At 46.5% G+C, this 141,256-nt stretch overlaps 3 protein-coding genes and 1 long non-coding RNA gene across 6 annotated transcripts; 3 read left to right on the forward strand and 1 right to left on the reverse strand.

Moving 5' to 3' along the window:
- The first annotated feature begins 10,227 nt into the window (after window positions 1-10,227).
- Window positions 10,228-92,017, forward strand: GALNT10 (polypeptide N-acetylgalactosaminyltransferase 10). Its single transcript, XM_041481999.1, has 12 exons — window positions 10,228-10,530; window positions 48,752-48,854; window positions 49,723-49,861; window positions 52,920-53,086; window positions 69,254-69,439; window positions 70,967-71,150; window positions 72,045-72,162; window positions 80,217-80,324; window positions 82,076-82,297; window positions 83,560-83,676; window positions 85,402-85,551; window positions 86,264-92,017. Exons 1-12 carry the CDS (start codon window positions 10,357-10,359, stop codon window positions 86,429-86,431), a joined length of 1,836 nt encoding a protein of 611 aa, XP_041337933.1. The 5' UTR covers window positions 10,228-10,356; the 3' UTR covers window positions 86,432-92,017.
- Window positions 92,018-95,372: 3,355 nt separating this feature from the next.
- SAP30L (SAP30 like) lies at window positions 95,373-107,023 on the forward strand. The gene is made up of 4 exons (XM_041481894.1): window positions 95,373-95,830; window positions 97,616-97,738; window positions 99,397-99,495; window positions 101,430-107,023. Exons 1-4 carry the CDS (start codon window positions 95,645-95,647, stop codon window positions 101,556-101,558), a joined length of 537 nt encoding a protein of 178 aa, XP_041337828.1. The 5' UTR covers window positions 95,373-95,644; the 3' UTR covers window positions 101,559-107,023.
- Window positions 107,024-114,949: 7,926 nt separating this feature from the next.
- On the reverse strand, window positions 114,950-117,071 carry HAND1 (heart and neural crest derivatives expressed 1). 2 transcript variants are annotated; one of them, XM_041482200.1, is made up of 2 exons: window positions 116,058-117,071; window positions 114,950-115,521 (listed from the first exon to the last, which is right to left on the reverse strand). In XM_041482200.1, exons 1-2 carry the CDS (start codon window positions 116,562-116,564, stop codon window positions 115,423-115,425), a joined length of 606 nt encoding a protein of 201 aa, XP_041338134.1. In that variant the 5' UTR covers window positions 116,565-117,071; the 3' UTR covers window positions 114,950-115,422. The 2 variants fall into 2 exon arrangements, with proteins under 2 accessions (XP_041338134.1, XP_041338133.1); XM_041482199.1 differs by having other exon boundaries at window positions 114,950-115,524; window positions 116,058-117,069.
- LOC121361460 lies at window positions 116,084-124,280 on the forward strand. 2 transcript variants are annotated; one of them, XR_005956340.1, is made up of 5 exons: window positions 116,097-116,162; window positions 118,113-118,189; window positions 118,930-119,027; window positions 120,122-120,281; window positions 122,839-124,280. It is a non-coding gene; the product is annotated as an uncharacterized LOC121361460 (long non-coding RNA). The 2 variants fall into 2 exon arrangements; XR_005956339.1 differs by lacking the exon at window positions 118,113-118,189 and having other exon boundaries at window positions 116,084-116,162.
- The last annotated feature ends 16,976 nt before the right edge of the window (window positions 124,281-141,256 follow it).

Below are 141,256 nucleotides of genomic sequence, written 5' to 3' on the forward strand. Positions count from 1 at the left end.
GCAGCACACAAAGCTCAGCAGCCACGTGTGCCTGTGCTTACCTCAAGCCAGGCTCTAAGAGGCAGAAATGTAGGCAGTATCAGCCCTATGATAAGGTGGAAAATGCCACTTCTAGCAAAGCCAAACTGCTGCAGGGAATTTGATTTGGGGGAACAACTCCCAGTCCTCCCAGCCCACCGCCAGGCTGTCTCAGCTGGGACAGAAGTTCACTGGTTCCCCTGGCTGTGTCACACATCAGCCCAGAGCCGAGAAACCCTCCAGCAACCATTTGCATCCCTGTGCCAGGAATGGCAGAAATGCTTCTAGAAATGTTCCCAGAGGCTCTACATCAGCAGAAGAGCTGCTCTCCACGCTGTCTGTCTACAGACTGGAGCATCCTGTTCTCCCCAGCACGGAGCCCCGTGTCAGGGTGGGTGATTTCTCCAGGAGGGATGGGAAGGCACTTGTTTTAGCAAGCTCAAAATCCATCTGCACCATATCGGCCCAACCTAAATCATGTGTAGCCAGGGAAAATGCCAGACAGGAGCAGCTCTCTGTGCTGAGAGTCCCCGTGGCCCCCAGCTGGATGTCAGGCACAGCCTGCTGTAACCAGACAATGTCCCCTGCACTCTGCCCCGTCTGCATCCCAGCAGAGCACACAGACAGTGCTGGAAAGTCACCAGGGAATGGCAACAGGGAAGTAACTGCGTGCTTCCAGCACAACAGCTTGGAATAATTGTGGGTGGTTGTGGGTCTGGGGGTGCACCAGAGTGTCAGAACATCCTGAGCAGGCTAGCAGGGTGGCAGACAGCAGGAATGCCTCCCTGCCTCTGTGTGCAGCTCTCAACAGCGGTGGGGGAGTTGCAGCTTCAGTGTGTCACATTTTCTGTGCTGTCCCCTCCTTCCCGTGGGAACAGCACCAGGACTGAGCCCTTATGTGAGCTCTCAGGTCTGTCAGCTGGAGAGCTGGGGCCTGTGACCTGTCTGAGGTTTGTCACAGCATCCTTGAGTCTGCTGGTGCAAAACAACCGGGATTTAACAAATTGGCAATCTCTGAGGGGGAAAAAGTCCTGTTCTGTTGAAGCATTTCCCACCAGCTCTGTGGTCACTGTATTTTTCTTTCAGGAACTGATGTGTTGGCAGAGATGCACCACCCACACAGTCCCCAGGGTGGTCTCTCCCTGCCTTGCACCTCCTGCCTCTCCAGCTCATTTCCAGCACATTCCCCACTGCTGTCCATCACCACTGGTAGTTCCTCTGCCACTCAGCATTCCCAGGAATGTGCAGGTGCACAGCCTTTCCCACTGGTGCCCAGGCAGGTCCCATGGACAGCAGGATGGCGTGGGGAGAGCTTGCTTGCCCTGTGCCAGGAGCTGGCAGAGCCAGGGCCGGCCAGACAATCTGGGATTGTCCTAATTTGATTATTTGTTGGCTGCCTTCAGGGTGCTAGAGGACAATGCACACAGCCAGGACACGCCTGTGGACTGGTGATGGAGATTCATTAGGCTTATTGCATAGCCCATTACACAGTTATGGGACTCTCTGTGGCTCTGAAGCTGCTCTCCAGAAGATTTGCAGTCACATTTCTCTTCCCTGGTCCGTCTGTATTTATTTCAGGGGAGAAAGGGGGAGCTAGGCATGGTGGTGGCTGGAGAAACAGTCCATGTGGAACTACTCCCATAGGAGAGTCCACACTTTTGCAATCTCTGTTCAAGGAACAGGGAAATGTGATTTTCCAGATGAGAGCATCTCTTCTCCAGTGCTGGACACATTTACTGTGTTTTCCTTCCCTTCTCCCTTCTCAGACAGCCCAGCAGCAGAGCAAGATTTTGCTCTCTCAACTCTGCTTCACCCGGTTCCTCCCTTGCTTGCTTTCCTGGGCAAATCTATGCGTCAGCTTCAGGCTGAAATCCAAGAGTCCCACAACTGACTTTCTTGCTCAGTTTCCAACAAATTAAGCAAGCAAACACCAGGACTGTACAGGAGTGTTCTGGGGCACAGAAGAACATGAACCCCTTCCTTTTGTCTCTGCCCTGGTAATAGGGGGATCCCCAATACCACCCCTCTGACCTTCTGACCCCACAGCTCTGGCCAAGAGACTTTTCTTCCTGCTATTTCCCCTCTGTGATATGGTCAGGGTTCAGCCTGAGGTCTTCCTTGGGTGGATGAGTTTTCCTGTCTCCTCTGAAACTTTTTGATGTGTTTCCCAGGAGGGAAAGTCTGGGGGAATCCTGTGGGAAGTGCTTTGTCTTACAGTGCTGTGCACTGCAAGCTGATGGTTATTAGCACACTCAAAGCAGCTGTCAGTTACCTTTCATCCTGCTGTATCCCCTGGGAATAAAGCAGAAAGCTCTGCACAGGGCTCTGCTCTGTAGGCTCAAGTCTTTAACACAGGGCTGCTGAATTAACAATCAGCAGCAGCAATGGGATGTGACAGCCCCAGCCTGGGATGTCCCTGGTGCCTCGTGTGGGCCCTGCAGACTCACCTGCTAAGCAACACGGATGTGGGACGTGCAGGATTTTGCTTCCCAGGCTCCCTCCAAAGGCAGCAGCATCCCTCCTCTGTTGCTACCCCCAGCCCAGCCCAGCACTGCTCCTCCCGTGGGGTCCTCCCTGCAGAAGGAGCCCAGGGAGCACCGAGAGCCTGCCCCAGTGAGAGCTCCTGGTGGCCCCAGGTCAATCACTGCCTCTCACGCACACAGACACTTGAGGCTGCTGTTTGCTGGCCCAGGAGACTCATTACTGGCTGCCTCACAGGGCAGGAGGAGAGGAAGGAGGAGGATGGGAGGGATGAACTGCAGACTGCAGGGGGAGGAGGAGAAAGGACATTTGGGATTTTCAGGATGAAGGCAGCACTGAACTTCACCTCTCCAAGTGCAAACATCTGGTCCAAGTAAGTCACTGTAGCATCTTCCCAGCCAAAGAAAGGGAAAATTCCTCCAAAGAAGAGTGCCTGACAGAAATGCCTGTTGGGACAGGGCCTTCCAGGGAGAAAACTGCCTCTTCATTGACCTCCAGATAATCTCTGTGTACTTCTGTATATCAGAGTTAAAATGTAACAGAATTTCGGTTGAGTTACAAGATGGGAGCTGTACAATTCCTTCCACAATGTCTTTGTGTGTCTCAGAGGACAGAAGCTTTATCAGGCTCTGAAGAAATAGAAAGAACAAGACCAACCCTGGGGATGTGAATAAGAAAACATGAGGTATCCAAACCTCTGATGTTAAGATACGAATTCATCTCTAAAAGATAAAAAACTGGCAAAATACACTGAGCAGCTGAGCAGCTCCATCCCTGGCTGATGTCTGCCTGCAGCCACAGGGCAGCCTGGAGGAGTGAGGCTCCCTGCAGATGCAGAGGGCAGTGACTTTGAGACACAGCTGAAGGTCTGAGCTGACCCAGTAGGGCCCGAGCAGCGAGCTCCTGGTGCCACAGAGCTGCTGGCTCTCCCTGTTCATCACACAAACTTTCCTAAATGCCATAATTTTTTAAAATTCATTTTCCTAAACACAATCAAATTATAAATCCTCTCTGCCGAATCACCCATTAAAAAAAAACACTTTCCACTAAAACACTAAACAACAACAAACCTTTACCCAAATTAAACAAAAAATCACTCATACAATAACCCTTAACCCAATCAAAACAAATCCAAATATAAAAAACCTACTCTACTCTACAACCAAAAACCATAATTTATCCTAAAACCTTTAACAACCCAAATATAAAAAACATACTCTACAACCAAAAACTATAATTTATCCTAAAACCTTTAACAAAAAATACGTAAAAAACCTCAAAACCAACTACTAAAAATTTAAAAACAAAACTAAAAAAAATCTAAAACCAACCATACTCCAAAAAAAAAAAAAAAATTAACAACATATTAAAAAAAGGGATCAGCACCACGACTCCAGGGAGCACCTGCCCTGCCAGTCTCATCCTCTCATCCCATCCCACGCCACCTCTGCCTTCCTTCTCTGCTTCTCAAACACAGATTTTTCTGCCTTTCTTTGCAGAGACAGAATATGAAGGACAGAGGTCCTGGTTTCCTTCTAGCTCTTGAGCACAAGAGCCCTTGGAGAGGATCTATTTTAGGAGAGGAGAGCCTTCCCACTGCTGGCGAAGCGGCCCAGCAAGGGCAGGCTCAGTGCCGTGCCCTCCACCGGCCACTTGAGACACCTGCTAACAGCCACTCCAGTGCCAAATGCTCCTCCAGCAGTGGCAGAAATCAGTGCCTCCACGACAAGCCCTGGCAGGATGCAGGGGAAGAGGGGGGAAGGCGAAGCCCCCACTGCACACCTTCTGCACTGGCTCATGGCACGGGTGGCAGCAATGCCACCTTTTCCCTGGCGTGGGCAAAAGCACCTGCTGGGGGGCTCAGGACCCCTCCAAGGCTGAACATCCAGAGGGGTGGAAAAGCAGGAGGCTCCCATGGGAAGAGCTGCCCAGGCTCCCCTTGCTGAGGGCAATAATTTTTTTTCCTCAGTATGAAAAATCCTGAAGCTGATTTTATGTCAGATGCAGAAGGCAGGGCAAGATCCCACAGAAGCCACTTGGCACATTTTGTTCTGTGCTTAGAATCGTAGACTCATTTAGGTTGGAGGAGACCTTTAAGATAATTGAGTCCAACTGTTAACCCAGCACTGCCAAGTCCACCACTAAAGCAGCCCCAGGCTTGTGCTCCAGGGTCACATCTCATCTTGGAAAGCCCCAGTGTGCCCACTCCAGCCTTGCCTGGTAGGTAATTCCCTGCTTTTTTGATTCTCCACTTGGGAAGGTTCTTCTTGACATCTGTTCTGAATTTGATTCTCCTCTATTTAGGTTTTATAGCCCTTTTTCCTCTCCCTTTGGTAATTCAGATGATATTATCCGTATCACTTAAGTTTTTAATCACTTCATCTAAATTTTCTTATAATCAGCTTTATTTTTCCCTTTCCATATTTTTTTTAGTGGTGGGTTAAGCACCTTTATCCTGACTTCCCCTTTCTACATGGTTATTTTTTAGTGGTGTAAACAGAGTTTATCACATTTAGCAAATAATCTGTTAAAAGAGAGCTTGAACATATCAGCATTCTGACCCACTGCAGATCCACCCTAAAGAAGACTTTGGACCCCAGTGATGTTCCTCTCACCCCAGAATGCATCCAGCAAGCTGGAAGAAGAGCAGACCTATCCTCCAGGTTCAGCTCAGTGATGTAGAAATGAATCCTGCTCACAGGAAAGCTGCAAACCTCCATTGAAACCAGCTCTTTGTTGCTCTCACATATGCATTGGAGAGTGTCTTTAAATTCCTCCTTGTCAAAACCATGCAAGCCCTTGGCGTGCCCATTTTAAGAGCTGGTACCTGTTCCAAGCACTAATGGCTGCTTCAGGGAACAGAAAAGCAAGGCTGAAGGCTACGACGTTCAAAGCTGCCTTAATTATTAGAGCGTGAGCTTCCAAATCCCTTGAGAAGCACAGGGAGTGTTGGCCTCAAAATTCACAGAGTGCTCAGAGAAGCCAGGGATCCAGGGAGTTTTGGGGACATCTTGACTGCAGTCTGTCTGCCTGGCTCCACCGGCCTTGGAATGAGTCCGATTCATTGCAGCAGCTCTGAATTCAGAGCAGAGGGAGCAGACAAGGCTCATTGCCTATTCCAGCCAGAGAGACTGCAACAACATTTGTGGTTTGCGTTTTTTCTTTAAAATAAGGTTACTTGAGTAGACAGCCAGGAATAGACACTCTGTCTCCTCGTTCCTATACTGAGCCCCACTGATAATTATGCACAAACTGTCAGGGCTGCTTTGGAAAAGCAGATCTAGGACTGAAGCAGCCTGACATGCAAAGCTTTGCCTGGAGAAGTGGTGTCCTCAATGACCACCAGAGTCCAGCAGGGAGAGCTGGGACCATTCAGACCCTGCAGAGTGCAGCAAGAACTTTTTCTCTTGGCCACTAATATTCCTGAAGGTTGGGCAGCCTGGCCAAGAGGGGCGTGGAATCATGTTACTCCTGAGGAAAAATATATTCCTGTGCAAAGGAAATCTCTGGATATGTAGGTGCATCTGTTTGCAATGTGGAATGTGTGAGGCTTCCTCCTTGCTTCACACTCTGCTCTGGTATTTATCCTCCCAGCAAGCCATCACTGCCTCATCTTCCAGGACTGTGCTTCAACTTACACATCAGCAATCTCCCCTGCCACAGGCAATCAGTGAAATTACCTGATTTAAGGCTAGAGGAGTCAAAAATGTTACACTTTGAAAAATTCTTTCCACAACTCCATTGCTTTTGCACATCTCCAGGTTGCAGATGGACCCAGTCACTTCTTCCATTTTGCACCAGGCTGGAGGAGTGACCACTGGTGATGGCACCACTTTCTAAGCAGGACCCTGAGCATCCTCCACCAGCATCCAGCTTCAGCCACCCTCTCCTGCCCTGCACTGCTGGGCTCTGTTTGTCCAAAGCAAATTCAGGCAGATTTCCCTGTTGACCGTGGGGATTTTGCTTGCTCAGGTGGATCACCATTTTTATTTTATTTATTTTTCTGCTAAAAGTCTGTTCTATGTTGATAAAACCCCAGGTCAGTCACGCCACAGGTAACTCCCAACCAGGGCACAAGGATTCATGGATGTTGGTGCTGCCTCTTCATTTCTTGGGAGGGATGGGGAGAGCAGGTTGGATGCTCTCCCGCAGTGACAAGGTTTGCAATTTCTTTTTAAAAGCCTGTAATCATCTCACTTCTGTGAGCTATTCAGGCATTTACATTGTTTTTCAGCATCTTGAGTGCTGGCTGGAAGCAGCTCCAGGGTTTGGGGGAGTGCAGCAGGATTGCTGTGGGGGGCTGTGCTGACAGGCACCCCCATACTGAGCAGAGGAGGGCTGTGCTCCTGCCCACAGGTGAGCAGGTTCCTCAGCATTGTCTTTTATCAGGAAAGAAAAAAGGGGGGGAAAAACCCCAACAAATCAATTCTGTTCACATGAAATATGAGCTGAAGTTCAACTAATAAACACTGAAGGATAAAGAAATGCCACGAAAACAAAAGTCCTGTTGTGACACAGCCATGGCTGAGGTTCATTCATTTTTTAGAGATTGTTTTTCCTTTTCTCCTCCTGGCTAAAAATGAGATTTTCAGAAAAGAGAAAGCATCACCAGCATACAAACACATATCAAAAAAAGGAGCTGACTTTCCCTATGGGTGCAGCCATCTGACACAGGACACAGTGTGGACACAGAGACCTGGGTGGGAGCTCCCTGCCTCCATCCCCACAGTGGCAGCATCTGGGAACCCAAGGGGAAAACCTAACACGCTCTTGTGTGGTATTTTCCCAATTTCCCCCTTGCCATGCCTCTGGCAGTGTTTTCTCCCCCTAACCCATGCTGTGAGGCTGGCACAGCAGTGGGAGCTTGGAAAGCCAGCTCTTGTCTCACTTACGACCACTTAGCAGGAGAGGGGGGATCCCATAACCATTCAGCTCACTTACAGGGATCCCTGCCTTCCTTTAGCCACCCCTGCAGAAGCTCCAAGGTGGAATGCAGCCCTTCACAAGAGTCAGTCCCTGCCCTGAGGAGCTGCAGTCAGAGACCAGAAGGCAGGAGAACACTGATTCCCTCAGTCTGTGCCATCCCGTCTCCATGCTGTCACGCCATCTGTGGGCTTTATCCCAGGAACTCCTGTCACATCCACTCCCACTAGCATTTTTCAGTGCTCTCCTGCCCTTTCCCAGCATCTGCTGACCAAGTCCCTCTGGTCAACCCTGCTCCTCATCCTTCATCAAGGCTTTTAATTTTGATGATGCTGTTACCCACTTTTGCTGCACTCTGCCCTGCAGCAGCTCAGCACACGAGCTGCAAACCAGGCAACCCAGCTCGCTAGCAAAGAGAGCTTCCAGACAGGGATTGAGCTGCTATTAATTTATCCTATATTTGTTTTGAAAAGATGCCTGGGGAAGGTACACCATTTCCCTTTCCAGTTAGAGGCTTAACAGCCACAGGCTTTCTCCTTTCTCAGAAATGTAAATCCATGTTTATTTTGCATGTACTCAATCAATCCCCAAGGCATTGCATCCAACAGGCCAAAATCAGAGCTCTGACTCCACCAAAACACTTCAGGAGAAAGAGGAGAGGGAGACATGCTCTACCTTTACTAGAAGAAACATCTACTTATTTGGGACCAAGGCAGCTGCATGGAGTATAAATTATCTTAATTGGTAAGCCCAACAGGACTCACTCCCTCTTAAAGCAGAGAGGGAAGACCTGGAACATCCATTTCCAGAGTGATCACTGAGGAGCAGCCAGACTTCAATTCCTACGAGGCTCTTCAGAGGGTTTGATCATTCAGGATGCTCTCACATATACAAAATACTAATCTACCTAAAATACCTGCAGCACCAGCCATAATCTGTTCCCAGTTAGAACTTGTGCAACTCTGCTGAAGCCAATTTATGAAGCAAACATTTAATTTAGCGAGCAGGCTCACAATCCTAAATTTAAACATATGTCAAGCCAGCTAGTGGCTTTGTTTTAATTAACTCTCAAACTTTGTGGCTGTCATTTCTTTATATAAATGAGGATGTTCTGCCAAGGGCAGCCTGTGAGCCTGTGTGCATCCCTACGAAACCTCCTGCTATTTCACAGCCACTTTTCAGAGAGCTCTTGCCGAGGTAAGGGGATGTGGATGTTATTATAAGGGTCCATATGGCAGTACACTGGCACTGCAGCATTAAATCAGAGGTATTGTAGCTCTCCAGCCTGGATTCTCACAGTTCCAGGTAATGTATACGTAGCTTTATTGTTGTACAATTTTAGTGGCTATGCATTATTCAGGAGCAGCCCGGGTCTCTGCACTGCCGGAGGTGATTCAGTGATGATAAAGGGAATACGCTTTGCTCTAAAGGCAGGAGGGAAGGGATTTCACGGGTCGCTATCTTCTCCACCCACGGAGAAACAATGGAAGCGTTAACACTTCTGGTAAAGAAATCAGCTGGCGACAAATTCTCATCGATAATTAAAATGAAAGTGCAAGCTGCCTTAACATGTAGTTAGACTTAGGAACTCTAACCTGCTCTCTAAATTAAATGCTTTCCTTGATAATTTGCCTCTCGCAGCAGGCACTGAAATCTGCTAGAAGATGCCATCTAGTGGGTTATGGAAGTTTATTTAAGTTTAAATCCACTTGCTGATGTAGGGCGAGGGTGGCAAGAGCTGCAAATGCTGGGGTGCATAATGGTTTCCTTAGATTTCTTTTTGTTGTTGCTCCAGGAAATCCGGCATTTCCCTGCGGGGGTTTACATTGGAAGAGAACTAATATTTATTTTACCAGTGCCCAGCAGGGCACCGGATTGTCACAGCCTTGCTGTTGACACAGCCGAGCCTCACGGCTGTTGCGCTGGCAGAGCATCCTCCCGAGCGCCGGGGCTGCGCGCTCCTCACGGAGGAAACGGATCCGCTCCCCATCCTTGCCAAAGCTGTGCCGCCATTCCTTTTTTTCCCCTAAAAGCACCCTCAAACACTGTCCTGTGCCTCTGAATGATGTAGTTTTCATTATAGTTTAAGCCGCTTAATTGCTATCCGGCTAAACAGCGTTGGTTTGTAACGCGAACCAGGGATGGGGATGGATTTGGAGCGGTGCTTCCCGGCGATGGCATCTCCATCCCTGGACTGGCTCGTTGTCCCCCGGTTACTGTGAGCCCGTGGGGCGAACTCCAGCCCTTTGGGGGCCACCTGGACCCGTTGGGGAGCATTTGCAGCCCTTACCCTTCGGACTGCTCCGCTTCTCGCAGTCCCCGCTCCCATTTCAGGGGTCCCTCCCTCATTAAGGAATCTCCATCCCTGGAGTGGCTTGTTGTCCCCCGGTTATTCCGAGCCCCTGGGGCGAACTCCAGCCCTCTGGGGGTCACCTGGACCCGTCGGGGAGCATTTGCAGCCCTTACCCTTCGGACTGCTCCGCTTCCCCCAGTCCCCGCTCCCACCTCAGGGGTCCCTCCCTCATTAAGGCGTTTTAAGCCAATTAACCACCGTGACTCCCCCCCCACCGTCGGCCGGTTCGAATCCCGCTCCGCCCAGACACCCCGCCGTGCCGCGGCATCCTCGGAGCGCCGTTCTTAGAGAGTCATTAGCGGGGAGCCATTAGCGGGGAGTCATTAGCGGAGGGTCATTAGCGCAGGGTAATGAGCGGGGAGCGGGGCGGGGCCTCTCCGGGCGGTGGGCGGGGTCTCCGCGGGCCCGCCCCCCGCGCGAGCGGAGCGGAAGTGCCGGAGTTGCCGCCCGGCGCCGCCGCCGAGCGCGGGCGAAAGTTGCGCTCCGGGAGCGCGGCGGGGGCGGCCGGACCGCGCTCCCTGCTCACCCCCCGGCTCCTCAGCCCCATCCCGCCGCTCGGCCCGCTCCCGGCAGCCGCTCCGATGCGGCGGAAGCAGAAGCGGCTGCTGCAGGCAGTGGGGCTGGCGCTGGCCGCCCTCGTCTTCTTGCCCAACGTGGGGCTCTGGTCCCTGTACCGCGAGCGGCAGCTGGAGGGCGGCGGCGCGGCCGGCGGGGACGGGGCGGCCGCCGCGGGGGCAGCGGCCGGCGAGGCGCCGGTGAGTGGCGGGGCTGGGGGGCTGAGCGGCCCCGGGTGTGCCAGGAGGGCGGTGGGAGCCGCTGGGCGAGGGTCGGGGGGCTCCTGAGGGAGCCGCTGGGCGAGGATCTGGGGCTCCTGAGGGAGCCGCTGGGTGAGGATCAGGGGGGTTCCTGTGGGAGCCGCCGGGCGAGGGTCGGGGGCTCCCGTGGGAGCCGCTGGGTGAGGGTCGGGGGTTGGTTCCCGTGGGAGCCGCTGGGCGAGGGTCGGGGGGCTCCCGTGGGAGCCGCTGGGCGAGGGTCGGGGGGGTTCCTGTGGGAGCCGCTGGGCGATGGTCGGGGGCTCCGAGGGAGCCGCTGGGTGAGGGTCGGGGGTTGGTTCCCGTGGGAGCCGCTGGGTGAGGGTCGGGGGTTGGTTCCCGTGGGAGCCGCTGGGCGAGGGTCGGGGGTTCCCGTGGGAGCCGCTGGGTGAGGGTCGGGGGACTCCCGTGGGAGCCGCTGTCGCACGGGGCGTGTGCGGGGCTGGGCGCGACCCCTCCCATCACAGAGGGCAGCGAGAAGCCGCAGCCGCCCCCATAAGAGGAGGGGGCAAGGGAGGGAGATCGGGGTGGGCTGCAGGGTCCCCGGGAAGGAGCTGGTTTATGTATCCTGTGCCTGTGTTGGAGGGGGAGCGCGAGTACTTTCTTGGCAATTCACGGGTGCGGGGACGGGAGGGTCTCCTTGCGTTTTTTTGGCTGAGCGCGGTAAGAATAAAGCAAGGTCTTTGCTTCTTGCGCCAAGGAGTGAGGCAGGGGAGCTCGTCCCACCCGTGCACAGAAAAGAACGGCAATTCCGTTTCTCAAGGGTGTGCCTCCGTGCCATTTCTCTTCACCTGCCTTGGAAGGTGTGGGAAGCAAACATCACCTGTTACTCTGCGTCCCCGCAGAGCTCAGGGCGAGGGCTCGCCGAGAGTACCAGGTGGAGCTTGCGGATTATGTCAGTGCAGTGATGCTCCTTTGGGAAGAGAGAAGCGGATAACTCTTCCTGAGAGGCAGAGGATGCCCGCCGGATATGTGGCCTGAGGATGTTGCAACACATGGCTGCGTTCCTTTCTTGTCCCACTGGTGTAGTAGTAAATTTAACAGCCAACCTGTCTGTGCAGCGTGTGAGTCAGGAAGGCTGGATCACCCAAATTAGACGTTTGGAAGCACAGTTTAGCTGCACTTACTTTTGGCTGTGTAATAGCTTTGTCCCCTTCTGGGTTTAGCTTTGTGCCATTAAGAATGATTGGGACTTGAAAGCTTGAAATGTCATTGTGTAACTATCAGTTCAGCTGCCACTCTAAAAGGCTCCGCTTGTTCAAAACCACTTAAAACTCTTAGTCGTCTAAATCTTTCCCTCCTTGGAGACTTCCTGCTGTAACTGCACCGTAAAGGTGGAGAAACCTGCTGTGACAATTTCTGCTCTGAGGGAGAGAAGGCTCTCAAAGAGCTGTATTCAAACTGGGACTGAGCTCTTCTTTCCCCCAAGAAATGCTTTTTCAAATTCAAGCTTTTTAGTGTAAGTCTGGATAAAACCATGCTCGTGTCCCATGCTGTTGGGGAACGGGATCAGCTGTTGCCTGTCGTAAAACATAAATTTGCAGCAGATCTTCAAATCTGCGCAGAAGTCCTTTTGACTTGATCACACAGTGATCATTACATGCCTGGAGTTCCTGATGTTACTGCCTTATGCTTGTATTTCTGTGGGATGCAGGGAATCTATTTTGCATGACTGGTAAAAACCAAGCCCTGCTCCACAGCTTCATGTGTTAGGGCGACATGAAGACCTTTGTAAAATCATGTGTCCTCCAAAGGTAACGAGGAGAAAGTTGGTAATTATTCTTAGGAGGCTTCAAAGTGGCAAGTTGGCTTTTATGCTTTTGTTCTTCCAAAATTGTCCTTGTACTGTAGGTTTTGGGTAGGTGTAAGCCAGGCAGCATCTCTGCTGATTTCTGTGTCCTTGCAGTGTTCTCGGCGTTCAGCTCTCCTGAGCTGCCCATGTTGTACACAATGCCTGCTCCATTTTTCTTTATGTCTCTGTAAAGTATGGCAGCTGTCAGTGATTTGAGATCTGCTTTTGTTTTGATGGTGTGTGGAGCTGGGCAGGAAACGCCTGTGCAGCTCGCAGGAAAATTCGCAGTAAAACCTCTCTGCACTCTTGTAAATCAGAGTTGCTGGGTTTTAGGCTGAAGGCTTCATCTTCCACTCTAATTAATGTGGAGTTATGGGCTGTAGGGGGTCTGTGAGTGAAGATATATTTGTGTTATGGGCTTATTTTTTGAATGATTTGGCTCTGCAATGATAGCTCCAGTTACACTGAGCAAGGGAAAACATAGCCTTAAGGACAACAGGCTGTCTTGGTAAAAATAATTTCAGATGAAGCAGAATAAAAGCAACTCAAATGTGATTTTGTTTTTCTGTTTAGTTGTGTGGGTTTGTTTTACTGTTGTCATAGAGGTATCTGCTAGCTGACTGCAGAGAGTTTTTTGGGCATCCTCACAATCAATGGTTTCAGCCTCCCTTCCTTGGTCCCGACAAGCATTCATGGGTTTTGTACTTAATAATCAACTTCCAGCTTGTAAATGAATATGCTGTTTGTCTGCTTGTTCTTGAAGCCTTTCAAAAGAGCTGACTTCTTAATACAAAAACTCCAGATGATAGGAAGGAATATAATGAAAAAATACATTCAGAGCAGTCAGAAAAGATTTTCTTCTGTTTCTGGCTTTAATTTGCCTTTTTGTGCAGGCTAATCTTTGAATTGAGGACATTTCCTATGTACTTCAGAATTGAGCTTTTCAATGAAATCTCTGTCCAGGCTCATTCTTTCTCTTTAAATGGTGTCTGCTGTTTCAGTCAGTAGTTTTATCCCTCAGAGTAAAAGCAGAAGAGGAGAAAAGGTTTTAAGAAACAGCTGGATTAAAGCTATAAAACAATTCCTAGAACCTTGTCGTATTGCTAAAATTTTGAAGTTAGAAACCACCCAGGAGTTTTTGTTGTCTGTCTGTGCTGCATGTTACCTTCAGTAACATGGCAATATGCATCACTATAGGTGATTTGGCTTTATTTAATCTTTCTAGTGCCCGAAACAAATGTATCAGAAAATTAAGCAATCAGAAACGATGTAAATATATTCTAGGGAAGATTATTCTAAATGGTTTCTGCAGAAGTGCCTAGGCAGCTAATTGCTTCTGTATTTACATGTTCAGGGGAAACATTATGGTGGCTGAAAATAGTGTCTTGCTTTAATAAGGAGGGTGAGGTATCTGCTCTTTCCTCTGCCTTTGGGTTTGTTCTTTTGCAGCTCTGTGGGTGTTTCTCCCTCCACAGAGGGGAGATGGAGAGAAGTCATCAAGGTCTTGGCCTCAAGGTCGTGCTGCAGATCTCCTTAGAAAAGCTGAAGCTCTGAGTTAGTCCTTGCTTAACTGCTGTGTGCTCAGAAGTGGCCTCTGTCACTCTGTGCAGTGCTCAGCAGAGGAGATGATCTGGGAAGTCCTTTTTTCCTGGGCTGTGTAACAGGTCTGGCTTTAAATTGGGCTGGTGGCATCGTGGCACTGAAGTGTTTCTGCTGACAGCTTAGAAGCTGCTTTGACTTCGTGACTGTGCTGTTTGCTCATCACTACGTGTGTCTCAGTGTGCTCACGGAATGCAGATTGACTTTTCTGTAGATTCATCTTTTTCTTTTTTTAACAACTATTCAGTAAGTAAAAACATACGATCTGTGGGTGTGGGGGTAGGAAGAAGCAGAAGGAATGCAGCTATTCCTTTTGTTTCTTGGATCTCTGCTGTCTGCCTCAGAGGCTGCTGAGCATCGTCAGCCCAAATGTTTAATTGATGTGGATGTAGCTTTGCAGTGTGTAAACCCTGGATGAGTTAGGCTGTGGGATGGTGGCTTATGTTTGGGCTAATGCAAGTGTTTATGTGGCTTTCAATGCTCTGCAGAGCTGCTGCTCTGCTCTTCTGTGGTCAGGCTGGAGATCTGCACTGTGTGAAACCTGCTGTTCTGAGAATGTGGCTTTTGAGCTCAGAGAGATACTAAGCTGGAAGGTTTTTCTTTGAATTGCTGGCTGAAAGCACTGTAGCAAATTAGCTGCCTTTCGTGGCAGTGCGTTTTTATCTGATATGATGAATGCTTTATGGAGTCGCCCTGTAGCTTGTTGTAGCAGTAATTTGTGCTCTATAAATTAACTTGGGAGCATGATGGAAGTGTATAAATCACATCGGTGATTGTGTGGTGCCCTCTGCTGCCGGCCGGCTGGAGTGATGTGGGGTACACCCTCCTGCTGCTTCCTTGGCAGTGAGAAACCAACTGCAAACTTGGGATTGAAAAATGCCTTGAGAGGGTGCTGCTCTTGGAAAGTTTGGGGCGATAAACTTTGGTTTTAGTGCTATTGAGCCTAAAGTTTCCAGCCAGCATGGCTGAAAATGCATCCCCAACTGAGTGGGGAGTGATGCTGCTCGTGTCCTCCTCAGCTGAGGAAGAGGATGGGATTTGCTGTTCTGACCTGGGAGCAGCTGTGAGCTTGTCAAGGTTTGTCAGCATTGTAGCGTGGTTGGCAAAAACTAATAAAGAAGAGTTAAGCAACTGGCTGGGGAGGGAGAAGGGTTTGGGAAAAATTAGAGGAACAGCTGTTCTGCTCTCTGCCGGCTAGAAGGGAATTGGACAACCAGCTTGCTGTACTTCACAGGTTCCTCTGGCAGACTGGTGTGTCCTAGACCTTGCTGCTCCTCCTGTCTGGGGCACTGCTGTGTTGGCAGCTGTGTTTGCCAGGCACTCATCAGCTGATGTAAAGGGAAACTTTGAAAAGCTTGTTTTTGTAAGTATAGTGGCATCTAAGGACTGGAGTGCAAGTGCTACAGCTGAACAAACCTGTTTTAATTTAAGAGTGAGTGATGGGATTTGGGCTACTCTGAAGTTTATCACTTCAGTGAGTGCGCTTGTGAAATGAGCAGGGTTTCCTGAGCTAGGTAGGTGTGGCCTGCACTTGGGATTGGCAAAGGGAGCTGAAGTGAAGTGTCTAAACCATCTCACAGCTGTAAAGTTCAAAGTAAAATTTGAAAATATGCTTATAAAGGAACTGGACCTTTTAGTGGCCTTCACTCCAGGTCTTATTGTGGATCTTTGTTGTAATAGCAACACAGAGCTGAATGAACAGATGGGGTGTATTGCAGGTCTCCTATGCTGTGTGAAAATAAAAGGTTTATTATACTTTGTTCTTCATCATCGAGCAGGTCCTTCTATTATTGGAAGAGTGGTTCTGTTTCACTGTTCAAACATGCTCTATATGCACTTAATTGCTGCAATGGTGACCTTTTTTCATGGTAGGAAGAGTTCTACTGCAAAACTTTTTGACTCCTGGCATCTGGCCTGTGCTTTAGGTCAATGGTGAAAACCATAATCATGTGGTGATCTCCAGAGCTGTGTGCTTTTGCTGAAAGAATATGAATCCAGTTGCAAGAGACAGCTGATTTAAGAGCAACCACAGATAACTACCAGTTATTTGAATTCAGAGGACTGAAAAACTACCAGGAAGTTACTTATTACCAGTGAGGAGGGTTGGTGAAATTAGGCAGAAAAATGTTATCAACCAGACTTTGTTAAATAGTGCCACCTTCCACTCCCTGTTTGAATACAGGTAAAAGATAAAGAGCTGCAGTTTCCCTTCCTGTCACTCTGTATTTGCTTCCTTGTGGAGCCAGCTGTAACCTTGCTTACACTGTGTAGGAACAGACCCTGTCTAACTTTCGGGAAGTTGTATCCAGGTGTTAAAACAAATCTGCATGCTGCTGCTGTTTGTTTGCAGCCTTTTCCAGTGGCAGGTGAAGGCAGGCAGCCTTCAGCTTCCTTCTGGGAAGTACAGAGCTGGTGGGGTGCATTCGGAGTTGGTAGGAAGGATTCTGCTGTGTGCTGGAAATATCAGTAGAAGAAAAATTATGCTGCAGGAATTTGTTTTGATTGCCCATGAAAGCAGCCATTTCAACCTGCGAGGTTGTTACTGGGTAGGTTTTAGTGGAGCTGTCAGTGGTGGGTTTTTATGGAGTGCACCTCAACCGGAGTGCAGTGTGCCGAGTTCCCCGGTGCTTCAGCAGGGTGTAAGTGCTGTAAATGGTGTAAATGCTCGTGGAAACAAAGCTGCTGTGATATTTGCCATCAGAGGACACTCTCTTTCTCTACTGTCCATTCTGCTTCATGCTTCCATCCTTGTTAAACTCTGTGGAGTAACCGGAGTTAACAGTTCAGCTTCTGTTCAGTTCAGTACAATTCTGTGTACACTCAGGGAGAGAGGTGGCTGCAGTGACTTTGTGAATATGAAATTTTTTACTAGTTACAAGTCCCCTCAGGTCAAGTGACCTGAGTGTATGTGTAGATTTTTTTTTTTTTCCTGGATCACTGTGTATAGAAAACTGGAAAGGCTGAATGGATTAAAAACTGTCTGCTGTGGTGGCAAGCAGACATTAATAATTATTTTAACAGTCATTCATTTAAATATTATTTAAATGTTGCTTCAATCAGACTGAGCTAGATTGGGAATAGTTACTTTCTGTTAATTTAATTTGCTCTCTGTAATCAAATCAGGAATAGCCTTTCTGCCTGACATTTGCACTTTGTCTTAACCTGATCTCGTGTCCCTCGACAGAAGGATTTTGGTCAGTCCTAGTGCAGTTTGGCCACTTGCATATTCCTGCTAGATACAGCTTGGCCTGGGATTCCTCTGCTTCTAGAGAGTTGTATAAATGACATTCTATCTTGCCTTCAGGCCCCAGATTGTTTGCAGAACCAAAGCTGTCGGTGAGGATTTTTAGCAGTTCAGGGATAGTGTGAATCTGTTTATCATGTTTCACAGACTCCTGAACAAATTCTGGTGCCTGAGTCACTTTCAAGAGTGTAACAGTGTGATGCTTAATTTCCAAACCAGGGATAATAGCCCCCACTTTCTAATTTTAAAAATTCATGTTCTGCTTTCAGACTGCCTTTTGTCTTGGTGATGGTGAAAAAGCTTCCTTATTCTCTGTTATCTCTTGAAGAGTGTGCTTATGGTTTTCCCTTCAGGTCATGACTTCTTACAGCTCAGGGAGCCAGTAAGTGCTGCTGGTCCTGCTTTATTCCACATGAAGCCTGGCCTCTCAGTGGCAATGGTATCTTTTTTATCAGTGTAACCAACACCCGTGGTGGTATTTCCTGCATTTGTGTTATCCTGCATGGGTGATGGATAGACAACAAGGAATGGAGTGTTTATCTACACAGCTTTGTTAAGAATATAAGTAGTAGTGGATATCAAATTATGGCTAACTTGTCAGACTCTGCCTCTTTTGTTAGATTTACAGGGTCTGGCAAACCATTGGAGAAAGCTACAGATCAGTAAATCAATACGAGCACAAAGAGTTGCCAGGCAGTCCTCCTTTTCAAATGCCTGGGTAGAAGAGTAACTTCTACTGTGTCTGAGATCTGCTGGCAGCTCTGCACCCCCTAAAATACAAGAAATGAGTTGTTTGACATGTCTCTTTATTGTTCCTTGTATAAACTTGATAAAGCTTTAACTTGCAGCTTCAAAGAAGGGAGGTCTACCATTTTTCGGTCCTTAAGTTTGCTTTTCTTTCTAAATAATTACCTCTCTTCCCTTTTGCAGTTCCTCCATTTTTTCTAATCTTAGCTCTAGGTTATAAGAGAGCTCCCTAGAGCATATATCTATAATTAAGGCTTTTAAACCACAATTACAGTGGAGCATCAGTGGTGCTCTGGTGCGACCAATATCCAAGGGAGAAACTTGCTTCAGCAGAAAAGTTGTTGATTGTATTACAAACAAAATCTCTCCTGTCCCACTCAGAGTTTCCTCTGATACTGCTTCATGCCTTCCCACTTTGCTAAGTTATCTTCCTAAAGCTGATGGCCATTAATGGCATGTCTTGTGTAGCTCACAAGAATAAAAAGGTTTTATTTAGTCCCCCTGTCATTTTCTGGAAACACAGGCTGCCAGCTCTACTGCAAATCCTGTCCCTCACGAGTACATTCAGAGAACTCGAGGGTTTAAAATGGAAACCCTGTTTTAAGCAAACTCACGTAACTCATGTGGATATTTTGATTCTTTCTTTGGCCAGAAATAGAAAGCAAAGGAAGGGAAGGAGGATGGAGTCTACGAAGGCTTGACTGTGTTGTGCTGCCCAGCTTGGTGGAGGAGCTCACTCTTAATGTCACCAAATAAGATGACTGTGTCTTCCAGTCTCAACTTCTTATTAATTTCTCAGCTTTAATACCCTTTTCCTTTGCAATTAGCACAAGCAGCAGAAAGCAACTTCTAGAAACTGTCTTTGAAAACAGTGAATGCTGACATCCTTCCCTTTTAGGCTGCAAATTGCTTCTGCCCAGAGGTAACTCATTTCTGATCAAAGCATCTCCCCTCACCACTAATGTGTATTTCTCATGTGTGTGCCATGTGTAGCTGATCTAACAGTGACCTGACACCTTTCCCTCATGTAGCTTTCAAAGCGAGAACTTGTCCTGTTCTTTGTGGTTGCAGATCACAAGGCAACTGCTGAAGTGAAACTTCCAAAAGGCTCATCGGAATATTTTTTTTTTTAATACACAGAAAATGCAGCTCTTTACTAAAATAATGACCAGCAAAGATGTTAATTTCAAACAAAAAGGACTCGTGTCTTAAACTTGGATGCCTGTAAATGAAACCTGTCTTCCTGCTGCAGTACTATTTGGTCATAAAAATAAAAGATTCACAGAATAACAGTAAATCAGTCAGTCTCCTGAAAGAATTTTAATTTTCTGGATGCATGGAATTTCTTGTTTGAAGAAAATCTGGTTAGATTGGCATTTTGTCTTTGTTAGTCAAGGTCTTGTGATGTTTTGGGACTTCACCAGATCTTATCTGTAAACACGGTCAGCTGTCCCTCCTCCACACAGAGCTGTCTTGCTTCAGCCCTCCTGAACAACTGGGGCTTTTTTACAAGCTTAAGTTGCTATGAAAAGTTCTGCTCTGCTTGATCCCTAAAGCCTGAAATCCTTTGCTTGCAGCTAAGTGTGCAAGCTAAGGTGACTTTTCAAAGGAAAGTAATTTCATTCTCTGTCTGCTTATGGTTATTCAGAAGACCTAATATTTAAAATCCCCTAATAGCCAGTCTTGTTTTTTTTCTCATTGGAAGATCACATAGGCTTGTTTTTCTGTAAGTTGCCTTTATTTGTGTTCAGATTCATTTGTGAGGTTGCATTTACCTATTTGATCACACTAGCAAGGAAACGATTTTTCTCCATGATGGCAAAGAACTAGATTTTTTTTCTTCTTTCTTGAGCTTCCGTAATGTTTCCCAGCCTTCAGACTGAGTCCAAAGAAGAAATGTTCACAGGGATTAGTAAGCATGAGGTGTTTCTTAATAAATAAAACAGGTGAAACAGAGTTTGAGTGTTCTTAACACTTAGACCAAAGTTTTCAAAGATGTCTTAGAATATGATGTTCCTTTGAAAAATAAGAGTCGTAGTGACTTTGATCTAGGGTATGGTATAAAAATAACCACAACCAGGACTGGTATCCCGTAAGATTTCTTTTTGTTTGTTTTCTGGGGTTTTTTATAATATTTTTAAAAGAGTAAGCAGCTCCTTCACTTCTGCTCAGACTGACTTTAATCTTCACTCTGCTTCCTTGGAAGTGGTTCTCTTTAGAGACTGTAATTTCAGCTCAAATAAATACAAGCAAAATATATTCCATCACTGAAGAAAATCAGAACCCCAAAAACTAGATAAATACAGACATAATGATGTTGTAAAAGGCTTTCATTGGGCAAGGAAGTAATTTTCTGTAACATTACAGAAGGTCACTTAAATTTAGCCTGTCAGTCCATGTTAGCCACTGTGTAACAGGCTTATTCAGGATCTCAAAAAGAAGTGAACCCTGTGATTATCTTCTGTTTTCTCATTTATCTCCCTGGTGGCCTGTTGCCAGTGTTTTATGTGTGATAGCCAAGTAAGAAGGAATAACTCCTTTTTTCCACTCCTGTGCATGTTGGTTTTGCTGATCCACCAAATACACTCTGGGCTGTCACTTCCCTTTGATTCTCAGGCTGTGGCTTACTGTGTCAGAAATATTTAAAACTCCTATAGATATCTTGCTGCTGCATGCTGCCTATTTTTTTTAATGTGTGTGGCTGTTTTGGAAACTGATTCAAGGTACTAATTTAGCCTAGGAAAAAAAAATCTCCCTTCAGAAAACCAGCGTCTGCTCACAGGTCTTATTTGTAGCAGTGAAGAAGTTATATTGGTACCATTTAAGTGTTTGGAGTGAGATTTCTCAAGACTATTTTGCTTGCTAGGTACTGAGGGCATGGAAGTAAACTGCAAAAATATCTGCCAAGTATTGGAAGACTTGGGATTTTTATGTAGAAACTGGCAGAATTGTATCTGGTTATGTGTATGGAGACCAGAGAACTATCCAGGTTATCATTCTTGCTGTTGCAGCTGATTTTTGGAAACGTGATTCTTGACCCATTGTGCCCCAGATGGTTTCTGATCTTCAGATGTGAACTGTGTGCTGTGCTAATGGAAGATGGGAAAAGTCTTATCTGCAACATGTGAAGGTCCTACTTGTCCTTGATTTTCACTGCTGCAGAGAATCTGTGTAAAATCTGTTAAATTAAAAACATAACAAAATTTCATTCATTGTACTGTCATATTTTCTGCAAATAGGAACTTGGGCCTGCTGATTACAGAAAAAGAGTCCTTGGCAAAGCAATTGCAGACTAACAAGTAAGTGTCTTGAACCTCAGTCTGTGCCAACATCCTTTTCTGTGCATCTTGGCCAAAGCTGTTATCAGCATAAATTTACACTGGTCATCCTGGGTGAAAGGCCTAAGCTGAGGAAACAACTGATGGTTTGTGGCTTTTCAAGTGCTGATATTTTTATAATAAGTGGCTGCTCCTGGTAGAAATGCATCTGAGAAGGTATGAATTGTCATGAATATGTGAGCAGAGAGCACTGGCATTGCTGATAAATTAACTGGGAATTGTCAGTTGTGTAGCAGAACTCAAATATTGGCTTAACCTGAAAATGTGAAATTAAATAGAAAAGAACAGATTTTCTCTCTGGATACTTGAAAACAATAACAAGTCATGTGAAAACTTGTTTTAGAAATTATTTCTAGAGGGTATGAGTTTTCAAGCCTAATGCAGTGAAGTCTATTTTTATAGTCCTTGAAAACAAAACCTGACAGACCATATTTGCCAGCACTTATATTGCTCTGGTGACAGTGCTTCTTTTTAGAGCATGCCAGAGGAAATACTCTGTGCTGGAGCATATGTCAGTGATTAGTGGGACCAGTGCTGCAGGATGAAGTGGAAGAAATATGGTTGTGTGAAGAAAAAGCTGAATGGACAGAACGTGAGAAATCTAGCGGTTTATGGGTCGGGTTTAGGGTAGGAATGGAAAATAGTTATTTTTAGGGATGTCTGTATGTAGCTGACATTCTGTCTTCCAAATCACTGAGGTTTAACTGAGAGGATGACTGCTGTCTTTCTCTCTGTGTTCCTCTTAATTTCTTTTTTGTGTAGGAAACTGTTTTCCCTTTGAATCGATCACTGTTTGCATTATGCAGGTGTTAGATAATGCAGGTATTTGTATGCTCAGGGTGAACTGAAAACCTCAGGAAGTGAGAGACTTTGGCACCCACCCCTTTCTGTGAATTTGTGGATTTAAGGGTTGAGGCAGAGAATGATCCTCAGAAACCAGCTGAGTCTCTAGACCTGACATCCTGGCCCCAGAATTCCTGCCAGTCAAGCCCACGAGGTGTGGGCTCATGTTTGGGTTTGGGTTTGGATTTGTCAGCTCCTTCTCCCCCCAGAGCCATCCTTGGCACTGACCACCTTGTGGAGGATGCTGGGGTCAGAGCACAGCTCTCAGCCCCAAGTTCTGCACCAGCCATGTGGGACTCTGGGTGCTTGTGTTCCAGCTCCTGGGCTGGAGGGAAGAGGAGGAGGATGGAGCCCTGCTGCCCTTCTCCAGGATCACTGACAGCTTTCACTCAACAGCTGCAGTGCAGTAGCCACAGCCTCCCTGCTTTGACCATCCAAAATAACAAATATCTGTGTTCTGTGCAGGCACCAAAGCATGCAAACAAGTACAAGTGATTTGTGTGCAATCTAGAGGCACCACTGTACATAAATGTACACCTGGAGAAACCAGGTGAAAAGCCTGTCATACCCAGATGTTTTAATGGGGTGTGAAAGTGCCCACAGACCTCACTCAAGGACACAGACCCCACTGTGGGAAACACAAAGCTGGAAGTTGAGCTGCAAGATGCACAGCCTTGTGATTTTCAAGTTTCTTGTATATTTAGCCCTTGACATCATAGGTTAGTCATCAGTCAAGTGCTGTAAAAATGTTCTGCTGCCTCACCCTGTTTTTCATATCTTGTCACTTACGTTGGAGTGCTCCAAAATTTTTGCTGTTCAACATAAATGGGAACAAAATGAAAATGCTCTGTTCCCTTTATCACAATTGATGCCTGTACTTGAACTTTGCCAGTATTTGTTTACGAAAACTGCTTGTTTTCCCCTCTGAAATGTTTTTGTCAGAGCAGCTCAATACAACTTGTATTAGGGGAAGTCAGAAGAGGTTAGAGAATCCCTGAAAACTGGGAAAAGAATAGATTAGATTGCTACATAGAATTACCTAACTGGTATCAAAATTAGACTGCTGCTGTAAAGTAGACGTTTGGCTATTAATATTTAAAGAAATAATGCAAGAAGTCAAGCAATATTCAATTAAATGCAAGTTATTAAATAACTGTCTTCAGCTCACTACACTTGTGATTTACCTGATTTAGACTTTTTTTGGCAAAGCTTTCCCTCATATTTAAGTGTTTTTAAAGCTATTTTAGCTCTGGTTTTTTGCTAAAAAACCTGTAAAGTTCTTGCTTTTGAATAACTCTTGAGATAACTGGAAAAACAGAATTAAATTATTTGGGCCCTTTAGGGAAAAGTGAAGGCTTCATGAGATTTGATTTGTATTTCTGTAGCACACAGGAGGCCTAGTCAGAAGTCTGCAAGGAGAAAATAAAGCACCCAAAGGCAGACTGTTTGCCATAAAATAACTCAAACTGAAAGTATATATTTATTTTCCTTTCCTAAATTTTCTCTGTAGAAAATATCTTAAAAATTGGAGTGTATGCTGGTACTTGTACCAAAAAAAAAAAAAAAAAAGAAAAAAAAAAGGAGCTTCTCAGCAGTGCAATAATTAGATTTTGTACTGTGTCGGAGCTTCTCAGCAGTGCAATAATTAGATTTTGTACTGTGTCACCAGTACTGCATGGATTTCTGAAAGGGACATCTGGATTTTCACTGGTGACTGAATCCAGTGTTTAAAGATCTTGGTGTTTTCAGTCTGATATGTGGTGTGTCTAAGTTCTATAATTGTTCCTACTTGAATCTGCTGGCTCAGGCATGAGATTCATGGATTCAGTTTCCTCTTCCTTGGTTTGTCAGAGCTGTGAAAGAAACTGACTTGGAAACCTTGGTTAATCTTTTTGCTTCCTTACAATTGTTAAAGGTCTAAACATTTAAGAGGAGCACCAGATTACCTCATTTGGGAGTCACAGCTTCTCAATGACACAGTGTCTTCAGCAAAATGTTTTTCTTGTGGAAATTGGATCCATTTGGAATGGATTCACATTGTGTCTGCAGATACAGCCTGGGTTTTTTTCTCTTCTGCTGGAGGGTGGTGAAAGCTGTGGCTCTTGGTGAAGTGTTGTGGTGTTACTGTGGACTTGTTCATCATCTGCAGTGATCTCTGCTCAGGAGGTGGAAGAGAATACCAAAGGAAATTTCCTTCCATCCTGCTTAGGAACTTTGTCAGCTTAACATGAATGAGTTTGGGCTTGTGCTCAGTGCTGCTGGATTATGCAGTTAGGATTCTCTTCTGCCTTCCTAAACAGGAGCAGCATGCAACACATCACCATTCAGTGTGTGTGCAGCCTGCTTTGGCTCTGTGCAGTCAGCAAGAAGGTTCAGGATTTAAATAATGAGATCAGATCATGCACCTGGATCTTGTTTGAAATCACAGAGTGAAAAGCTTCTAAAGCCTCTAAAACCTCTCAGCGGCTCCTCAGGAGAGGAGACTGGTTGGCAGACAAGACCCTGAAAACTGATGGGTTATAGTGTACTCTTAAAATTAATGAAATGTAATCCAAGGTTTTAGTTGCATGTCTGGGTTTATGCATTTAATGTTGACTTTAGCAATTCTGCTTCGTACCTAATGAGGCTGAACTCTTTGTGTAACAGTGAACCTCCTCCAAAAGATCTTAAGATTAAGAAATACTTGAAAAAGCAGGGAGGGAGAGACAGCAGTTGCAAAGATAGCACCTATTTTCTTGAAGCTCCTTGAGTTTTAAGTATCATTTGTGGTTCAAAGTAACCTTGGCTTCAGTTTGTTATGAAAATTCCCTCCTTGCTGGCCTGCAGAATGGCTTGGGTGATCCATGGCAAGTGTGTCAGAGATTTCTGTCATCTGCAGCCAGAGCAGCGGAAGCATCAAACAGGCTCTTCAGCAAACATACTGCAGAACAGCTTTCCAGAGGGATTTAGAAACGTCCATTTCTTCATCTGCTCCTCAGGCAGCATCCTAATCCCAAACCCAGCCAACAGAGTGGGCTGTGATGGGCAAACACTTGGCACTAACTCCAGGAAAGCTGATGGGCTGTGTGCTAGAAGCTGGCATCCCGTGGATCTGACACAGTGCTTGACATAATTCCTGATCTGTGTTAATGGAAATGCCTGAGTGGCCTTAGTTTTTTTCACTGTGGAGTCAGCAGTGGGGATGTTTCAAGTCTGTGGGGTTGAATATTTCCTCCCAAGGCTCCCACCCAGCTCCAGGGTGGGAACTGTGTTCTGGCTCAGCAGTGTGCAGGTGATGGTAGCTGCACTAAAGCAGCACTCTGAGGTGATGGTTGTGTGTCCCCTCTCTTGCTTTCATGTGTCAGAATAGCTCTGCAGGTCTGCAGCTTGAAAGGAAATGTCTGTCGTGTAAACATTTTTGTGTATGTATAACAAACTGTAAACACTGAGGTGTTTTGGTCTCTTACAGCGTAAGGCACCATCCAGAAACAGTGGCATGGGTTGGATGGGCAGCTTTCAGAAAGAGAAAGGTGTCTCTGCTGTAGCTTTGCTGCTCCATCTAATTCTATCAACATTTCTATTGCTAGAAGGGGACTGGCTGTACTTTGGAGAGGTTATAGTTGAAAGAAGTTACAAAACAGCATCCAGCAGGGTATAATCTCCTCTAAATAAGTACTTGATAAGGCATTTCAAGACATAAGCCTTCTTTAAAGAGTAAATGAAAGTTCATTGGTGTCCAGACAAAGACCCTTTGGCCATCTGGACTTGACTTACTGTTGTCTGCTCTTGCTCATGGGTGGGGAAGTGCTGTCTGAGCTGTGGATATAAGGTGCTATGCAACACTTAAGCTCCCTTGACCTAATTCACTTGCTTTTTTGCTGGATTAGCAGTGGCTTGCTGGTGCAAAAGTAAGCAGCAGTTAATTCTTGTAAGTCAAGTCCTGTATGGCTGTGATTTGGGTAATGCCATCTTTGTGGAAAAAGCAGGGCAAATTCCTCAAATGAAGTGATAAAAGAGTGGCTGGGGTGGTCCTGGAGGCAAATACCAACACAGCAGATAAGCTGTGTGTTCAGGTTTGGATGATGCTGCCTTCTTCTGAGTGCTGCTTTCCCTTTCTAAGTCATGACTGATCTCAGCTCAGGCAGAACAGGCTTCCTTGGAGGCCTTAACACATTCCACAGGATTCCAGATTGTTCTGAAAATGCTTTCTAAACGCTCTGTTAATTAAAGATTTCTCTAAGTCAGAATTAAGTTATTAAAATGTTCCAGGCATTTTGTAGAAGTCTTTTGAAAGCTGACTGTACATTCCTTTCCAAGTTGATCTACTGCCTGTTATGAGTTACAAAGTAATATTGTGCTGCTTGTGGGTTACAGATAAGTTCAAATAAACAAATGGTTAGGGCTTTTTGCAGTAGTTTGCCTTTTTGTGAACTGACGCTGCTATTGAGTCACTCTTCAGGATTTTGCAATTGTGTAATTGTGGTTCTTCAGCAGTAATGGAAGCAAATATTTCATGTGCCTAGGAGGGCACTTCTAAAATCCCTGGGTATGTCAGAGCAGGTAGTGCTGCATAAGACAGTGGACTACCAGCCATCTAAAATGTTTTTTGTTTTGCAGAACCTGTGTCTGCTTCTAAAAGACTGGGTGATCACAGATGATAGATTTTGTATCTTACATAAAAATTGCACTGTGTGGCAAGTTAGCTCACTCAGCTGTGGTGCTGCAAGCCTTCAGTGTGCTGCTGAGGTGGTCTGAAGGTGACAGGTGCCAAAGACAGAGAAGCTGTCCTGGGTCTGTCCCTGCCCAGCTCTGTGAGAAGAGATGGTTCTCTGCCACCAAAATAGCAGTTAGAGCCTCAAAGCCAAACCCTGTCCTGACTTTGGATGTATGTACTGACATGGATTGAGTGCTGTTGTTCTGGGTTTTAATCAGGCTTTTCGTGTTTTAAAGGCACACTGCAACTAGAAATAGTCTGTGTATCAAACTGGAAAGGTTGTGTATTAGAGGGAAATGGATTTCTGTAGCAGTAAAGTGAAGTTCTTAGCTTAAAATACTTGTTTGTAAGAGAGCTCTGGTTCTGCTTCCTTTGCAAATCCAAGTTCTGCATAGATTATTTTGCAGGTATTTTGGAAGAGCTTTAGTGGAGTTGTCACCTTTTCCTGGCTAGTGTAGTTAACTTCTGCAGGAAGATGATAATCAGTGTCCCCTTGACTCAGCCAGTGTTAGGAAACCTTGACTGCTGGTTCCAAGATAAAGTCAGTGCACAGGTGCCTTCCTGAGCTTGCAGTTGGCTTTGGCATTTGCTGTTCAGCTCTGTGAAGTTGCAAAAGGTTAAAAAAATTGAATGAGAACCTTGTCAGTTTATGTTGCTTTTGCCGGGACTCATGAGCAGCTGTGAAAGAGCTGATAAAGTTGATGTTCCAATTCTGACTGAAATTTGGAAGAGAGTTTCAGGTTGGAACTTGGCCTGAAAGCAAATGTGTGGTTATAGAGAGCGCTGTTGTCATGTACATCATCCCAAAATCTTTTACAGTAAGTGAAGTGTTAATTGTTTTCTGTTTGCTCTGCAGTCTTCTGGTGTACCAAAAGCTGTGTGATTATCTTTCCTTATTAAAAGTTCAGCAGTGGGAATGGATGACTGTGTCCATGTTTGCTGTGCAATTACTGTGAAGTAATGGGAAAGCCTGCTGAGGGGTCAGTCAGCAAAAGCGTTACTGGGAAACTGCATCTATGGAGCACGTGGGAGCAGAAGACAAATCTTTAAATGTCTTTTGTGTTCTGAAAGAAGGATGGGAGGCAGCTCTTACAAACTTTGCACTGAGATCAGAGTCTAGGCAGTGAGTGCATTAATCCATGGCACTGAGAAAATGTTTCTTTTCCTAAGATAACAAAGTTTGACAGGGCTGTTTATCTCCCTTAAGTTTCACAGGAGGTATGAACTCCAAATACATTGTGCTCAGCCTCTTCTATCATTGTGCTAGATAATTCCTTTGTAAAACATCTTGCCCAGAGAGGTCAGGTTTTTAGCACAAGCCTTGCTCCTCTGTTCCTGCTCTGGTTTTCAGAGCGTTTTGCAGATGTGCCTGGTTTGTGAGAGGTGCTTTCTTCAGGGCAGCAGAGGTAAAATGAAGTTTAGAGCTGCTTGCATTTAAAAGACAAGGCAGCATCATGGCTGTGTGAACAGTTGCTGCTCTCTGACCCACAAAACAACAATTATTGGGAAGATGGAGTTTTTGCGGAAGGTTCACATAATTTTTCGACCACTTCACTGCAGTCTGGAGCACAAGTTGTGTGTTTAGAGGATTTTCCATTTGCAGTACATCACTCTCCCAGTGCACTTGGTCTGGATCTGGCTGGTGGAGTGTCCTTAGTGATGTTGCTCAGAGGACACAAAATTGTGCTGAACGTTTGCTATGTAAATTGAACATTTTTGCCTATCTGTAGCACAAGTTGTTTAAGCTGGCTTTAGCCTTTACATTCAGGAGTGCCTGTTTGGGGCCATGGGAGCAGCAGCTCAAGAACCTTGGCAGCAAGAAAATCCTATCACCTTGTTTGAATGGCTTTCATTCAGAGGGAATGGAAGACCTGGGTCAACACTGAGTTCCTGACTGATTTAAAATCCCTGCTCTCATGTACTTCCTTTGAAGCAGTAAGCCACTATTTATTTGAGATGAAGTTTAAATTTAAAACCCACAATGTAAATTACTTGGGAAGGGATGTCATTTTGTGCACCCATAATGGTGATAAGCTGAATAAAACAATTGCAGGAAACTTACTTCTGGGGGAGAAGCCAAGGGAGGTATTTTAGCCATGACCCTTCTATAACTTCTGGAGTTTGCTCTTCTTACCAGAAAGATTATGGATGTTTGACTGGTGCAATCAAAACCAGCTGGATTTGGGGAATTTTAAAGGGTTGTTTTTTAAAGCATTTTTATAAAAACCCAAGAAGTCCAATTAGTAGAATTCAATTCATAGGAGTTTAAAAATTAATGGTAACTTACCTTATGAAATATGGATCACTTGAGACCAAACTAAGAGCAGACATATGGTTTTGATTTTTTTTTTCCTTTAAACATGGGCACGGTGCTAAGGCCAGACAACTTTATTTTCCTGATGCATTATAACCAGCTGCAGATGTTTTAGATGTTATCGCTTCTAAATGGGCTCTGACAAATGTCTCCTGGAAGCCAGCAGCTCTAAATATTACATACACTGTATGCTGAGGAAATGTTGAAAATAAAGTTTTAGGAATTAAATGTTCAGTGTCTGAATCAAGAAAATTTACTTTCTGCCTTTCTCAGGAGGATTTGCTAGCTGAAAACATTCTTTTGTGAGACAGGCACAGATGTTTGTCAAGACACGCATGGAGATTGGAACAAATATTGCCACAGATGGTTTTGCATGGTGTTATTTACTGGCCCTCTACTGCTAATACTGGAAGGTGGACACTTGGAAAGGTACATTGACATATAACTAAATGCTGACCTGGAATTTGTAACAGGTGTACAGCTATTCAGCATTAAGGCAAAAAAAAAAAAAGAAAAATTGAAGTATTTATTAAAGCATATGGAAACGTTGTGTTTTGTGCATCAGTGAGCAGTGAATGGCCCTCTGCTGCAAAAACTTGTGATATTTCACTTACTCTGTTCAAGATTAAATAGTTTTAAGTAAAGGGGTTTTTTGTGCTTCTTGTCTTCTCTGCATAGCTTTGAATCCTTTGAATCACCCAGAAGGACATTTTCACATATATATGGGATACAAAATGTCGCTTCTGTATCAGATGTGTGGCTTTGTGGGGGAAGAGGGACCATATGAATATTGACATGGGAATTGCATCTGATGTCCTTGACTTGCAAAATTCAGACAGCTTGATTCATCGCTGCATAAACCATTCACATTCATTTTTCCATACCCTGAGAGAGTGGGAAAATATCTGTGCTTTGCTGTAACACCTCATTACCATGTGATTCCATATGCAGCTCTCAGAGTTCTTGGGTCAACAGGGGAGGAAAGAGGTGTCCGGAGGAGACAGGCTGAGTGACTGAAGGCTGCAGGCTGAAAACTGGGCAGTAGAAATACCTCTTCTGGCAGGGATGTGCCAGGCACTGCATCCGATAGGGCTTGTTCATATGTTAGCAGTTCACCAAGTAATGGTGGTCCTTGAAATTTTGTTGGGAGTCTTGCCAAAAATCTTTATGGAGTTTTAAAGGAAAATGGGGATTGCTGAAGTGTTATCAATAACTTTTTCTTTTTTTGTGTTTGTGAGAGCTGTTTTGGTAAAAAGGTATTTCAGAACATGTTATGTACTTATTATGTGTATAAAAGGTTAATGATGCATTTAGTTTGTATCACACAGGGTGACCAGAGGGAATCTCCTTGCCTGTCTGTGTTACCCCTAAAGAGCCTTGCTCCAGCTTTGGTCTGGTTTAAATATAAGCCAGCTTGTGCTCACTGGAATCCCTGGAGTCTGCCTGGCACTGGGGAGCAATTCCAAGAGCAGATTAGGGCTGGAAGCATCAATGGGTAAGTGCTGGAGCAGGGACCTGCATGCTTTGCTGGGAGGGACATGGCACAGTGCCCCGGGTGGGAGCAGAGCCCAGCAAATGCAGGTCTAATGATTTGGATTTTGCTTTTTCACATTAGTGTTTAAAACTGCTTAGATATAATCCCCCCAGCAAATCTCTCCATGCTCTGGGATGGTGAACACTGGCTGCTGCATGCTGGTTTTTAAGTATGAACTGGTTACACTGAATTCTTGTGCAGCTGAACAAAGGCTCTCTCTGGTGCCTGGCAAAGAAGAGAAGTTTTCATGTCTGATTCTGTTTGTACGGGAGCATAAAATGGGTCTTTGTATCAACATGCTATAACAAATGAAACATTCAGGCAGAGGTTTGGTTTGATGCTTGCCAGTTGTGTGGTGCCTCTGGAAAAATCACAGAATATATGTATAAAATCCTTGGCAAGGAGGAGAACTTACACTGAGTTCAGAGTCCAGAGCTACTAGTTGCATGTGTTGAGTTGGACATTTTTCCTTGGCTTACAAACCATTATTAAGAAAGTTTATGCATTGAAGTTTGATGTTCATAATATGAATATTTTCTTAGTGCTTGCTCACCTGAGCTACAAAGAAGTTTCTTCTGCCAGTCACCCAGGATATTTCCACCATCTCTTGAGCTTGCTCTGGTGTCATGCCACAAGTCCACCAGAAAAAAAATCTCAAAGATAGTATGTGCCCTTCAGGTGCAGCTGTCTCAACATAATTATGCTCAGAGGTCCTTTTTCTCCACTGCGTATGGAGCCTGAATCCCTCACATTCCAGATTAAAAGACAACCCACAGTTCATTTTCTGAAACATCAGTCAAAAGCACACAGAATTTTTGTGCAGCTCTTAGAAGATTGATCTGAATACTCTGAAATCCATAGAAGCTATGAACTTTGGCTTGCATCTTCTTAAGGAAAAGAAAATGATCCTACCTTTGATGGAATCTAGCAGAAAGTTGGCTTCCATTTAACTTGAAGGAATTTGGGGTGGTTTCTCATCTCTGTGGTCTAAGTGGAATATCTTGGCTTGTTCGTAACAACTGCTGCTTTTTAAAAATGCATTTGAAGGCATTTTGGAGGTTAAAGTATTTGATTTTCCCATGTCACTCATCATGTACTGTAGTTTCTTCTGACTTTCCCCCTCTTAGAGGAAATGTTCAGCTTTCTGCAGTGAGAGCTGCTGCAGAAGGAGTTCCAGAGAGTCAGGAGGGTTCTTACAGAGGATAGAGGATTAAGTGATGAAAGCTTTTATAACTACATGAGCATTGGGCTGGTTTTGGTGTTTTGGGTTTGTTTTTTGGGTTTTTTTGTTTGTTTGGTTTTTTTTATGCAAAGGTCTTTCTGAAGCTTGCAAAGAAGATTAAATAGAACAGTGTTACTGTGGAGTTGTTGTTTAATCGGGCTCTTCTTTGACTGTCACTGAGATTAAAAATGTTAACACAGGCTTGATACAGTTCTAGAAACTAAAGCAAGTGCCTTTTTAAAGTTCCATATAGGGAAGGTGTCTCAAGTTGCAGCAACTAATTAGATTCAACTGTTTGGAGATGTTAAAATAGGTGTACTAAGCAGACAAACATGTGGAATTTCTCACCTACTAATAATTATTTATTGATTCCTTTAAGGCTGGCACTGAAGTTTCCCTTCTCTTTTGACAGAAGCAACTTTCTGCTTGAAAAGGTTTTTAACCTCTTTGGTTTGATAAGCCTAAAAGTTAGGGGGAGGTGGAGACTCATATGTGTTCCTGTATGAGGAAGTCTGAAAGAGTTTTACTTTTTTGGAGTGGGTAGAGATGGCAGGAAGAATAATAAATTAATTGCCTGAAGGTGCTCAGCTGCCTGAAAAATAAGTGTCCAATATCCAGGGCCTGTTAGGAGGGCTTTGACAGGGCTTGTCTCAGTAATAGAGGCAATTCGATGATCTTGACCCCATCTTCCAGTTTACTTTCCCCTCCACTGTGCTGGTACGGCCCTGGATGGGGACTTACTGCAACGAGATCGATGAGAAAAGCTGGATTTGAGACAAGAAAAAAGCCTTTAAACTGAGCTCTGCTTCCGAAGATGATGAGTGTAGAACGGCAGTGTAATTCAGCAAACTGGTTTTGCTCAGCTGTGTAGAGTAAAAAGACTGTTGGTCTCACCCCTTCAAGGCATTTGCAAGGATTTACTTCAGACCATGGACAAAAGTGTCAGGATTTATCAATCTAAGATTAGCTTTACTTGAAAGTACAGAGCAGGCTTGAATTTTGTTTTGTTATGCAAATTGGACACTAATTCCACTGAATTGCATGAATCTTTCTTTTTACTTTTTGGCAAGATTGACATCTCATCATTACAGTAATGTTATGGTCCTCCCTCCTGTTAATGTAATTTGTGAAAATCCAGTCCTATTTAGGCTCTTCTGAGCAGCTGTCCTAAATGGGATTACTGAAACATAGACATTTATCTGAGCTTTTTGCTTTTATAATTCATAATAGTCAACTGCTCTGGCTTAGGCTTTTTGGGATGGTGAACTTGTCTTGCCTCTTTGCACAGTGGTAAATTTATGGAAATACATAAATATTTCCTAATCTGGGAGCATCATGTAGACACTTAAATCTTGATGTCTCTTTGCTTACTTCAAGTTTCAGAAGCTGTTCTTAGAAATAAAAAAGACTAGTTCACTTTATGTGTGGCCTCTGGAGTGTTTTGTAACATGAGGCATGGGAAAGTAGGTCTGGTTGAAGTCATCTGTGAAGAAGTACTGAGAGAGAAGTGGCACTTCTCTCTGAGGTAGATACTGAGGAGGGGTGAAAGTGTTTCCTTGCTCTGTCTGCGTGGAAGTGAATTTAGATGCATCTGAAGACCACTCCCGTTGGCATCTTGCTGTGAAATGCCAAGGCTGACTTTTAGTATGTGTTAGATATGAATTATGAAGTGATCTGGGTCCATATTCAGTGTGCATCTCTTAATAGCATAAAATTATTCAAAGTTGACTTGTTTCCATGCATTAAATGTCTGGCATATTTATGATTCTCTTGCCTTTCTGTGAAAGGTGGCAACTTCCACATCTAACATTTCACTTGTGTTTTGGGAAGGCAGTTGCTTTTCTTTTAATTTTTTTTCTTTTTTATATTACCTTAAAATATGTAGCTTGTCTCCCAGTGATCTTGCATGTTCTGACACCCAAAACTGGCACTGTTATGTAATGGATTTGGGATTCAGACTAATGTTCTTGGGCAAAACACACTTGCCATTTAGCATCAGGTTTCATGATCTCATGGGGAGAGACTGCTCACAGGATTAGGTGTGGCTGCCTGTGGTTTGGGCTAAATGATCTGCCTGCTGACTACTGCTAGTTTTGGTAACCAGTGTGGTGCTTTTTTCCCCTGAAGCTTGACAAGCACCTGTACTTTACTTAAAAAGCCATCTTTCTTACCACAGCCTGTCTCATCCATGAATCCTTACCCTGAGAGCAGCGCTGCAGAGGGGATGTTTTCCACAAGAGGTTAGTTGATTAAATGCTATGACAAATTATTACAGCTACTTGAAAGCTTCTGTCTTCAATTTTACAGTGTCAAGTTACTCTGTCTTACTTAAGTGCCAGCACTCTCCAGCTGCCTTTTGTCAAGGTCATTGTACATGACTCACCTGTAAACATGTTCTCTTCTCTGGGAGGGGAGAGCAGATGTTTCTGCCTCCAAGAGATGCTCCAGGCACTTGCTGCAGGAGATGGTCAGCAGGCTGTCAGAAGCAATCTTTATGGGCAGGCTGGTCTTTCACAAGGAGATGTGTTTACAGAGCATGAAATGAACATTTTTGCACAGAAGCAAATAATTGCTTACAACAGAGACTATAGTAGCAGATTTGAAGCTTGAATGATCATTAGTAAGGTCAGCTGGAGCACACATGGTGTCCATCTCCTGAGCAAAGTCATTTAGGACTTTTTAGCTGTTCTTTTGTGCTGAAAGGTTTTAAGACATTGTAATATTCATGCCATGAGCTTGTCACTTTTGATAAAAACTTGTGAGGCTGTGTTGCTACATGTGTATATGTAGTATAGTTTCTTCAAAATCATTCTTGAATGGAAAATTATTTTTTGACTTGCAGGAAGAGAGGAAGGAAGCCCATGCCCATTATCTCAGTCTTAAATTAATATTTAATAGTATTCCAGCACTGGCAGGGTTTTTAAGATTCTCTCCATGAAGTGTGTGTGAAACAGGCTGTTGTCACAAGCAAAAGGGATCTCTGTGAAAGCTTTCTGTGGTCAGGAGATGGGTCTGAAGGGCAGCAGCTCTCAGGCAGTGTTGGCTGCCCCAAAATGCTCTGGTTAATGCTCTCACTCCTCAGGTCAGAGCTCTTTCTTGGGCAGTAATGAAAAATGGTTTCCGAAGAATGGCTATTGGCAAAATTAACCAGATTGATTCTTCACTAATGATACAGATCAAGACTTGAACTTCAGTCTTCTATGGTAATAAGACCAGTTCATCATCAGTAATTGCATCTCTTTGTTCCCAGCAGCTTCTTCAGCCTCCTTACTCTCCTCCAAGGTCACTTCCTCACTCAACAGATGTGCAAGTCTGGCAGAGCATTTAAAAACCACAGAGCTTGAAGGAGATGAAGTTTTTGTTAAAGCAGTTCAGTTTGATTGCAATTCACCACGTCAGAGAATCGAGGAAGTCTGACTGATGCTAACTGTGAGTGCAGACAAACGTCAGAGCAGAGGGAGCCTCTCCTCTCTGCACACCACAGTTGGAAATGCTTAAGGCTTGGAGTGCTCCATTTTCAAGACATCTGTGCTGCTTCAGGGAGGGAAAAAATTGCCAGTGTCACAAAGGCTGTTCTGAAAACATCTTTAAAATGCTGTGTGTTACACCCATGATCTTCCCGTTGCTTTTCTGTAGGACATCATTCTCCAGAGGGCAGTGGCCCTTCTTCCTTCATTCACATTGTGCAGAACAGCATTAAACATAACCCCTTTCAGCAGAGTTATCCTTGTCTGTGCTGAAAGCCAATGAATGTGGCTCTTGAAAGGAACATCTGAGCATTGCCTGAATACTCCCAGAACAACTGTCCTTGAGTCCAGAGAACACACAAAATCTAGGATACAAGTTGTGTCTCACTCCCTGTCCCCATTAAAAGGAGGCTTTAAAATAGTTTATGCTGCTCTGTACAAGGCTGAACAGACATTCACCTTCAGAATTCCTCCAAAGAGCTGAAGTGGAGCTCCCTGTGTGAGCTGAGCAGCCAGCATTGTTTTGCCAGTGCTGTTTTTGCCGTGAGGTGTTACACCATAAATTTTCAGAGGACTCCAGAGAGATGAACACACAATGAATTAGTCAGGCCCTCTGTAACACGACCTGCTAATAGCCTGCCCTCTCTGAAACAGTCCCAGCAGTGGGAACTTAATTCTTTTTTCCTGTTTAATGAGACTTGGTAGAACAAACACCTAAGCAAATCTGAGGGTTTGTAGCTGTCATTCTCTGCTGCATCTCATGTACAACCATGCATTTTATTTCTTTATTGATTTTTTTCCCCCTAGAGGGCAGGATCCATGGAAAATCATGGGTGGAGAGGGCAGGATCCATGGAAAATCATGGGTGGAGAGGGCAGGATCCATGGATTCTTGTGGGAATGATGGAGGATCCTCATGGATGGAGAGGGTAGGATCCATGGATCCATGAGGGAATTTTGGAGAGGATAGGATCCATGGATCCTTGGGATGATGGAGAGGGCAGGATTCATGGATGGTTGTGGGAATGTTGGAGAGAGCAGGATCCACGGATCCTCATGGATCGAGAGGGCAGGATCCATGGATCCTCATGGATGGAGAGAGCACGATCCATGTGGGAATTTTGGAGAGAGCAGGATCCATGGAAAATCATGGATGGGGAGGACAGGATCCATGGATCCTAAGCAGTATTCTTTCAATATGGAGCAAGACTCATAAAAATACCAGATATAACACATTCTAGTCAAATTGGGTGCTTCTTTATTCTGGTATGAGAAGCTGCAAAAACTGTATTTCAGAGAATGTCCTGCTGTATAGCAATTTTTCTCAGTCCCATGGAGCTTCATTATAGCGAGGTCAGACTATGCCGTAGAGAAGAAAATTTATATTTTATCATAGGGCTAACTTCTATGCTCTTGTAATGACCCTGAAGGACAGTAAATGCTCTAAATAATTCAGCTTCTCTGGAATTCAGTTCTACTGTGCTATAGGAGCTAGAATAGATCTAGGAAAATAGAAAATATTGTGGTATATTTTAATGTGGTGCCTAAAGGATGCTTATGAGGATGTTTGCTGCTATAACTCTATCCAGGAAGTGGACATGTAAAATTTCAGGAATTCAGTGTTCTGAAAAGGGAAAGAGCTCCCTTAAGATCCTTGTGGTGAAATGAAACTCCTCAAAGTTGAATTGCCTCTTGGCCCAGGATGGAATATATTAATTTCTCATGTAGTTGAAAAGCCTCTTCCATAATTCCATGTGTGGTACTTCTAATTTCATGTCTTGGCCTTTTCTTTGCAGCTGTGTGGAAAAGCGTGAGGGCTATTCCTAGGGCGTGCCTTTCCTTTTCTGCCCAGTCATCTCTGCCCTCATCAGCATCCATTATTTTGCATTTTTCTGCATGTGATGTTTTTGTAAATATCTCAGGATGAAATTAGCTTTTTTCAAACAGCAGGACAGAGTTCCATACAGTCATGATGATAGAACAGCTGCTGAACAGCTGCATTAAAAAAAATCATTGAAGTCTCACATTTGTGCAGCTAATGTCTTCTTTACCCTGTGAATTGTATCCTAAATTTTTGATGCTTTTTTCTGTGGCCAGGACTGCTTTTGAATTTTAATCCCGTTCTCCAGTTAGCGACATCAGCAGATTTAACAAGCCTGTTTTCCATTCCAGTATTGAAATCGATAGATAATTTTACAGGGTCTAGAAAGATCCTGGCAAAGATTGTTTTGACACATGACCTGAATGTTTGCATCAGAATGTGTAAGTTTTGATTAGATTTGAGTGAATTACAATTTGGATATTAACAATAACAAGACACAGCATGCTCAGTTTTACATCACTGAGTGACACCTCTCTTTTCTCTCCTGTCTGCCTGGTCTGCTTGTTTCTTCCCTTTTAATCCTGACACTGCTGTAGTTAGCAGCAGTTTGTCACTTTTAAGATGACATCCAAAAGTGATTTGTCACCTTTTAGACATACACAATGTTTTGGTGTCTGCATCCCCAGCCCTGGTCTTCCTCAATTCCCCAGAAATGTTCAGCATCTTTCAGTTATTGGAAATACTATCTGCCTTCCACAGGCAGCCTGACACTGTCAACCAGCTTCTTCCCAGACCAAATTAATTTGTTTTTCCAGCCACTTATTTCCCCTATTACACCCAAACCAGGCTCAGTGGTCACTACTGGAGGGCATCTCTAGAAGGGACTTGATCCTTTCCTGGCCTTGGCTGAGCCTCACCTCGCCCCAGGGGGCAGGCGTGGACAGTTCAGTCTTGGGCTGGCATCAAGATGTGCGATATTCCCAATTCCCCGCAGCGTTTGAAAGGGATGGAGTGAAGCCTCGTGAGCAGCTTGCTTGGGAGAGGAGTATGAAACTTGGGAAGTGTGAGGAGATGATGCACACACGGTGCCCAGGAACAGGAGTGCTGCAGGGAGCTCTGCCAGCTTTCCCTGGGGAGAGGGTGCCAGACGCTCTCCCTCGCTGGGTACGTGTGCTTGGCACCTCAGCTTTTAACTGCTGAGAGGCCTCTGAACATACTCTAAATGCAAGTTATTTTTAAGGTGCTCAGCACTTGTCCATGTGATAACCTACCCTCAGTGGTTCCTGGTGGGTTCTTTAGTCCATAATTGTGTGATATGTGTTCTCTCTGTCATTTTTGCCACCCATCAGTGGTGACTTTGTCTCCTAGAAGAGGTTGATGATTGAATTTGGGATTTTTGTGCAATAACTCTGATTTTTTGAGAATTTGGGAATTTGTGCTTTTGCTGGGTGAGCAACAGTTAAATAACTCCTTGGGAAGAAGAGCCCTGTTAAATGTTTCTTTTCAGTGCTGATGTTTTCAGTTTAACATTTAACATAACACTGTCAGGAAGCATCAAGTTTGCCAGGAAGGTGGTAAGGGATTCACTTTAAAATCTTTAAATAGCTAAAAGGGAAATAGGAGTATTCTGTTGATGAAAGCCAGAAAATTGTGGTTTTGCTGCATTGCTGCTAAGAAAAAGCTGTGCTGAGAGCGATGCTGTTGGTGGGAATCAGGCAGCAAACCTGTTTTGGAGCACCACCTGAAGTAAGATCCTCATGGATGGAGAGAGCACGATCCATGTGGGAATTTTGGAGAGAGCAGGATCCATGGAAAATCATGGATGGGGAGGACAGGATCCATGGATCCTTTTGGAGCACCACCTGAAGTAATAGTAAAAGTTTATTGAAAAAAATGATTTTTTTTTCCCCCTAAACTAAAGCTGTCAGAGTGGTTGTTGATTTCACAATGTCTGCAAGGCAAGTGAGCAGTGTCAGCTCTGAAGGTACTGTCTGAAGAGTGGAAAATCAAATAGAAAAATGCTTGTGGTTCCTTTTGCTTTATTGGCATTAGCAGGAACTATTTGGTTCAAGGTGTGTGTGTGTTATGTAGGCAGGTTAATTGTTCCTGGTAGCCGGAGATAAATGGGGGAAGAGTGCACTCTGAAAATATCTGTAGACCTCTTGATGCCTTTTGGCTGAGTATTTATTGTGCCACCTGCCTTTCCAGGGACAGCTTAGGGTTAAGCTGCAGTCGTGCTCTGCTGAGCAAGGTGAGCTGGCAGAGCAGGTCTGGGGATCATTCCTGTGTTGGTGGATGCTGTTCATAGATGTTCTGCCATCCTCTGGTTTTGGGTCTGACTCTTCCACAGATGACAGTCAGATTGTGCCTCCTCTCTAATATCTGGCTAGAGATTCTTCATTAATTTTATGTGTAACTCCTAATGATGGGTCAAGGCTCAAGGAAAAAAACCTAAAATACAGATTTTTTTTTTCTTTTTTTTTCCTAGTAGCTTTCAAAATTCAAAGAAACAGTTTCTAAGCATGATATGCAGCTTGCTGTGGGAAGCACTGTGCTGACATAAAACACATTCTCAGTACCTGGCACACAACAAAGTGGCAGCTACAATTCTCATTCCAGTTTTTGAGTCATATCTGTCACGTAGGTTTTGTATGGCTTGAATATATTTTTCCATCGCGCTGAACATTGTGGGTTTTTTTACCTTTTTGGAGATTTCAGAAGAGCAGTATTAACCTTTCTGAAGCCAGTGTACTGATCTTGCTGACAAATCTTTGCCCCTCACCCGGCATCAAACCTTCCCTAATGTGCCCTTGAATTTTGTTTGAGTAAGTTTGGCAGCAGCCCAGTTTCCATGAGGAAAGGTAAATATCTGATCTACACTGTCAGCTGTTGCAGACTGCAGCAGCTCTGTCAGGCTTATGGATGCCTTATGGTGCTCTGCCTGCTTTTTTGGGCAAAATCCTGAGCATTTCTGTTTACTATTATGAACTATAACTGTTGGCAAGCTTTCAAACTGCCTCGCTCATCTTACCTCAGAAAACATGTTCTAGTGCAGTCTCGCTTGTGCCTTTATCACAAAGTGCAGAGTGTCCTGGTAGTATACTTTGCACATTGGTAAGTCACCAAAATTAAGTGTTTTTATCTTGAAATGTCTGTCTCTGTGGAAAGTACTTAGAATTCTTCTTTTGCATGTCTAGCAGCTAGATTTTGTCCTGTCCTTGCTTCAAAGATTATTGGAGCATTAGCAGCCTTATCTTTTTTTTTTTTTTTTTTTAATAATTTGATTTCTCTTTTCATACCAGTTGTGCCAGGACTTATACCAGGGTTTCCCAGGGACACAATCAGTTGAATTCCACTGAATGAAAGGCACAATTTACGATGTTTTATCGTTCAAAGAGTTATAAATGCTGTATATTTATTCCTGTAAACTGAACAAGTCAAAGTTGCAGTCACACGTTTGTCAGGTCCACCTGTGTGCAGCACCATCTGAGTTGTCATCTTGTATTGGTTGAGTGCTGGGAATTTCACCTCTGTGTAGTATTTCTGTCTTGAGGATATTCTGGATGCTCATTTTGATGTATTTTTAATGAGATTTCTGCTAATATTATACAGGGTGTGCTTCTATGCTTGTGTATAAAATATTTGGAAGTTGCGTTCATCTGAGCAGTTCTTGATTGGCTTAACATTCCTCTAATCTGATCTGGAGTTTATAGCTCGAGTACAGGGAATTCACCAAAATGATGGAATGAATAGATTTTGTGTCCTGCATTTTTACTAAATCTTAATACAGATTATTTGCCTATTTTTGCATATGCAGCATAATCTGTAAGTCTTACTGGAAAGTCAGATTTCAGAAACATTGCTCCAGAGTTTGCCCTTGTAGGAAGCCACTACACCTTGTGGGCTGTTCAGCTGAGTTAAATGGACTGTGGGTACCTGCAGACACGTGCCACGTTCTGCTTCAGATGGTCACTTCTCAAACTGATCTCCACACCAGCTTGCTCCCTCCTTCTGTGAATGTAAGGCTGTATTTAAGACAGCTTCAGCTAGCACTAGATTCTGTGGAAAGCAAAGTGCATCTCTCTGGATTTTATGCCCGTAGCTTCTGCCAGGAGCTGCAGTCCAAAACCAGCTCTTGGACGTGTGATAAAACACTAAATGTGCCCTGGTTCCTTGGGAGAGCTCATCTAGTTTTATGTTTCCAGCAGAAAAGGAAGGTGGGAGGGGTGGGAAGTCTGATCTTATTTAGAATGGCAGTTGAGATATTACTTTTGTCTGCATCTTCATTTTGTGTGTTTGTTGTCCGAGCCCCTCCTGCTGTTGTACCTCAGGCAAGGTGAGGAGAGGATTGTCTCCATCAACCAGAGGCTAGCCACAGCATGAGATACTCTTTGGGAATTTTATAGGGTGTTGCTGTATCTTAGAGCAAGGTCAAAAAAATGTTCCTATTGCTTGAGGGGAAAACAAGGTGGTTTAGCCCAGCTAAATGCCTGCAGGAGCTTATTCCACAGTGTTCAGCAGATTCCTGAGACAGGCTCAGAGTGGGAGGTGGAGCAGTTCTGTAGATGGAAAGGGCTGTAAACGTTCTAGTGAGCAGAAAAGATGAGAAAGCTGTTGTGGGCACATGAATTCTAAAACTAGGCCAGCTGGGGTTTTAACAGCTGAAAGGAAAGTCTGAGACTGAAACTGCTGTGCTATCACAAGATGTGCTTAAATTCAGGGAGGGGAACGCTGCTTGGTGCTCTGTGCTGACCTTAGAAGGTGCTGTGCCTCTGCAGGCCTGGGCTGAATTAGTCAAACAGTGAGTTCAGAACAGCAGACATCACAAAACTATAATATTATATCTAAAGGTAAGCAAAGAACAAAGTGTGAAGTGTTTGGAGAGAGAGATGACTAAGCTGGATGTTGTATCACTGTCCTCAGCTGATGTCTGCAGACTTTAATCCACTGATGATCCAGGACTTTTTGCAAGATGAATTTGTTTTTTGTGCTCAGGGATTTTCAGCAGTTGATGTTGAATAAAACTTGTTAACTGAAGGAATTTAAAGGGAGGGGGGAGTTTAATTTCAAACAAGTACTGTTCTAGCACTTGATCCAAAAAACTTACTGCATTAAAAAGCAGAGTCAGCTGAAAGCAGCAGGCTGTCCCATCCACAGAGGAGCTGGTGTTCTGCAAGAAACATATTCTTTAATAACTCTACAGCTCTCAAATGTCCCTGCACAAAAGGCTCTGCTTTGTGCCCTTCTACACTGATCCCTTCAGCTGGTTCTGGTCCAGCTGTGGTTTTGTTCTCTGACACGGGGTAAGGACTTATCCAGGAGTGCCCACAGTTATCTGGAGCTCTACTGCTGAAGGAATCAGGATATTTCCATGCTCCAAAGCCTGGCCTCCTCAAAAACAAAGCAGAAATCTGAAGCTCAGTATTACTGGTGTTACAAGTGGGAAAGAAAACGATGGCCAAGGTATAGTATTCTGCAGGAAAAATTCAGGTCTGGTTCAAACCTGTTGCTTGGATGTGAGTCCCAACAAGCTATGAAGATGAACTTGGCTTTTTTGTCTTTGAAAGCACTTAAAAATTCTGCATGATGGGATACCATTTAGTCCTGCATTGCCTTATAATAGTTCCTGAAATGTTGAAGGTATGAATTATGTTAATGTACCTTTTAAATTTTTTATGGACTGAAATAGCTTCAAAAATTAACCTTTTGAAAACACTTGGGTAGATCGCACAACAGGCTTTTAGCAGCCTTTTTTCCAGTAGTGTGCTGACTCCTGTTCCAGTAAACGAGGAGCTGTGATTGACTGAGGTTATGATCAGCTTCCTGACCCAGGAGCAGCCTCCACCTGATGTTGGTGATATTTTTATTTTTCATTAGCTCATCTGAAAGTCTCAGCTGTTTTCCTGCCAGTAAAAAGGATGGAGTCTGTTTGTGCTGCGTGAGTGCTGTACCAGTTTGTTGTTCAACACTTGCTGATGGAGCTCTGACAAATCAAAAAAAGAATTTAATTTCTTCATGGTGCAATAACACTTGCTATCTATTTATTTATGAAAGAGTTACTTACTTTTGGCATGGATGGCCCCACGATCATTAAAACCTGAGTTTGCTGCAGTGAGAGGGAGGATTCCTCCTGTTTTCTGCTAGATCTGGCTTCCCTCTCGTTTTGCTTCCTGAAACACCTCAGGTACTGCAGGTTTTGGAAGAATGGAAAGAATCTGTCTGTAGATGTTTTCTCTTTCTGCTCTGCCATGTCACAGAATGTGACAGCTGGGTTGTTCTCAGGTGTGTGCTCTTGAGTGTTCCACTGAGTTCACCTCAGGTTGTGAGTTCCTTTAATAAATAGAGGAATGGTTCTTATTTGCTGCTTTCCCTTTCCCTCTTATTTTTCTTGAATTATTTTGGCATCTTCAACATCATCTTGGAGGATGTAAGTGCAAGACAGACTTGCTGAGGTGCTGGGATAAATGAAGAGGTCTGGGGTGAAGCAGATGCCCTGTTTGACACTGTCTCCAAAAATCATGGGTCTGATTATAGCTCCTTGGTTTGAAAGAAAATAACAAATCAGCAAAACAAATGTTTGAAGAGGGTTTGAGATCTTTACAGTATTATGGTGAACAGAAATGCTTCAGCAAATCTCTTTTCCTCATGTGTAGAAAACTCTTGGCTTATGTCTCGATCCGCACTTCTTTTCTTTTTTTATTTTGGCTGCAGCCAGGCACACTAAATAGTGATTAAAGAAAAAATTAAAATTCTGTTTTTGTGCATTTGGCGTTTGAACGCTGATCAATTGCTTTGGCTGCGTGTTAAGTAACAGTGTGGTAGACAACAGAAGGGGCTTATTTACAGCAATCTGTCTAAATCCATTTTCAATGTATTGCTTAATATGCCTTTCTACTTTAGTTCATTTTCAGTTTTTAAAAAATGAAAGCTGGAAACAGGCAGGAGAACAGTTTAAGATATTGCTGGAGAAGTAATCACTCCTTAGTGGTAAACAATTTTCAGTTTTTAAGGGAAGGAAAATGTGCTTGAGCTGAAATAGAACTTATGGGCTTGTTGGAGGAGTTACTGGATGGAATTCAGTGGTTGGTGCACTTACATAGCCTGACTGGATGATCATAATGAAACCTTCACACTTTAAAATCTGCTGTTTATGTGATGTTTACAATTGACCATTTAAAAAAAAAAACCAATATTTTTGCAAAATGGGAAGCTAACACAGAGCAGAAGTGAAAATTGCTGACCTCTTTTATAGGGATAGAAATCCACGTCCATAATGTGAATTTACCCTAACCATACAGAATTGACAGCTCCAATGTTCAAACAATGGTCACTGCATTCCACAGGTAAAATGCACATAAGGGGGGGATGTGGTGGAGGGTTTTGACAAAAATGTTCTACCTCCTGCTATGCAGTTAGAGTTAATGAGAAATTAGGATGAGAGTGTAAATTGAGATGAAATACAGCATTGCATGTATGACATAACTCCCCATAAATGAGATGCTTGTTTAAGAGTTAAAGCAAAAATCAGTCCTAGGAAACTTGCTGTGTTTTGCAGATTGCTCTGATATCACAGTCTAGAGCATTTGTTGAAGAAGTATCATCAAGTTATGTAATTTGCATAATTGAGTCAAATCCCATGCAGCATCCCTGAAGGAAACCACTAAAAAAAGCAACATTCTGGTCCCTGTATGCTGTGTCTGGATTTCTAGAGCCTCAGACATCTTTTACAAAGAGGGGGGGTGGGGGGGAAGCAAGAAAGAAGGAAAAGAACTTCCAAAATCACATCAATGTCAGCAACCTGCCCATTTTCCCAGTGAGAGGGACTTTGAGGACATTTGGGCACATCCTCCCTCTGCCCGTGGTGGCATCGTGCCTGTAACTTGACACACGGCTCTGATGATAGTGATGGCATGAGATAACTGCAGTCAAGGAAGGGGAAGGCAAATGTTTTATAGTTCACACAGACTTTTTTTGGTGGTCTGCTGAAATTAAGTTGGTGTTGAAAGTGTGGTTTTTAACCAGAAATACGATGCTGATCCGGCTGCTGCAGCTACACCTTCCCTCCAGGGCTGTGTGCACGGTGAGGGCTGGCAAGGTCACCGAGGCAAAGACACTGATATTCCTTTTCTAGCACTGCAAGTCACTTCAAAATTAGTGTTTAGACACTGTTGACAGAACTTGTCAGTGACTCACAGCAGACTTTTCAGTTATGGTGTTTTAACAGTGACCTGCAGAACCAGTTTAAGCATTGTATGTTTGCTTGCAAGGGATACAGTAAGAAATATTCTAACCTCTTAACATTTACTCAAGCTGAATTAAATGTAATGGAGGACTCCAGTGTTGGATGAACTAAGGTAACTTCTCTGCCAAAGACCAAAAAAAGCTGCAGAATGCAGCATGTCTGCCATGACCTGGAACTGTGTCTGCCCTTCAGGATTCTAAAAGCCACTTGGAGGTTTATGTTGATCCAGCAGAGGTTCATGTTGTGTTTTTCCTGTGTGAATAAGACAGGTTGGTGTTAGCTGTACAGGGCAGAAGCACCATGAGCAATGCAGGCAGAGGGGCTGATAATGACTCACCCTGCACAGTCCTCATTTCATTTTGTCAGTGCCAACATGAAGAAGTGTTGATCCTTGTAAGTCTCCAGAGTGAGAGCTGTGCAGAGCCTGTTCCCAGCACTTCAGGATCAATAACTCTCACTCTGTGCACCTCTGAAGTCCCACACTGCAGTTCAGAGAGGTCTGAATAACTGATGTGTGTGCTTCATAGTTTTCCCTCATGCTTAAAGTGTACAAATTACTGACATGTGTGGCCCTGACAGGGTTAGCTTAACCCAGCACACAGATGCTTTTGTGTGTAAATTTTTCTCTGACTGAGAGAAATAGATCTATGTGCTTGACTTTCTACCGTCCGTCTGCCTGGTTGGTGCAGTGGGTAATGCAGTGGCAGTCTCTGATTTTTTTTTTTTCTGTTTTTGTTTTCCTTTATTTTAACAGTCCTGGAGGATGGTGTGCTGCTGCCTGCTTTCCCTCTATCTCAGGGTTTAAATTGCTTGCATTAGGTTGTTGCTTGCTCTGAGGATGTTTACATGCACGTTGCTGACCCTTCTGAAGAATGGCTTGAAGCTGTGCAGAAAATTTACTTCCCTGTGCACGTTATCCTACACTGAGCACACAAACACAAGGATCAGTCCAGCCCAGAGCCTGGGGCTGCACACAGGCTGCAAGTGCTTTTTAATGGCTTTTAGGCTGCTGCTGTGGTGGGACAGCTCTGTAATGGTGAGAGATGCTCCTCCAGAACCAGCCCAGTGCTGTGGCCTCCCTCAGAGGGTTCTGGAGATGTTGGTGTGAATCCTTTGGAGTGTATTTCCAACTTCTCTCCCGGGAGCTGTTGTGGAGGACAGCTCCAGATCCATCCCATGTGCATTTCAGTGTGTTTCAGAAGGAATGTGTCGTGGTTGTGTCCCAGCTGGCAGCTCACCCCCGCCGTGGGGTGGGGATGAGAACTGGCAGAGTTAGAAGTGAGAAAACTCATGGGTTGAGATAAAGAGTTGAAAAAGTAAAGCAAAAACCCCCACAAAGCAAAACAAACCAGGGAATCCATTCCCCACTTACCACGGGCTGGCAGGTGTTCAGCCTTCCCCAGGAAAGCAGGGAAGATAAATGTAATCACTCCAAAAAACCCTGCTTCCCCCCTCCTTCCCCCAGCTTTATGTACTGACACCACATGGTCTGGGATGTCCCTGGGGTCAGCTGTCCTGGCTGTGTCCCCTCCCAACTTCCCATGCACTGCCACCTTCCTCTCGGAGGGCAAAGTAAAAAAACCTTGATTCTGGGTAAGCCCTGCCCAGCAGCAACAAAAACATCCCTGTTTTATCAACACTTCCCAGCACAAAGCCAAGTCACAGCCCGACACCAGCTCCTGTGCAGAAAATTAACTCTACCCAGCCAAAAGCAGCACACAGAGCATCCCCATGGGTACTGCAGCAATGGACTGGTGTTTTCCATGGATGTGTTCAGAGAGAAGGGAGGTGTCTCTGCAGTTCTAGTTTTAAGTTGCCTAAGTCCCAGAAAGAGATGAGATTTAAGCACTCTTAGCAATGCTCTGTTAGACAGATTGGATGTCTGTTTGCTGGTGGGTCTGAGTTTTCCTCTTTTTCTCCAGGTTGCCGCAATTCCCTGCTCACTTTGTACGGGTTTGACTTGGGGTGCTGGGCTCCCACAAGTGCAGTGGGTGTTGTGATGTTCAGAGTTGCACTGTGTATTCTTCCTTCTGGATCCAGTCCCTGGACACTCTGGCCATGCTCTCCACTGCAGTGGTGGGTGGGGTTTTCACAGCAACTGCTTTTAAGGGCTTTTCACATGTTTAATCCCAGCAGATGGCAGGAGGGACAGTGGCATTGTCAGTGATTCTCCTGGTGTGTGCATTCAGTCCAGAACACTATAAACAAGAGACAAAAGAGACCTAACATACAGAGATTTCAGACCTGCCAGTTGTTCCTGTGCCCGTTATACTTGTGCAGAAGGCTAGTGCTCAGAAAGTTGGCAAAACTCTCCTGGCAAGGAGATGCTCTGGCCTGTGAGAGCTTTCCAGGACTTTTCCTGGCAGAGGAGGAGACTGGTCAGTGAGCTGGCCTGACAAAGAATTGTTCTTGCAAAACAGAGGCAAAAATTTTACAGGATGGCAGTGTGCTCTAGTGTGGGTTATTTAGTAGGAATGATTAGGAGGGGTGGCATTATCACCAGTCAGGAATTCACAGAAGAACAGTGGTGTTTAATGGGACAGCTGGAAAACCACAAGGCAGGTTAAGCAAATCAATTTGATACTTATGTTTGGCGAGTTGAGGTGAGCCCTTGCATGACAGGAGTGTGTGGTTTTTCACCAGCTCAGCTGCTCTGGGGCTGCACTTGCCTTCCCCTGCATGATGTGACTCAATAAGGCTTTTGCAGTGCCTCTCATGACTCCTCTTCCCTTCAGCAAATGTGAGAATCCATCCTGTGCAGTCAGAGGTGAGCTGGAGATGTTGGATTACTGGGGATCTTCGTTTGCTGACTTGTTTTCAAAGCACCCGTGGCTTGAATTTCAGGAACAACATAATGAAATAGAATCTCTAATTAGGTTCAGCAGCAAGAGTCTTAATAAATGACCTTTTAAATCTTATTTTGATTTTATTCAGGTGTGGTAGCGTCTCATTAATAATGATCCTGCAATAGGTCTCCTAGTACATCCTATTTAATTAACAAAAAGGCTGTAAGATGTATTGGATGTTCTCAAAATGAAAATGGGAGTTTTTAATAGATTCTCTGATTAAGAAATAATGTTCTGCATATGTGATGGTGCCTGGAAAAATATCACTTAACAGACACAGATAAAGTTCTGAGACAAGCAAAACTCACTTCCTCCCTCACCCCTTTCAGGCTAAAAGCCACTTGCTTGTGATGATCTTACCTTAAGGGAGATGTTTAATTTCCTCTTACAGGAAGGGGAGGCTGCTGAGGAAAGGTTTCATTTGTTGTGTATTTATTATATATCCAATTCTTTGTTTAAAAGGCACCATACGTGAGGCAAAAGAAAGACCTTTACTTTGCTGATGGACAGAGGAAAAAGGACTGGCATAACAAAGAAGCTATAAGGAGGGACTCTGAGCGTGTAGGTATGTAAGATTGCTATTAAAATGCTTTAATACAGATTGTAGCTTTGATTTTTTTTTTTTTTGGTAGGCTGAGTGTAGAACAACACGTTCAGCTTTAGGGTCAAGGTGATGTTCTTGACATGATGCATCATTAAAGCCAATTCGTCTGTTAATCTTTTAACTGTGTTAATCCCAGTTAAATTCCTTTTTCCTCAACTCCACAATAACTATTTTGAGGTGCAAATGTAACACTTAAATCTTCGTGGCTTTATGACAGGTGAAAAATTTATTTTTAAAAAATTTACCCCCCTCCCTCAAAAAAGTGTGTGTGTACCTCTCCCAAAAATGGGAAATTGAGAGAGGAAGAATAAGAAAAACGTTCTGGACTGTAACATTCATGCAAGTCCATTCCATAATTCTGGGGTTTGTCTTGCATTGCAAATAAGGCCCATTTTGCATGCCACAGCTTTACACTGATGTGCTTGCAAGGGCTCTGCCCCTCACTGCAGGAGCACAAATCCATCTGTGCTGAGAATTCCAACAGTGCTGAGATAGTCAAACCACATGGATTCTTCCCACTGTGAAACAAAAGGCATTCTGTAGGTCTTCCACAGCATTTCCAAAACCCCTTCATCTGTTTCTGGTGTAAGGAGGAAGACTTTTACCTTGGATTTGAACAGCTGAGTGGTTTGTAGCAAAACTGCTTATCAGATAAAATTGTTAAATTGACGTGGTTGACCTGGTGCTAAATGACACAGAGCACAAAACTCATAAAGTAATGTTCAAAGGACTATAAGATGCTCTTTTTTTCTGCTATATGGATTAGTTTCTGGCCCGTTAAGCGCTAATTAGCAGCAATGATCTGTATTTACTTTCTGTCTATCCACAGGAAATGGAGAACAGGGAAAACCTTACCCAATGACTGATGCAGAACGAGTGGACCAGGCATACAGGGAAAATGGCTTTAATATCTTTGTGAGTGATAAAATTTCTCTGAATCGTTCCCTTCCAGACATCAGGCATCCAAAGTGAGTATACAGTTTGCATTTCTAGGAGTGAAGCTTTGCAAGCCCTAAATTACCACCTCTGCAGGAATGTGTTCTTTTTTATTATGGACTCTTGTACCTTTGTTCATAAAATCCAATCTTTGTACAGCTGGCTCCTGGTATTTCCTTAATAAAGGACAGTGTACAGTAATTTTAGTGGGAAATAGAAGAGATCAAATTCTGGGGGAAAAATAGTTTTTTGATTTCAAATGACTTAAAATTACCACAAACTTGCAACCCTGCTCAGAAGAAATCTTTAATGTAACCCAGAGATTCCACTTATGTTGGCCACTAGCTGGAAATGACCATGGAATACTCAGGAGCAGAAAAAGATGTGAGTAGCTTCACTCAGCTATGTATGAAGAGTTTTACCAGGTTTATGGATTATTTTTGTGGACATCTTCCTCATAAAAGCAGCCACATCAGGATTTACAAGTAGAAATGAGTTCCAATTGAATACTGACTGTAGGAGTCATCTGGTTTTGGACATTATGCTGTAGGATGATGTTGAACTGGATTTTGGTCAAGCCAGAAGTTTTTCTCTTGAAAAAGTGCATCAGTTAGGACTTAGTCCTTGTTTATACAAAGCTGAGAGGTTTTTAAATACTGTTTGTGAGGTTCTTAATCTGAAAGCATTGTTAGATATATGAATCTAACATTCTTTTTTGTAAAGCTGTATTTATCACATTTTAGTAAATCTGAATTCAACATCTACTTTATTCACAAGATACAAGTTCCAGAAGTCAGGTTTTATAATTTGTTGACTGCACAATTGATATATTACCTCTTCAACTGTCACACCAAACTAATCAAATACACTGGCTTGACATCCCTCTCAATATGAACACATAAAAAAGTAGTGAGTGTAGCTCCATAAATATTTTAGGCTTGCAGCTGAAATGTTTAAACATAGTGATAAATCAGGTAACTGAAGATGTTTGTGGAGCAGCCCATGCTCAAGTTTTAGGAAATACAGTTTGAGTTTGCTAATCTAAATTCTACCTGGCCTCCATTTACAGGGTCTGCCTTGGGCTCTGGGAACTTAAACATCACATAATATCAGTATTTTGTTATCTGTGGGTTTAATGTGTTACCTCACATGCTCCAGTGTTTCCTGAAATTGCTAACTCAGTGTTGCTAATTCTGCTATTTAAACTTTTGTGAAATATGAAACTTCTAACTCCAGTTCCAGATAAAATTAATAAGTGAAGTGTAATAAGTGAAGGGACACCAGTGACTTTAAGCTGTGATTAATGGTGCTGCTACAGTGGTTTGCTTGTTGCTTGACAAATCCTTTCCCCCAGCAGAGCAAACTGTGGCTGTGGGGGCCTCAAGGAGTGGATAAACAGCATGTGCTCAGTGGGTGCTGGGATTAGCTGGGCAGGGAGCAGGTTACCCATAGTGGGATGTGCAGGGAAGGAATTCACGACTGGAAGGATCTTCTGTGCATTCTCTGTGCCCATTAAAAAAGATGTACATGAAATTGTATGGTTTGTGTTACTGGAGAGGTTGAGGAGGGCAGTTTATAACAAAGTTAGGCTGAGACCAAGCCATAAAGTTATAAGTCCATAAAGAGTATTCCAGAAAGAATGGAGTTTTGTTTTAGAGCTTGTTATATGCAGTGAGGAGAAGGTGTGCTGGGGAAAAATGCATCATCTGCCTTGCCCTAAGCTTTGGGGTTACAGCTGGGCTTCTCCCCAACAGCTGATGTGTGAGATGGTTTGTGTGGACTTTAATACACCAAACAGTGTGTCACCTCTGCTTTCTGTTAATTGTGGGACTCAGGGAGCTGGGGGCACAGCATGTATTGGATCTGCCTGGTGCACACATACAATTGTTTGTTTCAACAGTCATGTCTTCCCCTGATAACAGTTTCTTTAAGCTCCTCTAGGGTTTTTAATATTAAATACTAATTTTGCAGGTCTTGTAAAGCAATTGTAGATACAGTAGCTGGAGGGAAGCAATTTCTCTCCATGCTTAATGGTTAAACTTAATAGCTAAAGTTTTCCACTTGTTAAAGTGAGTCAGAAAATGAGGATTCCAGTTTAAGAAGAGTTAGAAACAATTCAAGGGCTCTTGGTTCATATTGGAACAGAACTGTAGCTAGTAGCTGTTGGAAGAAGGTTAGGGTGGCAGTGCCAAGGGCTGGATGAAAGCAGTCCCTGCAGCTTCACTTTGCATCTTGCATCTGTGCATTGCAGCCACAGCCTGCAGGCTCTTGGCAGCACCCCAGGACAATTCATTACACCCAGAATAAGTTACTGTCCTCTCACACAGGCACCCGAGTAACTTCCTGTAGGCACAGATGCATTGAGCTGGTATAACATAGGTACATCCTTCTCTGTGCCCTGGGAAAGGTACCAGGAAAAAGCTGCCACTGCCAGAGCTGCTTTCATTCCTGTCTGCCCTTCCGGGGGCCAGGGCAGGGAATTACTCCTGTGTGCATGGAATTGTGCACAGAGTGACAGCCTCCCAGGGAACTGGCAGGGCACAGCCTGCACTGCAGCCTGGGGGCTGTGCAAGGGACAGCGTGGGACCTCCCTGCCCTGCTCCTGGGCACAGGGCAGCTTGTCCTGCTGGCACTGTCATGGTACCCTCCACACGCCTCCATTCACACAGCACACACTGGTTTGTTCTGGACACAGGGGGCTCCAGGGATGGAATAGATTTTTGACCCCTACTAAATGTGATTTTAACTACATTGGGTCACTGTGTGGCCTTAGAAGTTACCTGTTTAACCAGGTGTAAAGTCCAATAATGGCCACACCTGCAGGAAAGTAAACACAAAGTGTTTACTTCATACTGCAGAATTTTATTTATGAAACTACCTTGAAACCAACCCTACAAAGGCAAGAATTTGCCTATTTCAAATTCAAGAAAATTAATGCCTTCTGCATTATTTTGAGGAGTAAATAAGTTTACTAAATTTACTAAGTTGCTTGCTGGTAATTAATACAGGAGTGCTGGTTTGTTTTGGGTGTTTATTGGTGTGGCTGGTGTGTTCTGGCAGCACCTTTTGACTTGCTCTGTCTGTGTCCAGCTGCAAGAACAAGCTGTACCTGGAGAAGCTGCCGAACACCAGCGTGATAATCCCGTTCCACAACGAGGGCTGGTCCTCCCTGCTGCGGACGGTGCACAGCGTCCTGAACCGCTCCCCGCCCGAGCTGGTGGCAGAGATCGTGCTGGTGGATGACTTCAGTGACAGAGGTAGCATGGTTTCTGTGTGACATCCCCACCAGCCTTCCCTGCCTGAGGGATCACTGCACTTGCAGATATGTGTATGATGACCTGAGGGTTTTTATTTGCCAGCAGCAGAGCTCAAGGCAGTCTTGCTCTGGTGCATTTGAAAGCAGAAAATTCATGTTCCATATTCAAGGTGTGCTGGTTTAGCTGCTGCTGACATGGACTGTCCCGTGTTCTGGGCAATATGAAAAGCCAAGGAAGCTGGTTTTAATATTCAGATAAGGGCCTGTGTAGCCCTTAATGTAAAATGTTAAATGTTGACTCTTGAAATAACAAAAAAAAAAAAAAAAAAAAAAAAAGCCAAGAAATGGGAATAGCTCTCTCCTTACATTCTACTTTTTTTTTTCTTTTTTTCTTTCTTGATGCAGGACATGTAAAAGAATTCTTGATAAAAGGTTTCCATCTGGGACTGCCTATGATTTGGCTTGCATTTCTCATGAATTTTGTGCTCCTGAAAAGTAAATGTGCTGCATCCAAACCTTTTCTCTCCCTTGCTGGGAACTTCCCTCAATATTCTGTACTGCACTGCCTGGAGTAGTCACTTTGGGTTGGGATGAAGTGCTGTCTGCAGAGGTGTGGAGTCACTGGCACCACACATCACCATGAATGGAACAGTCACTTGCCATTGCAGCAGCAATGTGTGCATGTAGTTGCTGAGATCTTTTTCTCTGAGCCATTTAAATGGTGCCTGATGCAAATTAAGCTGCACTTTGCTGTGTGTTTTGCACCCTTGCTGTGGTGGAAAAGGCAAGTGAAGGAGGAATCAATACCTCTGTCATGTAGGCATTGCATAGGTGGACAAATCCCATGGGAAGTCCTCTGACTGGTGTTGAAGAGGGCACGGTGACTTTGAGGGGCTATGGTCACATCTAGAAACTCTGTTTTCTCCTTTAAAGTTACTATTTAGCTTTACGAGCTGCAGAGTTCGAGCCACTGATATTACTCAAGTGAGGCAAAAGAGCTTTCTGTACAGATCCTAAAGGATACATCTCCAGAAACCTGACATCCAGGAAGCTCCTAAATGAGCTTGCAAACAAGCTTGTGAATATTTAGTGTTCTGACCTGTATTGGCTTCCAAATAGGCACTACCCAACAGCTGTAGTACTTGGTCTGAAGTTCTTCTCTCATTAGTTTGCAAGCAAGGCATGCTGCATTGACCAAATCTATGTTACATGAAATAAGTATTTCTTTAGAGAATTTTCAGGCTAAGGAGAGGAGAAGGAAGACCCACCTTCCTGACAAGGTCTTTTTATTGCTACTCAGTCTAGAAGCAAATTAGACAAGCTTATGCTGTAGCCACAAGTGAATTGTACAAATGGGTTTGTTTTCAGAGAAGTGGAAGTAATGAAATCTAGTTTCCTGTGGGTCTTTAGATGTACCCTGACCAGGTGAAAGAAAACCCTCCTGGCTCCACCCCTGCTCCTCAGTCTGTACCTGTGCTGTTTGCCCAGCTCACTCTTCTCTGTTCCACCTGCCTCTGATAAGACAAAAACTCTTCTCCCTTGGTCATCCATCTTTCATACAAAGGTTGCAAGAAGTACCTGGGATTCATTTGTGTGCAGCATCTATTTATGAATGGATATAAAAGATTCCAGGTGCTGGACAGTAAGCTAAATTGTCAAGGGAGGAGAATAACACTCATGCAAAGAGTGTGTTAATAAAAACTGGTGTGGGGATTCTCTTTGGGGTGGATTTTTCTTATTTGTTTTTTTTTTTTTTACAACCAGTATTTTCCTGCTAGCACAGTTGATTTGTGCATACTGGGACAATTGCTGGTTAGGAAGAAACATCTTTTCTTCAGCGCTGTCACTTCTGTGTCTGCACTTTTCTTCCTTACCCACACTGGGGTTGGCTTGCACATCCTTCAATGGGCTTAAATAGATCCTTAGTCTTAGGGGGCTCTTAAATCCTAATCACATGATCTTGACTTGAAAGGCTGACGTTACAAATTTCTGGTTGTAATTTATCCATTGTTTAAAAAAAGGGGGAAAAAACCAACCAAACAAACAAAAAAAAAAACCCTACATGACAAATGCTTCAATCCAGTAACTGAGAAGTGATAGTTTAATGCATCAGACTGAAATACATGAAGGAGCAGAAGTTCCAGGAAAGCTTTTACTTGTAAGTTGCATGTTTGAAAAGAGCACATCCTTGGATTTGGACTGTTTGACAACTGCTCTGGTTATCTGTTTCTTATTGTTAAATTGGGCAGATAATAAGAACTCCACATCCAAGCTGATGATCATCACAGCTGTGCCACAGAACTGGAGAGCAGTAAAAAGAATGAGAAGAAATTTCTTGATTTTTCTTTGCAAATCATAAGTGATTGGTCCTCTGCATTGTCTGCAAAGTATTCTGTATTGTCCTCAAGAATTCTGTGCTTCTCTTTGAAGTCCCTAAATTTGTAGCAGCATCTTTCAAAGTTACAGAATCTCTGTTGGATGTAGTGACAGTAGAGGCCACGGCTGAGGTCAGAGGGGCATAGTAGGAACAGTAAATGTCATCTCCTTCCCTGAAGAGATCAGTAAATAGTCACCATAAACTCCAGTGAAAAGCCAGGGTTGGAAAAGATAATCACTCAATAAAAATCTATTATTAATTTTTTTTATGGAGATGTTACTCTGACAGAATAAAACATTGGATATCTCTGCTGTAGCTCATGTTGGCCTTTCACTCGAGGGTTGTCTAAACAGACCTCCAGAACTTTAATAACTCTTTAAAGAATATTCTTCAATAGCTTGACCCTCCCTGGCAAGGAGACTCTCTCCCTCTCTCTCTCTCTCTCTCTCTCTCTCTCCCCTGCCAGCATTTCTTGTGTGCTGACCTGTGCTGGGGTTAAATGTGCTGGGGCTTGCCAGCTGCCCTTGAAGTGCTGGAATATTTCTCTCTTGTTCTGCTGTTTCACTGCTTTCTGGGAATGGTGATATTGGTGCTGATCCATCAGTCTCTTTCATCCCTGTGTCTCATACATGGAGTATCTTTGCTGCACATGAAGAAAAGAGGACTTTGGTAATAATAGAAATAGTAAGTGTGGAAACCTGGCTACTGCAAACAGTGTTTTTCCTGACAGATGTTATTTTCATCTGTTTTTCATCTGGTTTTAAGCTTGAGTGTAAGGAATTTTTGGTGTGTCTACGAAGAGGGCTGAGAAGTTGGCTAACAGTGACAGAAGAGTGAAGACAGATTACTGGGTTAGTTGGTGGCTGCTGTGGTCTGCAGCAAACCTGAGGGGCAGCTGTGGCTGTGCATTATTGGAGCTCCTGGACAGATGAATCATCATCTGGAAGTGTCAGCAGCCATTTATTTCTTAATTTGTGTGAAAGAGACAACTCTGTGACCTTTAGCAATAAACATTTTTCATCCAAAAAATGCTGTCCTGATGACAGCAAATCTTAACAGGGAGCAGCAAAAGCTTTACGAGTCATGTTTTTTAAATGTTTCCTTTGCTTTGTACTTGGAAAGTCAAAATGTGCTGGAAGAACTTGCTGTCTGGAATGGTTTGGGGTTTTTTGTATGCCTGCAGTATAATGCAAATGGTCCAAATCTAAAAAAAGGCTAGAGCCTCACCTCACCCAAATTTTTGTGCAGGATTCCACATCAGCCAGAGTGCTGTGGGAAAGGCACTGTCAGGAGGTCAGTGGGTGTGGTGGCTCCATCCCCTTTGCCTTGAGCTGCAGTTATTGTCACCTCCAGCAGCTCTTTCCTGACACTTAAATCTTCCTCTGTGGGGATTCCCTTGGGAGGTTGGGTTGATTTGAAAGGAGCTGCTTTCCATCATGTGCCATTGGTCACAGCAGAGTGAATATTGCACGGTTGGTTTTTACTTTCTCTACTCTCTGCTGTCTGTGTGGCATTGCATTGAGACTGCTATAATGCTTTTTTTCCCCACAAACTTGATTCAGAGTGATGTAAGAACTTTTCCCCAGTTCAGAACACTTGTAGGGATTTTCTGTGCAGAAGAAAATAGGTTATATTGAAGAGGAAGACACTAAATCAGCAAACTATTGTTGGAGAGTAAGAATTAACCTGCCTGGCATTGGCTGCTTCTTCCTGCATGGTACAGAGAACTGCCAGAGAGCCACAGACTGACCTCCAGGGTTTGATGAACCTCAGCTATTGAAGGGTGGTCCAAAATAATGCCTCCCCTTCAGAATAAGCAGAATTCTGAATGCAACACATGTGAATTACCACTCTAGAATTCCTGATCATAAAAACTCCTAGCTGTGGCAGTCCTGTGTGGATTTGTGGCTTCACTTTTAATTTCTATAGCTGTTCTTTAGGTCTGATAGTGTAATTTAAACCTTTTCATATGCTGGCTTGCAGGATACTAATTGCATCCCTCCAAGCCTGTTGTTACCAGAATAGCCCTAAGTAAACTAAAATGGTTTTTTCCATGTATATCAGTTTTCTCCTGGGGACTGTCATGTGAAATTTGTTTGCTTTTTGAATATCTAATTACCATGCTGCTGAGTGGGAATTTGGTTCTATTCTGTCATAGAAACGAGAGGAGAACTGAAGTGGAATTGCAGGTCAGTTTGTAACACTGCAGGTTTTTCTATCAGCTCTGATGGCATTTTGTTATTGATAGCTAGCCACAAGTCACAGGCAGGCAGTTCATGGTTCTTCAGGGTCTGCTTCAGTCCCTGGGCCTGCAGCAGAATTGCTGTGGTGAGAAATGGAGCTGTTCAGCTCTAGTGTCTGTCTTGTACTAAATGAATTGTTGGTCTCCACCTAATTCTAGTAGCTTGTGGACACCTCTGCTGTAAAAGCTGTCTCTGTAAAAGCTGTCTCTGCATGAACAGATGTAAAGCTGTGCTCTGTCTCAGTAATAAATGATCAGCCCTGAGCTGGAGGAGCAGGGGATGGCACATCCCTTTGCAGGGTGCTTGTCAGAACCTTCCTTGCTTTTCACCTGGTGCATATTTGGTAGCCCAGCCCAGCAGTGAAACATCAAACACTCCTAGTGAAAGGCAGAAGGCAAACTCCTTTGTTTTGGAGGAGAGGTCTCTTACAGGTGCAGGTGGGACTGGAACAGATGCAGAATCACAAATAGTTGAGTTTGGAAAGGAAAGGCTACAGCAGGTTTCTCCAGATCTTATTATTCACTCAAATTTTGAAAATCTCCGAGGATGGAGACTCCCTAATGTCTCTGGGGAACCTGTTCTGCTGTTCAGTCAGTCTGTCAGTGACCTAGTTTAAAAAATGCCTTGTGCTTAACCAGCATTTCCTGTGCTTCAGTTTGTGCCCAAGGACTCCCAGGTCTTTTTCTGCAGAGCTCCTATAACTTATCTAGGAAACACCTGTAAAAGAATACCTCTAAAACAAACTAATTGTTTGCATTTGTGTGCTTCTGGACCAAACTGATATCATGGATTTTTCAGCCTTTCCCTTAACGTCAGACATGGTAGGATTGTTACCTTTTCACCCTTTTCAGCAATGGAAATCTAAAAGTTATTCAAGACATTCGAAGCTTACTGTGTGCAGGAGGCTGTGACTTAGTTGCTGGATGTCATTAAAAGAAACATCTTGTGGTGTACTTGGGGCTGGCTGTATGCACAGAGGAAAGGGTACACACCACACAGGGTTTATCTTGTTTTATGGCTGAGCTTGACAGAAATCAGTGATTGTGGCTAAGTGCTTGAATTTCACATAAAACTCACGTTTCAGCATTCAATTACTTGCATATTGAATGACAGCCTGTTCTTACTTGTTTTTAAGATTACTTTGGTATAAATGACAGTGTTTTAGAACAAATGTTGTCCCTTGTTGAAGAGGAGAACTGCAGCATCAGTCATCTCCAAAGCATGAGTTACATGCAAAGCACTCTGTTGGTACAATAATAAAGCTGGCTGTGGCAGCACTAAAAATACTGCAGTCTCCAAACACCAGGATTGTTCTGGAAGTGTTAACCCAGCTGGGCCCTCTGCCCATGGTGTTGCATGTCTGTACAGTGGCAAGATGTGAAATCTGAGCATCCTTCTCAGAGCAGCCAGGCAAAATCTGCACCTGGCACTGGGAGGCAGCAAAGCTTTCAGCCCAAGTATTGGAATGTATTTGACCCAAGATGACAATGACATTTGTAAAGTGCAGCCTCTGACCTTTACATTAAACACAGTCAGGTTTAGGGAGTGGCTGTCCAGGAGGCTCTGTAAATACATCCTTGGCTGCAGTGGATTTCAAGGAGACATTTTTGTTCTGAGGAATGTGTATGGGAACTCATTTTCCCTTGGGTGGTCATTATGGAGATTTTGGATTTCAGCTTCATCTTCCAAGACTACTCTGTTACCTTGAACCTCATCTTAATTTGTGAAAACTTTTTTTAGGAGTCTATTATACTTATATGTTCCACCATTTTAATTTTTTTTTTAAATTCCTTCCCTCTCAGAAGGGAGACACAACCAAATCCTTCTTTTTCCCTTGACAGATAAATCCCTGTGACATTTTAAACCTCTCTTTATATTGCAGTACAGGTAATTCTGGATGTATGGGATAATCTGAGTGGAAAACCAAATGTGAGTGAGGTAACTTGGCTGAACCATGAGCAGCATAATTTGGTCTGGAGGGCAGAAGTCACTGAGTAGTGCAGTGAGGGAGAAGGCCAGGGGTGATTAATGTGTCATTTGGTGCAGCAGCAGGTATATAGCAAATAGAGCTCTGTTCCATTAACCACATCTGCCAGGCCTTAATTGAAAGAAATCATGTTCTTAGTATCTGAAATAGAAAAAGGTTTAATACTTGAGTCCTTTTTGATCTTTAAATGGAGCAGTAACAGATTTATGCAGCTAAAGAGATTATCTTTTCATCTTCAGGCACATGCACTGTAAAAGTAATTTTTTTTTTCTCTTAAATGCACTGAAGTGCATCTGGTTAGTACATCTCAGAATATGGAGTGACTGTGCTTAGGACAAAGTGATGACAGCCTTTCTTGCTGAATTATCAATATTTTCATCTTAAAGCTTCTTACCAGAAAGTATGGAGAAAAGAAGAAAAAACCAAGCTCTTTTGGGCCAACTGTGTTTTTCCACAAGCTTTCTTAAAGTGTTGCTTTCAAGGTCTCTCATAAAAGTTGTGTCCATAAAAGTATTGCCCCAAACAACTGATAGAAAGATGATTTTTGTAAATTAAGTCACAGAATAAAGAGGATTTTTTCCTTGTTAGAATTCATTGCAGACCATTTCAGGTCTGTTTAGACTCATGAAAAATGCCTTTGAGGTAACAGACAGTGAGACAGATCTCCCTTTGGGTGAGTGGGAGAAGGTTGGTTCTTCTTGGGTGGAGAGATGTGAAATTTCTGCCCCAAACTGCAGCGTGACTCCCAGGGAGCACAGCAGAGCAGGGACATGAGTGTAGGAGTGAATTTGTGAACTCACCAGCACTCTTTTCCATACTGAGCACCAAAGGGAGCAATAAAATAAAAGCTGGTGCAGACATCCCATTTTTGTTCATGAGAAGAGAGTAGTTTGTTATTCTCCATTTCTGGCACTGTCTTGTCGGTGTGGGATGCTTTAGATAACAGTGACAAAGTCTGCTTTGGATCAGAGTGAGATGTGGATGAAATTCAATTTTATGTTTCCACTTTTTTGAGTATTCATTTTTAATGTGTTTTTAATGTCTGTACTCGTGTATTCCCTTCACAAAGGGATGTCTAAAACCTGCACTGTTCATTAGGCAGTGGCTGGGGAGCATTAAAAGTTTGTTCTCTGGTGTTTTAAGAAGTGTGAGGGCCTATTGTAGTTGTTTACTACAGCTTTGTTTGTGACAGCCTAAATTAACTAAACAGTTTGCTTTTCATCATCTTGTGTTTATTTCTCTAAGATCAGTTGCTGTGGCTGGAAGATTTTTCTACAAAGAAATGAGGTGGCTTTAAAAGGTCGAGTGTACTGTGACCTCTTTCTCAGCTAATTATTGTGTAGTGAAGGATGTCTGGCAGTCTAAAGTTTAAAAAAATAAATAATTGAGGAGCAGAGTTTCCATTACAGCTCATTAAGTAAATCTCAGTGCATTGCTTGCTACTAAGAAACCCTACACATATAGCTTCTGTTAGAGGAGCTTTGCAGGAAAACAGCTTTAATTTCATTCTCCTCACCTTGAAGTACATGTCCTCATCTGCTAGGAGTCAAAAATCTAGATATCTGCCAGCTGCAGTGCAAATCAGCATTTTAATGCTTTACAGCTGCTTCTCTATAGAAGTTAATTAGAAATGTGATTCAAACACCCTCTGCCCATATAGGATATCTATTACTGGTAATCATAGTTTCTGCTATTTAAACCTGCATTTGGAGTGGTATTAACAAAGCAGCTGTTCCATACAGGGCCTTTGATAAAGGTCGAAACTTCTTCGAGAAAATTGGAAGCTAAATGCTGCTTCAACTGAAAAATAAAAGTGGATAAACCAAACCACATCCCTTTTCTAGTTTCAACTGCAGTAATATTTTCTTAGTAAAGAAATGCCACACAATTCTCTCAGTGTAGCATCAATTCCTGAGGAGCACTGTTACCTGTTACCCACAACAGGGATGCACTGATGGAGCACAGTAGTTTAACTCTGCTGAGTTAAACAGTTTAAATCTGGGGGAAGCCAAAGCTCCAGAATTAAAAGCAGGGACCTTCAGCTATCAGTCCTGCCCTGTCCTCTGTCATTCAGATAAAATTAATCTGTTACTTGAGAATGGTATTGCCCACGAGGTGACTTAGTTTTGGTATCAGTACACCTGTGAACAGGCCTGGATTTGTGCTTCAGGATTTAATAGATTTATTGACCTTTCTAGCAGATGTCACTGACTTGCTGTGATAGCTGCATTTCTTGTGAGTAAAGTAAACCAGAGTGTTGGGAACTGATGGTGAAGAGGTCTAGAAGAAGAGTAAAGTGTGAGTTTGTAAATTATACTTCTGGCATGGTAGAGTTTGTTACTGCAAGTCAATCGTGTGTGTTCTCACTGCAGCTGTATTGCTGTTTTTTTCATTTGCCAAATACATTGTTTTCTTTTCTCTGTCACACAGTCTACAGGACAGACCTCCCTCTGCTTTGTCATTCACGGTTATTAATGTTCAAGCATCACTGCAGGACTGAAGGATATTCAGTTAGTTTTCCAGTATTCCAATTTGGCTGCAGCCCCAGAGCAAAAACTTTGTAGTTCTCTGCCATTAATTTTAGGCTTCGTAGTTGTTCTTCCTCACTTAGACACTTGAGATCAGAGCCTGTGGGACCCGAAGGGGTGCATTCCTACCAAATCAAAGCCACTTTCAAGTGAGTTACATCTCGGGCCTAATGGACTGTTCTCTAACAAGACAAAAGTCTGGAGCAGATTTCTCTGTCAATCCTTGTGCTCTTTCTGGAATATTTCCTTTTCTGATGATTTGTACAGAACAAATACTTTCAGGCCAAGAAGTTCTTTGCCTCTATCAGCAATATTCATGTACAAAGCCAACTCTCCGAGGACTGGTTTGTTTTGGCATCTTCTTTTCTTTTCTTTTTTTTCCCCAGCAAAACTCAGTGACTTTTAAGGCTTTAATCTTGCAACTTTGATATGTTCCAAAATGTTTCAGTAAGAACTGTCTTAACACTTCATCTGCCTGCATCTCTCCAAATGATGGCAAGTTTTGCCTTGCTGTTGGTCACAGGCTTTAGGTTCCTGTCATGATACACCATGCAGAATGTCCCTGGCAGCAGTGGCTGTGTCCTGACACACTCCCTGGGCACAGAGGAGGCTTTGGAACAAACTTCTGGGATGGTTTAGCACCCCTGCTTGTATCTCCAGTGCCCAGAAAGCAGCTGATGGTGTAGGTTCAAGGCAATTAAAGATTTTGAGAGTGCAGGCATTCCTTTGGTTAAACAACTGGGTAGCCAAAGCCACTGATGTGGCCTTAAGATGAGCACAGAGATTGCTCGGGTTGAAGGCAGTAATTTGGGACAGTAATGCCCTTCCTTGCCAGTCACCATGGCTACATCAAACTTGAGCTGAATATTAAGTGTACTGCAAGGAATTCACCCCTGTTTTGTAGCTACAAAAGCTGTGTAGGCCAAAACCTGCATCTCTCCAGTGTGTGTGCCAGCACAGCAGCTCTGAGGTTAAAAGCAATCAACAGGAAATCAGAGAGTCACAAAATACCCTCTTTAGATGAGATGTAGTCAACAGAAGAGGAAAAAACCTAAGTGGGTGCTTTAATCTTGATACATATTTAATGAAATGGGAAGGGAGAAGAGTAAACTAATGAGAATGACTTGACTGTTTCCCCTGGGAGAGATGGGTTCTGGCAGAGGGGGAAAAACGGATCTTGTGGGTTGGCCAGGAGGTCAGTGTGCAGGAATTAAGAGGTGATGCATGCACCACAGGTTGGCTGCACTGCTCCCAAGGAACAGCAGGTTTAAAGCTTTTCAGCATGAAGGAAAGTTAACTAAATGGATTTTTCTGGATTCCCTCAGAAAGCAGCAGTTGGAACAGACTCCTTTACAAACTAAACTTTCCTGGGAGATTGAGAGGTTATGCTGTCACTAAGATGATTGCTCCCTGTGTATTTCCCTGCTTGGAAATGCAGCCTACTAAACTTACCTTGGGGTCTGGTGTATTTATATACTAATGCCAGTAAGTGTAAATTTTCCCATTTTAAAATTACACCTTTGTCTCTGCATTCAGTGCTAGTATCTCCTGAAGGATACCTGAGCAGGGCTGGGATGTCTGCTGTAGGGTGGAGGAAGAACTGAGAAAGTTCCCTTTGCAAACTGAAGGGTGAATTGATGGCACAGGCAGGACAGCAGGAGTTTATGCACCTGACTTTATCACAGCCCAGGCTCACACCTGGTGGTCTTTTCCCCACTGACTCTCAATCTGGCTTATTTTTTGGCACCATTCTTCCACTTCTGTGCACTTTATTGTGCCTGAAATGGAAGCTTGATTTGAAACCATTTAGAGAGAGAACAAAACCTGTAAGGTTTTCAGCAAACCCTTTTAATCTTGGTTGAAATCCAAACCATGCTGTATTATCATGTGGGGTGCTACACATTCAACTATTGTCCCATGAACATAAACCCTTTTCCTCCTTCAGTTTTTGTTTTTAAAGTTTTGCTGAGATCCAACACTGATGCAGAATGGGCAGTGGAAACTGGGCCCCCTCCCCTTTTGGAGTCCACCCCAGAACTGTAATCAGTGAAGCAACAAATACTAATTCTCTCCCTTCTCAAGCCTTTTCCTCTTAGTAAGAAGATTCAGCTTGGAAAGCTGTGATCAGCCTAATCAGTTTTCTATTACTGAGGCTGGTGCTCATAGTACAATTTGTTAAATCAATTTATTATCCTCCCAACCAGCTTCAGTGATCAGAGCGTGAAAACATTGAAAGAAAATTAAAACTAGTGGAAGTGCTGCCTGTTTGGATAACAGCACATTTTGCTGTTTCAAAGGATTACTCATCTGCACCAAAACAGGGAGAGAAGTTAATTTCAGTGATTTAGAATCTTCTATTTCAGGGAGGCCTGGCTTGCACATTATGATGGATTCAGGAAGAAGTATAATTTGTTCTTAAATTGTTAAACAGCACGTTGGGGCCAAGTAGCCAAGTAAAAATGAATGGATTCATTTGTAATCTTCAACAAGCGTGTCTGTGTGTGGGAGGGTGGGGATGACAGGCTGGAGTAACCTGTAAACAAATGCCAGATGCACATGCTGCACACAGGCTTTGGTGTTGGAAAGCAGCCAAAATAACCTGCAGAGAAGGGAAATGGTCTGAATTTTCTGCCTGAAAGGGAATTCTGCAGATCCTCCAGTCCTGTCCTCCTGTGCCCTTCAGTGGGAGGGGCAGGTTCCCTGGATTTTCAGAGTGCAGTGGCTCTCCCATCTTCACACCTTCAAGCTTCTGAGTGTAAACTAAAGCAAAGCACCTCAGCAGGTGCCAGGATCCTGTAGGGCAGGGGCACCTTTGGTGTTACCAATGGCATCTGAGTAACGTGGGAAAGTGTCTGGGAATGTTTCCTTTTCCTGCAGTGCTGTTCCTTCTGGGCTGAGTTGATGATACACGTCTGGAAAAGGCACTGGAGCTGCAGATGTGCTGCACAGTGTAAAATTCAGAAACCAAAGCTGATGGTATCATATGAACCATGAAATGTTGCACTGGTAGGACAGAAGAAGTGTTTCACTCATAGTTCTTTCACAGGACATAAATCACTTTAATAGTTTCAAGTCATGGCTGGTATTTTTTTTCTAGGGCAAATATTGGTACTCCCTTCCCTGCCAAATACTGCAGAGCTGTTACAAGGACTATAAACTTAAAAAAATAAAAAAAAAAGCCAAAACAGAAAACCTCCTTGGACTCTTCTGTCTTCCTCCAGCTTCTGCATATGCTTTTTTTGAATTTCTTAGGTGCCTCTTCAGATGGCAGAGTACAATGTTGGAATGAAAAGTCAACTGGATATGAGGAATTCCAATCTTGGAAAGTCCTTGCCATGCTACAAGTGGTCACCAGGCTAGAGGGATCTGAGGGCAGCTCTGCTTGGATGAGGCCAGTAGGAAGAAGTACAGTAAGACCACCACAGAAATTTGACCTAGGGGAAAAAATGCCTTATTTTGGAAAGTTTTGGGCTGCCTCTAAAGCTTCTCTGCTGTCTTCACACAGCTTTATTTACAGCTCAAAGTAAGGAAAGCAGTTCTTGACTGGTACTCTTAATGTATACACTGTACATCAACTTTATTGCAAAGTGTGTTAGCAAACCACCAGAATAGTTTTTAGTCTGCAGATAATCTCGCTCTCATTTATATTTTTGGGCTGTGTTACTTTGCCCAGCATAGGCAAAGCCATTGGAATCTGTCCAGTTCACCTAACAACTTTCATTAAAGAAAATTGCCCTTGTAATAAAAATTACTCAGTGTGACAAGATTCCATAATATATTTTTTTTAAAGCTTCATTAAATTTTGTAGCAGTTAACAGCACTTGTTTGGATTTTTAATTTTTCTTTTAAAAGCAAAATTTGGCTTAATTGGGACAATATTTGAAATAGAATTAAATAACTATTTTCTGTCTGGGTGCATAGAAGCCAGGCTGTGTGGCAGGAATAGGACAAGGATAAGGAAATTAAAAAATCTCTTTGAAAAACACATTTTACTGAGTTTTTTGTATTGTGAAGTTGCTCAGATGTCTGTGACTCTTCACTTAGGCAAAGCAGATGCAATAAACTCTGCCCACTTGCAGCTCATGATAGAGAAGGCTTAATCTTACAAAATGCAGTGACCAAACACGGATTTTTCTGCAGTACTTGGGAGGAGCAGCTTAGCTGAGCATCATCCTGCAGGACAGCCCTCAGCAGGTGTGTCCCTGCAGCAGTGTGAGCACAGGTGCTGCTGGAGCACCTGCAGCTTTTCCTTGTTCTCCAAACCATCAGGGACACGATTCCTGATGTGTGAGGCACTTCAGCAGTGCAGCAAACAGCAGGCACCTCACTGCAAGCGTGGAATGCTTTGGTATTTTCTTACTGTGGTAGTGTAGTAAAGTGCTGAAGAACCAAACCCAGCTTTTGGGAATGCAGTGAGAAGTCAGTGGATTAAACTTTTTCCTGTCTCTTTGCAGAGTACTTGCCTGAGACAACTCCATGGCTCCAATGCCTTCCTTTCCCCATTACACTACAAAAATGGGGAAATCTCCATTTTTAGCTGCTTGTTCTTCAGTAGATACAAATCACCCTGTCCTCAGTCAGTGTAGCAGAGCAGCCATCATCATCCTCACAACTGATGTGTCCAAGTCCAGTGGCTCTGTTCACCTTCTGAGATGTGTCACACCAGATCCCAGGACATTCTCGTGTTTGGTAGCAGGCTGAGTGTGCTGCGCTTGTGCCCCTGGAGGAGTCACTTCAGCTGCTCCAGGTGTCACCTCAGATGAAATTGCACCACAAATCAGAACAGGTCAGAAAGGCAAGTGATGATAAAATGGAAATGGTGAACACACATGTGGTAGAGAAACCTCTGGGATCTTTCAGATAGTCTCATTTTCTCATTTTAATCAAAATAAAGAGCTGAAGAAAGGCTCTTTATATTTTCCATTGGTTTGGAGCTGTGGATTTTTTAAGACTTCCCAGTGCTTTATAGATTTGGCTTGAATAATGTAGGTATTATGTAGTCTGATCTTCCAAGTGTCTTCTGCTATTATCGATCTCTGGCTGTTGTTAGGGAAATCAGACTGAGAGTGTCTGTGTGATGGTTCCCTCCTTTATTATAACGAGCACCAGCAGCCACTCTCGTGTTTATCTTGTCTTGGGTACATTAAGTAAAGTCAGCATCCTGGTTTGGGCTTAGCTGATTTATGCTTGAAGTGAGGATTGTTTGTTCTCTGTGATGAAACAATCTTTTGTGACAAGCTAACAATGGCAAGGGATGAGCTCTGATGTTAAACAGTGGTAGCTTTTCTTTTCTTTTTTCTTTTCTCCTCTCGTTTTAAGTCTGCCCACTGCCTCAGGAGGAAGGCAGCTGCACTAATAATATGTCTAGTCTCTGTGGAAGGCCCTTATTTGAAAAATCTGTAATTGAGTGGACAAAATTTCTGGTTGCTTGAGAGGATCTATTCAGAAGAGACCTGAAAAGGATGAGGGAAAAGCACACTAGACATCAAGAAGTCCTAAGGGCTCTGTTGAGAGGGAAACCTATGTAGATATTGTGAGACAATTACACTTGTCAGGCAAAACACTAAAGTGGACCTGTGAAATAAAATCCTGGGGAATGTTAAACAAAGCTTTGAACAGGGCAGAGAGCTTGCTGGGAATACCTCAAAAGCATGGAGGTGTATTTGGGTGATGTTTGAAGGAAGGCACATGATGGCTGCTTCAAAGAGCAGGCACAGATTGTGTGTTACCACAGGGCTCCTGACCGTTCTCACAGCTGCCAGGTCAGCACAAGGGGGAGAGCTCATAACTCGGTTAAATTTATTTGCTCCTTTGCTCTTTTCAGTGAGCTGTTCCAGTGCCCAGCCTCCCTGGTGCCCTGATCAGGGACACTTTCCTGCTGTTGGCCTTTCCAGCCCCTGCCTTTCATGGCTCCTTTGGAAGCTGGGGAAGATGTGCTGTACAGAGTGGAGAGGATATGTTCCTACACAGAGCAAATACCCTCACAGCGTTATTTGTATTTCAGCGATTGCCTCTAGTCAAGTTTTCTTGTGTGAGATTTTAAGAGTTACTTGCTTAGATGTAAGATATGAAGTTTTGTCTGGTGAGGCTTCTTTCCTGCATGGGTTGCTGACTGCAGTGGGTGGTGTGGGGCATTAATGAACAATCTCTGGCACCCTCTGAATGGGCTTTGCTGTCAAAACTTCAGATGCCTGAAAGATCAACCCATTAGTGATGAGGCCAGCGTCAGCTCAGCCTATTTTTAGGTTTTTCTTTGCTGCTTCACTCTGATGTAAAGACAGCTGTGTTCCCCTCTCTCGTTATGCAGACCAAACTTTTTATCTCCGCTTTGGTACAAGCTGTCCATTGTTTTGATCACTCAGTGATCTTTCTCTGCAGCTCTCCTGTTTGAATTCTTGTTAATCGTGGTGACTGCCTCTGTGTTAAGTCAGATGTGGCTCCAGTCCATGTTCAGTTGTGTAAATATTTCCATATTTAAATGCAAATCTCCTCTGATAAGCATTTAAGGAGGCCATCCCCACACACACTGTGGCTGTGCCTGCCTTGCAGCTTGGAGGGGTGTCTGACTATGCTTTTTCCTGGTTTTTATTTATGCATGAGTACGTTGTTATGTTGTGTGTTTTGAAGAAACCACACAGAACTTAAATGCCCTGAGTGTGGTTTAGTCCTGAAAACAAATTCCTCTGTATCCTTTCTAAATTACAGTGGTTTTCCACAAGTGTCCAAGAATCCTGGCTCATGGTCTGCCAGCTGTTTCTTTATTCCTTTTCCTCTGCTACTTTCTTTCTCATCCCATACTTTTTTTTCCTTTTTTTTTTTTTTCCCTCCTCTGTTTAATTGCTTCTAAAGTTTTGGAACATCTTCAAAAGTCTTGCTTAGGCAGTTAAAAAGCAAGTTTTATTATCTTTTTCCTGTTGCTGCATTTGTTACCTGTTGAGGCCATACTTCCAAAAGCATCTCCCTCTGGTAAAGACAGAACGGCGTTTTCAAGAAATGGCTTGTCCCAGTGTCCCAATGTCTCCTTTCCCCCCAGAGCACCTGAAGAAACGCCTGGAGGATTACATGGCCCAGTTCGCGAGCGTGCGGATCCTGCGGACCAAGAGGCGGGAGGGGCTGATCAGGACCCGCATGCTGGGGGCCTCGGTGGCCATCGGGGACGTCATCACCTTCCTGGACTCCCACTGCGAGGCCAACGTCAACTGGCTGCCACCTCTGCTGGGTGAGTGGGGGGATGCTGAAATTATTCCCAGCTGCTGCTTTCCCCCCGTGCTGTAAGTGGATAGAAGAGAGGTGGAATATCATCAAAAAGACAGCAAACCAACCACAAGACTCAACTGAATTGTTGGCAATTTGTAGTGTTTAGTATGAGGGGTTTTTTCTGTTCTGGAGTTCTGCACTGTGCAGTAACCTTGTCATATGCGAGCAGAAATCATATTCTTCTGTTTCCTCATTAAATGAAATCTGAAATAATTTACAGCTTGAGTAAACTATTAAACTAACTAATTACAGCAAGAGTAAACCATCACATGGTCATTCAATAGCTTGCAGAGAGGAATGACTTTATGATACAGAAAAGATCTTTACATACGATTTTTGAGTAGCTTTTAAGGGTTTTATCTCCTATATATCTATATTTAACTTCATAGTCTGCGAGGCTGTGAAAAATACTTCTTGTGAATGAGAGCTGCTGGTGTGTATTTGTAGAACATGGGCACCCCTTTCCAAGGCAGCGCTCCATCTTTGAGGAGGTGTCAGTTCCTTTCAAGGATGACTAATTGAAGGGACAGTGTCTGTTTCTGGTACCTGCCTGCCTCCAGCCGGTACCAAACTCCTTCACAGCCCTGCTGCCCGTGACCTGTCAGAGAGCTCTGAGGTGTGACTTTCTCAAATAGGCTGTGGCAACAATAGTCAAGCAGAGGTTTAAGAGAGAGTCGGATTTTCCTGCAGGATTGATGGATGGTTGTGCTGTTGCTTTCACTACAGTTTATATTTGGCAATAGTTTGAAACATTTGCAGCTTTATGAACCCCAGGGAGGGAGGACAGAATTAGCTCCAAGGCTGTTTAAATGAGAACACAAAGAGGATGCTTTGATTTTTAAAGCACAGAAAGGATTTCTGTGAGATGTGTTTTGGAAGCTGAAACATCATTTTATCACCTCTGCTCTGAGAGCTAACTTCCAACAAGAGACCCTCTCAGTAACAAAGTATTTAAGAAATTCCAGATGTTTATGCAGGAATTTATCCTATGTTGCATTGTTTGATTGGAAGAAAAGGTTGGAGGGGAGGAGGTAACACTTGCATTTCTTGAGCCTGCTGAGAGTACTTATGCTATTAGTCTGAAATGCTTCCTGCCAGATTCTGGCCTGGCAATTAGGGCTGGGTGGTGCAGTGGGTTATTCCCTGGATCTGCACAGAAGGGGTTCACGTCCTGGTCACTTGTGGAAATGAGGATTGCTCACTGAGTACAAGAAGTCTGGTTTTAGCCTGGCAGTCAGTTCTCTGTGATAGTGTGACTGTGTTTTCCTATTCTGCTTCTGGGTGATGGGTGCCTGGTGTTTTTTTCTTAGTGATTGTAGAAGTAGCAGATAAATTGATATAAATTGGAGCATCTGCTCACGAGAGAAGGAACAGGAAGAAAGATGTGTCATTCTTGGACAACTTCATGTTTTGATGTTCTTTTTTTGTAATTTCATGGTGAAAGGAACCAGCTGGTGCAGGTTTTCTAACATGTTTCTCCAATCTTCAGATCGCATTGCCCGAAACCGCAAGACTATCGTTTGTCCAATGATTGATGTTATTGATCACGACCACTTTGGATATGAGACCCAGGCTGGAGACGCAATGCGAGGGGCATTTGACTGGGAGATGTATTACAAGAGGATCCCTATTCCTCCTGAGTTACAGAAACCTGATCCCAGTGATCCCTTTGAGTAAGTTACTGAAACTGCTAAGAGCCAGCTAATGAAATAACACCCTGCTGCAGGATTGGTTTACACCTCAGCATAGCAAAAGCCAGAAGCTGGTGTTAAGCTACTTGCTTTTTTGGCAGCTGTTTGCTTTGCTGGTTTAAAAGAAATGCATTGTGTAGTAGCTGTGAACACTCTCCTTTTCATTGCTGTTTTTTGCCACTTTAATTCCTGCAGAAGTTAACATTTCATTGAAAAACTCTAATGTGTAACAATTAGTGCGGTCATTTATTACTGAGATCTTTCAAACATAACTTAGTATCCCTAATGCTCTGCCAAAAACAACAAATCAATGGTGGGTTATGTGTCATTCCCAGGTGGGGGAAGAAGAAAACTTAGCAGAATAATTACAGCAATTTTGATTATTACAGTGCACTGCAGAAGCAAATCTGTGATCAAGTTGTGCTCTGTTGTTGCTGTGCTTGCCAACATTGAGACAGTTCTGCTGTCCTTTATACTCTGCAATGTTTAAAAAAAAAACAAACCAACAAAACACTTTTTGAGGTCAAACTCAAGGACTCAATCGTATAACAGAAGCAGAGCACCATGTGTGGAGCATACAGGTTCCTTGGGCCGAGGTGGTGTCCTGTCACTTAAAGGTCAACTCCCTGCCTGCTTGGAGGAGAGGCATTGGCAGGTTCTGAAGGGAGCCTGGTCTGGTCCTCCTCGTTTGCAAGTGGGAAATCAGTAGATAACCCCAAAACAACTGTTTGATGCACTGACAGGGCTGTAAAGGCACTAGGAACACTGAGTAGTGCAAAGAATGTTTTTCAAATCTTGCTTTGTTTTTTAAATGTTTAGCTAGAGATCTGTGTCTTTGTAATGTGTTTGTAATATGGAGTCTGGTTTTTCCTTAAGGTCTCCTGTAATGGCTGGAGGACTGTTTGCAGTCGATAGAAAGTGGTTCTGGGAGCTGGGAGGGTATGATGCAGGTCTGGAGATATGGGGAGGAGAGCAGTATGAAATATCCTTTAAGGTGAGCCATGTTCTCTGGAAATTACTTTTGTTTTGAAAAGTAAGAATTTGTTCTGAGGCGCAGAATGTGAATGATCTGTCTTGCCCTTACTTTTGCTTGTGACTAAAGGTGAAAGAGCTGGGAGTAGTAAGATAGTGCACAGAAGAATCAGCACTGATGTGAGCAGTGACTTGTGAGGGTGAGTTTTGGAGCAGGATTAGCTGGGGTGTCCCTGTTCTGTGGTCACAACTCGGATGCATGCACTCTTCCCAGCAAGGGTAAGTCAGCTGGTGTGGAGCTCTCTGCCTCTGGGGCTGCTTGGTGCTCACCCTGGCAAGATGGTGAAATACTCTTCTCCTTAAGGGAAGGAGGATTCCAGTTCCAGGAGGACCTCAGTGCTCAGCTTGATTTCTCAGAGCAGCTTTGTCTGTAGTCAATCCAGCTGACCCCTGGCTGTGAGGAACTCAAGCTGTTACTTGCCTGGGAAGAAATCTTCAACAACTGGACTCATTACTGTTGCTGGCAATGACTTTGGGTCATTATCTGCCTGGCCTGGGAACAGCTGTGCCACTAACTGATTGAGCTGGTCAGTGGAGGGCTTTAAGAGTTAGCCAGCTGATCAAAAATGCATAGAAAGAGTAACAAGTCATTGTAACCCACCAAGACTGCTGGTACCTGTGCTACGTTGGAAGATGGCACTCTGAAATCCAGTTTGGGAAACCCACCAGAATGTCCCAAACCCCTGAAGGCAAGTACCCAGTCCATAGCCTGGGCCAAACTGAGTAAAGATATCTACATTAAACTCTGTTTGAGGTTTCTTTCAGAGGTAGAATATTTGATTTTACAGGGGTCTGCATGCCACTGATCTAAGCTAGCTGACCTTAGCACGAGGCTGGAGGATAGCAGGGATGTAGTGCACAGTTTGGCTTCAGCAGCTGAAATTCTGCCTGTCTCCCCTGACAAGTCATGGCTGGTGTCTTACAAAACAGATTCCAGAATCTCCATGCCTCTGTGCAGTTCAGAGCATATCAACCCTCAGCAAGCCACACTGCCATACACACACCCCATGTGCTACTGGGCAGAACACAGTGGGAGAAAAGACACTGATTTTGAGACAGCCTTTTCGTCCATCATTTCCTCACCAGAACCCATAAGTCACCTTGGATGTCCCTTGTCCTCTGAAACAGTGGCAGGAAGGGAGGGCTTAGGGCTCCCTCTCTGGGGGTGTCACTGTGGTTAGAGCCATTTCACCTTTGTGTTGCGTGTAATGGAATTGTGTAAGGCACTCATTCTCTGCAGGAGGGCAGCATTCAGGCTCTTCCTCTCTGAAAATGCTGGTTTCCAAGAGTGATGACAGTGGCTGGACAAGCCCTTTGTCTCCAGTGCCACAGCAGACAGTCACACTGCTTGATCTGCAGGAAATAAGACTGCTTCATTCATCTGTTTGCTTATCCCCTCTGAAACATGCTGTGTTTTATTTCAGTCCAGAGATGGTAATTTATGGAGGGATACATTTGCTTTAATTAATCTCTGCAAAGACCCCCTTTTTTATTTCATTGTGCAACAGAAAAACGAAGTTTTCGCTGAAAGAGGCTCAGTGTATTTTCAGAAATTAAGATAAATTGATACATTCATCTGTGGCTGATAGATTTAATAATTCTGCTGGAATTGCAAGAATAGAAGGTTTGTTCATAGAATTTATGAAGCTATGACTTTTCCTGGTGAACTTAAGAGCTACGTCTTTACCTTCAGAAGCAGACTGAGATTTTGTAGTTAAAGGTGCACTGTCAAATAATTTAAAGCTTTGGCTTTAGGCATGGGGTACCCGCTTTCACATTATTTATTACCTCATGGGAATTCAGATTCTAAGCATGCCAGATTTACAGCCCAGCTTTAACAAAGAATCTGTTCCTGTTCCTGGGTGTTGTGGGTGCAGGTGCTCTTCTGAACTGCTGGCCTGTGATCCATTGCATTGGATCTGGCCTTCTCGAGCCTCACCAGGAGTACAAGACTTCTGGGGGAGATTTTTTTGTGTTTTGGATTTTTTGTTCCTTAAGCATTTTCTTTTTTTGGCCATTCATGGGCTCTGCTTTGCTGGTTTTGCCTTTATTTTAAAATACAGGGCTCTGTTGCCAAGAGACTGAAAATAAACAAGTTTATTTAGGAGTCTCTTGCCTTTCTTTTTGGAAATCATACGTATTTCTGTTATCAGCTGGCTCTGCTTCCTTCTAAAGAGAAATTTTCAAGCAAGCCAACAGAGAAAGCATCAGTGTTTAACACCTCAGAAAACATTTAGCTGGAGGGTAGATCAAACTCTAGAAGCCTTGCACTTTGTATGAAACATGTATCAAACATCATTAGAAAACATTGCATGTAGGAGGGACAAAAAATCGAGGTGAACTTTCTAACCTTAACTGCTGGTTTGTTGTTTTCTGGGTCTTAGCAATCCCTTAAAACAGAAATTTCTAGTTCAGAAAGGAAGGAGTTGATCTATCCATTCCATGTTCAAGCAGAAAACAGGCACTGCTTCCTTCTCTTGCCCTGTGTGCGTTCCGAGCAGCTCAGTGAGCCAGCACTGCTGCAGGTCAGGGTGCTCCTGGTCAGGTCACCCCAAACTCAACAGGCAGATCACAGTCTCCACCGGTAGTACAGGTGAATTCCCAGGTGCTGACCTTGAAGTGTGTTCTTGTGTTTTGGAGAAAGGGTAAACAAGCATTCACAGCTGTCTCTGTGGGGCGTTTGTCACCTTTCCTTTCTGCTGCCTCCTGGTTCCTCTGTTCAGCAGGCTTCATTCAGGTCTGGGATTCTTTGATTTTTTTGGAGCCACTTCCTCACCTCTCCTCTTTTGCAGTTTTTCTTGGTCCTTTTTTATCTTCCTGATTGTGGAAACAAAACTCAATTCTTTACCCAAAGTTATAATGGATCCTTCCTCTTCTAAACACAATTTAACAGCTGCCTACGTAAGCGTTTCATTTTTTTTTTACATAAGTGCTTTTAATTTGGAGCAGTATGTGTGAAGCATTTAAACTGTTCCCTTCTGCAAGTGCTACATTGTATAGCACTTAGCTGTGCTCAGTTTTATTTGAGATGGTGTTGCCTCTTTTCCAGTGTTTTTGTGGCTTCTATTCTGTTTGGCTTACATAAATCTTCACTAAACTGCTTCACTCCTCTCTTCCATAAATACATAGTCTGTGATTTTTTTGGTTATGGGGAAACAGAAGAGTAAAAAGGGATATGTCTGACTTGTGTAGGCATAAATATAAATGTACTTTGTATCTCAGATCTGAGTGGTGTGGTTCTCAGTCCTTTAATTGCACACTGCACTTGAAGAGCACAGAATGAGAATCCGGAATGTCCCTCTCTAGGTGATAAATCATTTCAGTTTTAGAAATGTTTGCCTTGTAATTTGGAGATTGTAAAGCCTTCATAAAATGCAAAGGACTGGTGCAAACAAGCCAAATTGATAGTTTCCCTGAAAAGAACAATTAAAAGGGAGACAAAAGAGCTGGTTAGTACTTGTGATCTTCAGTTCTTGCTTCAGCAATAGGAAAAGAGCCATTGCACTTATTCTGGTCATTGTAGGTCATTGCATTTTTCCAGATTCTTTTCCCAAACCATCAACATGGATTGCTTCTGATTTCCACAGCATAAAACATGTTACATGTTTTCCAACAAATCCAAGTGCTGCACAGCTTCTGTTCACATGTCTAATGCCTGCCTCTCCTTTGCTCCATGCCAGCAGCACGTTTCTGATTCCCGTTTTGCCACTGGGCTCTGGCAGGTGTGTAGTTTGGGTGCAGCTGCCAAGGGATCCCTTCTGACAGCATTTCTGCTTGTGTTGCTGAAGTTAGTGCTGATTGTGAGCCTGCACTGCTTATTCCAGGCACATCCTCACTCCACTTTCCAGCAGCTCACGTTTGCCCACACTGGAACAGGCTGGGCATTCTGCTGCTTTTTTTGTGGTTTTTATTTTTTTTAGCCAGCACATGCTGCTTAATTCTAAGGCTCTCAGCTGCAGTACAGGGTGACTTCTTTCTCCCTTCCTATCTGGTGATGCACAGTTCAGTTTCAGACCATTGCCTTGAATTTTTTGCCTCTGTGCAGCCTTTTCTTGGTTCAGACTCCTGAGCAGCCTCCCACCACTAAGCAGCAGCAGGGAAGTGCTCCCCTCCACTCCCAGAGATGTGATCATTAAAAAGTGCTGTCATTACTCTGAAATGCTGCAGATGGTGAGGATGGGCTCTACTGGTGTGTGGTGTGTGAGAAGGTGCTGTGCAAATACACAGATCCCAGTGCCTCACAGGCTGCCTTAATCTCTCAGAGAACACCAATTCCCAGCAGCAGAAGCAGCTGATGCTTCCAGTATAGAGGATTACAGTTTTCCTGAGTTATTGCCCTTACATTCATTCTCTCACCTACTTTGTTATAAAGAGAACCCCCTTGACTTATCCTCTGTGCCCTTTTCTTCCCACCTTTCAGTGTGTGCTCACACAACCAGCCAGCTGCTCTCTGTTGGTCCATCTCATGGTCTTCATTTCTGTTGTTTCTTGCAGAAGCAGCTTTATTTTCAAGGCTTAACTATCCTTTGTGTTTTTTCCCTCTTGGGAAGCATTGGCTCATCATGGTGCAGTCTTTGGAAACCATAAACCTTGTATACCCAGATAATTTGTGTTCACACACCAACTGCAGCATTGTATTGTGTGTTTGAGAGGAGAGGTTCAGCTGTCTTACCTGACATTGTTTTCTGAAATTGCAGAAAGGGAATTGGATCAGCATAACATTCCCATGTAGAGAATAGGTGGCATATTATCTGCTGCTTTCACAGCATACTGACTGAATCAAAGGCTCTGGAGTCACTTTATGAATATGGAGTTACAGCTCTCCAGGCTGCTGGGAAGATGGAAGCAATATCACCAGTGCTAGTTTATTTCCCTTGTGTAGTTTTTATTATTAGGGTGAGATTGTGGCCTTAGCTAAGTCTGCTCAGTGTGCCCGTTGACCTCAGTGTAGCCAGGTTTTCTCTTAATTCAAGCAGATCTGTCAGCTGCTGGATTCCAAGCCCAAAATGAAGACTGGCAAAATTGTGCCTGAGGAGGAAGAGAAATTTCCTGTTCTCTCTTGATGAGATCTGATTAGATTATTGTAAGAAGCACTGTCTGCCTGACCAGCTTTAATTCTTGTTCTTACGGCGTAAATGGCTGTTTGAAATCAGGTGCAAGGTCAGGCTCTGACGTTTTCTGTCATGTCAGCTGAGGAGTGAGGCAAGATGTGTAAAACACCTAGAAGAAACAGGCCTAGAGAAGGCAGTAAGTGGCAGCCAGTGTTGTGGGGAAGGCATGAGGTGCTGCCCCACAGCCCAGCACCATTTCAGCTGTCTGACAGCACAGTATTTTTAGCAGTGTACATTCTGGTGTGTCATGCCTGGGAACTGTGCTCTTGTTTAAAAACAACCAAATATCAGTAACTGAGTGGAAGCATTCCCTCAGCTAGCACACAGCTATTTTGGGTTAGCTTCTCTTGCATTTACTCTTTGACAGACCCCTAGATGCGATTCTCTGACCTTTAGCTCTGGCTTTCTAATGCTTTTGTTAGCTGTGTTTTACCAATTCATATCACGCTCTTTCCCTCTCCCCTTTCTTCCAGTTGTATAGATAAGGACTGGTAATTGTCTTTATGGAGGTTGTAATGAGTTCTGTCACCACACAAAGCAGCTCACTAATAAAATAAATCAAAGCAGCAACGAATGAATGGAAAGCATGCCTTTAAAATTAGATTTGTACTGCGGGTGCCATACTGTCACTTGCAGTGTGAGGCAACGTTAAAAAGGCACAGAGGTGGCAAAGTACCTTGAAAGGGTCACTGAGCTCTGCTGGTAGGGATTAGGAAGCCTTCCATTGCCTCCATTGCAGCGTTGTTTGCAATATTTAAACGCATGAGTAAGAAAAGATGATATTTTAAGCAACTCAGTTAAGTAGCTTTTCTGATCACATTGCATGTGTTCAGGTGATGTTGTAATCTATGCCTGGAGTCTCATACCAGCTTGGAGCTCCCGGCCCATCCAGTTCTGTCCAGCTTCCCACTCCTGCTGCCTCTCCCGCTCTGCAGCACAAGGACAGCTCTCTCCTCTCCAGCTGTACCACTTCAGGGCTCTGCTGCTCAGCTTACACAGGGACATCATGTTCCAGAGAAGTGGATTCATGGTGGCCTGGCTGAAAGCCTTTCCTTAGAGACAGGGCAGGTGAGGCATCCTGTGGGCAGGCAGCAAAGAATGCAGTCTGGTGTTTGCAGCCAGGCTTGTGTTGCACCAAAATGCAGCTGCTGTGACCCTCAGGCTTCTTGCTGCAGGGTGCAGTGCAGGGTGCTGAGGAGTGTGTGTGTCTGTGCAACTGAGCTCTGGCTTCTGCTGCTGCTCCTGGAGGTTTTTATGGTTCCCAGGTATGTTGCAGCTCTTACAGCCTTGCACAAACCATTTCTGTCCTAGAAACACAAACCATGTCCAAATTCTTGTTTTCTCAGCCTGTTAATTTCCCAGCAGTGAAATCACGCTCTGGCCCTTTGCAGCCAAAAGCACAGTCACTGCAGAATAAAAAGCATTTCTAATTCCATAAGAAACTTCACAGAATCTGAGTGCTAGTTTCTTTTTCATCTCTTCTGCATCAGCCTCTCAGGACACAGCAGGGACAAAAGGAATGAAATTCTGTAGGAGTGTTTGTCAACTTTCTTCTTGTCTCTCTCACCATAACGACTTGTAATTAAGTACCTTGAACTTTAGAAGTTGCCCGTGAAAAATATTTCTCTAACTGAGAGCAACCAACCTCCATTAGGTTATACGCAGTCAGCAAATGACTGTAATTATTAGGGCCAGCAGACAGAGCTGAAACTCCAGAGGACTTTAGTGTCAGAGCTAATAATTATGCAGCAGCCTTGGCCAAATATTTTTCTTCCGAGCTAAGTATTTAATATTGTCACTGTAGAATATTAATGGAATTGCCTGCTCTGTGTGAAGCTGTTGACTAAGCTCATTGTACAGTGAACTGTGGTGGCTCAAATTAGCCCCAGTGAACAGGGAAACCAAGAGCACTGCACCAGCCTGCCCAAAATCCATGGCCTTTGGGGCTCTCCCATGGGATCTGGGGTTAAATGGAAGGGCAAAGGCAGTGCCTCACTTCAGGAATTCAGAAAATCATTTCTTTGGCATTCTAAAGGGTACTTTTTCTTTAAGTATTGATTGGATATTTCTGAGAAACACAGAAATATTTCTTAAACCTAATGAGGTAGATTGGCTGGTTTAGAAAACATCTCCTTTTGTTTCACTTGGACAAAATTACTATGTCCATGTTATAAAGAAAGTTGGTGTAGAGTGCTGGCACAAAGTGAAATCTTCCCAGATGGGGAGGGAAGCTTTTGTGCTCACTCTAGACATTAACCAAGCATCAAGGTAGTCATCTCCAACTTAGCAGTGAGTTCTAGTGACTTCCTGAGGGCTTTTTTAAAGCTATTTATGTGTTCACCAGGCAGAGATTTCCACTTAATTGTAAGGCTGCAAAAGCAATGAATGAATGTCAGCAATGAAACCATAAAAGAGCAGTGATAACCACGGGGAAAAGTAGCAGTTTCTTCTGATTTCTGGCACTTGAACAGGCTCATGAATTCCCTGGAGCCTTTTGCATAACACATGACCACCTGTACTAGGGAGATGGCCTCCCTTTTACAGCCTCGTTACACAACCTACACCCAGGGTTTTTTATGGCAGCCCAGTTTAACTATTGTGGTTACTATTGCTGTAATAACATATATCAGTTTATAGTGAGGTGTGTGCTGTTTTCTCAATGCTTGGATATTTTTCCCTTTCTTTTCTGTATAGAAGGCTTGAGAGCACTTTTGCTAAATCAAAGCTTGCTGAATGGCTCTAAGCAGGTTGTTATAGGATTTGGGACTAAGGCAGGGAGGGGATTTGGGAAGAGTGTACTTTAATGTAAAAATCTGGGTTAAGTTTTTTTATTACTTGGAAGTCTTTTCTTTTTCATTTTCCTCCATAAAGCCAAGACTGAACATGTTTCTCCACTGTTCCACAGGTCTGGATGTGTGGAGGTCGCATGGAGGACATCCCTTGCTCTAGAGTTGGTCATATCTACAGGAAATACGTTCCATACAAGGTTCCCACAGGAGTCAGCCTGGCAAGAGTAAGTGGCAGTGGCATTGCCCACAGCAGGAGTCTGACTGCAGCGTGACTGTGCTGCTGTCTACTCTCACCCCACAATGGGAGGCAAATGTAGGGGTTTTTGTCCGTAATTTGCACTTGTACAGTGCAAGCTGAGCAGTTTTGCAGTGGTGGGTGTGTAGCATAAAGGGAGCTGCAGATGTGTATGTGAACAGCTGCCATGCTCCAGACATCAGCTGCTGCTGGGTGCTGGGCAGGGACTTTGTGATCAGGCGCTGACTATAAAAACAAGATATGGTTTTATTTGTATAATAACTTCAGTCATTTTATAGCTGTGCTCTCTAAGAGCAGCAGGCTTCAGCGTGGTGATTAGATTTGGTGATTGAAAGACCTCTCAACTTCAAGCATCACAGACCACTGAATGGGCAAGCTGTAATTTTCCACAGTGGAATGTTCCGTGCCATCTTATTTCTTAATCTAGTGTAGCCCAGAGAAGAAAGAGTTTTGGTCTATCCTGCACTGGGTATCTCTAGCTAATTTTCAAATTGAGGAGGGATTGCATTGCCCTCTGGTGGGAGAAAAGCATCCTAGGAGCGGAAGGCTGCAAAACTAAAAATCTCAGAGCGGTGCCCTGCTGTTCTGAAATCTTAAGGCTTGCACAGTGTTACAATGCTTTAATGGCATCACCCCAGTTATGATTTGGATTTATTCCTCAGCCCAGCAATGACCTGTCAGAACAACAGAGCTCTTTCCTGTCTGTGCCATCTCTTCAGGAGGGAGCTGTACTTTTGATTCATAGTATTTTGATTTCAAGTGTTTGGCTCTTGTGTACTCCCCCAGTGCTGGAAGGAGACAGCAGAGAGGTAGGAAAGGCTGTTTCTTGGCATCTTAACAGACACCTTGAGGTAAACACCTACTGCTGTTGTGCACAGGTTGCATTTGGGGCAGGATCAGCATACTGCTCACTCTTAGCTTCCTAACTTTTTTGGTAGTAAATGATCACTGCTGGACAGAGCAGCTTCAGACGGGGAGTCACAACTGCACAAGGGGCACCAGGAATGTGCCTGATGTTGCCAGAGAACAGCCCACGCTCCAGCACTCTCAAGGGCGCTGTGACAAGCAGGTTGTCTTGAGTGGGTGGTGTTTGTTGCTGTCTTGGAAGAGCACAGGGGATTAAGTTTTACAGTAGTACATGAAATGTGCTGCTGCCACAAGGTAAAACCCTTTGCTTCTGTTCTGAAGGGTCATCGCCTGAAAGCTCCATATTCCTGCGGTATCTCAGAGTTTTACCCAAGAAAATGGAAAAATAGTGCTAAGGAAGAGTATTGTGAACTAGAGCTTTTCAGAAGGGAGTACTTCAAATCCCATTCCTAGATGGATATAAAAGATGCAATAAGAAGGATTTAAGAAAGCAGCTTTTTGTTAGAGACCTTTGAATGTCCTGTGGTATTTACCAGCATCATGCTCTGACTAGTTTCCTTACAGAAAAAACTGGAAAAAAAACCCTTTTGATTAATGTTGTTTTTCTTAGCCACAAGGAACTAGATATAATGGCCAAGTGCCAGGATTCTGTTTTGACCTCAACTGAAAATATCTTTCTAAAAGTCCCTTGGAACTACAGAGTAATAAAAATAATCTTTGTCCTGAAGCTGGAGAGAAAGAGTGGATGTGAATGAAAATCCTTTCTGAGCAAAAACATGCGAGCTGCTCTGAATGCTAATGGTGGTTTGTGCAGCACTCTCAGGTGGTTTTCCCTCTCGCTCTCCCCCACAGAACCTGAAGAGGGTGGCTGAGGTGTGGATGGATGAATATGCAGAGTACATTTACCAGCGCAGACCCGAGTACCGGCACCTCTCCGCGGGCGATGTCGCCGCTCAGAAGGAGCTTCGCAACAACCTCAACTGCAAAAGCTTCAAGTGGTTCATGAACGAGGTCGCCTGGGACTTGCCAAAGTTCTACCCACCAGTGGAGCCTCCAGCAGCTGCCTGGGGAGAGGCAAGTTTGTGCTCAGACATCTGCAGTGGGCAGACAGCTGCAGTTTGTTTTTGAGGCTGCCCGTGTGCCTCGGTTGCTGTGAGTAAGGTGCGAGCGAGTGTTTAAAGATCTGCTTGATGTTTCAAAACCCAAAACTCCTCTGCCACTGCACTGGCCTGATAAAGCAGGCAGTTGGGCAGGCAGCTGCTTCTGTTAGTGCACAGCTCCAACGAGAATAGAGACTTGGCTTGTTCTGCGTGTTTGTATTTAGTAGAAAGGAGAATATGCCAGAGGGAGGATTAGGGAGAGGCAGCAGCTGAGCAATAGTGAAATCTTGTATTTCCAAAGGGCTTCACAACTGTGTTGAGCTACACTTGTCCTTAGCTTTCTCATGTGAAAGGCAGGAAAACCAACTGTATTTTTGAAAGTCATCTGTGTTCTGGGAGTAGAATCACCCAAGGAGTGAGGCTGTGAATTGTTACACACAACTCTTGTGGCTGAGTGTTTTGGGTCGCTCAAAGAATCACTGGCAAAGGTGTTGGCAAAAGCAGATGTAATATAAAAGTGAAAGCATGACAAAATTTATTGGTAAGGTTCACTCTACTACTTTCTGGAGGGTTAAAGCACACAAAGAAGCAAACTGAAGTCTAAAATCAATTAATCTAAAATTGAAATCAACCAAAAATTACCTGTGTGAAGACTGGGGATGGAAAAGGGTAAGGATAAAAAAGAATAAGGGAGATCCTCCCGTGGAGTCACAAAGTTCAGGGTGGACCCTCTTACTAAACTTAGCTCTGAACTCAACCAACAGTTTAAGCCTAATGGTTTAACAGCACTTAAACTTAACAGCACTCAATCTATAACTTAAGTTAGATAATTCAACAAAAGATTAATGTAGAATTTACTATAGCACAAGAGTAACTCACAAATATAAAGTACTTAAGAATCCAGAAGAGCAGCATTCATTGTATATTTGCTATAGCATATTCACACTGGCACAGACTTAAGGGAGGAGGTACAAGGTACAGACCTGTGAAAATGGCACCACCAGACAACCCAGCCCACAGTGGGCTCTGCAGTCCTGTCCCTGCCAGGTTTTGCTGTGTGCTGGGGGTACAACTGGGTTCTGTGCTTGCTTCCAGCTGTTACTGGCCAGCTCAGACTCACAGTTGAGAGAGGAATCTTAAAAACTGCCTTCATACAAATACTGCTGCAGTTTGAGACTGTTGGAGCTTTCTTTCCTGGTAGCAGTAGGAGACTCAGTGATTTATTCACTATTTCAGATACGCAATGTGGGAACTGGACTGTGTGTGGACACCAAGCATGGAGCCCTGGGATCCCCACTGAGGCTGGAAAACTGCGTGAAGGACAGAGGAGAGGCAGCATGGAACAACGTGCAGGTAACAACCTGAGAAATCAGCCCCTAAATGTGGGCAGGGACAGCTTCCAAGGACCAGTGCTGAAGGAAGGACATTCAGAGCTGTCAGGTGCACCCCAAGGCTCACATGCTGGTTGTACTTTGGGACAGGATGTGGCTTGTGCTTGTGGCACAGGGGGGTCTGGAGCCTGGCAGACTGTGCTGAGCTTTTACCTCTGCTTTGAAGTTCTCAGAGTGAACAAAAGAAATGACAAGAAAACAGTGTGCCAAAACAATAAACCAGTAACAAGGCAGCTGTAATATGTAACAAAGTGAATATTAACTTCAAAGGTTGTGCTGAAAGAAGTGATAGAGGAGCATCATGCATATTAATGAACCTACAGGAGCATTCAATAACTGTTCACTATCATCCTCCTGACAGGAGGCAAATGCATTATAAACACCCAACCATTGCTGGAGAGATGAAGCCAGCCAGGTTATAGATTCACCCTCTCAACATATGAGGTGCCAGAAACGACAGCTTTATTGTAACAGAAGGGAGGAAAATATTAGTTTGTCTAAACTGTAGCAGCTGAGCTGAGAAGGAATCAAGAAAACAATGCCTCTATTACAGAGCCATGCATAACTCTTCAGGGAATGGCTTCAGTAGTAGGAGACAGAGGGTTGTTGCATATCAATTTGATGCGTGAAAAATAGAAACAAAACCAATTTACTCAGGCACAGTCCAAAACTAAGCCTCTGTTGTGTTAGGAGGATCTTGAAAATTAGTTTTGGCTTATGTTTAGGAAGAGAATGCAGCTTGAACTTCTGAGTAGTGTTGAGCCTAAATTATTGTGGTAATTTCTGTCTCAAGAGGGATTTAAAAGACAGCTAAGAACAAAGTCGTTTCTTTGTGCAAAAGTTTTTGGCCACACTGCTTCAAATAGCAGCACCCTGATCATTACTTGCCTTTTGGAGTGCCCCATGAGAGATCTCTGAGAAGAACTATTCCTCCAGCTGACTCCAAAGGAGCCTCCAGAACAGCTTTTTCCTTAGGGACTGGAAGGGAGGCGTGCTGGCTGGCAGCCCTGCAGAAGCACATGGGCTAGTGCTGCCCTTTCATCAGGGCACTGCATTGCCAGGCATAGGTTGTGCTCAGCTGGTGGAGTTAAAACTCTTCCTCTGCTCTGTAGAGTCCCTCCTTCATTTCACCTGAGAGTGCTGAGAGTTCATTGCAGGGTCAGTAGAAGGGAGCATCAGGAAGCAACGCCCAAGTGTTTGCCCTTCCTGCACTCCTGTGGGTGGGGTGGGAAGCTGTGGCTCCTGCTCTCTTGTCCCAGGAGTGTGGGACAGTTTCTCAAGGTGACTGCAGGCTGCCTGTGCAGACTCTGGTGTTCACTGCCAGCGTTAACTCCGAGCTGCTGGAGCTCTCTGGCTTTTTTGCTGGCTGGGAAGGGCCGTAATTGGTCAGCTGCTCACTTAATCCTTGATGTATGTCTGCATTGCAGAGACATGCAGGGCTGCTCTAGTACCCAGGCTGACCAGCATGGCTGGCTGCAGCAGCACAGTCTCGTTTCACATTCTGTGTGATGGCTGGTACAGAGTCCCCTGGTCAGCAATCCCTGTCCTCAGAGGCAGGAGGAGTTTTTCCTCTAGAAGATACTGTCCTTCCTTTGAAGCCATCCTGTGGGCACAGGGAACAGCATTGTGCTAGTGACAGTATTACACCCAGTACCAGCCATTGTGAGGGTCCTGTTTGTCCTGACAGGTATTCACCTTCAGCTGGAGAGAGGACATCCGTCCAGGAGATCCTCAGCACACCAAGAAGTTTTGTTTTGATGCCATTTCCCACAGCAGCCCTGTGACCCTCTATGACTGTCATGGAATGAAGGGGAACCAGCTCTGGAGATACCGAAAAGTGAGTCTGTGTGTGTGGGTGTATTCCCATCTAAGGTGTCAAATTGCCTGAGGCGCTTACGTTTCCTCAAAATGTCACCACAATGTTTTATTCCTTCTCTTCATGTAGCTGTAATAAGAGAATCTGCAGACAACCTGTTGTCATTGTACCATTGATTAAAAAGAGGTGACTCCCCTGTTTCACTGGTTAGAAAGGTGAGGACCCCAGGGCTCCTGAGCAGAGGACACTGTCAGTGCAGTGTCCCCACAGCTGACAGTGAGGTGGTGCAATGCCCTTGTGTTTGCAAAGAGGTGTTCTGAGAGTTGGTTTGCTCTGAGCACTGCAATGTCCTGCCAAAAGGAGATAAGGATTTATTCATCCTCCTACTAAGCAGTGCTATTGTAGGCCACAGGTAAGTAAATTGTTGTCTAAGTGCCCTGTCCTAGTCCTTGCAATCTGCTGGCATGGTGCCCGAGAGGGATGCAGCAGGATTCCAGCCAGAGCCCCTGGGAAGCTTCAGAGAGTCCCAGTGCAGGTGAGGGATTGGGCTGCATTCTGTTGGAAGGGGTGGGGATGAACCCAGACACTTGTCAACCAGTTAAGTGTGGAACAACTTCAGATACACCCAAGTGATGTAATAGCTCGCCTTGGTTTTTAAGACTTCTTTCTGTTGATTTTAAAACAACTTTCCTTCTTCACTTGAGCAATCTCACATCAAATTTCTCTCCTCCAGGACAAGACCCTCTACCACCCAGTCAGCAGCAGCTGTATGGACTGCAGTGAGAGTGATCGAAAGATCTTTATGAATAGCTGCAATCCTTCATCTCCAACACAGCAGTGGATATTTGAACACACAAACTCAACCATCTTGGAAAAATTTAACAGAAACCTTGATCTTTAAAAGACTGAGAGAAAAAAATATATATATTTTACAATTATAGTTTTTACTGGGGAGGGTTACAAAAAAAATTTTTTAATACTTTTTTTTAAACACTTAATGAAGGTAAAAGGGAGAATCTCAGGAGAAGGTTAACTAGCAGGCCAGTCTTTATTGTGAAGATGCTGCATCCTTCTCTTCTGGGGATGGTGGAATTTTAAAGGCTTTGCCAGAGCCACTTCTGTGCTGAGACTGAACAGAAACTCTGTTTTTAGAGGAGTCTGAATGTGTTTCAAATGGCGCTTTTTATTTTTCACCTTTATTGTTTTGTTGTATTTCCCACTGGGGTCTGGTGTTAAATGATTTTCTTATCCAGGACCCTGCAGGACTTTTTGTAGCTGCTATACCACCCACTGAAGCATTCCCACATAGGTGCTTTATCTTCCAAACCCCATATAAGTAAAATATTGAAGACAAGATTTAAGCCTCCAATCAAAAAAAAAAAAAAAAAAAAAGCCGATTATTGTAAAATGAAATGTGTATTTTTTTGCCCAGAACCAAATGTATTTCAAACAGGTTGAGTATTATTACTTTCCAAATCATAGCTCTGATGAAGGAATGAGCTCTAGTGGAAGTGCAGCCAAGTGTTGGGAATATAGCTGTTGTTATTAGCCATGAGGAATCTGGGTTTCTGGTCCATTCACTTTGCAGTCAGTTTGTCACTCACTGTTGAATCTTCAAGGTGAAAGATTAGCAGAGGGTTTTAAATAATCACAGGTCTTATAGGTAAAGACTTTATGCTAAGAGCCTTTGGATATCAGGTTCCAAATTTGCCTCTTATAACCTTTTTAGCACAGACATCTCTAGGATTTCTGAGTTAAATCTACTGTGTGAAGACAATTTCCATTCTTCCTTCAGAGGTTTGAAGGCTAAGTTAATTTACAGTTGGTGTGAGCAGATTAATTCAGGATAATAAAGTGAGGGCTGAGATTAGCCATGGTCTTTATCCATTTGTTCATCAGTCTGTAGTTTCTTGAGTCCTGTGGTCAGTGGTGTTCTAGCCTTGTGGAAATGTGCTGTTAATCTCTCCTTGTTTCCCAGCACCCACAGCACTGTACAGTTTACTGTGACTGGAAATCTGTTTGCTTTACCAGAGATGTGGGACTGATGGACCCATTTTCCTGGTACCCTCTCCTTTGTGCAGTGAGTGAGCAGTGCAAGGTGTGTTACCCCTTCTGGTTTGGTGGTGGGATCTGCCAGGCAGTGAACCAGGATTGTCTCATGCCAGGAGCTGGAATGTACTGACACTAAAGAATCAATGGAGAATCATTGGTTCAAGTCCATCTGAATCAAGTATTTTTTAAAAATCTGATTTTAAATGAAGTTGTTGCAAAAAGACGTTTACTAGTTCCCCTGACTTAGTCTTGTACTGAAGGGAGCGGTGGCATTTTCTGGTAAAAGCTGGGAATGATGATGCAGTGAACAGATGCTGTGTAAATCAATAAACAGGATTCCTTTGCCAGGAATTGCCCAGCTCCTTGGTTTGTCTAGCTGCCCATGCAGGGGTGTTGCAAGAGTAGGTAGCAGGCACCCAGCTCTGGGGTGATGGGACCCCTGTGGGATGCTTGATCAGCGTGGTTAGTACATTGCCCCTCCTCAGAGGCACGGGGAAGATCTGCTCTGGGATGTCTTTTGTGTGAAGGAAAGGAGATGCTTCCCTGGTGTCCCAAAGCAGGCAGGGTAGCTCCCTCTGCAGAGCTCCAGAAGCAAGAAGCCCTTTTGTTGCCAATTGTAGGTTTGTGTTCCATGTTTCAGATGTGCTGGAGGCCATGTAGAGCTGTGCCTGGCAGCTGGGAGCAAACAAGGACACAGCTGTCTGTCCCCAAACTCTCCAGTCTGGTGTATTGAGTAGGAGGCTCAGAATCATTTCCACCTCTCTCATCCACCCAGCTGAGGCCATGTGTGACCTTTCCTGCCACCTTAGCTGGTCCATGCAGTCATGAACAGGAAACATGGGCACTGCATTGCAGCTGGGACCAGGCTTTCCAAATTTTGGTGTCTAAGATTTTAGAGTGAGGAAAGAAAAAACAGCCCTAGATTTCCCTTATGACAGTTCTGCAGCAGTATTGGATGGAAGTGAGACCGCCTTCAAGCAGAGTTGACATCTTATGTTCTCAGTTACTACAGTATGTCTGTCATTACATCCCTTTGCATTTCTGTGGGAGCCTGAGTCACCTTCCAGCGCTTTGTGTCTGACTGCTGCTTTCCTAAGTTATTAATGCTCTCATTAGCAGAGTAGTGCTGACTGTGGAGCCACTAGATGGCCTGACTAGATGTCTTTATGAATGTTTTAATGCCTGTGGAACAAGAAGCTGTTTGTCCATGAGCGGTGCTAGTTTTTTATAACTGGGACACAATCAGCATATTCTATAAATGGACTGTAGGTTGTTCTGCTTGCAGGTTGCAGCTTTGTGTGTCTTAGTTTTCTAATGAGAGGATTAGCTTCTGTTTCTAAACTGCATGGCTTGCTTTGTACTTGGGCTCACCTTGTGAAGGGAGCCCTCGCTTGGCTCACTGGATTCTTGCTTCAGAGAGAGCTGCGGCAATGAACAGGTCTTTTACCACTTGGTAATCTTAATTTGGAAGAAAGGTCAGCTCTTAGCAGCTTGGACCAACAGATTAGGCAATAGTTGAGGCAATTCCTGTTTGACAACCACCACCAGTACACAGAAACCAGAGATTTAGTGTCAGTGCTTGTACCAGGTCCATCTCAGTGTGGTTGATCTCTTTTCTGAAGGTTTGGGATCTGAGTGTGGCAAGAGCCTCACAAATTCTGTATGCTTCTGACTAGCTCACTGGGCTTTGAGCTATTAATTATTTGCATCAGTTACACTTTTCAGTACCCTAGAGGCTTTGTTGACTAATGCAAAGACTTAATATTAGCCAACCATCCACTGATTGAGAAATATAAGCTGTATTTTATCATCTGCATCTTTAACTGAGCCTTTGCAGGGCAATCTCGTTAATTATTCCAATTACTTTCGGTTATTTGTAAGCAAAATCACTAAAGCATGAGTATATAATCAAATCTTCACATCTGCATGCAAGTCAAGACTGGAGATTAAATACTGGTGATTATCTAATGCCAAATACATGTTTTCATATTTTCCCCCCAAAGGTATTGAAATACCCCTCTCTTCACGGCTGCATAAGTTTTGCTGCTTTTAAGTATCAGAATCCCAGATAACAGGGTGTCTGTTATGTGCATAAAAATACTTTGATTTGCTCTTGAAGCTGTTGTTGATCTATACTGGTGCTAATCTCTAAGGCCTACAGGCAGTAAATAGGTTTGGGGCTCTCATGTGTGCAAGGTGTCTTTTCTCATACCTAGGAAATTAATTATCTTTTTCAAACCACAATAGAAGAACGTGTGAGCCTTCCTGAAAGGGGAATACAGCATCATTAAAATAAAGATGTGCCTTTTTAAATGTAAATGTACAGCAAATGCTTAAACTTGAACCATTTCCTAGTGCCTTGCTGGACCAGAGAGGAGAGGGGAAGGGGTTGGGGGATAAGGATGTAAGAGAAAGCTTGACTCCTGCAGGGTTTGTGTGTGGGATTTTTTTTTCATGTCTGATTTTCAGTGCAAAATTTGTGTGAACGACAGTAATTCAGAAGCTCCTGGGTTCCCTCTGTTAAATCGATATGGTTAATGACTCTGGGGAGCTTTGTCACTCCTAATAGGAAGACTTGGAAAGGTTGGCAGCTTCCTCTGGGTGTGCTGTAGCAGCTGAAGCTGTACTCGAAGATGTCTTGGTTAGCTGCTGGATGTTTCACCTCATGGTGAAGGCTCATGATTTCACTGGCATGCAGGATCCTGCATTTTATTTTCTAAGTATGCAAATCACAAATAGTCCCAAAAGCATATAAAATCTGTAGCAGAAGTGTCTTTCAGAAGAAATTGATGCTTTCCATCACTGGGAAACTTTTTCAAGAGTGTATTAAAATCTCTAATACAGAAGTAGCAAGAAAGCAATTTTTCAGCCTAACTTTCCTCGTGGTTGGTTTTACAGCAGTCTGTGCACAGGGCTTTGCTTTCCTTTACTACTGGAGTGTTCCAGTCAGCAAACTTTCCTTCTCCCTGCTGCACTGAGATCAGTGACCTGAGAGTGCAGCAGGCACCAGCAGCATTGCAGGAGCACAGTGCTCTGGGGCTGCTGCAGGGCTGTGACAGCAGCTCTGCTGGCTCACATCACCCAGGGGAGACATCTTCTCATAGCCAGATTGGGCAATCATGGAACTGCCAGGTGAAAAGGGGGAAGATTTTACTCTAAATTGTCTTTCAGGATACAAACAGGGACTTAGAATTGATTGGAGAGAACAGCCAGGCTCTGGCAGTCAGCCTGTCACACTTGCAGTCAAAGGAGCCCTGGTAAAGCCATGTGTGAAACAGCCCAAGTGATGCAGGTGTGCCTTGCATCCCACAGCCACTTCCAGCTGCTGGGGTTCATGGATTCTGGGTGGTTTCACAGGTTACACAGCAAAGGGAAGCTGGCCTGTGAGTCAGGAGCACTGGGTGCTGCTCCCAGCTGCCATGGCCTGTTACTTGATCTTAAGCAAGGAAAGTCTGTGTGCTGCAATTTCCCAGCTTGTGTAGGATTTGTCTTTAAGTGCTTTATTTTCTGACCTAATGAATGTTGAGTCCAGATTTTAAAACAAGCTGGAAATCCTCACCTGGTTCAAGTGGAGAGAGATGCAGTGGGTGGAGAATGGGAAATGAGATCTGAAATTGCCATCAGCATTCAACACAGACTCATCAATTCATTTCATATTCCTCATTAACCAGTCAGATTGATTTATTCGCATTATAAATTTGAAGTGTAACCAAAATAAGCTCACCTCCTGCTCTGATTTCTACTTTGTAGTGCAATGTTTTATCTTGGAGAATCTGTATGGAACTAGGCAATGACAGATCATGGAAACCCTAATAAAAAGTCTGTGTCTGTTTTTGACTCTGCCTCTGCTAGCTGAGTACACTCCTTAATTGACATTTGAGCTTTCTTGATGCTTCTGTATGACCCAAAAGGCTTCAATTATTCCAGCACTTGTGAGTGATTTGGGAGTTTTATATAAAGCCACTGGATCAATGTGGTTTTAAATATACTAGTTCAGCTCATGGAGAAAAGTCTTAATCCCTGGTAGTGAGCAAAGAAATGTGAACTTCAGCCACAAAACAAGATAAAAACTGATCGAGCTAACAGCCTGAAACCTTAGCCCTTACGATAACAGCAACAAATAGCTTTAGCCTCTAGGGTGGAGAAGGGAATTGGTTTCAAAATGCATTCTCTAGGATCTCGGTGATTAGGTCTAAGTTTGTCTGTACCTTGTACTGCATGCATTTTCTCTGTAAAACTGGATGGTGCCTCTTGAATCAGTGTGTATTTATTTTGTGCGTATTAGGACCAACAGCCTAATATCTGGGGGTGGTAAAGGACTTGTAGCACTTTAATGTAGTAGCTTTCATAAATTGGGAATCATTGATAGAATGCCTAGTGTTTTTAAAGTTGAATGGACTTCCTTTTATAATATATTTAAAATAAATTTTTAATGTGTTTTCTGAAAATGGTGTACGCAGCCGTGACTGTCCCCGCCTGTTTTGCTCCAGTGATTGATTTCTCTTCTACTTGTGAGAATAAACCCAGCTGCCCTGGTGTGGTGTTTCCCCAGCACAGGTTTCCTGTCACTCCATGCCCAGTGATGCAGTCCTGGAGGAACCATGGCTGTAGTGGACAACTTGTGCCCACCCCTGGGGTGGACTGGGGAGCACAGAGGAATGGAGAAAACCCAGCTGTGACTCTTCTTTCTCTGCCTGTTGGCCTGGGGAGTGACTGCTGGGAGATCCATCCCCATCCCTTGGTTTGCAGGGGAGAGCTTTAACAGCTCATGGCCTTGTTTGTGTTCTGATCTCCATGTGGGGGGAGCAGGCTCAGCCCAAGACAAGAGAGGTATCAGCATTGCTCATGTTCCCACTAGGACCCTCAGTGCTTCCCGCTGTCCCCACTTCATTTCTGCAGTGGCCTTCTCAATACTTCTTTTTACTCAGCTCCATTGGGTGAAAAACATTTGAGGGGGGAAAATGGATGGGAGACAAACAATGAAATGTGTGAAAATCTGTGTGTGGGAAAAGGAGCCTTTCTGGGGGGACCAGCAAGGCATGATCCCCAGGGAAGACTGTGCTGTGATTCTTGGCCACGGGAACATTGCCCAGGGTAAGTATGTGCCAAAAGCTGTGACAGTTTAAGCTTTTTAGCAGGTTCAATATGTGCAACCCTAGAAGAGTGCTGAGGAGAGTGGGAGTCTGGGGGAAGGTGCCAGAGCAGTGTTTTCACTGGCCTCCCCAAGTTACTGCGGAAGGAAATGGTCTGATTTCTGATGATGAAAAGTTTAAAAAAACCCTTCTTCCCAGGACATCTCAAACAGCACAGACTGTTGGGAGAGAAGTATTTCTGTCCTGAGCCCCCTGAATGGCTCCATTAAAATACTAAGTTCCAGATGACAGGTACACCACTGACTTCTCTTTAGAGGGTAGTGCTGCTCCAGGTGAGATTTACAGGCCTGCACAGGCTCCCCTAATTTGATTAGAGGCTGACTGGGATGGCCAGGCTATTACTGCTTTAGAGGTACTAAAGCTGCCTGGGTACTGATGGGTTTATGAAACATTGTTTCTCACTTCATTGCAGCTCCCACAAAGAATTATTGGATCGGGTTAGTGATAGATACCTAATAAAGAATGTCTCGATGAGGCAGTTTATTTTGCAGAAAGCTTGTTCCAGACTAGCAGACTGTGAAATCTGGAGGTTCCCATGAGGATAAATATGCTGAAATAAACTGCAATTATAAAAACACCTTCATGCATTTTTTTTTTAATTTTGTAAGACTGAAAAAAAGGTGTCATCGTGTTAGCCTGAGCAGGAGGTAATTAGCATCGAATTAGCAAACAGACAGTGACAAAAGCTGGGTTTTTCCTTCTAGTGAGCATTGCAAAATTACTTAAAACCTTTTTTTCTGCAGGGATGAGAGTTTGCAGCCCAAGATTAAATACAATCTGATGGTCAATACCAGCCTGTTCTGACACTTAGGATGCCTGTTTCTTCCCAAAATATAGTCAGGGAGCACCTGCACAATCTCCTCCTCAAGGGGACAAGAAGAAGTTCTGCTTGTTCCCCTTTATCTCCTTGCTTGCTGTTATTATCATCTGTCCCTACAGTCTGTGGGGTTTGGCTTCCTGAGTGTCAAGATAATCCTTCTGCAAGATTTCCTCAGCCAGTCATTTGATTTTTATTGGTAATGTTAAGATAAAGCCAGAAAGCTTGTTATCAGCAGCTCTGAGATCTCTGTCAGCCTCTTGGTGTTTTCCCTTTCCCCAAAACAAGGGAATATCTGTATGGCTTTGCCAGGAGGATATTACTTCAGGCAGGCAGATTCCAATCAGTTCGGTCTGGGGCTTTTATAAGCCGTAGTGTTTCACTGTTTCAGATCTCTTTGCTAACTGCTTGTTTGCTCTGTGGGTAAAATAATTTGTTTCCACCAGCTATCCGTGAGAACGGCCGGCTCGGAGGGAGCGTGTCCCCAGGAGGATGCACTGTGGTTCTGTGCTGGTCACATGCACAAACAGAAATTACTAATTGCCCGAGGGCACCCGCAGTAAAAGCCAAGATAGGAGGCGGAACTGTTGATGAGCATGAAGTCCCTGCCCTCCAGATCTATTCTGAGGCTTGTTTGGTATTCTAAGGAGTGCTTGGAAAATACAGATTTTGGCTTTGCTCAGTTGTCTTGTGCAGAGCATGCAGAACTGATTGCTGCGTGGAGCAGCCTGAGCTGATGACCAAGGGCTTTAAGGAGCCTCTTTCTTGCGAAGGTATTTTGTGTGATTCAGCACCGCTCGCCCAGTGCTCGCATTGTTCCATGTGCAGGATCTCAGGCTTTGAAGTCATTTTAGTCTGCAGAACCTTTCTTCTGTCTGAGCAGAAAGTCCTTTCTTCAGGAAGATGAAATCCTTTTCCTTTTAGAGCTGCTCAGGAACCTCTAACAGCATTTGCTGTCTGGTGTTACAGAAGTCACAGCATTTCCAGAAGTTACATCTCTTCACAAATCAGCCGGAATTTCATTCTTTCCCTGCCACCCCCCACTTTGCCTCCCCCTTTTTTCTCCCCTTTTTTATTTTTGGGGAGATTTGGTGGTTGGGGTGGGGCTTTTGTTGTTTTTTGGGGGTTCTTTTTTATTTGTTTTTTTTTTTTTTTTTTTTTTCCCCGAAGATGAAAAATGCGAAGTTTAAAAGTCCTCTTGCTTCGAGAAACACTTCTCCAGGTCCCATCTTTTCATTATCCCGGCCTTGTGACCAGAGGAAAAAGAAAAAAAAATAAATAAAAAATATTGTATTTTTTATAACATAAGTTACATTTCAGCCAGGAACTCCAGCCTAGGCGATGACCCACGAACAGGCATTTGTGGCTGTGCCGACCCGAGTTTTCTCCGAGGGCCGGGTGGGAGCCGCAGCTCCAGGCCTGTTACGGGTTCAGCTCTGCCGCAGGAGCGGTGCCGGTGCAGCTGCAGGAACCCGCGGTCCCCCGGCTGCATGCGGGTGTCCCGTGCGCGTCTCGGCAGCAGGGGAAGCCCAAAGGCCGGCGGGGCTGGAGCACCTCCCGCCTCCTCCGAGCGGTACCAGCCCGGCACCCGCGGAGCAGCGCGGGGAGCGGCCGGGTCCCCTCAGCTCCGGCCGGCGGGGGGGCCGAGCCGCCGCTCCCTCCGCGCGCCCCTCACGGCGACCTTCCGGCTGCGGGGGCCGGGCGGCGGCGGCGGACGGACAGCTTCTCCTGCCAATCGGCGCTCGGAGCGGCGCGGAGCGCCCCGCCCCTCCAGCCGAGCGGACCAATCAGAGCCGCGCCTGCGGGCCGGGGGCGGGACTTCCGCGGCCGGGGAGGCGGTTTTGTGTGTGCGAGCGCTGCGCGGTCCCGGCTCCCCGCGGGCGGCGGCGCTTGGGGGGCCCGGCCCGGCGCGACCCCGCGGGCAGCGCTGAGCGGCGGCGGCGGAGGGGGGTTCCCCTCCCCTGCCGTTGTGGGGGGCCCCCGCGGAGGCGGCGGGGTCCCCCCGAGGGCGCGGTAGTGACGGCGGCTCGTCCCCCGGTTGGTCCCCCGGTTGTCGGCTCCCCGCGCGGGGTGAGGGGCGGGCAGGTGGGCGATGAATGGGTTCAGCACCGAGGAGGACAGCCGGGATGGGCCGCCCGCCGCCCCCTTTTACGGCCAGAGCTGCTGCCTCATCGACGACGGGGACCGCTGCGTGCGCCCCGCCGGCAACGCGTCCTTCAGCAAGAGGATCCAGAAGAGCATCTCGCAGAAGAAGCTGAAGCTGGACATCGACAAAAGTGTGAGTGCGGCCTCGGCCGGGGCTGCCGGGCGCTGCCGAGCCCCCCGGAGGGGCGGCCGGGCCGGCCCCAGCCGCCACCGCACTGCGGTGCCTCCGGGGAGATGCGGATCCGCCCGGCGAGTTGAGCTCCCGGGCGGCCGGGGGGGTTCGCCTTGGCCCTGCGGGCCGGGGCTGCGGCTGCGGGGCTGCGTGCGGCACTGCCGGTGCCTCGCACCGCGACTGCCCGTCCTCAGCGCTACCGCGCTCGGGAAAGGGAAGGACGTGCCTGGGTGGACCCGGCTGTTCCCCGGGTGCAGAGCCGGCTTTTCCCCGTGGCACTGCCCGCCTGCTGAAGCATAACGTAGCGAAGGCACTAAACGCCGTGCTCGGGAGGCGGGCGGTGTGCGGGGAGGCTGTCAGTGCTTCGGAGGCAGGAGTGCTGTTCCCATTGCGGTCTCGGGTTGGAAAGGCTGGTGCTGTCAGGTGAAAACAGCGCTGTGGTTGCTGCTTCAGTCAGGCGGCACTGACGTTACTTCTTTAATTGGTAAGAATTGGTGTTGTGGTGAAGCAGGTTAAAGAGCGAGCTGGCAGTGAGATGTGCTGCCTCTTCAGCAGGGTTTGTTCGCGCACGGAGCAGCCCGGTTTGCTGCCTAATGACATTGACAGCTGTCAGCTCGAGATACAAACGGGTTATTTGCCCAGCGGAGAAATAGGCAGAGCAGAGCAGATCACAGAAGGAATTTCTCAGAAGTGAATTCGTTAACGGAATTCAGCTCTGCACGCTTTTTTTCGCCTGATCTGTAAAGATCAAAACCACTGAAAACAAAGCAGAAGCAAAAAAAAAAAGAAAAGAAAAAAAAAAAGGTGAAGTTTTGAGTCAGTCTGTTTGGCAGCTCCCCCAGTTGGTTGGGTCCCTTCTGCACAGCCGAAATGCATCGTGTCACGGGAAAAGTGACTCAGTTTGAAACATATTCTTAAAAAATAGAGCATTTCTCCCAGTTGTAGTTCTCAGCAGATTTGTCTAGTGGCGTAGTAATTTCTTGCATTTTAGAAATGAGTCTTTGTTGACAGATGCCAGGCTTTAGAAACAAAAAGGGGAAATGAGACTAATGCAGTCAGAACAAAGGGAAAGTGTCAGCATGCTGCATAGAGTGATTTTGGATGCAGAGTGCCTGTGTTATCTGAAGATATTTTGCCTTATAGATACCAAATAATTTTGATCTTTTGAAGTCCTTTGTTTTGCTAACTCTAGTGAGATAATATTTGTTAAAAGGGAGGTTCCATTGCTGAACAAGCAATAGGAAGGAGGCTATTCTGCATTTGATCTGTTTGTTTTAATTGAGGTGATCAGCCCAAGTTTTATTTGTCAAGGTTATGAAACACTTGCCTTAATAATTCTGCGTACTATTCAAGCCAGAAAGTTCACAAGAATGGAATAGAATAACACATTTTTTGGTAGTTACCTGCTAGTAAGTCCTGAAATAAATGCACTTCCTCCAGACAAGCACCCATTTTTTTTCCTGACATATGATTGCAGCCATAAAAAAGAAATTTATTATCTGCAGAGGTTCAATTCAGCAGGAGCTTGAGTTCTTTGTTTTCTTTGCCTTTAGTCTTTGTAAGGTGAGTTATCTCTGAATAAAGAGTGTGATATCAGGGCTGGGATTTGAGATTAGAAATTCCTTGATGTCAGTCGGTCACGCCAGTCTTGAGGGATGCACCTGACACTGCTGTCAAAGGGTCTGCTGTTGGATGCTGTTCCACAGTATCTTTTTTGATTGCTTTTTCACCACTTCTGGTTCTCAGGTGAGACATCTGTACATTTGTGATTTTCACAAGAACTTCATTCAAAGTGTTCGGAACAAAAGGAAGAGGAAGACGAGCGATGATGGAGGCGACTCTCCTGAGCACGACACGGATGTTCCGGAGGTTCGTGGGCTGCTTTACCCACTCTTACTTAGCATGTTGAAGTTCCACTTGGACGTTCTCATATATCAGAAAATATTTCTATTTTAAATTGCAAGGCCATTGAAGCTGCTGTGGAGTTACTTTTACTTTCCAGGAGGAGTTTTTTTAATGTGTGGTGTCCTAATTTTCTTCATTCCCCTATGAGTTCTTTGCCCATGTAAAGTTTTCTGTAAAAAGAGGTGTGATAAGGTAATTCCACAGCTTCATGTATGTACAGTTAAAATCGTATTTGCTACTATTTACTATTTTTTTAAGGCTAAAAATAAGTACTTTTTGGTGGTTTCTCATGCCCCAGCATAATTCCTTATCACTTAGTATGCATCATTTTGCAAATACACTGCAGAATTCAATAGGTCACTGTCTTTGATTGGGGATTTGATACCCATGGATATTGAGCTGCTCCAGATATTTGCATATATGGTATTTTTTAGCACTATTTAAAACTACCTTTAAATAGTTTGTGACACATTTTTATTTTCAGGAGATAGGCCTGGGGGAAGTTTTCTGTGATAGAGAACTCTAGAATAATCCTTTCTCTGTGCCACTGCGTGCTGCACTTGCTTCAGTGATGTTTCTGGTACTGTCAACATGGCAAAAGTTGTGCAGAGGTGATGTTCAGAGAAGCAGAAGGTGATGTTCATGGCCACAGTCAGCAGAGCCCTCTGCTGGAAATGCCAACCCTATTGGCAAAAAGCTGTTTATTTCTGAAAGAAAAAAAAAACAAAAACCACCAAGAGTCATTTTGCCAGCAAAGCTGTGTCTTGGTGCAAAGCTGGTGCACACACCTCCTGTGTGGAGGTGTTGAAAGAGTAGCAAGTTTTTGGTATGGAGTTTTTTTTTAAGATAACCTGACCTTTTTTTATCACTGTTCATGTTTCCATTCTACAAGCTTCTCCATGAAAACTTTCCTGTTCGAGCTTTGCAGTAGTTGCCAGGGTGATTGCTGAAGACCCAGTTGGCATCTAAAAATGCTGGTGCAGTAGAGCACACAGAGTATTTGGTGACTGAATCCTGATGGATGCACATCACCCAGCTGAACTGGGAACTCTGCACCGTGTCAGTTTTAATGTCATTTCCCTCTCAGTTTTCAGCAGAGATTCCTTTTGTCTTTGAAACTTGGCATTTCCCACATGATCTTCATTTTCCCTGCTGTAACCTTGCCACCACCCCCTTTGCTTCTAAACTCTGCACTTCCTATTTAAGTATTTGAATTTCATTTCATCTCTGTACTCTGTTTTATGTCACAAGCCGTTTGTTCAGTGCCTGCTAAATTGTTATTTCATGTGTGAGCTTTTTAAACCTTGTGGGAACAAAAGGTTCCCCTTTGCTTGGAGGTTGCAGAGGTGTAATTGAGAGCAGAAATTGGCCAGCAATTCTGTTGACAGCATGTGAACCAGAACAAAATTTTCTATTTCCCTGAGGCTATTTTGGTCCTTTAGCATTAACAAATACAAAATATACTTAGGTTTGTCAGTAAGACAAGCCAGTGTGGTTCTGAATGCAAGCAAGGAGAAGTCCTGTTGAGGAAGAAGTAGTTATTTTTAGATATTTTTAGATAAAATATCTACTCATAGAAGCTAAAGGTAGTGCTCATGCTGTCTTCTCTTCGTCACTTCCAGGTTGACTTGTTCCAGCTCCAAGTGAACACCCTGCGACGTTACAAGAGACATTATAAGTTGCAGACTAGGCCTGGACTCAACAAGGCTCAGCTTGCAGAAGTAAGTGAGGACAGCAGTGGTGTTATCTCTGTTACAAGAAGACTTTTTATCTCCTCTGTTGAAGGGCACATTTTGTGGGCACTCACACTTGTGGGATTCACTGGTATGGACCAAGTGCCCACTGGAAGGTTTCAGGGAGTGATGCCAGCAGAAAGCTGCCTACTTGCTTTCACCTGGTTCAGGCTTAGAAGCCACAGAGACTGGCTGTTGAAAGCCTGTTTTAGTAACTTGCTTGTCTCTGCTTCCTTTCCCACCTTTTTCATAGTCGCAGTTGGTGCCCTTTAGGCACCAGAAACAGGACCCAGTTTTTGGGTGTTATCTGGGGATGGCTGCTCTGCTGAAAGTCAGACTTAACCCACTAATCATCTCCCTACGTGCTCCTTTTAGTTTTTCTTTCCTCACAGGCACTTGAACGTGTTGGAATTGCTTATTATTAAAGGCAGCATCACTGTCTATGGATTCAGATGCTTCATTTCCCTCCCTTGTCCTGATGATTCTGTGTTATAAAAGGCTTTTTTCTTAAGGGCCTCTGCTGCTTTCTCACCATATGGGCTATTTGTTCAGAAAGAACTCTCTGTATCTCTCTGGTATTTGGGCAAGTTGTGCTTGCTGTGCTTCTGCTCTTTCTCTTTCCTTGATCTGAAGCCATGCTGTGGAAAAAATCTTCTCTAAATTTGTAAAAACTGTAGTAGTTACTGATTAGTTCTGAGGTTGATTTTGTAAGTTGTGGCTTTCACAACTGTCTGCCTAAAACTCTCGGGTTTGCTTTTGCTTTTGCTTTAAAGAACAAAAACCTGGCAGACCAAAAAGTCAGCAAGACACTGTCTTCCTCTCTTTCAAAGTTATCCATGGAGTGAATATTTAGAATATAGAGAATGTGCAGTGCAGGGCATGTAGGACGAAGTAGGGTGGGGTTGTTCCTTATTAGCAGTCCTGATTAGTCATATTTTAACCAACCAATTCATGTCTGTCAGCTGCCTCCTGCCATGAAGGACTGCCTGCTTAAGGAATTTACCATGAATGTACCCAAGAGGAAAGAAAAGATCAATTACTGTGCAGGCGGAAAGTAAAGGGAGCCTAACTTAAAGCTGTCACATAGTTCCCAGATTTCCTGTGAAGCCTGAGCAGCTTTCACTCTGTGCTGGATCCTCATCCAGCTCCCATGCTTCAATCACTGCTGCCTGAGGCTGTTTCACTTCTCATGCTATCCCACTGTAAGGGAAACTCAAGGTTCCATAAATCTCCTTGGAGTGACTTATTGCTCAGCCTGCATCAGAATCCTGTTCTAGAGCTGTGTTGGGTACCAAAAAAAGAGTTTCTTCTGTGTGAGGAGCAGATCTTGTCCAGCTCCAGCATGTTTTCTACATTGATTTCCTGAGGAAAAAGCAGTTAATGTTTCAGGGCTTATGCTACTGTCAGAGAGTGGTAGCCCTAACCAAACCCTGACCCTCCCTTTGCAAATTCCCTGATGCTCCTTTCAGTGAAAGCTTAAGAGTGCAGAGGAAATCTTATTGGGTAAAACTTTGCTACACCTGGTTCACACAGCAAAGTGCTGCAGTGTTTCTGACACTCTTCTTCAAAATACGGAGGTGCAGGGAAAATTGGCTCGCCAAATAATCTCAGCACAAAATGTCACTGAGGAGACGCTGTGCTGCTTTGGCAGGAGGACATTCTGGCTTCCAAATTCCTCTTGTAGGTTGGCTGCAAATCCTGCTGACATAGCAAGGCTATGCTGTGTTCATACACACATTCCAGCTGTAAAGAGAGAGGGAGGTAAATGAGGACTGACAGTTGGAATTGGTGCATGTTTCACTCAAAGGATAATGCGCTCAGTGGCCATAAAATCGTTTCTGGAAAGGGAAGAGAAACCTTGCTCTGATGATTTCTAGTTTTTAATTCCAGCATTTCTGTCTCTTCACCTGTTGTTCTTCTAGACTGTCAGTCGTCATTTCAGGAATATTCCAGTGAATGAGAAGGAGACACTTGCATATTTCATCTACATGGTGAAGAACAACAAGAGCAGGCTGGACCAGAAATCAGAAGGCAGCAAGCAACTCGACTGAAGATTAACAAGACTTGGAATAAGAGAGACCTTGAAGGAACATGTGGTATTGTGCATTTTAGGTTTATAAAAACTGTTAAAGTATATTGTAAATTTTTTTTTAAATGCAGTGTCTGGATGACAGAAAAAAATATAGACATTCTTATGAGGAGTATTTGAAAACATGTGCCCAGCATGTTTCCGAAGACTTCTTCCCCTCATTTCAAAGTCATATTGGAATAAAGAAATGAGGATAATGGGGAAACCAAATAAATCTGTAGAACTGTGGAGTTTGTCAACTTGGTGTTTTAAACCGTTTCTGGAAATCTACATCTCAGTGCAATTCAAATGCCAGATGGAATTTTTTTCACTGAATTCAGGCTGCATCACAAACCACCATGCAGTTTGTCTTGGTACAGGACTGGAAGAGCAGCAGAGATAAAATTCATGATCAAGGTGCATGGGTCAGAAGTTTGTCTGAAGCTTGCTGCTCACCTACACATGCTCTGTCTTGCCTTGAGTCAGTGCTTCAAGTCCCAAACTTCTACAAATGCTCCAGCTCACCAGATCTACTCCAGTGAACGCTACTTGACCAGTCTGAAATTGATGGGGTTTTTTTTGCCATTTTTTTTCCTTCCGACCCCATCCAACACAGATGCCAACCAACTCTCTGCAGTCTCTTTTCTAATTTCTTTTAAGAACTCACTAATTAAATTTTCTGTAAGCATTTAAAAATTTCTGCATTTCTCTGAATGTGGTATTAAGGCAAACACAACCTATTTGCTGTGTCTGATCATGTTGGTAGAAGTACTTATTTAATTGATTTATGCATACTTCAGTGATGGTAGGCGAAACAATGGCTTGAGACATCAGTCTCTTAATTTCTGTGTCAGGTCAGTATCGGTCACAAGTCATGTGCATTTTATACTGAAGCTTTAGCAGGTGTCACAAAACTGCTGTGTGCATTCAGGGGCTCTGTTTAGTATAAATCAGATTTATGGGTGAGGAACCATAACCAGGGCAGTGATCTGACTGGAGCATTTCATGAAACATTTCATTTCCCTTTGCAATGGGCAAGAAGCATCAAAGCATTTGCCTTTCATGAACATTACGTGTGCTTTCATGAGAGCTGTGTGAGTGAGGGTGGCACACTGGTGCTCCCTGGCAGGGCACTGGAGGAGGAGATCACCCTGATTTTATTTAAAGCCGAGGTGTCCTTACAGATAGTACAGTGATTATTTTGGCAAAAGGAGATTTTAAAAGTGTTGGTTGTGACTGACTGTTCTCCAGTGACCTCAAATTCTCTTCAGGGGATCTCATGATTTAAAGCACCGCTCTGTTTCTTTGCTGTCCTGACCAGTGTCTCCATTCTGGCACAAGATGCCAAGACTCCACATAGAGAGGATATTCTTAACAAGCCTTAAGCAACAGAATGAACAGTAGAAAACTTCAGCTAGCATTTTGTAAATGGCAGGTTTTATTATTTCAAAACTGGATGAAGCTTTGTTTAAGAGCTAAACACACTGGTCATGGTCCCAGCTTAGTACTGCATTGTGTTTTGTAAGGCATGAAGGGTTCACTTAGTGAAGCTCTTGTTAAAGCTCTCCCAGGGTCTCTTTAAAATTGAAATCACAGTTTAAAGCAAGTTGTTCACATCACTCTGAATTGTTTGCTAATACTCCAAAAACATGTTCAACAAACTTCAACATGTCTTAAGTCCTGTGTCACAGGCAGAAATACTCTGTTATGGTACATGTCCCATTTGTGACATCTGGGGAGTGTGATTATTTCAGTATTTCCCTGTTCAATTCTGTATGGATTTTTAGAACATCATGCAAGAGAGAGGTTCAGGGAATGAGGAGAGAATGTCTTGTGTCAGTATTTCATGAATGTTTAAAAATTTCCTATTTGTGCTGGTCCTTTCCTTATTGAAAGAGTGGAGTAGTTCCCACATCAGTCAACATGATCTGGCTTCTCTCATTCAGGACAGATGGTTAGAAGGGTACATTCTCTGACTGCATGTTAACCTTCAGAGTGCTCATGCGATCAGAGGATGTTACCAAGGGAAAATGAGTTTCTGAGTTGAGAGGGTCATGCCTCATAGCGATTCTTCCCCTCCACTGGGCACTGGTGAGGCCACACCTCGAGTGCTGTGTTCAGTTCTGGTCCCCTCAATTCAGGAAGGACATTGAGGTGCTGGAGCAGGTCCAGAGAAGGGAAACAAAGCTGGTGAAGGATCTGGAGCACAGGTCCTGTGAGGAATAGCTGAGGGAGCTGGGGTTGCTCAGCCTGGAGAAGAGGAGGTTCAGGGAGCACCTTCTCATTCTCTGCAATTCCCTGGCAGGAGGGTGCAGCCAGGTGGGGGTTGGCCTCTTCTCCCAGGCAACCAGGGACAGGACAAGGGGGAATTGCCTCAAGCTGCACCAGGAAAGCTGAGGTTGGACATTTGGAGGAATTTCTTCACAGAAGGGGTGATTAAATATGGGAATGGGCTGCCCAGGGAGGTGGTGGAGTCACTGTCCCTGGAAGTGTTTAAGGAAAGACTGGCACTTGGTGCCATGGTCTAATGGACATGGTGGTGTTTGGTCATGGGTTGGACTCGATGATCTCAGAGGTCTTTTCCAACCTAATTGATTCTGTGATTCTGTGATTCTAGACCAAAACTGTAAAAATGTAGTTTGTTTGGGATTTACTTTTTTTTTGTGGTTGTATTTTATTTTTGTTTTATTTTTAAGAGTAAATAAATCTGTTGGGGTGTTTTAGTAGCCAGCAGCAAAATGATTCTTTTCAAGGAAATACGGTGGCAGGTTCCATCTGTTCAGGTGTATTCACTGGAATGCTTTTGCGCCGAGGTGGTATCCAGGAAACTTTCTTTTCTTTTTTTTCCTGAAATAGTCAATTGATGTTAAACGTGATCCTTGTTGGTTTCACTTCTAAAGCAATTATAATTTTTTGAAAAAATAAGAATTCTTAGTGAAGTGTGATGATGAAGAGATGTTTACCAGCCATTAGCAGTTGTTTATAAGGTGGAAAGCTTGGAGGCAAGACACCAAAGAAACAGAAGAATCTTTGGCTGTCAGACCCCATGGCCTTATAAACCCCTTGCAAATGCCTTATTACCTTGTTCTCAACTTAGCTAGAGCAAAACACCTTGAGCAACAGAAAGCTGATGGTCTTGTTGGAAGGGTCAGCCACTTGCTGGCTCCCATGCTATGAACTGAAACCACATGTCAATTCAGTAGCAATATCCATGTTCAGGGTGCCTGTGATTCTTGAAAAGCATTTAGTGTCTAATAACCAGAAAACGCAACAATGCAATTGTCGTTGTGTACGATACCGTGCTGTGTGTTCGATTCCTTATGCTGCATGCCAAGTAAAAAAAGAAAAAAAAGACTTTCCAACTTTTTATTTTAAATGTCAAGTTAAATGTGTTTGAACCTCACACTTGTGAAGCCATGAGGTGGGACATTTTCTCAGCACTTTTAGATGGGACTTGTTGGAAAGGTGTAAGACCCAAATCGCTTTGGCTGGTATGATAAGATTTTTTTTTTTGCATTTTGCTTTTCACAGATGGGCCTTAAATTCTGTCTAGCTTTGAACCATGGAGCACAAGCCTTGGGGGCATGGAGGATGACCAGATGTCATCTTCTATTTATAATAGTGGAAGCTTATTTCTTACAAGCCTGCATAGGTGACATTCACCCTGGGGCAGAGAAATTGTCTCTGAAGGTCTCCAGCCATTATATAGCCTAATGCAATTCCATAGCCTAGCTCAATTCTCATTGCAGAGTTCCATTAACTTAATTAGAGTTCTGAATAGATCCAAAGCCATTAGTATGCAATCCAAATAATGCAGAAACATCTCTTCTGGGGTTAATTTCATCCTGTATGCTGACCCTCTGCTCACTTCAAGGGAAGAAGAAGAAATCATTGCTGGTAGTTATTGGCTTGGGCTCAACTCAGGGGAGTTGGAAGCATGCAAAGACTCGAGTCAGTAGCAGCCTGATGGCTGAAAAGTGCAAACACATCCAAGGAGGCTCTGTTAGAATGCAGTTTTCAAAATTCCATAATCTGAATGATTATTGTATATCAACCTGAAGTAAACTATTGCAGTAAAAATTAATGTTTCTTTTGCCAGGCACTTTAGATGCTCAGCCTGAGAAAAGCAGAGCTTTGTACCACTTCTCTCCAGTATTCTGGTGTCCCAGTTTTCCTTAGAAATGTGGCTGTAAACCACTAGATACCCCAGGGTGCAAGAATTGACCAGAACATGTCAAGCCTAGCATTTCAAGTGAGTCTAAAGTGCAAGCTGGGTTCAGAGAGGCTTTGAACACAAGAGCTGAAATAATCTGCAGTAAATGGGAGTTTTCATGTGGGTCATGATGGCACAGGGAGGATGAAGCAGGACATGGCCCACAGGGAGACTGAACAAAACACATTTCCACAGCAGCAGCAGCGTGGAGGGAGATTTGTTCTGTGTCAGCTCTTGTGATGGATGTTTTATGAGAGGGGGAGGAGAGTGAGCTGTGCACTTTACATCTTTTGGTTGAGCCAAATGTAAATACCAATGGGAGATCTTCAGCAGGAACTGCAGTTGGAGGGGAGAGGAGGGGTCTGCTGAGGGACTCTGTTTAAGTTCACAGATTGCTGGACTGCCTGGAGCACTAGAGTCACTTTGTCTCTACAGTTTAGAAACGTGGGCAATACAAGGTGGCCTCCCTTCCAAAAGGAGTCCTTGTGCTGCCCAGAGTAAGGACAGAAGAGTCCCAAAGGTGAAGGAATGTTATTGATGCCTCACTCCTCTTGTCACTGATGCCCTTTAACCATCTCTAGCTTATCAAGTTAGGGAGTTCTCATTTTCCACTTTCAAAGTGTAAATGAACTGTTAGGATGTAAGATACTCCTTGCACTTTTCACAGCTATCCTTGGTCTCCTGTTTTTGACTTGCTTGTGAACACAGCTGTTTGGGATGAACTAAATGCTTGAACAAAGTGTGGGGAGAGGGGGAGGCTCCTGCTTTAGACCTGAACTTCCCTTGCAAGCAGCTCTGCAGGCCATCCTGTGCATCAGCAGGCTCCAGGAGCCTCTGGCTCACCTGAGCCTTACCAGGGCTGGGTTTCCTCCTGTCCTACCCACACCTCTGCTCCACAGCTGCTGCAGGGGAGGTGGGTAGCAGGTAACTTGCAGCATGGTTTGGAGTCTTTTGGCAGGCTTACTGGGAGAGAAAACTGTGTTCCCTCTTCTGTTTCTGGCCTCCATGTGTTGTGCTGATCTTATGCCAAATGTTTTGGACACCTTGTATTTTTAACTGTGTAATATAGCTGTGTATTGTTAAAGCAACTTAGTAACTTATAGCAAAAACTGTAGAACTCATTTCTCTGAGGTGTAGGAAATGTCCTGCTTCCACTGTGTATGAGACTTTAACTCTGTACTGTCTGACAAAGATAAAATTCTGAATTTCACTTTAATAAATGATCTATCTAGCAACCAGGCCCACATTCCCTTGTTTGCCTTTCTGCCCTCAGCACTGATGGTTCCAGAGCCAAGGGAGTCCTGCTTTGTGTGGATGTTTTGTGCCAGGCTTCTCAGATTCACTGCCTTTTCCCACCCCCCTCCCCAGGGCTGACAACACTGCAGACATGGAGCAGAGAGTGGCACTGCTCAGTGGCACTGCTCAGTGGGAATGCCAAACTGCAGTAGAAATCTCAGCTGATGGGATATTTTCTGACAAACCCAGGTGGGTTGCACACGTGCAATTCATGGAATGCAACATGAATTGAATGCAACAAAAATACAACTTGCAAGAAAGATGGAGGCTGTTGAAGAGCCACCTGGCTTTGTATTTTGGGGGGCGGGTCTGTGATGGGAATTCCTCCCCTCCTGTATCATGAAGAGTCTGTCAAATGCAGCTTCTCATTTGATCCATGCTTCCTATTGAATCTTTATGTCTGTCCAGCCCTGTGCTTCTGCTCCTTTCTCAGGCATATCCTTGGCTTCGTTTCATGCATGATTTATAGCTCCTGTTGTCCAGAGTCAAGCCTACATGCCCAGCTGACAAGGTGGGCACTGCTCCAGAGCAGTAATGACATGGACCATCCCAGCATTCAAGATCCTTTGCCATGAAATGCTTTGTTTCATTTATTTTTCTGATATTCCTCCTGACCATCAGCCTTACAAGCAAAGGTGCCTCACTTTTTTGCTGCACTGAGGAAGCAAGTGAAAAAAACTAGGATTTGAGTATTTGTTTGTCTGAACTCTGTCATGGTGTTTTTAAAGGTTCTGCTGGCACTGTTTAACTTGTGCTTTTAGCCTTGATTTTTAGCCAGGAAAGAGATTGTAGTGTAGCCTTTCACACACTTGGGTTCTTACAGAGGAGGATGATCAGATGTCGAAAGCTTTACACCCAAAACAGATCCTGGTGTCCCCAGTGCCTGCCTTTGTGGATGTGTCTGGAGGCCTTCATGAACCAGGATCATTTTGGAACATGCTGCTGTGCCACAGGAGGTTGTCCCTGCCTCGGGGAGCTCTCAGTTGAGGAAGGTGAGACCAGAGGTGACACAGGTGGGCACCAGGGGTGGAGCACGTCACACAGCCTGTGTGCTGTCAAGGGTTTTTAGGAGGTGTTAGGAGGGAGTCTTCAGGGGAGGATAAGGGCAGCATACCCCAGTGGAAGGAGAAAACTGTGTCATTTGCATTCCCAAATTGATGAGTGGGGGCCCTTCTGCCAGCACAGTGAGAAGGAGAGGCAGCAGGGCTAAAGCAGGACAGCTGTAAGCAGCAACCTGTTGTGCAGGTGCTGACTTTAGTACAAGAGGGTATTATGGAAACTTGTGACAGAAATAAAACTGCCAGTTAATCTGTTATTTATATAGAGTAATGAACAATGCTACTTAATCTCATGTTTGCTCCCTGCCAAGAAACCCACAGAAGATTTCAAGCTCGAAACCAAGGCGGAATCTGCTCAGTCTTTTTAACATATTCACAGTGACAAACAAAGGAACCGGCAGATTGATCTGATGATGGCCGAGAAGTGCACATCCCTCTCTGCACTCCCGGCTGCCGTGCGAGGGCAGTGTTAGCTCGGGAAGCCGGAGGGGGGATCGCTGCCCCTCCGAGCCCAGGGCAGCTGCGGGGGCACCGCGGCCGTGTCCCCATCCCGAAGATGCTTCCTTGGCAGGAGCTGGCTGTGCCTGTCAGAGACCGGAAGCGGGATTATGCTGTGCTGGCATGTGGAGATCATAAAAACGGTTTGTTTGGGTTTGGAGGGGTTTTTTTTCCTGGTTGGACATTGAAATTGAACACGTCCGATCCTCTGCGTGAGCCGTCCCGCGGCCTCCTTGCAGCCTTGATGGAAACCAGGCATTGCTTCCCTGCTCCCCAGCAGAAAGGGCAGCACAGAGGACCAGGGAAAAATGTGAATGTGGATTTAATGGTTTTGTGTCTTAAGAGATGTGGCTGTGCAGGAGGGGTGTGGGGGGAGAAACTCAGTGCTTTCTTTTTTTTTTCTGCTTTTTAAAAAAATTTCTGTCCAATAAGGAATAACTACACAGCTCCACCAGCACTCAGTCTCACTTTGCCAGGAGCTGGAGTCCATTTTACATCTCTTATCCTTGCAGGCAGTGCTGGCTTCTTCCCTAACTACCTGAAAACCCTCCAGTGTGCTTTCACTTAATTGCCTTTTGCACTTTCTCCAAGATCTGTTCCCTTTACATGTTGCAGCAATCACCCCAGCATCTTCAGCAGGAGCACCTCGGTACTGTCAGGTAGCTGAGGCGGCTCTGCTGCTTCTCCTACCACAGACAGCACAGTGATAACAGAGACACCCCATAAACCCTGTGTCTCTTCCTGGCCTTGACCCCTGTGTGGGCAAAGCCTGTTGTATCCAGCTCCTTTGCACCTCGCTTTGGTGTCTGGGTTCTCAGCAGCTCCTGCACCCAGCCCAGCAGTCATGGCCTGGGAGGAAGCCCAGATGAGCAGAGGAGGGAGTTTCAAGGTTCCTAACTCAAACTCAGAACTCCTTCCCATGTCTCAGTTTGGGAAGGAGCTCCTGGTCATGCAGTTAAACCAGCCTGCTCTGGCCCCTGCTTTCCCCTCAGCTGCTCCTGAAGGTCAGTCACAGGCCATGACAGTTTTGTCAAGGTAGCTGCAGTTTGAGGGGGAAAAAAAAAAACATTTTTCCTCTCAATCACTCAGCTTTCAGCTGCCGGTGATGCCATAAATTCTCTTCTCTGGTTACTGTAAAGTCTTTCAGGACGGTCAGGACCTGAATTCCTCACAGAAAGGAAGAATCAGGGGGAAAGGAAACAGCAAGAAGGCCCTTCCCTGCCTTGGGGATCTGTCACAAGGGCTCAGCGAGGCTCCGAGCATGTGCTATAGCTCTGCAATCTCTCTGCTCCAAGGTAAGTGCCTCTCACTCCCCTCTCACCAGTGCACATCCTCCTCCCAGCCTGTCTCCCCACTCGTGTTCCAGCAGCTCCATCTGGCTCCTTGGCCCCTCTGATCAGCTCCAGGGCTCCTGGAGGTGTAGCACTCCCAGGTTTGTTATTGCACTTCAGCTTTGGAGTAACCAGGAGAGACAGAGCTCATCCAGCATCACAGGGCTGCGGCAGAGTGCCGCTGAGCCAAGTGCCTGGGTGGTTCCACCCCCTGCCCTGAGCTGTACAGCACTGGTCCTCTGCCAGCCCTTCCATCCTGGGCCTTAAATCCAGCTGCTGCATGAGACACAGGTGGGCTGCGGTGCCACCCCACACCACCCACCCTCACCTGAGGCTGTGCTGAGATGTCGTGGGAGATCACTGGGAAACTGGCAGCAAAGTGTCAGCACTGCCAGAAAAGGTGTTTGCTGTGGCGATTGCTCCACCACTGAGCAGGACAAGAGCAGGTAACTCTGCAGAAAGCTGTAGGTCTCCCAGTCCTCTAAACTGGAGAAAGAGCCTTCATGGAGTGAAGGAGCAATGCAGGTTGGTTTTGGAGAAGAAGGGATGTGGGATGGATGATAAATTTGTCCATTGTTTAAAGATGATCTTGGGAAGGTTGGCCCAAGGTGCAGAGCTCTTGGTCTTTTCCCAACAAAGGCAGCTGCATGGAATAATTTACCCTGGGCAGAGCTCAGTGCAAGCAGAGCCACACAGGAACTGCCACTGGGGTGAAAACCCAGAGAGTTTGGATTTGGTTTAGAAAATAAAAGCAAGAAAGTAAAAAAAAAAAAAAAAAAAAAAAGAAAAAAAAAAGTCATTGTTCATCTACCTTTGGCTGCAGAGTCTTCCCGTGCTTGGACATCATTCCTACAGGTAAGGATTAGAAAGGCATCGTTCCTTTAGATGGGTCTGGGCATCATGTGACTCCAGGAGCAGGGGGATTTGAGGAAGAGCTGTTGAATGTCATGAACTTTGCAGCAGGGTGGGGCCTCGGTTGGCAAAAAGCCTTCCCACCTGAGCAGGGCTCCCAGGAGACAGCCTGACTTAGGAGCCAGCAACTGGCCTGAGAGGCTCCAAGTGTTGGGAGAGGATCAAAAAGCTCCCCTGGCAGTAAATCTTTCACCTGCCATGTGACTCACTGGGGCTTGTGGCCATTCCTCCGAGGTCGGCCCCGGGTCAGGATTTCTCCTGTCTCTTTAGCCCCCAAACCTGGAGATTTTTGTCTTATCTTTGACGCCATCTTGACACCGAAAACAAATTATGGCCCAATTACCCTTACTCAGAGGGGCTGGGGCTACCTTAAATGGCCACAACTACCCGGCGCTTCCTTAAGAGCGGTAATTAGGGGGGCGTGGGGAGGGGAGGGGAGGGGGCAAGGTCTGGGGGTGCCCCTGGCATGAGGCTGCCCTTGCTCCCCTGTTTGCCAAGGCAGGAGGGGCATCCCATCCAGCCTCATCCCATCCCGCCCATCCCATCCTATCCCGTCCCATCCCGTCCTGTCCCTGCTGCACTCCGGGCTCCGCAGAGGCCAAGCAGAGGTGGGGCTCCCTGGTGTCCGGGCTGGGGGCTGCCCTGCCCCCTGCCTCCCCCAGCCCCGTGTCACCGGCTGGGCCAGCCCAGAGGGGCCCCGTGACGGGAGGCAGCAGCCCTGGCCCTGGCCGTGACCTTCGGGACGACCTCGAGTGCGTCCCTGCCAGGGCTGGGGACCGGCTGTGCCTCTCATTCCAAGCTGGGACATTTCCGTGCTCACCCCGAGAAACACGCGACAGCAGCATCACGGCTGAACTGCCAGAACAACCGACCTGAAACTTCTAAAAATTATATTTCTTCCCATCTTTCAGTCTCATTACCCTGGCCTCTCCTCTGCTCTGTCCCTGGGCATTTTTTACCCAGGGTTGTGCTGTCTGCCCGAACCCAGCAGCTGGTTTGGGAGCTGGCAAATCCAGCCTGCAGCCCGGACAGTGCTCACGGGTGATCGGGTGGCTGGGTCTGGGTGTTTCTTCCCCCTCTTTTTTTTTTGTCAGATTGGTATTTTATTTGGCTCCATCCTGTCTACCGAGCTGTCCAGTGTAACCCTTCCCTTGCTGCTTCTGAGATAAGAATAGGCTCCCCCGAGATCAGATAAACAGGCCCATAAATACCTACAACAACAAGAAGCGGGGTCTGGGCTTGGCAGGAAAGGAAGGGGGGGGGAAAGTCAGAAAAGGAGCCATTCCTTTGCATGCCAAGCCAGGGGTGCAGAGCGAGGGGTGGGAAGCGCCCGACACCCCGACAGCATTGTCCCCTTAGCCAGAGAGGGAGCCAGGTGCCAAGCAGGGCTGGCAGCAGAGTCCCCTGCAGTGTCCCTCGTGGCTGGATTCCAGCGGCAGGAGCCTGGCACGTAAGGTGGTGCCCCGGGGCCAAGCGATGCCTGCGTGCGTGTTCCCCTGCCCGGGCAGTGCCGGCCCCGCCTGCGTGCCCCGAGCCGGCTGCTCCCAGCGGCACCAAGTTCACGGCAGGGTCGGGCCGGAGGTATGTGCAGGGCCATCTCCCCTGAGCGATGAGCTAGGCACTTCGGTAGCCAAAACCTCAAAGCCGGTGGCCAAACCGCTCTTCCAGGGAGTTCTGGTGCCGGCGGCACAGGAGCTCTGCCGCTGCCTGCCGGGCGCTGCCGGGACGCCGCTCCCAGCCGGGGCTCGCAGCCCGAGGAAGGAAAGGAGGCTGTCCCTGTGTAGGGCTCCCTGCAGCTCCTCTCCCTTTGGGGGTGAAGGGGTGACCCCATCCTAGGCTGGGACAGGCGCTGAGCTGGAATCTCGACTCCCCGTGCCGGCCCCGGAGTGGCGGAGCCGCCTGAGCGGAGCTGGGGACGGAGCTCGCTGCTGGCAAACGCAGCCCTTCCAAAGCGCTTTGGGCAGCGGGGAAGCCCGAGGCCACAGGAAATGTTTAGTGGGGTTTTTTTTCCCCTCTCACCCACCAAACGCTGAGCCACTGCCTCACAGGGAAACCCCTTTGCTGGGCAGGGAAATCCTCTGCAGCCGTGGAAACGGAGAGCGATTTCCTTGCAAAATCCCGAGGACCAGGAGAGGCTGGCACTGGGGACCCCTTCCCCAGCAGTTCGCAGCCAGCAGGTACCACCACCAGAAACCTGTGGTAAGAAAAGAAAAAATCCTGCGGATGCAGGCAGAACATCGCCCTGGCTGTGCAGGGTGCTCCTTCCCAGAAGCAAAATTGGAAACACACAAGGTAAAAACCAGCGGAGGTTTCTGGGGGGGTGAAAGCGCAGGCTGGGAGTGATGTACCGGCACCGGCGACAGGATTCCCGGCCAGTCACCTTTGCCTCACAGCAGAGCAAGTCCCGAGTCCCCATTTAACCCTTTCCCTCCTCGCTGCCGAAGGGCAGCCCCGATTGGTGCTCTATGGACACACGGATACCGGCTGGCACATATGAACAGGACTGCGGACACATTTATGGGGCGCTGGATTGTAGTGTTAGTGACAGCTTGGGAGCTTACCCATAAGAACCCAGCCTTTAGGAGAGTGTGAAACTTAGACATAAAATAGGATCTTTGAGGCTGACTTTCTGTACGTTTTCTTTTTCTTTTTTTTTTTTTTTTCTTTTTTTTTTTCCCCTTCAATGCTACTCTACTTCACTCATGGAAGTGTTATCATGCTAAACCTCTTATAGCTCAAACAAAAAGTACCACTGCGGGCGGGCATTGCTCTTCTCTGACAGTCAATTTTCATCTCAGCCTCGCTCAAAGGGATCAGAAAATAGATCAGGGGCAGGGAAGGCAGCCGTGCAGCGGCTCCGGAGCGAGGGAAGGCTGATTTACACAGCCAGATTCTTCTTCCTCTAGAGTTAATTACACTGGCTGTACCCCACAATGTTTGTGTGTCCCTCCATCTGTATTTGGACACAAAGTGGCTATAAAACCCAAGCCGCTCACCGATGGGTGAGGTGGGGTATTCTTAGTGTGTGCAGATTAATCGATGTGTCAGTATTTTACAGAAGTTGCATCATTATTTCCATACCTTTAGTCGCAATCAAAAGTTTGGTTTCAAACAGAAAATGTAAACGTCCCTGCTGTGAGCCCTCGGATTAGCCCTAGAATAAATAATGTGCACATTTTCCCGTGCTGTTTTTCTTTGCCCCAAGCAGCCTCCCGACTGTCAGGGTTTATCCCGGTGTCTCTGGGAACGGCGGCATGGCCAGGCTGGGAAGGCAGGATCAGGCTCTGAGCCCGCGCACGCAGGTCTTGGACTCTTTGGTAAGAGCACCGTGTGTGCACAGTGGCGAGGATTTGGCTTTAATTATTAAGGGTTTACGCCTGAGTGGTGACAGAATTTGTGCTGCGTGAGCGTTGCTGTGTCTGAGGCTGGTGGCATCCATCGCGTTCGGATGGCGAGGAGGGGACGCTGCTCCTTCGAAGTGTGGCCGGGGCAGCGCCTAACAGGGGATCCCTGTCAGAAAGTGCTGCCGGCGCCAGAGCCGGGCGGGCGGCCCCGGCAGGACAGGGGAGCCGAGCCCTGGCTCTCTGCGCGGCACCAACGAAACCTGGGGCTCCACAGCTCTGTGGTGCCATCCAGACGCTGGAAAGGCCTGATCCTGCCATCCTTCCCCAAGCCAAATACGAATCCATTCCCTCTAGCTGGGCTCCTGGGGAGGGAAGGGAAGGGGTGGTCGGGCAGGGCAGAGTCCGTGCCCTGGAGGAGGTCGCGGGTACACGTTTGCAGAGCAAAGGACGTGAGCAAGGACGGCATACACAAGTCTCAAAGGATCCCGAGCTCCCCAAGGAGGAATTTCCTGACAAGAATCGGCCCCACAGCAGACTAGTGACTTCAGGGGTGTCTTTAATCCCGCAGCATCCCTGTGGGCAGCGCAGGGGACCCAGCCAGAGCAGCGCGATTGCCGGAGCAGGGGAAAGCAGAGGGCTCGGACCCGAGGCCGTTGGCATAAAGTTTAAATTTTACTTTATTAATTTTTTTTTTTTTTTTTTTTTTAGCTATTCAGTTTTAAATACGTGGTGTGGCGCGCTCGGTCCCTCGGGAAGTGGTCATGCAGATCTGAGGTAGAAAACCCGGCACAGGAGTGTTCCCAAATGCACCTCTAGGTAGTTTCACCGCAGCCACACGTCGGTCAGGCAGCGGACGGGGAGAGGGGATCGGGGGCTCGTATTTACAACAGCGAACGAATCGAACCGCTCCAGTCCGGCCCGGCAGGGCAGGAGCCGCGGGTCGCTGCTGGCAGCGGGAGGGAGCAACGATTACTGCAAATGCGGGAAGGGGACAGGGGGAAAGGGCCCAGCTGGTCCCCGCTGCCGACGAGGCGGGCAGGACCGAGCCCGCAAAGCGCTCTCGCCTCTCTCCCGCGGAGCATCCCTCCGGGCGGGGGGCAGCCGGGCCGGCTCCCCGTATCCTTCGCCTGGATGGGCTCCGGGGCCGGGCTGGGCTCTCTCCGACATTGCACATGGAGGGGCGGGCGGGTAGCTCTCAGGGGTTCAGTTCCAGAGCCCAGACCTGCTGGGGCCAACCCGTCCGGCCCTTCAGCTTCTTCTCGCCGTGACCCAGAGGCTGCGAATAGACCTCGGGCTGCTGCGGGGGAGGAGATGGGGAGAGGAGGGAGAAAGGAGCGGTCAGGAACGGAGCGGGGTCCCGCGCCGCCCGCCCGCCCCTTGCGCCCGCCGCAGGGCCGCAGCCGGGCCCCGCAGCTCCGAGCGGCTTTGCCAGCCCGAGGACAAAGAGGGACTTTAGAGGTCCCCACCCCGCCACCCGCCCGCTGCAGCACGGGGAGAAGCGGCCGCCCTGGCTCCGAATCGCTCGTCCTGGGAGAGGGGAAGGACAGACCGGGGAGGCTCCGCCGCCGCCAGTCCCGGACCCGCGGGCTGACCCCTCGCGCAAAGTGCTGGGAAACCCACCCGGCCCGTCGGAAGGGCTATTTTTCGACGACTTTTCCCTTCACAGATTTGTTATTACTATTATTATTGTTGTTGTTGTTACGCTGGGAAAAAAGGCTTCAGCGAGGCCGGGAGATTTTAGAGGATTTTTCCCCCCAGCCCCGGGGTTTTTCCCGTCCCTGCTCCCTGGCCCACGGGGAGCAGGGACGCGGGTCCCGATCCGCCTCTTACCGTCTCCCTTTTCCTCTTGTTCTCCCTGCCGTCCGCCTTCTTGAGTTCGGCTTTGAAGCCCTCGGTGTCCCCGGGCTGGCTGTCCTTGGCCAGCACCTCCATCAGGTAGGCGATGTAGCTGGTGGCCAGGCGCAGGGTCTTGATCTTGGAGAGCTTGGTGTCGGCGGGCACGTTGGGGATGCACTCGCGGAGCTCGGCGAAGGCGCTGTTGATGCTCTCCGTCCTCCGCCGCTCCTTCTTGGGTCCCCCGACACCTTTTCGCCGTCCCAGGCGGCCGCTGAGAGCCTCCAGCCGCCCCGGGCCGGCCGGGCCGTACTCGGCGGAGCCGTAGTTCGGGCTCTGCCCGGCGAGCTCGGGGGTGGCCTCGGCCGGGTTGAGCACCCAGCCGGGGAAGTAGGCGCGCTCCTGGTGGCACCGCGCCGCCGGCCCGAAGAGGAAAGGATCGTGCAGCATGTGGTGGTGATGGTGGTGGTGGTGGTGATGCTGGTAGCCCCCCACCAGGTTCATGATCCGCTCCGCTGGCCCCGGGGGCCGCTCAGCAGCGCTCCATGGCCGGGCGGGAGGCGCTCCCCGCCGGGCGGGCGCGGCGGGCTGCGGGGAGCGCGGCTCCGGTGGCAGAGGCGGCTGCGGGGTTTGGGGTGGGGCGGGCGGTCTTTGGGGTTTTGGGTTTGTTGTTTGGGGTTTTTTTTAACCCCTTCTGGAGCCTCCCGACCCTGCCTTTATATAGGGCCGCGGCCCCCCCGCCGCGGAGCCAATGGGCAGGGGAGGATGCGCGGAGGCCCCGGGGGGAGCGAAGCGGCGGAGGGGGCGTGCGCCGCGCTCCGGGCTCGGGGCTTTGGGCTCACACCTCCGCCGCTTGCCCTGGCTCCCGCCCGCTCCGCGCTTTCAGGGAGCAGGGGGTGAGGAAGAACCGAGGGGCACCCCACCCCCGTCCCGGAGCGCTCCGATTCTCGCTGCCGGGGCGGGGGTGTCCGAGCCCCCCGAGAGCCGGCCGGGGGAGGAGAGCCGCGGGAGCCGCTGGTGGATGTCCGGACCTCCGACGGCCGAACCGAGGGAGAGGAGAGCAGCGGGGCCAGGAGGGCAGAACGGGGTGCTCGGGGCCGCTCTCGGAGCCGGGGGATGGGGAGGAAAGCGGGGAGAAGGTATCGGAGTGAGGCGCGATGGGCATCCCTGCGGCTGGGGCGGCAGGGATGGGGTGTGGGCTCCCTGCCTGCACATGGGGCTCCTGGCCCACGCCTGCGTTGCACAGCTGCACAGGGATGTGCACTGCACGTGTGTACAGCACGCAGCCACGCTGTGCAATGCACGCTGCACAAATCCACGCTGCACTTGTGCTGGTTATACCATGCACTGCTGCTCACACCACTGTGGGCACACGTTGCCCACATGAACCACAAAGATGCTGCATGCACCACACAGCTCTGTGCTGTGCACACACTCCACAAACAGGTCACACTCATGCACCCATATATGTTACATACACCAGCAGCACGGATGTGCCACATGCACAGTGTCATTATAAGTACATGACACACACATGTGGCACATGCACAATGTCATTATAAGTACATGACACACACGTGTGGCACATACACAGTGTCATTATAAGTACGTGATGCAAACGTGTGGCACATGCACAGTGTCATTATAAGTACGTGATACAAACATGTGGCACATGCACACCTATCACACACATGGCTCATAAACACGTGTGTGTGCTGCTCACCCGTGCACAGACACTGCATAGATACATAAATATATAAAAATTATACTGGCCATGCACATGAATGTATTTACAATAGGGAGGGGGGTGACCTGCCCTGCGTTTCCCTGTCCCAGCCTGGCCACGAAAGGGCTGGGGCGACACGCTGGGGTTGGGGTCCTGTACTTCACCACAGCCCCAAACGCAAGCCCAGGGAGGGGCCCTGAAGTGGACAGCACATCCTGCTCGCCTCTGCACCCATGGGTGACACATCCCAGGACGATGTCCCAGAGCCGGGCTTCACCCCCAGCCCTGCTGGGCGGCACTGGGGCTGACCCCTGCCCTTGCTGCAGTGACTCCAGAGAGGACAGGCTGGGCACGGCAGCGGGGATCACAGCACGGCGGGGCAGGAAGGGGCTTTGGGCCCAAGGTATGTTAGCGATTAACGGCGCTTTCCAGCGATTCATCTTGCAGCGGAGGGTGGAAACGTTGGAGGGTTGTTTGCAGGCGCTTGTATTAATCATCCGGGCTAACACACCATTAACGTCCTCCTGCATTTTAAAGATGACAAATTTTATTTGACTTCTCTCAATCACGGTTCCCGGGCGGATTCGGGAGCCACTTAAATGCCTCGGATTTTCCATCGTTAGTTGTTACAAGGCGAGCTGCAGAGGCAGGAGGCTGGGGGGGCCGGGCAGGGTGCACGCCGGTCTCCGGTTCTGGGGGGGAGCGGCCGTGCCGGATCTGCCCAGCTTTGTTCCCCCCCTGCTTTGTTCTCAGCTGCTGCAAAGACCCCGCTTCCCCACCCCCTTTAAACAAGCGCCCTGCAAACATTTGCTAGTGATTACTCTCCTGTTAGAGCCAGGCTTGGGTAGGGTAGGGCGTCGTGTCCCCGATTTCCTTCAAACCAGCCGTGGGTGGGTGGGATCCCCGAGCCCGGCTCAGAGATGATGGGAGCCAGCTCTTCTCTCCACCTGGGAAAAGTTCAGGGGTCCCACTTCATGCCTCACCTCTCTGTGCTGGCAGAGCATCACCTGTGGAGCCCTGCTCCTCTTACAAACCACCCAAGCTCCTCACTGAGCTTCTCCACAGCCCTGCCAGGTGAGAGTCTGTGGCACTCAGCCTCAGCTCTAGAAATACCTCCCAAAAATACCCTTTTCATCCCCACAGCCCTGCATTGCACAGGCCACTTACAGCCACATCCAGCTGGGAGCTGTCACCTTGAGCCCTGCACCAGAGTCACCTCCAGCCTCCAGCTGCCAAGCCAGGTAAGTCCAGCCCAAGCCTGGGCGTTATCTCGCTTAATCCACCCCTTGATGGAGGTCCCTGGACCCTGCAGAGTTTGGAAGTGCTCAGCTGAGCAAATAGTGGGACCAAAAGGGCTGATTTTTCCTTTGGAAAATCATTCTAATCTTTCGTGTTTTAATAAAATAATAAAACCAGAGCCCTTTTCATGCCGACACCTTCTAAATCAAACCAGACTGCCTTTGTCATGGCGTCCAAATTTAGCACTTCTCAAACTTTTGGTGAGTTTCTTTAATTTCACATCTCCTCACTCGCATGGGGGAGAAAATGCCGAGCAGTTTGGATTAGGAGATTTATGTCTGGCATGGCAGGAGGAACCACGTTTCTCTCCACCTGTTTTCCTTCAAATCAGAGAAAGATTTCCTGCCCTCATGGCCAGGTGATGGTGAGGGGGCCAATGCTGCATGTTGGGAGTGAGGTTATCCCAGGTCTCTGTGAACCCCAGCACCCCACACCCAGCAGGGGCCACCAAGCCCTGCATCCATCCCCAATTCTGGGCCAGGAGCTGAGGTTTTGGCCCTGGCCCCTCAGCCACCTCCTTATCAGCGCCCAGCCAGCGGCAGCCCCGCTGTCCTGTGACTTTGACGCCAGCTCTGCTCCCCCCCTCCGGCTCCCTTATCTAAATAGGAGCGTAAATCAGGGCCTTGGCAGATGCCCTGGCAGGACAGGGACTCCATAAAAAGGGGCTCTGCTCCAGCTCTGTTTACATTGCAGCCCCGTAAAATATTCCCCTTGTCTTCCTTGTTAGCGTCTCCCTGCAGCATCCCAGCACCCTGCTGCACCCACATCCCTCCACCCCAAGCTCCTCTGAAGCCCCAGGGTGCAGCCAGGAGGGTCCCAGCCCTGTCAGCCCCCAGCCCCACACCGTGTCCCCCGTCAGGTTATGCCCAGGGTACCTCCTCACTCCTCCACTGATCCCCTCCTCAGCCACTGCAGGCGCAGAGCAGGGCTGAGCCAGCTCCCCTGGGCAGCTGGGTTGTGTCTAAAGGTGCCCCTGGGTATTTATAGCACTTGCCTGGAATAATGCAATAATAATCACTCAGCACCTTCCTAACAGTTCTGCTCTCAGAGGCCTCGGGGGACGGTGGCAAAAACCCTTGGGAAACTGAGGCAGAGTCTGCTTCAAGGAGAGCTGCAGAGAGCTTCTCTGTCTGGGGGATTATTTTCCTCCTGGCAACGTGAGGAGCGAGAGAACCTGCAGAAGTGAATGGAATCAAGTAAGTTTGATCAGCAATGAACTCAGCTCTGGGGTCACAGCCAAGGCTGGGCTGCAAAAGCCCACCCAGGGCATCTCTCGTCCTCAGCAGGGTTTGCCACAGGTGTCCTGCTGTGCCAGGATGGGTTTCACAGGGGTGAGGGGTGCTGGGGTGCACAGAGTTCACGCTTGCTGGTGCTCATGCTCTCCTGTGCCCACACACTGCCTGAGTCCCCCAGGCTGCATTGCTGGGCTGCTTAATTCTGCACCAGCACCACAGGAGCAGCTCCCAGTGAGACAGAGTCTGTCAGAGCCCCGTGGAAGGAGCAGGAGGGATTGGGGGTGAACACAGGGCTGTGCCTGGATGTTCCTGTTCCCAGCAGCAGCCCACAGCATCTTCTCTGTCCACACCCCTCCTGTGCCGCCCCTGTGGCGACACACAGGATGGCTGCAACCATTGCCCCTCAAGACATACCATCTATTTATGGCCAAACAGCCACTGCCTTGCTTTATCCATTCCTTTGGATAAATCAAAAGGAAAACAAAGCTTTACGGAAAAAAGTATTAAATTTTCCGTGTGCTCCTGAAGGGATGGGCCAGGCACTCGCTGTTTATTTTTTGGGCTCTCTCTTTGCTAATACTGTAAGTGACATTGTGTTTACAAAAGTTTTTATGTCATCAGAGCAAAGTCACAGCTCAGCTTCCTCTCCTGTGTATTTTATGTAGATGGATGTGTCTGTGAGGAACATTCAAACTAAACAGAGAGCTGGTTTATAGGAAAATGTATTTATTTGAAAAATCGTAACTCACAATTTCGGCAAAACCGGGCTCCACATTTATTGCTGCTAATGGGGTGTGGCGGCCATAAATTAACCTGGAAAATTGCTGCAGCCATTTCAACAATGGCTCATTGTGCTGATGGAGCAGCAGCTCCTCAAAGACGGCTCATGTCAATTGGCAATTAGGTTTGGATGCAAACAACAGGTAAAGGGAAGGTAACAGCAGCCTCGCCGCTGGAACCAGCCCCAAAATCATTGCTCTAGGCTGGCATGGGTGCCCTGAGCCTCACTTAAAACTGAGCTGTTCCCTCATCTGATTGCCATGGAAGTCAGTGGAAGGAGGCTCCACCTGCCATAAGGGGAATTTCTATTTATATTAAATTACCTGTCATAGACACATAATTGGAGATGACAGAAAAACCGAGTCCATGAGCTCTGTCTGGCAGCCCAGGCGCATGAGCCACCTGCATGGAGAGCGGGTCCAGTTGTTCCCTGGTAGATCTCTCTTCTTGAAAGAAGTTTTGCACGGAATCAGGAGTGATGCTCCTACCCTAAAACCTCTTCTTTCCCACCCAGATTCCTTGCTTAGACAAACACTGATCCCCAAAACCTGGAGGCTGGCTGCTGACCCAGGGGTACAAGCTGCCACTGTCATTCTCCCACCCTTGATCACCTGGCCCAGGGCAGGGTTTGGCTGCTGGCTCCTGGTGGCAACTCTCCACTCATGGGGAGTAGTGGAGAAGAGCTCCCAGATGATTCAGGTCCCTGACAAAAACCAGTGCCTTTCCCTCCTCGAACCACTTTCCACTCCTGAAGCAAATTTACAAGAGCTCTAAAATGTCCTGCTCCAGGGCATCAGCCAACTGCTAATGGCTGGGGATTGGGAAAGACATTTCCTCTGCTCAGAAGGATTGCATAAGCGCTTATTAAGGCAGCTCCTGGCGTCTTCATCCAAAGCATCTGGTTTGGGGCATAGCTGGAGACAAATTTCTGGGTTTGGATGGGCAGAGCTGGACTTGCTGCTTCCAACCCTTCCCTTAGTGCAGCTTTGGGTCATCTCCTATGTGCTGGTGCAGAAAGGGAGGTGGGTTATGACATGAGATGTGTCCTTCTCCATCTCCCCCTGCTCTCCATTAATCCTGGTGGTGCCACTGTGGGAACTTCTCTTCCCACTCCTTCCAACTCCAGGAGCTCAGCGACCTTCCAAGCCCAGGTACCACGACACCACATGTGCATGAGGGATTTCCCTGGTCCCTGTTACACCAGCATTCCACATTCCTTGAAAGAGAGGCTTCCCTCCTGTCCCATTGCTACTGTCCCTGGCACATGGACTGGCCTGGCTCAGTGGGTGAGCTCCTGCTCTGCACCCTGTCTGTGTGGCATTGCAGGTAAATGGCTTTGTGGCGAGAAAAGGCTGCTGACAGTGGTCCTGACCACCAAAAAAGGTTGGGATGCTTTTAGCAGGGCTCTGCTGTGTCACAGGCTCAGTGCGATGTGCTGGCAGTGCAGAGCAGCCAGAGCCAGGGAACAGCATCCTGTCCATGTCTCCCTGTGGTGGGACCATGTCCTGGTATCCCTGCTTCCCTCTTTCCTCTCTGTGTGGATCCACATGGGGTTTTTAATTAATTTTGTCTCTAAGATTTTCAGGGCAGCTCCAGTTCTCATCACAGAGTGTCTCATGCCAGGTCTGGCTATGCCTTCCCAGCTGTGCCAGGGTAGGAGGATGAGGACTATTAGTGGTGCTTTATTATCCTGGTTATACTCAGCTCTCTCAAAATTCCAGTTTTTCTCTCTGTTCAGGTGCAGGAGTTACTGCTCACTTCCATGGGAGCAGAGGGACTGATTTTCCCTTGGTTTCCCCCACTGCATCCTGAGATGTCTGTGCAGCTGCCGGGCCAGCCATTACAGCAAGACTCTCAAGATGGGTTTTCCAAGGTTGGATTGAGATGGTTTTAAGAATTAACAAGCATCTGTTAATACTTTTTTTTTTTTTTTCAACAGAAAATTATTTGGGAGTTGGGGGTCTTAAATAATTTTAGTGCTTTTTCCCACCCTTTTTCCCCCTGTTTTATAAATGGGAGGTGGCAGAAGCCTCCCCAGAGCTCATTATTCCCCATCCCAAACTGGGATCCAGCACCCAGCATGGCTGTGCTGCTGCCTTCATAGGCATGGGGGAGGTGGGGGAATTTTGGGGCAAAAAGGCACAGAGACACTGAGTGTCCTTTTGTTGGCATGGTCCATGGTGTCACCATGGATATTGTACCTCCTTGCATCCAGGCAGTCACAGGATGGGGACATGCTGTAAAAAGTGAATCCAGACCTCCAAAGAATAAGGCTTTTATTGTATATCAATATACACAGTAAATATGTGACTCCTCCTAACACGCTCTGGAGAAAAAAAATCCTGTCTGAAATGGAGCTTATTGAAAGGAAATAAATTGCTCCCATAAAAATGCTGATCCCTCCCTACTTCTCAAAACTGAAACAAAATCGTTTGCTGTGAGCTGAAGACCTTTCTTCTCTTGGCTCCTGGTTTTCCAAGAAGAGCAGGGAACATGAAGGAAAAACAAGCCTTCCCCATTAAAACCCGCTTAAGTGAAACTCCAGTTTTCTCTTAAACTTTGCTTGGAAACATTTGGAGCAGCTTCGTGCAAACCAGTTCTGCTCTTTGAAAGGCCATTAAAATAAAAAACACCCAACCCAAAATAGCCATCTCTGCAAGAAGCATCTTGTTTGGACAAAAGTGGTTTGTTTTACACCCTGAATCCAAACACTCCTGGGGAAATGTTGTGAAATCCGCCGTGCTGGCGGTGCGGCGGCTCCAGGGATGTTTTGTGGGACATGGACAAAGCTGGTGGGTGCTGCCACAGTGATGGCCACCACCAGCACTTCACCGCTGATTGTCCCAGCTGCTGGAGTATCCCTGGCTCAGCACAGTGCGTTTTCCATCAGGGTGAAGGCTTGCAGGGCTGACTTCTGGCAGGGAGGGATTTTGTACCAGCGTTCAGCCCCACTCTGATCTCGCCCCAGAGCTCCTGTGGCCTCTGCAGAGCCCATCATATGCAGGAGCTGAGAACACTCACCTTGGGACAAACAAAAACCATTTTCCAACAAGGTGTTTAAGCCCTTCTTATTTTTTGGAGGGCTTTTTTAACATACTCCGTGTTATACTCAGAGCACAAAAAAAATCCCACAGTAATTCCTAAGCCAGCAATATACACACCAGCAATCCTGATACAATATTTAACCTATATATAAGAATAAAATTGCATATATAAATCCATATTTTAATATATAAAAATAAAATAAATGTAAGTACAAATATCATTACGATTGTAGTTGTAAATATAAAGTATATATAGCATGTGTGTGTGTGTATATGTGCATATATATGGTGCTGCTTTTTCTGCTAGTGGCATCAGTCTGTGATTTAGGAAATCACAAATATTTCTATGCCAGGGCCTTTGGCAGTGAAGTCTTGCCATGCAGCTGCCCCTCCTGTGCAGCAAGCCCAGCCTGGTGAACCCTGCCAGGAGCTCAACACCCATGGAGTTAGGGAGAAGTTGTTCATCACAGATTTGCCTGAACCTGCCAGTTTGTTGGGGAGCTGGGATCCTCTGGATGGGCACTCCACATCCACTGTGGCTCTCCAGGAGGAAGCTGGCCCAGCCTCATCTGCTCGGTGTGATGCTGGAATCGTGGGTGGAGGGTGGGGAGCCCCCAGTGCCGTGTCCTCCCACCCCAAGAGCTGCTGCCCCCGCCTTTCTTCTGGAGGGGATGGGGGGAGAAAGGGCTACACCACTGTGAAACTGCAGTTTTAGAGGGTGGTGATTATTTTCTTGGGCCAAAAGGACAAGAAACATCATGTCTAAAGATGACAGGCTCGATTTGCTGTGTCATTAACCAGAGCCGAAACTCTAGATGGGCTGGTCTCCTGTGAGCTGCACGCTGCTTCCCGTGCTGCTGCTGAGCTCTGATTCTGCCAGATAAAGGCCTTTGTGGGTGCATTTCTCTTGCTCAGACCTTGTTTTAATTCCATGGATGCTATTATGCTGTCTATGAGATGAGGAAGTGGTTTCTCCCCTGCTCCCTCATGTATTGAATGTGCCCCCTAAAATGCACTGGCCCCCCAGCACACATGCGCTCCCTCAGGTGCTTGCAGGGGCTTCAAATAAGCACAAAGCATAACCCTCCTTCTCCAGGAAAAAAAAAACCCTCGTTCCCAACCTTCCACAGCCTTGAGATCTCATGGTTGGATCCCCAAGGTCCAGCCCAGGAGTGGTGTGGTGACAATGGTGTGAGGTGCAAACAGGCAGAAGAATCGGGAAAAACGACAAAAACCCCCAAACAAAAACCCCATAACCACCCATCTCTTGGTCCTGGCTGTGGTGACAAACCCCAATCCAGGTTAAAAACAGCTGCTGAGACCCAAATGTGGTGGGTGAGGAGAGCAGCCAGGTGAGCTGGGTTCAGCATTCAGCCACGCCAGGGGCTCAGCTGGGCTTATGGACACCAGCACCTAAACACAAAGCACTTTTTAAAGGATGCTCTGGGCTCTGAGCAGCCCCTGCCTTTGCAAGCAGAAAGCTGGAGGCGACAGGGCTCACATGGAGGGGGTGGAAAGGGAGCAGTGGAGCCGTGTCCCGCCTGCCAGCGCCGCATGAGCCGGCTCAGAGCGCAGTAGGAAAAAACACCGCAATAGGCAAAGCATCTCCCATTTGCCCCTAAGCTCTGGCTCTTCCTGTGCTGATAACAAGCCCAGTAAATCTCCTTACAGCAATGAGACATTTTTTTCCCCTCTCCTTCCCTCCTCACAGCCTTGTCAGACCGTGCTGGCTGTGGGAGCTGGGGTGGGACCGCCCTCCTCACCCCTCTGTGGGGAAATATCCCAAAGCATGCAGCCCCCCGAGCACCCCAGCAGGTTCCAGAGGTTTCAAGCCCTGCCCTGGGGTGTGGGAAGGAGCTGGGTGCAGGCAGGAGCTGTCTCCTCTCTAATTGCCCCCGGAGCCCTATGGGTGAGCCGCTTGCTGCTATCTCAGGCCATCGCAGCTGGTGCTGGGCTGAGTCAGGAGAGATGGAGACTGATACTGGCCCTCTGTCCGACTGACAGGGGTGCAGGGCAAGAGTGCAGGAAGAAAACCTGGCATGTACATGTCTAAAATCTCCCTGGCCTTAGTGCTCTGGCTGAAACAGGGAGCTTAGGCAGTGAGCAGGTTCCCATCAGCAGTTTGGTGCTCAGCCCCGGGCTGGATGAGCCCCAGAGATCTGTTAGATGTAGCTCCTGACCTGGGAGAGTTTGAGCCTGCCCAAAACCTGGCAGAAAGAGCATTGCTGTTCTGAAAAAGCAGCTCTGGATATGCTGGGCAGCAGGATGGGGTTTATTCAATTTAGGAGTTGTGGTGGGACACAGGGCCATAATTTCCCATGCAGGAGATGGCCACAGAGCTTCCTCCCAACTGCTCTTTTTCTGGCTGAGGGTTGGGACCCCTTTCTGGTCCCACCGTGCTGCTGTTCCCTCCTCATGGCCAGGACCTGCCACTGAGCTGCCCCCAGTAAATGCCACCATGCCATGGCTCAGCTGCTGCCCTGCTGGGATTTTCCTCCCTCCTGCATCAGCAAACACTGCTCATTCCCCTCTTCCTCTCATGAATTCCTCATAAATTTCCCACTGCCGGCTCCACCAGCGCCGTGTTCCCATTAAACCTTGCAGGCTGATTGCATCTGTCAGTGTCACTGTCTGGGGCTGGAATGTGTCACCCTGCTCCAGAGGAGCCATGTATTCAGCCGTGGCAGAGCATTTCAGGACAAAGCACTGGGTTAGATCACGGTGGGACAGTTTTGCTGCAGTGGCAAGCGCTGATCCATCTCGTGGAGCGGGAGGAAAGCACCGCCTCTGGATTCTTTCCTATTTATTTTTCCTAAACAGAGGGCTGAGAAGTGCGAGAGTCACCTACCTACAGGATCCTGAACTTTGCCGGAGCATCCTAAAGAAAGGGAGTTTGCTTTAAAAAGCCTCCAAACCCCATGAATTTGGAGCAGAGATTTTTTTCCACTGTCCCTGCCATGTCTCACCGCTTTTGTCCAGATTCTTGGGGTGCCTGGTTGGTGGCAGGGGTGGCCCCAGAGCTGCATGTACTTTGGGGTCCCTGCTGTGGTAGCAAGGGCTGGGGCTTGTGGGGTCTGGGATGTCCACAGTAGTGGAGGAAGCAGGTACAACCATGGCCCAGCACCTCACCATGTCCCTGCAGGCAGTGGGACGGGGAGACTCCGGTGGTGACAGTGCAGTGACCATGGGGAGCAGCCAGCTATGACAACCCCATGCCCACACCAGGTCCCTAATGGTGAGAAGGGGGATCTCTTGAGACATTATATGTGATAACCAGACATTCAGAGTTAAAACATAAAATGAAATTATGCTTCTGCTCTCATTATTGATGTAAGTGTGCAGCTGCATGCAGGAACCCCACATGCTGGGAAATACTTCATCTTGACCATCAGGAACTTCATCCTCTGTCCCTGCCTGGGGAAATCTCACACCTCTAATGGCAGAGGTGTGTGTTTGGGTGGGGCATGGAGTGAGATGAAGAGATGAAGGGACAGCTGTAACCTCGAGGACAGGCACCCTTGTTCAGCTCTGCACAGCAGGAGCGAGTAATTCCTGGCACAGGGATGGACTCAGATTTGGGATACATATCCTTGGATGGTACTGTGCCACTGGTAGCAGGTTTCCCTTTACTTTTCCTCAGCTACCTGTGCTGGTGTCCTCCAAGGGGGGCTCAGATGTGCTGGGAAGCTCCTCTCCCCAGGGTGCTGCCCGGTGACCTGCGTATGGTAAGGGTGGAAGAGACAGTCAGTCTGTGTTGCTTTGTTTATAAGAACATATTTGCAGTGATTGATGCCTGAGCTGGGGAAGTATGCTTGCAAGTGAGACTTTAAAACATGAATCAAACAATGTTTGGAATATGTATGCTGCTCTGTCAAACATTTCTCGGCGTTTGGAGTCTGCAGAGCCTGCGCGTCCAGAGGTACCAGTGCCTGCGCAGAGGTGTCTGCAGGGAAAGCATCCACCACGCTGTGAGGGTGAGTGTGGGCATCCTGCAGCCTCGCCATCCCTCTCCACCCCAGGAGGCTGCTGGGAACAGTTCAGGATTTGCACCGTGGCCAGGGGTGCACGTGGAGGCGTCCCGTTAAGCGCCGTCCATCACGGGACATTCCTTCACGCGACGCTCCTTTCTGCCAAATTGTCCCTGGGGCCTGCTGAGGAATGAGAGCGGCCCTGGAGGACAGAGTCGGCTTTCAGGCTTCCTTCCCCTCCAGATAACCCCACTGCCCGTGGAGAGAAGAAAGGTCTGGAAGGGGAGGGCCACATCCAGATGTTCACTAAGTACATTAAGACCCTCAGCCAGAGGAGCACATGCTTCAGGTTAAGCCCCTGAGCAGTCCCAGCTGCAGCAGAATTAATAAAGTCTTCACTTAATCACTTACTGAATGCTCTCCCTGATAAAGACTGGGGTACTTTATAGTGGACAGGGAATCTTCTCAGGGTTTCTCTTTGCATGTCCTGCTTGGGCAGTCCTATATGGGCATCCCTCCACACTGGCATCCCTGCTGCCATGCCAACTCCTTTGCCCATGGAGCAACATGGGTTTCCCAGTTAAGAGAGCTGCCTGCACTATAATACAAGGATTGTGGATCTCATCCCATATTTTCTGGAGCTCTGCTTTCTCTTCTATTCATTGGGATGTTCTACTTCCCATTGCCCATGGAGTGGATCTAGACACAGCTCATCCCCACAGAACCAGCTGTGGAAATCACTGCCAGCTGTTGGAACAGCTCTGTCCCAGCTGCTCCACCCCACTTCCTCCAGGTCCCAGGGGATACCTTGCTCTCCTAACCCCAAAATGGCCCTGGGCCACCACTTCGCTCCACACAGAGGATCCAGCTGAGGGGAGTGATGTCCTCAGATTCAGGAACTTGCAGACATGACCTGATGGCACCAGGTGCTGTGTCATGCTCAGGGAAGCGTCATCACCCCAATAAGCTCTCCTGGCGGGCAGGATATCTGGGGTAATGCCAAGCCCACCTTTCCTGGGAAAGGGATTGGTTTGGAACAGCCTGAGAGGGGCAGGTGCCAGCTGGCTGCCATTCACTGCCCATAAATGATGTATCCAACCCCACACTGGGTGAGGAACAGAGAGGGACACCAGAAACTGGGCATCCCTCCAAGATGGGCAAACCTTCCTCCTCTAGGCTCTCTGCCCACTGCTGCCCAGGGGGACAGCAGGTCTGCCTATCTTACTCCTCCTCCCAGCCATTATTTATTTATTTATTTTCCCCAGGAATCCCAAGAAAACCATTAGAAAGTCTCCTGCTCCTCCACCCAGGCACACCACCCTCTAAGTGCATGCATGGAAAACACATCCCATGAGCAGATCCCCTTCTCACGGGTCCGCTGTCGTTGCCTTTTAGCACAAGGGAGATTTATTCACTTCACGGGTATTTTTAAAAGGCATTTTTTTTAATAGCTGGGCTTCTCCTACTTAGGGGAGATTAGGAGATCGTATTTCATGACTTCTTGTGGATCCCCTTTCGCAGGCTCTAATGAACTATGGATGAGTGACCATGGTAATCCAGTCTGTGCAGGACCTCATTAAAGTCACCAAGGCCGTTACAATAACTGGCTACATCTGATCACATTACTCCTTTAAATCGCTGATTCCGCTGGTATACGAGAGCCTGCTCTTAGCCCAGCACAGGCAGCAGGAGCTTTGCTCCGGGCTCTCACCTCCTGTGCTGCCAACAAGGCACAGTTTGATTAGCTCACGGTGCAGAAAGGCCACAGGATTTCCCTTCACTGTTTTGCTCAGCCAACCCCAGTCAGAGCAGGCAGTGTCCCATCCTGCTGGAAGCAGGTGGATGGTGCAAAGAAAGGATCCCAACATTTCCCAGCAATAAACTGAACTTTGGGAGAGGGCTGGCAAGTGGTTCTCTGGGGCCACATCCAGCCTGTGCCTGTGTGATGGCACCAGGAGAAGCAGCACTTTCAGCTCCATTCCTTGTGAAAAGCAGCCTGGAGCAGTCCTGGCTGTCCTGACTGCTCACTGCCTGCAGCTAGCCCTGCTCCTGTGCTTGCCCCCCAAGCCCACAGCATCCCCACAGTGGCAGGGCTCACAGCCCCAGAGCTGTGGGATGGATCCCACCCCAGAGTCCCAGTAAGATGGAGCCCAGCACTCCAGTAAAACAGGCTGCAGCCCCTCTGGCAGTAAGGTTTGCTCTCCTGCCCCACACTGGGGTGGTGGTCCTGACCCCTGCCCATATCCCTTCCCTACTGAAAGCAGACACAGGCAGCCCAGCAAATATCCAGAGGTGCAGAGTGGGGGGAGAAAGGGGGAAAAAAAAAAAAAAAGCCAGATCTATCTGCAAAAACCCAGCAGAAACATTTCTTTGTCTTGGAAAGTGTCAGCAAAAGAAATTCCCTTTGAGGGTAGGTTTGTGTTTGCAAGACTTCAAACCCCTCATCTGGACAATAACAGCTTCTGTCTCAGGGAATTCCAGCCACGAGGTACCGGCCAAGCCCGAGGAATTAGAGGTTCGGCCAGTAATTAGGGCTCTGGCTGATAAGGGTGCAGAGCTCAGCCACCTCGGGCTCTGCTCATGCCAGAGCAGTGAGTGTGCATCCCAGCCCGGCTGTGCGGGGCACCGGGGGATGTAAATACACAGCCAGGGCCAGGGCTCAGCAGCAGCGGGATGTGCTCAGCAGCCGTGGCAAACACGTCCCCACTGGCAGCACAACACCAAACCTGATTTAGTACAGGGGGGAAAAAAAGTGATTTTTTTCTAGTCTCAGCCACCCATGCTGCGCCAAACCCCTGCAGCTCCCGCTCGGCTGTGAGTTTGCCATGGGGTACGAACCCCTGCCAGCTCCTCCCTGATGCACAGGCACACACGTTCAGGACCAAAAATCTGGGGTTTACAGCTGCTGAAAACCAAGGATGTGCCCTCTCAGCCCGCTGGCAGGGAGCCCCAGGCTGGCAGGGGCTGGTGCCAGAGCTGAGCAGCCCAGGCTGCAGAAGAGGAGGCTGATGCACAGGACTGCAGGCAGAGGAAGGCCGCCCGGGACTTCTGATCATCTCATTAACCACGAGAACGGCAGAAAATAATTGCTCGTGGTTCAATGCAGTCCATCTGTGTGGGATTTTCTCAATAATAAGTGCATACGGCCTGGTTTTAATGTTTTTCAACGTTTTTTAAACTGAAACATTTCCTAGAGCCGAAACCTGGGCAAAAATCAGTTCCAGGCCTGGGGGCAGTGAGGGATTTAGAGGCACAAGTCTCGGGTTGACTTTTTAACAGGGTTCGTACAAACTATCCTGCCCATAATGCTCGTGTAATTGATGCTTTTGAATACTCCAAGGAGGCCAAGGTCCTTGGAGGCTTTGAAAGTATGTTTTACAGTACTTTCTGATGTGATATATAAAAAAATCCCTGATCATGAGTCAGGCAAGCAAAGCTCTTGAGACTGACTTAAAATTATTTACATGCACACACACCCCTTTTTAAGTGATCACACTTAAATATTTTAAATTTTTTTTCTAAGAAAAGCTGATTTTTCATGCAGAAAACAGAACTTCAGGACTCCAGCAGTTTAGGTGTAAAAGCTGCCCCTCAGCCAGCTGCAGGGATGCAGGGAGGGCAGCACACACAGGCTGGACAAGATTGGGCTGTGCCTTCCTGCAGATTTGTCTTTTTTCCCTGCAAGATGCAGTCTGAGGTTTAACTCAGCAAGTGACTGTGAGGAATTTTGCTCATTGGGAGGGACGAAGCAATGGGCTTGGTCCTTTCCAGTTTTTCCCAGTCCATTAAAGCCAAGCAGGTGACTGCAGCATTTTGCCTGGGATGAGGGAACTTAACTGGCATCTTGCAAACACACACATGCTTGTTAAAGTCGTGGCTGTAAAAGTGGCTCTCTGACCCTGCCAAAATCCTGTCCTAATAATTTCCCCATGTGGTGAAACACCGGGCATTTATTGTGGCTTTGCTCTGCCACCTTCTCCCCAGAGAGAGAGCACAGGGGGCTACAGACCCTGCCCACCCCACAGCTCAGCCCAGCAGCAGCAGCCCCATCCCCTCCTGGAGACGGGGAGGGAGTGAGGAATAACCCTCCTAGCCCCTTATCAGGCTTGTGTGCTTAATCCCTCTTTTAAGTGGCACGGAGTTAACTGGCTCCCTTTCCTGGGGCATTGCTCAGGGGAGAAGAAATTCTCCCCACGAGGGTTCTGGAGGCCCCCTGGGCTCCTCTGTGCTGGATCCCACTGCAAGGGTGCCAAAGCCCTGGGAGCAGCCAGCCCTGGCTGGCTCTTTCTTTTTGGGGCTGCCTCCATGAGCCAAGCACTCCCTGTCCCCCCTGTCCCCACTGTCCCCCCTGTCCCCACTGTCCCCACTGTCCTTCCCAGAGCTCCCGTGGGCATAGCAGTGCCCACCCCAAGGTGGGCATACCCACAGTATGGGTTCAGTGCCACAGACAGGGGCTGTTTTGGGGAGGATTTTGTCCTGGGCAACCGTTTGGGAGCTTGAACAGCACAGGAGTGAGAATCTGGCCCGAAGCATTTCAAATATGCCTTGCTGTGGGCTGGAGCACCGAGCCTGCCTTAAGTGGGCAAGGGATTCAGTAATCACAGCCTCCCATCGTCCTGCCAAGGGCACAGGAGCACAGCTCTGGCTGCCACAAAATACTCTCCAGAGGCTGAATATTGCACAGTTTTCCACCTACCCCCGAAGCCCACAGTGGGAAACTGGGGCTGAGCTCGAGCTGTGCACCGTCCCCAGCTCATAGGGTCTCCAGGGGTTGTTGGTTACTTGGATGATAACATCACTAATTGTTGTGGTTAGGGATAATGCAGGAAAGAAAAAAATTGGATTTTTGGGTATCTCTGCATCAGCCTCAGGGAGTCCTTCCAGCACAGTGGGGAAGCAGACAGAGTTGCACTGAGCTCAGCATTTTGGGAGCTGCCATCAAAACTGAGACCATCCCTCTCCCACACACTTACTGACTGGTTTGGGTTTCACAGCTCTCCCCAAAAATACCTAGTGGGGAAATAAGGAGATTTTGGTGCAGGAAAACTACCAAGAAGCCTCATTTAATGGTTGCAATGTGCTTATGTGATCCAAATTATACTGGTTTGGTTTGGTTTGGTTTAGTTTGGTTTCAGAGGAGACACTTCCCAGATTTAACAATTTTCTGCTGAGTCCCTCCAAATCACGGAATGTGAACTTTGGGCACAGAGGAAACATTTCCTAGACACGGAAAACCAAGTCATGTTTTTAAATGTCACTTGGACTTTCTCAGCCCATATTCCAGGCATCCAGCTTTGCCTAAGCTGATTAGAGTTTGATTAAAATTTACAAATAATTCTGCTTACTGCCACATTTGCACTTTTTATAGTGAATATATACTTCTCCAACAATTTTTTTTTTTTTTTTTTTTGCTGATGGGCAAGGGCAGTTTGGGCTATGAAGAGGAAAGGGTGGCAATGGGTTTTTTCCTTGCATGGCTCTGCCAAGAAGAGGAGACTCCCTGAGCAGTGGAGCACCCACAGTGGGGACATGCACTGGGAGCAGGGTGATCCATCCTGGAGATGGGGTGACAGCCTGGAAATGGGTGATGTATGTTGGGAAAGATGTGATGCATGCCAGGAAGATGTGACACACTGCAAATGGGGTGACACACACCAGGATGGGGATGTTATTCTCTGGGGAGTGACACAAGCCAGAGTGGTGGTGACACAGGTGCAGTGGAGGGTGTGACGATGGCAAGAACAGGTGACACTTGCTGGGAAGGAGGTGATGGACAGCAAGAAGGGAGTCAGACATTGAGAAGGGAGTGACACATGCCAGAAAAGACATGATGCCCATCAGGAGAGCAGGGCAGGGCCATGGACCCCAAGCCAGCAGCTGCAGGGGGCACAGGGCAGCCGGGATGGCATTGGTGTGCAGCAGCATGGCCAGATCCTGCGGTGACAGGCCACCTCAGCTGTCACACACATGTGGAGCAGCCCAACAAGGAGCTGCTCCCTTCTGCCCAGCTTCAATACCCACCAGTGGTGCTCGAGCTGTGGCTAATGTCCTTTCACCGTGTATTACACAAATAATATAAATAACTCCTCCTCGGACTTCAAACATGCCACTTCAGATGTATGGTGGGAGATTACAGAGTTTGTTAAAGCTCAGGTCTTCAATCATCCGGGCAGTTTCGGAGCTGCTCACTAAAATACAGATCAATGCTTCAATTTTATGGGAGGCCTGTCCCATGTGACCAGACTCAAATCCCCTATTTTATGGCTTGCTTATACATTCCTGGTGAAAAACGGTTTACATTTTGGGCCCCGGGAGCTCTCCTAAATCAGCTGCCAGGTTTTTGCAGCTGGTAGTAAAGGGAAGCGCTGTCATCGGCTGCCCGGAGGTGAACAAACGAGCCGCCAGCCACGGGACTGACGGCTCGCCCCGACCCTGCGCCAGCTCCCCGGCTGCTGCTGCCACAGGGACACCAAGCAGGCAAGGACACTCCGCCTGTGACACCCCGGGCACCCCCGCAGAGGCGCCATCCCCATGGCAGCATCTCTCCCTGGGAGACCCTGAAGATTCAGAGCTTTGGAGAAACTCGGATGAAAGGGTTAAGCTGGACTGGACGGCTGGAGAGGAGAGGGATGTTAATCCTTCAGCTCTGGGTCTGCTGATTATTTGCTGATTCAGCTGCTGAGCAGAGCCCAGCTCCAAAGCAGGGCCTTGGCCCTTGCCTGCTGTCAGTTTTGGGGTGCTGGGGCTCAGCGTTGCCTGTTTTGTCCCAAGAGCTGAGCTCCAGCTGCCCTTGTGTCTTGAGAGCAGCAGTGTGTCAGAAGCAGGTTTTGCAGGGAAACTTAGGCACAGCCTTTCCCTGGGCAGACCCAAAGGAGTGGTGATTTTATCCTCTTTCATCTTCCAGCGGTGCTCCATTCTTTCCCTTCACTGGTGAGCGTGAGAAAGGGTGCCAAGGGCTTGGTCCTCTTGGAGGATCCTGAGCCCCACCACGGTGACACAAGGACCTGCAGAAATGTGCTAGAGGGGCAGAATCTGGTAGCACACCACCTTTTCTGACCTCATTGCTCCCCTCCTTTAATGATCTCAACAAGCTCCCAGCACTTCCTGCCATCCAAGATCCCTGAGGCTGCCACTGATGAAGTCCCATCCAAAGCCCATAAACCCATTGCCAGCTGTTCCCCCACCCAGGCAGGTTCAGCACTGAGCTCAGGCCGTGGCACTCGGCTCCTGACAGGGAGCAGAGGTGCCATCGGTAGCAGGTGGTGGCTGCAGATCCCACACATTCAAACACCTCCTTGCCTGGCTCCTTCTGTCACAGCACCGTGACAGAAAGCAGCTGCTTTTGACAGAAAAGAGAATTTTGGGCTGCAGAGTAGTGGAGGTGAAAGGAGCCTGGAGGATGAAGGCAGGTGCCCGGGTGTGCTGATGGGGTGATGCAGCCAAGCAAACCTGAAGCAGTGGTGGGATGTGGGGTGAGAGGATGGCTGAGCCCACAGGCTCCATTTTTCCCGTTTTTCCTCAGTTTTTCCCTCATCTATCCCACTCCCTGGCTTCCCTGCACAAGGTTTGTCTCCTCATGAGGTTACCACAGATTTTCCACGCAGTAAATCTGTGATATGATGGTGGGATGAGATGCATCCAAAATTTGCCTGGGCTGAGCTCCTCCAGCACCTACACAAGCAAACTTTCACAGTACCTTGGTGGCATCCTGAGGAAACTCAGCTCCTTTACCCCAGTGGCTCCTGACCCCATGGTGCCAAGGTGCTGCTTCCCTGCTCTGAGCATGGCTGGGCATTCCCTGTCCCCCTCTCTGGTGATGGCCAGTAACATGCCAGGTGATTTTATCCCACCCTTATTAAACAAAGCTGAATTTCTATCTTCAGGAAAGCAGATAGCATCCTCCTGCTTCCAGCTATTTAGGGGATAGCTGAAGGGAGGTTTTTTTCCCTGTTGCTTCATAAATAACAGAAAAAGAAAAAGTAAAAAAAATGGCCACATTCATCTTGCTTTGAAAATGCTGTAAATAAATCAGTTCATTCCCAGAATAAGCTCTGCCTTCTTTTTGTGGTTGACTCCTGCCAGTGCTAATTGGAGCCAATAGGCACATCATGCGGAGAGCAACCCCCTTTACAGGTAACACTTTAGCCTGGCGAGCATGTTTACAGTCTTATTTCAAAGCCTTAAGGAGGAAGGGTCTGTCATAAACCCTGGCAGCTTTCGCTGAGCAAACAGTGCTGCTAGAATAGTTAAACCCCCGGCATTTGGGTGGAAAAAATATAGAAAACACGTGTGTTTCCATGAGAGCTCTGCTGCTGTGCAGAGCTGCCTTTGTGGCACTGCAGGGCAGCTGCAGGGCCCAGGTGATGAAGAGCCACCTCTGGCACGGCTTGAGGACACTGCCAGGTCTGGGTGACCCTGAGGACACCCTGGGACCCTCACCCTGCCCACGGAGGGGCATCCATGTAATCCCACTGCAAGGCTCAGGGAGATATATTCCTTTTACTGTGCATGTCCTAAAATGAGCTCTTCAGCTTTTGGGGTGCCTGAAGACAATGATTTAGAAGAAAACCACCATTCCCAGTCAATGAAGGAGTTAGGTGCTGGTTTGTTTTTTTAAAGAAAAAAAATATCTTGGGGAAACTACAGAAGTTAGGCAAGACATTTTCAGGATTACTTTTATCTGAAGAAAATAAGGAGAGATTTCCTGTAGTAAAGACATCAATGAAGTTTATAGGAAAAGCTCTGTGTAGGTGTTGATGAATGTGTGAAGGAGCCGTGCTCTGGGATTGGGATGGGGGGACCCTGGCCCCCACCTGCAGCTGATGCTCCTGATGCTGCACATCTTGCTGCAGTGCCATCTGCTCAGGCATGCTCCCCTCTAACACTTGGGCATAAACTCAGTGTAAATAATTAGCAATAAATCAGTTCTTTCTCGCACAGACCTCCCTGATGGTGCCCTCTGTCACCACCCCTGCACACAGTAGCTGACGGTGCCATTTCCCACCCTCTGCAGGGTTAGGACCTCTCTGTCCCAACAGGGCAAGGAGCAGGAGGCTGGCAGGGCTCAAGCTTTCCCCCAAAGATGAATGGCTGCCAGTTTTCTTAATCCAGCCACTTTGGAAAAATTGTTTGTTCTCATCCTGTTTGAAACAGCTTCAAAGTGGCTCCAGTCTAGACTGTGCCAAGATAAATTACAAACCTAAAGCACTGATATAAACCATAGGGGAAGCAGTCATTTGCTCTAATGTAATTAAAACAAGATATCATAATGTATGTAAGTATGTATATGTGCAGGCAGGCTCTCCTGGCACAGAAGGAGCAGGAAGCTGCCAGGCTATCCCCACCAGAAACTGGACCATCCCTGCTGGGCTGGGGGGGTTTTGTCCCTTTAAGGGGTGGTTGAGCAGGAGACCACGCCTCCAACACCTGACAGCCAATCAGGCTGTGACAGGCACCTGTGACATCACTACAGTTGCTATAAAAGGTAAGGCACTGAGCTTTGCTGGGTGATGGTTGGACATTGTGGTTGGTCATGGGCATGATCCCGGTTAACAGTCATATTCCATGATCCCAGCTCATGGTTGTTGGTCGTGTCAATTACCCTGGTTCATGGTGGTTGGTCATGCCCATGATCCTGGTTCATAGTGGTTATATCCATGTTATATCCAGTTATATCCAGTTCATTGGTTATATCCATGATCCCAGCTCATGGTGGTTGGCTGTATCCATGATTCTGGTTCATGGTGGTTGGTCACATCCATGATCCTGGTTCATGGTGGTTGCTTGTACCCATGATCCCAGTCCATGGTGGTTGGCTGTATCCATGATCCTGGTTCATGGTGGTTGGTCACATCCATGACCCCAGTCCATGGTGGTTGGTTGTATCCATGATCCCAGTCCATGGTGGTTGTTCCCATCCATGATCCTACTGCGCAGTGCCGTGATCCTGGTCATGCCCATGATCTTGATGCATCATGGTTGATACCTATACGTGGTGTGAGACGTCATTGCTGGAAGCAAAGTGGAGGGCTCTGGAGAGGTGGCAGTGTGACAAGGGAGGCCCAGGCCATGGTCATGGGAGGAAGGGAATGGCAGAAGGGCTGCCCTGGTGGAGGAGATGAGGCAGGGAACGGGAGTCTTCCAGCATCAGGATGCCTTTTGTCAAAGTGTATCTGATGGGAACTGTCCTCCAAACCCCGTGGAGGCAGCTGAGGAAAAGGAAAAATTTTACTCCACAAAATACAGAGAGAAATAAATACTTCTTCCTTCATCTGGAATAGGTCTGATTTGTGATGAGCTAGATCAAATGATAAGCAATTGTTCCACTTCAGTTAAATGCAACTCAATTGAAGAAGATGAGGATTCCCTTGCTCCTTAAGTCTCCTCTCATTTACTGAAAATGAGGAAGGAGGAGGAAAAGAAAAAGCTCTGAAATTTGGGGGGAAGGAAAGTAAATAAAATTGTGATAGAAATTCTAATTTTGAATAATTTTGTTGACAAATAAAGAGTCCTTGATCAATAATGATTATATAAATTTAAGAGACTTTTTCAAAACTTAAAGATCATTAATTTTTCAGCACTACTTGGGACACAGACAAAGATCAATTAAAGTTAATCCTATAAAAAGAGGCAATTACCAGCTAGCTAAACTGTGTGTCATTTTGTTTTAATAGTGTGATGACACTTGTAAATTGAGATAGCTATATGTACAGTTGGAATTTAATAAGTGTATGAACATATGTGTGTGCAGATATATTTGTGAGTGGACATCATCATGCTGTGCATCATCCCTCCAATCCACATTCCTGTCCTCCCCAAAGCCACAGCCCGCCTTTAACACCCCTTGTCGGGGTCTCATTCCTCGGAACTTGCAGCACTGCATCATCCAGACACCATCTCAGGGGTGAGATGCTTTCAGTCCTGCGCTAAGCACAACACGATTCTTCTTCCAGCCAGGAAGAACAACTGAAGCAGCCTCTTCCCCGGCGCTGCCCGGGTGCCGTGCCGCGGGAGCGGCGGGGACAGCCCCGCGCCGTGCCCCGGCGCGATCCCTATGGATGCGCCTGGAGTTTCGGCTCGTGCCACAAGAGGTCTCACGGATTTCATCGGGACCGTGGGAGGAATAAAAAACCCCCGGTTAATGCAAGCAGGATGTAATAATGTAACGCGCGTGGGGCTGCTCGGGTACAGGTGGAGTGTGGTTGTGTCTGGGCCCTCACTTTCCCCGGGAACATCCCTAAACCTCCCTCCTGACATCCCAAAAGCCGGTCCCCAAAGCTACTTTATGCCTGTGAGACTGTTGCCTGCGAACAGCAATTGTCCCTCGTCATCTCTGGCAAATCCCTTGGAGTACATTTCTACGGGAATGTTTGGGAGCCTGGAAGCACAGAGAGGACATGGAGCAGCGCCCTGTCTGGGGCCGAGCTGCTGCTGCTTTTCCCTTTTTGTGCCCATGGCAGCGCAGGGTACCCTGCTTCCCTCCTTGCCCGCATTCCATTTACATGCCATTTACATCCCATTTACATGCCATTTACATTTTCACACTTCTCGGAGCTCAGCGCGGTCCCTCCGCACGTCCTGCCCGTGTCCCGGCGCCCACGCAGGCTCTGTGACCGCAGAAATTTCGGCTCGGCGCTTTGAAGTGCCGAGGAGGGGAGTTGTTGTTTTTGTTTGTGAGCGCTTATCGCCGCGATGCTCCCGCCTGTCTCTGGCGATGGCTCCGGCCTGCCGCCCGTGCAGCCCCGCTGCCAGGGACCGCCGGGCTGCCAGCGCCGCCTGATAAGGATGATGGATGGGGATGAGGATGGCTCCACCATGGCCGGCTCCTTACTGGGAGCCAGAGCCGGCCCAGCGCTCCCTGAGCCTGCAGGAATGCGAATTCGGGAGATGGAGAGCCAGCAGGGGATGCTGAGCCCTCCACAGCCCTGACAGTGGGTGCTGGTACCCCATGAGTGCACCCCCACAGCAGCCAGGGTCCTGTCCACATCCCCCTGCCCACAGAGCAGGGTGGGCAGGGCACATCCAGATCCACAGCCTGCTCCAGAGGCAGTGGGGAGATGTTCCCACCCTGCTCCATCACCTCCAGGGTGGCCCTGCAGCCCACCCTGGTCCCCTCCATGGGATGAGGGCAGTGGGTGGCTTTGACAGGTGAAGGGGGGACTGTCACCATACTGCCAGGGTGACACCACTTCTGTTAGCAGCAGCCTGATGCCATGGGGAGGCCGGCAGGCAGATGGTCCTCACTTGCTGTGCCAGGGAGATGCTTCTGTTTGTATTTGGCTTCCTGGGTTGGGAGCAGGTCTGGGTGGGCTCTGATCCCTTTGGGAGGGTGGGCTCCAGCATTGAGGGTCTCTACCCTGGGTTTAGGGCATCCCAGCATTGAAGTGATGGTACAGCCCCACACCTTCACATCTGGGTCTTCCCAGCCTCCAGGGAGGCTTCTGCAGTGGTTTTCAGAGCTGAGCTGCTGCAGGCACACTGGAGCTACTCTCTCCATGGGCCAGTTCTTGTTCCCCACTCAGAGCAAGCCAAGGGAAACATTTTTGTGCAGCTACCACAAGGCTCATGTTGTAGGTTTTTTGCAATGCTGTTCTTGCCTCTCTCCCTTACCAAGTTTTCTTGGCCTACCTTTGACCCAAACCTCCCTCCCTTTTGTATTTCTTTTCTGTTCCCTTTCTCCCAACCTGTGCCATGGAGGATTCAATGCCTCTGCTCCCAGGTGTGAGCTGCAGAAAGCAGCCAGCCCAAATCCTCTTCCCCTGGAAAAGCCTGGATTTGGTTCCCTCTAACAGGCAGGATTACAAAGAGCCCAGAGCACAGAGATTGCCTCTAGTCCATTCCCCACAGCATCACTCAGCATCACTGAGCCCTGCCAAATGCAAACCTGGGATAAAACACACTCCTTCCAGCCCCTCAGTCAGACAATGGAAAAATTGGATGCCTTTCCACGCCAGCCTCATTACCAGGGTTTCTTAAATAGAGGTTGTGCTTGTAATTAAATAGCCATATCTTGGCTCCCCAAGACAGGAGGAAAAGGCAATTTGAAAACGTATTAAAACAGAAAGTTTGGCAATTCTCCTGGATTCAGAACAATTCATGGATTTAAATTGTTCCATTTCAAAAATGTGTGCTTGCTTTCAATGGA

Source organism: Pyrgilauda ruficollis, unplaced genomic scaffold, assembly GCF_017590135.1.
Source record: "Pyrgilauda ruficollis isolate IOZ18807 unplaced genomic scaffold, ASM1759013v1 scaffold57, whole genome shotgun sequence".
Lineage (NCBI taxonomy): Eukaryota > Metazoa > Chordata > Aves > Passeriformes > Passeridae > Pyrgilauda > Pyrgilauda ruficollis.

Excerpts from the sequence above, each read along its gene's own strand:
- GALNT10 (XM_041481999.1), top strand. The coding sequence starts at position 10,357 with ATGCGGCGGAAGCAGAAGCGGCTGCTGCAGGCAGTGGGGCTGGCGCTG. Across the intron at positions 71,151-72,044 it reads GATCCCAGTGATCCCTTTGA|GTCTCCTGTAATGGCTGGAG; the intron begins GTAAGTTACTGA and ends TTTTTCCTTAAG. Across the intron at positions 82,298-83,559 it reads CAGCAGCTGCCTGGGGAGAG|ATACGCAATGTGGGAACTGG; the intron begins GCAAGTTTGTGC and ends TCACTATTTCAG.
- SAP30L (XM_041481894.1), top strand. The coding sequence starts at position 95,645 with ATGAATGGGTTCAGCACCGAGGAGGACAGCCGGGATGGGCCGCCCGCC. Across the intron at positions 97,739-99,396 it reads ACGACACGGATGTTCCGGAG|GTTGACTTGTTCCAGCTCCA; the intron begins GTTCGTGGGCTG and ends CGTCACTTCCAG. Across the intron at positions 99,496-101,429 it reads ACAAGGCTCAGCTTGCAGAA|ACTGTCAGTCGTCATTTCAG; the intron begins GTAAGTGAGGAC and ends TTGTTCTTCTAG.
- HAND1 (XM_041482199.1), bottom strand. The coding sequence starts at position 116,564 with ATGAACCTGGTGGGGGGCTACCAGCATCACCACCACCACCACCATCAC. Across the intron at positions 115,525-116,057 it reads ACAAGAGGAAAAGGGAGACG|CAGCCCGAGGTCTATTCGCA; the intron begins GTAAGAGGCGGA and ends CCTCCCCCGCAG.